Below are 144,179 nucleotides of genomic sequence, written 5' to 3'. Positions count from 1 at the left end.
CTTGTTTTAGAAAGTAAAACCTTTCCACAGCAAATAATCAAAATGTTTCTGCACTGAATCAACTACTGATGCCTTAGCTCCTGTGACTAGATAAATATTTTAAATATTTACCGATTTCTGTTCTCACTGTATTTACACCATTTCTCTGCAGGTTCATCTGTTCATCATTGTTTTGATTTAAGGTTTCAGCCAAATAAAAGAGATTTCCTGCAAGATTTTCTGGCTGTGATTTTCCAAAAACTTTAGCAGTTCAAATAATTTATGTTGTTTTGGAGAACTCAAGAGTGGGAGAAAGCAATTCACAGTAGAGACAAAGTATCATGGAGAAGTCAGGGAAGCAATGTGTGTCCTTATTCCAAAAATAGAATGGGGATAGGAAGAGAGAGAACAAAGAACCTGAAAAACTAAGAGCATGGGGAATTAGGATCCTGATTCCAAGCAGTACCAACCAGAGATGACAAGATCTCAAAGAACAGCATCACTGGGAGTTCACACAGCCTTGACTGCATGTCCATGACCAGAACACACCAGGGACTCCTAAGAGGGGAAAAAGAGGGTTATCAGGATGAAGACATTGATCTTCTCAGAGGTTATCTTCATGACCCAATAATGAAGACCAGATATTCCATTTCCATTCCTATGCCTTGGCACCAGAAAGGATACCAAAGCTTAAGCTTATAGCACAACCTCAGGAATGAGAGGATGAATCTTAGAAATTTTAATTTTCATCCTTCCCATAGGTGGGATTGCATACTATAGTAACACAGTCATATCAATATTTGTAGTAGCACACTTCATAATAGCTAAGCTATGGAACCAGTCTAGATGCCCCAAGCCCAACAGATGGATGGATAAAGAAATTGTGGTATCTATACACATGGAATATTACTTAGCTGTAAAGAAGAAAGACTTTATGGCATTTGCTGGTAAATGGATGGATCTGGAGACGATCATGCTAACTGAAATAAGCTAATTCCAAATAAAACAAAGGTCAAATGTTCTCCCTGATATTTGGATGCTAACACACAACAAAGTGCGGGGGGAATAGAAATTCAGGGAATTGGACAAAAGGAGAATGAAGGGAAGGGAAGGAGATAGGAAGAGGAATGAATCTGACATAACTTTCCTATGTACATATATGAATATGCCACAGTGAATCTCAAAGTCCTGTGCATTCACAAGACTGGGATCCTAATTAGAATAAGATATATTCCACCTTATATAAATATATCAAAATAGATTCTACTGTCATGTACAACTTAAAAGAACAAATAAAAGAAAAAAATCAGGTTGATCAATAGAAAAACAAAGTTGATTTTTCCTCTCATGCTTGTGTTCGGAGACTGAGACCTGCTTTTCTAACATTCAAGGTCCAGGCTCCAACTGGCCTTTTCAATCCCATGCTGCCTTACATACAGAGCAGCACAAGCACTAACTCTCAAGCCAGTCAAAACTGACTTCACTCTGCTAATTACTATTTGACTTTAGGAAAATTACTTAAAGTCCCAGTTCTGTTTCTTTATCTGTTAAAGGGAAATTATAACACATCCACCAGGATTACTATGAGAATTGAAATTATGTACATTAAAATACTCATCATAATGCCTGGCATGGTACACATCAAATAAACAAATATCATTACTATTACACAAATCTACAAATGAAACCTAGTAGTGATCTGATAGAAATTTCTAGATTCTTTTCTCTAAGGAACAAGTGAAAATCAGACTCACTGATTTCCAGTGCTATTTAAATGGAGGTAAACTAACTGAAACTTATCTCTCTCACTGATTACAATGGAAAACTCTAGCAAGCAGATCAGGGTGGAAAGTCAAAGCATGATTTATCCATAATGGTAGTGAGTTTCCTAGGGATTTTCCTCCTTTACCTCCCTGGAATTTAACCTGAGGGTGACCTGAGTCATGGAACTGTGCAGCAGATACAAACACTAGAACCTCCAAGAGAAACTCCCCCTTCTAGCTCCAAAGGAGCGCCTGAGAACCAGACAGCATAGAGGAAAAGGAATCCATGGTGAGAGAAACCAAACATAAATAGCACATACAGGATTATTCCATTTTATAAATTTCTGGAAAACCAATAGTGGCATAAAGCAGATCAGTAGCTGCCTGAGAATTCCTGGGAATACTCAGGAATACTTTTACATGACCAATATCTTCATTCTCTTGAATGTGGTGACATTTTCATAGGTATATGCATATGTCAAAACCTATCAAGTTATGTAATTTAAATGTGTATCATATATATCAATAGCACCCCCATAAAGTTATTTTTTAAAGTGATCTAACCATTCCATTCCTAGGAGTTGACTCAAGAGAAATGAAAGCATATATTCATAACATGACCTGCATGTGAGATTCAAATAAAGTAATAGCCAATAACCAAAAGAAGCCCAGCCATCCATCAGCATATGAATGAGTGGATAAACAAACTGTGGTACATTTGTATGATGGGATGCTACTCAGCATAAAAAGATGTATCTCAAAATAAGTATGTTAAGTGAAAGAAATCAGACAAAAATGAGTATATACTGTATTTCTCCATTTTATCAGATTCTAGAATATGCAAACTCATCTAATCTGAAAGACAACAGATCAGTGGTTATCTGGGGGTAGCATGAGAAGAAACCATCACCAAGCAGCACTAGAGAGCTTCCAAGGGTGGTGGGATGGGTTCATCATCTTGTGATGATGGTTTTGTGAGAGTAGACATTTGTCAAAACTTTTCAAATTGTACAATTTTATTATGTACACTTTATTCTGTGTTGATAATGCCTCAATATTTTTTCAAAGGGAATGAAATAGGAAATGCAGCAGGGTAATTAAGGAAATCAGCGAAAAGGGATTCCAGTGCTCTGGATACAAGAAATATTGGCTCAGCTAAATTGCTGTATAGCCATCAGCACATCCTCTATTGCCTCTGGGTCCTCATTCTGTTTTGTAATGTGAAGCAATAGCATTTAGCACTCTCTAATATTTGTACCACATCTATGTACCACAAGCTGTGCTACTATTTTTAATCAGTGATATCAGGTTCTTCAAAATAGATTTCAATGTAGAAACTGCTGGTAAGCATCCTTGGGAAACTTCAAAAATCATATCTAAAGAGATAGGCCTGGCTTGCCCACAATATTTTCTAGTCCCCAGGAAAGGGACCACACTATACCATAAGGATTTCGAAACAAGGGCCCCAGTTAGAAAACCTGGATCATTCTTATCTTTTTTTTTTTTATTGTAAACAAATGGGATACATGTTGTTTCTCTGTTTGTACATGGAGTAAAGGCATACCATTTGTGTAATCATAAATTTACATAGGGTAATGTTGTTTTATTCATTCTGTTATTTTTTCCCCTTCATTCTTATCTTAGTTGCTCCTATATGTCTGCAAATCTGCCACTATAATCCCCCAAATAAACTTTTACTATTCTGATGAGGATACAACTAGGGACAACTGAATTTGAGAGATAATTACACTCTCTCTCTCTCTCTCTCTCTCTCTCTCTTGCCTGGTTTTCAAAGGTAGTGGGGAGAATGTGAGCAATAGTAGCAATACTAGTCTATATCCTCCATTTGGAAGTTATGAAAATTTAAACTCCTGTGTGTGTGAGAGCACGCACACATGTGTGCACATATGGTTGCATTTTAACTTACTAGTACTCAGAGTGAGCTCTCTTGAATTGCCTTTTCTGATAAGAGCTGGGGTAAATCTTGACCCTTAGCTTGTCTTACTGATTTCCTGTTAGAGGTTATGGACTTTATGGTTAGCCTAATGTGTCACAGTTAAGTGCCTTGGGAATTAGGTTGCAATGTCCAACCACAGTCTCTTCCTCCAACCACATTAATGCAATAAAACATTCATGAGATAAAACATCCAATCTAGTGCTATGCAAAAGGCCAAAATATTCAGTAGGTTGTGCTTAGACAGACTTTAGGCAAAAGTCAGAGCCAGATGATGATTCACCTCATCTCCTTGTATGTGGTAGAAATTTCCTAACAGTGCATAATCTTGATCTCTATCTCTACAGTGACTCCATGTCAGGGACCAAGCTGGCAGTCAAGGAAACTGAGTTCTAGTACCAGATTTACTACCAACTTAACATAAGTCGTGGGTCCCACCAGTGGTCAGGGTCTTTCTCTTTAAAATGAGATCGGAGACTGCCACACTTCATTGCCTTAAGGAACCAGGTGGCTAACTCAAATGAGTGAGCACTCCAGGAGGACGGTAAGGAGTAGCACCAGCTGTCCCAACTCTAATCAAACTGAAGAGTGTGTCTTTTGTCTAAATGCGTTCAAGATCAATTAAAACTGGAAAAAATAAAATGTGTGCAAAACAAAATCTTTCTACAGTCTACAGTTTTCAAACTCTGGCCTTGGATATCCCTAAGGTCCACTCAAACACTAAAGTCAATGACTGTCCAAACCAAAGTGCCCTGGACAAGATGAACACAGTAGCTTAGATCAAGCATGACATCCAGTGGCCTATTTAGCTAATGACACTTAGAGACTTTCAAATAGCCTGGGGAATTTTAACCTCTTTGGCATTTAATCTTACTGAAAAGATTTCAACTGAAGAAAAGCAACTGGAACTAACAAGTATTTTCCACTGGATAACAGGCACTGCAAGAGGAATGCTTCTCATTTATTCTGCCTTTCCTTCACAGTAACAGTGAGATCACTATCATTATCCACCATAGTGAATAAGGAAACAGAAAGAGGCATAGAGGTTAACTTAATTACCCAACCATCTTAGCAAGTCTACAAATGAGAAATTTTAAACATGATCTGTATAGTCTGACACCACACTGTATATTCTGACGTCACACTTACATGTGTCATTTTGAGACTTGGGAGAACATGTAGCCAAATTTCTATTTTATAAATGTGGAAGTTAGAAATATTCTTTACCTCCATACCTTTAAGAGACAAACAGTGATCACAAATATCCTATACTTTACCTCAAAGAAGGAGAGTTACGGTTAAGCCTACTAACTACTTCAAGAACGGCATCAGAAAGAAGACAGAAGAATAATTTACATTTCTGAAATATATCCTGACTGTCAGACACACCTTAAGCTCCAGTGCTTCACCCTCCACAACCTGGCATAATAATTAATATCCAAAATGAAGACCCTAGGTCATTAAGAGAGATTAAATTATTCTAGAGTCCTACTTTAATCAAGTAAGGAATTATATAATCTAATCTAGAAAGACTTAAAAGTCAAGATAATGAGAGTAAATTTTCTCTGTATAGTTTAAGGGCTTTTCTTGGAGACTGACTTTGATTTTCAACATTCTGAACCCTTGAGCATAATGTGTAAGAGCAGTCAGAAGTCATCTCCTATCTGGCCAGAAATGTTTCCACCATTAGTCATTGTTTTAGCCACAAATAAGGGGCACTGTTTCCAGAGAAGAACTATTTTCAATATCCACTGCCTGTTCTGTCCTGATAAAACCTAGTCCCTTTAAGTTCAGTCTCAGAGCAGAGTCATACTGAAGAAACTATTTAATTTTTCACTTACATTTTCCAAAACTTGGTAGGTATGTTAGTCAGCTTGGCATCACTCTGACAAAATAAATGGGACAAACAACTGAAAAGGAGGAAAGTATTATTTTGGTCCATAATTTCAGTCCACAGTCAGCTGGTTCCATAGCCTTTGAACCTGTGATGAGGCAGAACATCAGGGTGGAAACCACATGGCAGAGCAAAGCTGCTTACCTCAAGGCAGTCAGAAAGCAAAGGCTTGAGTGGAGGAGGGTCCAGGCTCCCAACAAACCCTTCCAGGGCATGCCCCAATGACCTACTTCCTCCAGTTGGGCCCCACCTCCTAAAATTTCCATCACCTCAATATCACAATCAGCTGGGACAAAACCTTGGACACATGAGCTTTTAGAGAACACTTAAGGTCTAAACCATAATAAAAGGAAATTGAACCTTCGTAAAAGATTCCATCTCTCCTCTCTATGCTCTTCCCTCACATACTCATCTCTGGAAGCTACCACTCTAAAACCTCGGGAAATGTTTTATTTGATTTCTATCAAACATACCTTTTCTTCTACCTGGAATTTCTCCCTGATTCCCACCTCCTTTTTGTCCCCTTTATCTTCTTAGCCATCTCCACTTACAGAAGTTAACTCCTGCTTTAGTATTCAACTCCAATGTAATAAAATAGCCCCTTGAAAGAACCTGATCCTCTCTTTAAGAATGAATTTTTTTTCTATTGCATTATAATTACATTTTTAGTTCACATGCAAGAATAGTAAGTAGACTCAGAGATGAGAACAGGTTCTGGAACCATCCATCCTGTTTTGTTTATTTGTTACCCACTATGATTAGACTCTCTGTATGGCAAGCCATGTTCTATGCATTTTACACGTATTAACTCAAGTCTCCCAGTTTGCCTGAGATAGTTACTATGAACTTTATGACTTAAGATGTGATAACTAAGGCTTAGAGAAATTAAGTACCTTTTCAGTGATCACTTAGATAATAGTAGTATAATTAAGTTTTAAACCCAGGACTGAGGATATTAACCACCATGATGGCCATGGAGGGGAGCCCCTCAGATCTTCTTAAGAGAAACTGCCATATGGGCACCATTGGATCTACCATATCATTTGTGTCAAGACCACATTTTCCCTACAAGGCCCTCATACAATGACTAAGCACATCAGAAGTACTAAAACTGGGCCATCCTCATCCAACACAGGATCTCTATTCAACCATCCTTTGTTGAGGGGCTCCTCATGTTATTGACCAAGGCATTCTCAAGACTGTACTGCAGTCTGAGGATCTTTCAGTTCTATCATCCCTCCTCCATCTCTCCTTGCCCAAATGCCAGTCTGCACTGAAGTCTGAAAGTTCTCTAACCTTTTTATTCTTCCTCCCTCTTTATCATAAAAAAGATGTTTTTGTTAGCACAAAAAGATAGGGCAGGATGCAAACTTCACAAGTCATCTCAGCTGTTTATTCAGGGGGATGCAGGAATGAAATGGCGCCTGTGGACCCATTTTCCTGGTGGAAAATGAGCCACTGAACAAAGAAAGGGACTGGGTTTATATAGGTTATTTTGAAGGGTGGTCTAGTGAACATATCAATTTCCTTGGGCACTCAGGGATTTGAGGTATTTTTTGGTCAAGGTGTGTGGGCAGTGTCTGGAGAGGATTCACCTTAGAAGAGATTAACACCTCCTAGATAGAGACTGTTTCTTTTAAGGGTGAAAAAACACCTCCTCTCTGCCTGCAGCCAGCACCTGGAAAACATTTGTCTTGGGAGATGAAAACTGTCAATGCATGGTCTTCATTTTTACTCCCTTTTCTCAGGCCTCATTATCTTGGGAATTTCTCATTCTCCATATCCATTAGTATTCCTCAGGGACTTCTTTTCTCTTGCATTTCTAATCCCATTTTGGAATATGCTTCTTGAAAGACACAAGCAGCAGCAGCACCAGAAGTGGTTCAAGAAAATAGGCAATGTCGCAAGTTTTCAGAACTGGCTCACTCACCACCTGCCTGGCAAGGAAGACTCCATCCCAATAGAATATATAGCACAGGTAGTCCCTGGTACCAGCGGCAACCAAACTATTGAAAATTTCACTTATATTGACCTGTAAAGATGCCCAGGTGAAGGAAAGACTGTTCTTGACAGTTCAATGATTCAAATATTTGAAGATGTTTTGGAAAAATTTCTCTAAGGACAATGCAGCTGAACTGTATTCAATAAGTTGTATTAATGCCCCCACACAGGCACAGCTCCTGTGAAAGTGAGGGTGGTGGATGTTTTAGTGAGCTTTTTCACCACTTGTGACTAAAAGACCTGACCAGAACAGTTGTAGAGGAGGAAAAGTTTATTAGACTGCTCACGGTTTCAGAGTTCTCAGTCCATAGAAGGCCGGCTCCATTCCTCGAAGTGAGGTAAAACCTAATGATGGAAGAGTTTGGCATTGGAAAGCAGATCAAATGATGATCAGGAACAGAGAGAGAGAGAGAGAGAGAGAGAGAGAGACTCCACATGCCAAGTACAAATACATAACCCAAAGCCATGCCCTCAATGCCCCACCTCCTCCTGTCACACCTCACCTTCATTCAATTACCCCTCAGTTCCATCAGATGATTAATTCACTGATTGGGTTAAGACTCTCACAACCCAATCATTTATCCTCCAAACCTTCTTGTATTGTCTTACACATGAACTTTTGGAGACACCTCACATTCAAACTATAACAGTGGTGAAGCACCTGAATGAGAAAACTTCTGTGGCTTATCTCTTGTGATGGGAGATAGGGTGGGAATACAAAATATAATCTACAAGCATATGTCAGACACTCAGGTTCCCTCCACTAGGTTCATATGTCTTATCAGTCAATTTCATAAGTCTTCGTGGGATCTGAAGTTGCACAGCAGTTTGGAATGAGAGAGTGAACTATTTATCAGCTCGAATGGTACTCCACTTAGCCCAGAGAAGTAGATATATTTACTTCTTTATGACACCTGGGAAAAGTGAAACTCAAGAGTCACACAGAGTGAGGGACAGAGTAAGATTCAAAGAGCCCATCTTACCCTGTCCTCTATCCTAACATCTCATGCTGAACCAAATTTTATCTGTGAAGTACACAAAGAAATCTAACTAAAATAGCTTCTGGACAAGTGAACTTCTGGAATTATCTATTCTTTAATATCTGACTCTTACTGGAAAGGTTAAAAAAAAATCTATGATCTCTTTGAGAGAGAGAGCTTAAAAATGGAATCTCAGAGAATTAAACTGCAAATTCTGCTTTAATGACTAAGAAACCTAGAGCCTGGTACAGACCTGGAAAGGGACTAGAGGTGATGCATCTGACACATATTAAGAATTTCCTACAGGGTTGGGAATGTAGTTCAGTGGTAGAGCACTTGCTTAGCATGCATGAGGCCCTGGGTTCAATCTCCAGCACCATATGAAGAAAAAGAAAAATTCCCCAGAGACTTCTTTTCTCTCTCCAGGCATTCTTCAAAAGAGAGCCAACTTTAGGAACAGTCGGGTGGTCTGTGTTTTTGAGGAATGACATACAGGCCACCTGTCACAAGCAGGGCACAATCTCCAACATCCAGAAGGAGCAAATCACTTGCTTCTCCAAAAAGAGCCTTGAAAGCATCTCTATCCCAGGGAAAGACCAACTGGAAAATGAGGGTCCTTAGGAGGACCTTCCGTGCAAGCAGAAGAGCTTGTCACTAGAATGACTTTTGAGAGGCCATGGAGTCTCGTGGCCACCCCTGGGGTTATTACGGGCTGATTTAAAGATTGAGCTAAGCTAACTCCATTTTGTTCAGGCATTTCACCCTATGTAAAAATCATCCCCCTTTTTTTCGTTGTGAGCCCACTTGCATAGCAGTTAACACCTCTACCTTCCCTCACTTACACCCTGACCACAATATCCTAAACTTGTAGAAAGTAAGTTTACCCCTCTGAACATGCACTTGTTTATGTAACCTGTGTTTGTAACTGCCACAAGTGGGTGTCAGAGTCTGTAGAACTGTTTGCTTTCTGCTTCCCCAGCCCTAGCCAGAATAAATCCTTTGTCTTTTGCTTCAGAAGGATCAGAAATCAGACAGACCTGGGCTTAATTCTAGCATTGACACTTCCTAGTTACATGTTTTGCACAAGTGACTTCAACTCTCTCAACTCCAACTCCCTTCTCTATAAAATGGAGATAAAATCACAAGGCTGTAATGAGGGGTCAGTTGACATATGGAACACACAGTATCATGTCTGGATATGACAGACCAATATTGAAAATCCCTTAAAATCAATGGCCTTGTTCAATGCATTTAAGAAATACTGAGTTAGAAAAAGTTCAGTGGATTTGTTGCCATCAGGGCTTCTAAAACTTGTATTATCCTCATGTGCATTGTGAATCTGTGAAAAACGGACTGAGTACACAGTAATCCCCAAGATTATTGGATCAAAGAATTTTTTTCATGACACTAATATCAACAATGCCAGGAATACCAATTTGGAGCAAAATCTAACAGGTCATTAACAAAACACTATTTGCCTCTCTTTTGCCACCTGGACTTCTTTACCTCCTAAAACTAACATAAAAATAAGACACTTGAGTCCTGTGATTACAAGGACATGTACTTTGGTTATCGAGTTTTTAACCTTTAAGTCTTTCATTGGAAATACTAATTTTTAAAAAGGAAACAAATGATAACATGTGACAATGTATAAAACAACAATTTGCATTGAATTAAAAAGGGCTGTGAGAACTTCTCAAAAGGGTTCAATCAAAACATTACCCTGCAAGTGAAGCTAAATTATGAGATAAAATATGTGTTCTTAAACAAAAGTAAAAAGCATTCCTAATGTTGTCATCTGGCCCACTTTCAGAGTCTTTGTTTTATTTCCTGTCTGACTCAGTAGATGGCACTGCAGACTCAAAGTAGGGGAAAATCCATTGAGTAAATGTGAATTTATCCTAGGGCGAATGTCCTGTTTTTTTTCACCCTTGCTAGTAGAATCTGCCTATAGGGGATCCAGTGTGTTCTGCTGGAGTAGGACATGGGGGTCAAATAGTATGAAAAATAGTTTTCTGCCCCTCCTGGAAATTCTACTTTATATCTTCTCTCCTTGAAAAAGGGCATTTCCGGATCTTCCATAGATCCGGAAGGGTAAAAATGCAGACCATCACTTGACCACTAACCCAGACTCTGTCAGTACTACACACTCATAGCCACTTTCCCACAGTACCCGAATACCATCTCCCATCCTTTTTAATACATTTCTCCAAGCAGCTACTATGAATCAGTTAACAAAGGCACAAAAGATGAAATGTATTTATATTACCTGCCATAGAGTTCAGAAATTGTCAAGATAAATCCTAGAGTTATTCCAAAACGTCCAAGGTTTACCATATGGGCTATGAAAAACCAACATAAGAATCCAGGACTCCTCATTCTCACCAAAGAGTTGTATTCCCCCTCACTTGATTCCCTCCTGCTAAGTACACTAAGCACCAAGTTCACATGACCAAGCACAGCAGTTCATTACTCATTTGGAGATGGGAAAGGGAAGAGCAGGCAGAAATTAAATCCAATAGCAGTGGATGGCGGTCTGTGCCTCTTGAGTAGGACAGTTTTGTCTTGACCCAAGATAGTACTGCTCTGTGGACCCAGAACCAGCATCTCCTCCCCTAGGGTTTGCAATCTTCAAATGCCAAGGCTTTTTACCTCTCTCGGTTTTTAAGACAATAATTTATCAATTCTCAGGCAATGGCAGGTCCCAATATTAATATTGCTTTTTCAGGAAACTTCTATGATTTTTTTTCAACATCCAATTCTGTTGTCTAAATATCTTCAGGGAAAATCTGAGGGTAAAGCCCTTGAATCTGAATACAAGTAGCCTTGCTGCTTCTCCCCAAACTCCTATTGATGTCAGAATGAACATCAGTGGGCTCCAGAGCATGTCTAAATGAAATTTCAACAGAATTCTAAATATCATGTTCCAAAAATGATGTTATCACCCACTGGCTCATTCCTGATTTTCATCTAGCAGTTGCAACTCTAAAAGGTACCACTCTGCTCCAGTCACCTGGATTTGAAATCTGTCATTTTCTGCTTCTCATTGGTTCTCACCAGTCATATTAATTTTTGTCTATTCTGCTTGCATTCTTTTTAAAATTGTGAATGAATGTTTCAGGTATATGAAAAAGGTCAAAGGTGAGCATAACAGATACCCACATACCCACTGTTAAGTCAATCCAAATGTTTGCTTTTTGCCATAATTCATGTTTTTAACAAAAGTATTGTAATACCATTCCATTAATGCTTCAAGAAATAGCATAGGGTAGTGGTCAGCAACTTAGAGAGGACCTAAGCAACTTAATGAGACCCTATCTTAAAATTTAAAAAAAGGACTGAGGGCGTTGCTCAGTGGTTAAATACCCTGGGGTTTAATCCCCAGTATAAAAAAAATTAAAATTTCATCCTTTAGTAATAGGGCACAATTTTATCTTTGTACGATATAAATTGTTTTCTTTCTTTCTTTCTTTCTTTCTTTTTTTTTTTTTTTTTTTTTTTTGAGGGTTAGGGGAGAAATTCTGGAGCTCCTTTTAAAAGCTAGAGTTGTTCACTAATAAATTTCCAGTCAATCCTAGAAGAATATCATTTAAAAGCCAAAGGTTGAATATTTTCTCTTATATGTGAAAGCTAACCTACAATAAGTGGGGGATGGTAGAAGAATAGAAGTTCAGTAGATTAGACAAAGGGGAGTGGAGGGAGGGAAGAGAGATATGAAAAGGAAAGACAGTTGAGTGAATCAGACATAATTTTCCTGTGTACATATATGAAGATATCACAGTGAATCCCCCCATCAAGAATAGGGTCCTAACTAGAATAAAATATATTCCATGCTTGTATAATTATATCAAAATGAATTCTACTGTCATGTGTAACTAAAAAGAACCAATAAATTTAAAAAAAAGAAAAAAGATATGGGGAGTGAGCACAACTGGAAAAGAAAGTGAGAGAGAATATACCAGCTGAATTCCTCTTAGGAAGGAGGCATGTGCCAAGGGTTGGAGTAGGAAAGAAGTCACACCTCTTAGGGCCACCTTTGTAACCCCCTGTGGTAATCCTAGAAGCACTAGTAGAGTGGTATTACTTTGTCACAGGTTACTGGGGAAAAATATGTGAGATGGACTTACATATAATTGATGCTTTGCACCTTGTAAAATGGCCAGCAAATGCCACAGCATCTGCTCAAATGTGAATTTTGTAATGGAACAGAGGAGTAATGATTAGAAGAGAGTCATCACAACTCACTACAGCATAGACAAGAAGACTCAAAAAATCATAGAAGAGCAGTCAGAACCATAATCAAATTACAAGTGGTCATTTAATTTCAGTAATATGTTATCGTGCATCCCATTTAATAATTGTTATTATTTGACTCTTTCTGGTTTGTGGTTTTTCAGTGAATTTAATGTTTTTAAATATATTTAGTTTGCATTTAGTTGTTTCTATATGTTTAATATTTAACAAAAAGAATTTATGGGGGAGTACAGTATCCATGAGGATTGTTTTACCCTTTTAATTCCTGTTCATGTGTCACTCAACTTTGAGAAACACTGATGTAGACATGAGGACAGAGATGCTCCTGAGGTCCCTTATTAACAGAGAGCATTCAGGTTTGTTCCCTAGGTTTTATGGTCCAAAGCCCCAGTGTTACCTGGACTAGTCTTGTGTCCTTTGCGTGTATCTATTAAACACATTAAATAGGCGAGTGAACATTCATGATTCCTAGGATCCTGACTATTTTTCTCCCATTTTCTCACCTCTAGAGACATCCTAACTGCTCCATATATCTAGTCCATCATCACAGATGACCAGACTTTGAAATGAATATCCTTGTGTTCAAAAAGCAGAACTTCAATCTCAAAGAAACACCAAGGCATGGGCAGAAGATTTTTGTTTGGGGGTTTTGTTGTTGTTTTTCTTGTTTTTTTTTTTTTGTTTTTGTTTTTGTTTTTGTTTTTGTTTGTGGCACTGGAGATTGAACTCTACCACTGAGCTATATCTCCAGCCCTCTTTTTAAGTTTTGAAACATAGTCTCATTATGTTTCACAAGCTATCCTTGAACTTGCAATCCTCCTGTCTCAACTGCCCATCCAGAGTAGCTGAAATTACAGGCATGTACCTCCACACCCTCGGGGGTGCAGAAGTTACCTCTCTCTGCATTGGCACACTAAAGAACCATATAACTCCTCCATAGAGAAAGGAACAAAATATGTGGCAGAAATTGCAGCAATTTTCCCTTCCCTGAAGCCTGCCATCTGGTGCTACATACAAAGATGATTCATATGCATTTATTCATTTCATAAAGTTATTAATCAGAAAGTTATTAATTAGGCCATGTTTAGGCACTGGAGCCACAATGGACCATGACAGACAATTCCATAGGTCAATTTCACAGAGGCAAAAGTGGGGGGGGGTGATACATCAGAGTAGGCAATCAAGAAGATGCCTCTGAACAGAGGACATTCCGCTAAATGATAAGGAGACAGTAGTACAAATTTTGGAAACAGCATATTACCTAAAGGGAATAACAAATGCAAAAATACATTATTGACAAACCAATGGAAAATGTAAAATATCCTAAGATACTGTTTTGCACAAGCCTAAATAGAATAACAACCTAGTAATAACAACCTAGAAAAAAAGGATAATTTCCTAGAAATCAAGAGATAGAAAGTCTAAACAGACTAATATCCATAGAAGAAATGAAAATTTCACTAAAGAGCTTCCCCATAAGCAAAAAATAAATAAAAAAAATAAAAATTAATACCAACAAATCCAGATAGTTCTACAAGGAAAATTCTATGAAATCTTTAGATCAGATAATTCTGGAGATACTTAGAATCCTAGACAGTTTAGAAAAAATAAGAAAGTCTTCAAATATTAATATAGTATTTGTACTATACTGATACTAATTTATACTACATTGAATATAATATTGATACTACTACCTGACAAATATTATAAACACACACCAAAAAAACGATGACACAGAACAATATTGTTTATGAATATTGTGGAAATCTAAACTTTCTAAAATTTTGGAGGGCATTCAACATTATTTGAAGAATGAGATTTATTTCAGGAAAGCAAGGATGTATTAGAAGATTTGTTACATAAAATGTCATATGGATAAGAGTAAGGAGGAAAATTATAAAATCATTCCATAAATTTCAAGAAGATAATGTAACACAAAAAAATCTAGTCATGTTAATACTCAATAAAGAAAGAATTGGGATAGTCCCTTAACATGATAAATATATATGCCTCTGCCAAAAGTTACAATGGGAGAATACTAGAACAAGACCAGAATGCTCTGTACTTCTACAATTCTTCGATACTGTCTTGGAGATCTTGGAAAATATGATAAGATAAGGTACAGCAATTAAAGCACAAAAAAGAATCAGAAAGGGAGATTCTGAATAGAGATTCACCTGTCTCTATTTTCAAATGATATTGTTATAATTAGAGATCCTACAATAACCAGTGGAATACTCCTAACAAACTATATGAAAACTAAAAAAGGTCAGAGGATGTACAATCATCACATAATAAATCAATAGCTTTCACATATATCAACAATAACCTGCTGGAAAATATAATGATGAAGAAGAAAAATAATAACAACTACTACAAAAGCAAGGCATAAACTTAAGAAGAAATGTGTAAAACTAATATGAAGAAAACTAAAAAACACTACTGAAAGACACAAAAAGGGACTAAACAAATAAAAGGTCCTAGCATGTTCTTGTATGGAAGAACTCAACACCATGTAGATATTGATTCTCAGAGATTCTATTCATAAAATTAATGAAGACCAATAAAATACTTTCAACTTTATTTAGAAGTCTTAATAAGTTGTTTATAGTTCATAAAAAAAGCCTGAATATCCAATAATAGCTAAAAAAAAAGAGCAATAAAGTAGAGATAACTCTAGCAAATCATAATATATATTGTGAGTATATTTTAAATTGTGGCATTATAACATTTAAAAGACTGACAAATAGAACATAATACCTAGAATAGATAATCAGGATAGGAGAGAATATCTAGAAACAGACCCAAATGCATTGAAATGTAGTATTTAATAAAGACAGAATCTCAAATTAGGGAAGAAAGTATCAACTTCTTAAGTTAGCATTAGAACAAGTAGAGAGTCATTTAGAAAAAGATGAAATGGTGTCTGATTCCACTCACTAAGAGAAATTCTGCATGAAATAGATTTCTAAATGCAAATAACAAAAATATATAAGCACTAGAATAAAGTATGGGTCAATTCCTTTCTAACTTAAAACACAGATAAAATGTTCTTTTATTTAAAATTCAGGCACAATAAAATAAAAATTAACTCACATCTAATAAAAATTTGAATTTTACATAGAAAAAATATGCAATAAGCAAAGTCAAAAGACAAATGGCAAATTGAAAAAAAAATTAAATTCCTAACAAAGATCCAATATATCAAAAGCATAGAAAGCATCTGCAAATTAAGAAAAATAAAAGCCCACATTCTACTGGAAAATGGAGAAGAAACACAAACATAGATAAAAGGGAAAAATATTAACATGTCATTTCAATCTTAGTAAGAGAAATCCAAGTTGATAACATTGAGATACAATGTTTTATCTACCAGGGTAGACTTCAAAATCACAACAGTATACTCTGTTATCATGGCTCTAGGAGGACAGAAGTTCTCATCCAATACTGAAGGAAATATGAAATGATACAAACCCTATGGAAAGAAGTCTGACAATTTTCAGTTACTTCTGTATTTTAACCCAGCAATCATATCTAGGACTCTATCTCAAAGATACCTAGTAAATACATATACATATATGTATATATATGTTTACATATATATATATAAACATATATATATATATATGATTTATTACACCAAAAGTAAGGACCAACACAAATATTTAATAATATAGGGCTGGCTAATACACTCTAGCATATGTTCAAACTGTGGTATTAGAACACTATAAAAAAAGAGTAATAGAAGTGTCTATACAGTCATGCATGGCATAGCAACATTTCATTCAACAATAGTCTGCATATACAATGGTTGTCCCATGAGAGTATACTAGAGCTGGCAAATTCCTATCACCTAGTGATGTCATGGCTATTGCAATATCTCAACCCAACCCATTTCTCATGTGTTGGTGGCGATGCTCATGTGAACAAATCTACTGTGCCAGTTGAATAACAGCATAGCACATACAGTTACATCAAGTATATAATAGCTGAAGATGATAATAAAAAACTGTTCCTGATCTATTCATGTACTATATTTTTCATCATTAAAGTGTATGCCTACTCATCAAAAAAAAAAAAGTTTACTGCAAATAGTGTGCCACATTACCTGCAGCAGTCTCACATCTCATGTTCATCCTGTCTCAAAATCGTGTCATTTTCTCTTGTGCTTTATTTGACCTTGTGATTTTTTGTTCTTCATGGTCCTGAGTATAATAGGAATAGGTAAATAGTAGGACATATCCAGGTTTGTTTAAGCACACTCTATGATATTTGTACAAGGACAAAATTACCTAACAATTGAGTATGTATCAGAACATATCCCTGTCATTAAATGATGAATGACTTACTGAAATAGAAAAATCTCTAGATACATTTAAGTAGAATAAGGAAAGTGCAAGGGGGTATGTATACTATGGTACCTTATGAATAAGAAACGAAATAAATATTATTTTATTTTCAAAAAGAAACAAATGGAAGGCTTTACCACAAACTAACTTGAAAATATCCCATGTATCATAAAATAATTAAATATGTTAATGTTGTGAGGAATCAAGATTTCCAGTGTAAAAGAAGATTGATACAAGTTTAAATATTTTAAAAACTAAGTAAAAATCCTGCAACTTTAGTTGAACTTGAAATGTCAGTGGGTTCTATTTTCTTCTTTCTAAAAAATGCATGTTTCCCAGTTCTCTCCTCTGAAAAAGTCACAAAGCAATAACTGAGTAGCACTAAATACCTCCTATGTGCAAATAGTAGTCTCTACATACCATTCCCACTGTGGAGAAGTAACTGACTCCAGGGATGATACAGGAGTCATGAAAAAACTGAGCCTGGAAATGCACTGTTTTATCAGTTAGCAAGGAAGTTTTCAGAGCCTATAAGAGATCATGTGAAAAAGACATGAGCAAACTCACCAACCTAAGATAGCACTAAAAAATGATGAAAATGAATAGAGATATCAAATAAACCACAAACTTATAAGATACTTAAAGATGAAAGAAAACCATCACTCACATTTGGAGACTGCTGGGATATCAACTCATCACTCTGAAAATTGATAGATAAAGGCAAGAAAGGAGAGAATTTTTTATGCTGCACTTAAGTACAAAGTATATTTCTTTTTTGGGGGGGTTTATTTTTTTTAATTTATTTTTATTGTAAACAAATGGGATACATGTTGTTTCTGTTTGTACGTGGAGTAACAGCATACCATTTGCATAATAATACATTTACATAGGGTAATGATGTTTGATTCATTCCATTATTTTTTTCCTTCCCCCCACCCCTCCCACCTCTCTTTTCCCTCTATACAGTCCCTCCTTCCTCCATTCTTGTCCCCCTCCCACCCCCCATTATGTCTCATCATCCGCTTATCAGTGAGATCATTTGTCTTTTGGATTTTTGAGATTGGCTTATCTCACTTAACATGATATTCTCCAATTTCATCCATTTGCCTGCAAATGCCATAATTTTATTATTCTTTATAACTGAGTAATATTCCATGTATATATATACCACAGTTTCTTTATACATTCATTAATTGAAGGGCATCTAGGTTGGTTCCACAGTCTGGCTATTGTGAATTGAGCAGCTATGAACATTGATGTGGCTGTATCTCTGTAGTATGCTGATTTTAACTCCTTTGGGTATAGGCCGAAGAGTGGGATAGCTGGGTCAAATGGTAGGTCCATTCCAAGTTTTCTAAAGAATCTCCACACTGCTTTCCAGAGTGGTTGCACTAATTTGCAGTCCCACCAGCAATGTATGAGTGTACCTTTTTCCCCACATCCTCTCCAACACCTATTGTTGCTTGTATTCTTGATAATCACCATTCTAATTGGGGAGATGGAATCTTAGGGTAGTTTTGATTTGCATTTCTCTTATTACTAAAGATGGTGAGCATTTTTTCATATGTTTGTTGATTGCTTGTAGATCTTCTTTTGTGAAGTGTCTGTTCATATCCTTAGCCCATTTGTTGATTGGGTTGTTTGTATTCTTGGTGTAGAGTTAAAATTTTGAGTTCTTTATATATTCTGGAAATCAGTGTTCTATCAGAAGTATGTGTGGTAAAGATTTTCTCCCACTCTGTAGGCTCTCTCTTCGCACTGCTGATAGTTTCCTTTGCTGAGAGACAGCTATTTAGTTTGAATCATTCCAGTTATTGATTCTTGCTTTTATTTCTTGTGCTATGGGAGTCCTGTTAAGGAAGTCTGATCCTAAGCCAACAAGTTGAAGCTCTGGACCTAGTTTTTCTTCTAGATTGCATTCTTCTAAGATGCAAGGTCTCTAGTCTGATTCCGAGGTCCTTGATCCATTTTGAGTTGAGTTTTGTGCAGGGTGAGAGATAGGGGTTTAGTTTCATTCTGTTGCATATGGATTTCCAGTTTTCCCAGCACCATTTGTTGAAGAGGCTATCTTTTCTCCATTGCATATTTTTGGCCCCTTTGTCTAGTATTAGAAAATTCTATTTATTTGGGTTTGTGTCCGTGTCCTCTATTCTATACCATTGATCTACCTTTCTATTTTGGTGCCAATACCATGCTGTTTTTCTTACTATTGCTTTGTAGTATAGTTGAAGTTCTGGTATTGCGATACCCCCTGTTTCATTCTTCCTGCTAAGTATTGCTTTAGCTATTCTGGATTTCTTATTCTTCCAGACAAATTTCATGATTGCTTGCTCTATTTCTGTAAGGTACATCATTGGGATTTTAATCGGAATTGCATTGAATCTGTATAGCACTTTTGGTAGTATGGCCATTTTGACAATATTAATTCTGCCTATCCAAGAACATGGGAGATCTTTCCATCTTCTAAGGTCTTCCTTAATTTCTTTCTTCAATGTTTTGTAGTTTTCATTGTAGAGATCTTTTACCTCTTTGGTTAGATTGATTCCCAAGTATTTTTTTTTTTTTTTGAGGCTATTGCAAATGGGGTTGTTTTCCTCATTTCCCTTTTCAGCTGTTTCGTCACTTGCGTATAAAAATGCTTTAGATTTATGCGTGTTGATTTTATAGCCTGCTATTTTGCTGAATTCATTGATGAGGTCTAGAAATTTTCTGGAGGAGGTTTTTGGATCCTCTAAATATAGAATCATGTCATCCACAAATAGTGACAGCTTAAGTTCCTCTTTTCCTATTCATATCCCTTTAATTTCTTTAGTCTGCCTAATTGCTCTGGCTAGAGTTTCGAGGACAATGTTGAATAGAAGTGGAGAAAGAGGACATCCCTGTCTTGTTCCCGTTTTTAAAGGGAATGGTTTCAGTTTTTCTCCATTAAGTTGATGTTGGCCATGGGCTTAGCATAAATCGCCTTTACAATGTTCGGGTATGTTCCTACTATCCCATTTTTTCTAGTGTTTTGAGCATGAAGGGATGTTGCATTTTGTCAAATGCTTTTTCCGTGTCAATTGAAATAACCATCAAAGTATATTTCATGTTGAGCCAATAGTTCATGAGAAAATGTTTTTGTTTATAGAATTCCAACAATAAATAAAGGAAATGATAAAGTTAGAAAGTTACTATTTTGTAATCACTGCCATTATTCTATGCTGCTAAAATCAATGATGAAAAGTTCACAAGGATATTTATAATACATGGACCAAAGTACAACTCCTGAATGTCATGTAAATCTTAGCAGAAGCAGGACAATCAGACATTGTATAACTCGGGTTTCATGAAATAGAAAATAAACTACACTACCAACAAAACATTCTTGATGAAAGAAACAAAATTAACATGAATTTAATCCAAAAAATTGAATATAGCTAATATTTGCTAGAAACAACAAGGATGGAGGAAGAAGTTAAAATACACATGAGCAAGCAATTGGCCAGAACATGGAGAAATCTCCTATAAAAACAGCATGGTTTCCTTAACAAATAAATGCAAAAAATAGAGTAGCATGAAAATTATGTCAAATTAAGGTCACTATAAGAGATAAATAAACCTAATGCTAGAACTCATTTCGGCTCTAATTTTAAAATTCAGTGTAAAAAGACATTTTTTTAAAGACAATCAGAGAATTTTGATCATGGGCCATATATTAGATTAAATTAAAAAATTGTTTTCTGATTTGTAAAATGTGAAAGTGACCTTTTAATTAAGTGAAAGAAAAAAAATAGTCATTATCTGTTAAAAGAATAGACTATTTACTGGGAAAATATTCCAGCTCAACCTCTTCCAACCTCAGTAAATGCTAAAGAGAAAGATAAAATAAAATCAGCAAATTGTTGATGATTTCTGAAGCTGGATGATGATCTAGATGGGTTGTCACCATATTATTCTCTCTGTTTGTTTGGAAAATTCTCATATTTTCCAAAATAAGAGGAATTTTTTTCCCTCAAAATATTCAATATTCAGTAGTGTAAGCCTGAAATCATAGTTGAATCCTCAAGGTGCTCACATCATGGTGAAAGTAAAAAAAAAAGAATACCCCCTAAGAGAGAAGATCATCAGTTCTTCTGGTAGACTGCATATGCCCATCAGGAAGAAAAATATTATTTCCTACAGAAGCCATTAAATTATATGCTAAAATGTGATTATTGAGGTGTTATTTGCTTAATCTAAATAAAAATTATTCCCTAGAAGATTGGAAGATGTCCCTTTAAAAGAGTCTATAAAGCACTCTTTCAAAAAAGCATTTTCTATAATAAAAAATAGTTACCTATTTAAATATAAAATAAACCACCCACAGGGGAAAAAAATTCAGTTACTACTTTTTTAAAACCTTTCTAAACATGAACACAACCATCTTCTGCCTTAATTTAAAACTGGACATAACAAATTTTTTCGGTTCATCATGATTCTTTTCGGGCTTTGCTCTATGTAAACAGAGATGGACTGTGTACTGTTGTCTCTACCCCTATTTGCTACAGAGTTTATAATACTTGCATGACAAAGTAGAAAAGAAAAAGGACCAAATCAGTTCAACTGCAACTGACTACAAACATGCACATCGTATTTGTCCTGATTCTGTAATCTTATAAGTATATATGATAGGTATTTATAGTCTTACCCACAATCCATAAAAGATCTATTCCAAAAATTGCTTAATGTTTATTCTCTATAAAATTTTAGTTAAAGGTGCATCCCAGCTGATGTATTTTGGCTCTTCATGATATGTAAATTAGTTTCAGGATTTACTATGGTCTTTAACAGCGATAGAGAATACTCACAGGTAACCAATGATAAATAAGATCAGTTGCCACTCTGGAAAGCAGTATGAAAATTCCTCAGAAAACCTGGAATGGAACCACAATTTGACCCAGTTATCCCACTCCTTGGTATATACCCAAAGGATTTTAAATCAGCATACTATATTGATGCGATCACATCAATGCTTATAGCAGTACACTTCACAATAGCCAAACTATGGAACCAACCTAGGTGTCCTTCAACAGATGAATGAATAAAGAAAATGTAGTATATATACACAAGGGAATATTACTCAGTCATAAAGAAAAAGGAAATTGTGGCTTTTGCCAGTAAACAAATGGATGGAACTGGAGAATATCATGCTAAGTGAAATAAGCTAATCCCCCCCAAAACAAAGGCCAAATGTTTTATCTGACAAGCAGATGCTAACTCATAATAAGGGAGGGAAAGGAAAGAATAGAAGTACTTTGGATTAGACAAAGGAGAATGAAGGGAAGGGAAGGTGAATGGGAATAGGAAAGATAGTAGAATGAATCCAACATTACTTTCCTATGTTAATACATGAATACACAACCAATATAATTCCACATCATGTACAACCAGAAGAACAGGAAGTTGTACTCCACGTATGTCAAAATACATTCTACTGCCATGACTAATTTAAAAGAACAAATAGAAAATACATTGAATATATTTCCTGAAATTGTAAAGTTTGAATATCCAATTAATAAAGTTATATATAATATTTTAATAAGATTGAAATTCATTAACATTGCAAAAAAAGATAAGATCAGTTGCCATAAACTGAATGTATTATCCAGGACATTAAAGACAAGATAAAATTACTAGATCCTCCAAACTGGAAGGCACCCAAGAATTTGTTTGGGTTGATGCCTAAAAGTGGGAAATTAATCCATTGACCAGCTTAATAGTGTGGTAGGGCTGCCACAGCAAAGTACTGCAGACCCCCTGCTGAAACAACAGAAAAGTATGCCCCACAGTTGTGGAAGAGAGAAGGCCCAGATCAAAGCATCAGCAGGGATGGTGTTCTGTAAGCTGTGAGGGAGAACCTATTCCAACCTCTCTCCTATTTCTGGCCATTTGCTGTCAATCTTTGGTATTCCTTTGCTTGTAGAGACATCATTCCAATCTCTGCCTTCACAATCACATTTTATTCTCCCTGAGTACCTTTCTTTAAAGGCATTCTTTTTTGTAAAGGTGGCTTAAAACTTCAACTTATATTTTTGGGGGAACACAATTCAACCCATAACTGTCAAAATCAAAAACAGATCACCATCCCATTTCCCACAGGTCAGCAAGTAAAAATTTGCTTCCATATTTTGAATAAATATGTTACTGTTTGTCCTAGCCACAGAAGAAAGTGTTTTCATTTGATAACCTTCAGGGGATTATACTTGGAACACAAGTTAGAATGTAGCTTCCAGCTACTCTAACAATGAAATGTTATAATGAAAAAAGGAGATGGAAGTTTATTTTCCCTTCAGTTAATCATCTGAGATGAAGCAGTCCAGTGATGATTTGAAAATTCTAAATTAGGTGCCATCTCCAATACTCCGAACTACTGTGGCAATGTGGGTCACTCTGTATAGTAACTGCCTACTTACTTGTCTACTTTGTCCACTGGACTCTAAGTTCCTTGATGGAAAAATTAGCTGTGCCTTCATCCTTTTTTTATTGTTAGGACTTAGCATAATGCCAGTCACAAGTACACAGGTGCTTAACACTTGCTGAAGGAATGCATGCAGTCTGTAATATAAATTGTAATTCCTTTCCATTATCATAATTGCAAGATCTTTTCTAAAATATTTTTCCTAGGGTAAAACTAACTCCAGTTATTTTGAAGAGAAATGAAGTTTGGTATGTAGATATTAGGACTTATATATATTACATATAGGTAGGACTGGTCACAAATGAAAAGTGAAGTCATGTGGCAGCTTCAACAGCTGGTGTGTGATTTCTAAGTCCACTTCCCCCAATCATAGAAGCACAGGTTCACTTCCCCTAATGACAGAAGCCTGTTTTAGGTGGGAGCTTCTATCAGGCAGTGTCCCTGAGATATGAGGAAGATTCTCCAGATGACCCCAATGGACATTCATGGATCAAGAAATAAATCTCTAATGTTGCAACATATCTAATCTGTCTTGATTGACATACTTTGTAATATCTGCTTTCTCCATGTCTTTATTCTTGCTATTAGAACTTGCCTCCCTCTCTAGAAGTAGAAAATACCAAATATTCTCTTTCCAAGTCTCCTTAGCAGCTAAGAGAGGCCATGCAGCACAGATCAGGACAACAAAATAGAAGGTAAATTCTACTTGTACTCCAACTAAGTATTTTCCATCTTCCAAAAAGAGATTCTGAAAAGAAACTTCCTCTCCCCTTTCCTTCTGTATGCAATTGTACAAAACCATATTTTAACTGAGAAAATAAACCAAAGAATTAAGGTCAACATGTTAAAAAAAAAAAAAAATTATCAATGACATAATTGAGTGACTATCCCAAACCTGAATCTGCCACCTCAACACTGATCATTATGTGAGATTATATGTATCTTTAGTGATCTTTAGTGGTTGAAAGGTTGTTGATTAGGAATATTTTGTTAATTCCAGTTGAATGCATCCTAATTAAGTCCATGGTGCTTTAGTCAGTTTTTTCTCCGCTATGACTAGAAGGACCCAACCAGAACAATTATAGAGGAGGAAAAATGTATTTGGAGGCTTACAGTTTCAAAGGTGTCAGTTCATAGACAGCCAGGTCAAGGTGAGGTTGAACATCATAGTGGAAGAGTATGGCAGAGGGAAGTAATTCACATGGTGATCAGGAAGCAGAGAGAGAGACAGCAAGTCTCCACTCTCCAGATACAAAATATATACCCTATAGCCTCTCCCTCAGTGAGCCACTTCCTCTAACCACACCCCACCGCCTCCAGTTACCACTCAGTTAATCCCATCAGGGATTAATTCATTGATTATGTTAAAGATATAACACAATCATTTCTCCTCCAAACCTTCTTGCATGGTCTCACATGTGAGCTTTTTGGGGGACACCTCACATTCAAACCATAACATGGGCATATGTGAACTTTCTGTCTCAGGCATCTTATCAGTCTAAAATATCAAGAGCCAGTCACATTGAATACCTAGGAACCAAAAACATTATTTGTAATTACTGAAAACATGAGGAGATCATCTAGTGATGAAATTATTTGCCTGAAGTTACAATCCATATGCTAATATCAGAAAAGGATAGTGAGCTTGCTCACACTGGAAAGGAAGCAAAAGAGAGTAGATTGGAAAAAGATATGCACAAGTAAATTTGTTATTTGTATCTTTGTTCAGGATCAGCTCATAAAACAATTTTATAATTAGCTACCTGCCTAGGAAACTCTCAGTTGCCCAAGTAAGTACACAAAATGCCAACCACATGTGTTTCACCAGCAGTAGATCTTCATAGGTTGGGAAGAAACTGATGAAGAAGTAACTTCATTTTGTTTGAATGGTTCTTTACAAAAGTTGTTTCACTCTTAAACCTGATTCACATTTAATCTACTACCTTTATCTCTCTCTTTTGAAAACAAAAGAACAAGTGTTAATTTGTCTACATTACTTTTAATTAGAAAATGCTTTTTCAAGTACAATTCTTAATATATTATTAAATATTCTATTGAATAGTGACAGTTTTATAGAATACTCCTCGAACTCCTCAAAAGAATACAGATTTGGAACAGGAATCATTCATTGCTTTTTGAAGAAATCACAATATCAGTTAAGCCAGAATAGGCAGAGTACAACAAATAAAGCACAGACACTTGGACATGAGAACAAAATCTTCTCCAAAACAGTTCTCCCACCAACCCAACCCACCATTTTCCACATCGTCTGCCATTTTCAGGAGTTTCTTTCACGTGATTATGCTCCCAAAGAGCCATTCCTAGTAGCAATCACAGACACAGACTGTATCCGCTTTTAAATTTTAGATTAGATCAGATACTTAATGGGGTTCTTTCATACTCGGGCAAATAACTATGGTTCATGCTCAGCTGTATCTTTTATGCACTGCAAAAAAATAGAACTACATGGAATGGAAGAAGTGATAGCTAATGAGATAACAGGTTTCCATGGACTATCTGGGTGCAAGAGCACTGGTCAACAGAGGGGTGCAGAAGGATCACAGGTGATAAAAAGGCCACCTTATACAGTTGCAAGTGAGCAAGAGGGAATCAGACAAACTTTTTGAGGAAATATTTAAGGGAAGGAGTGGAGATGTTGAAAAATAATTCATGCATTCTTCTGAATAATGAGAAATACTTTAAAAACCAATATCATAAGTTCTAATATAATTATTATTTGGATGATACTTCCAGAATCATCTCTTCTTTTGGCCCCAGAACTTTATACTAAATATGGTATTGTCTTTAAGAAAAATGATCACAAGTCTTGGAAATTATTAGCTAATTCTTTAGTTGACCTTCATAGAAAACCCTCTAGAGTACTGATTCATGGAAAAGTGTTTCAGGTTCATTCTAATTCAATGTATCATGTTTAAGTTGTTCAGTTATATGTAAATGAATGTTAGTATTATCATTATTAATATTGTTATTATTTTTAAATCTTAAAGTTGTTTTCGAAGTAAAAGTTGATTTTATCCTAAAGTGCTAAAGCTTCTGCACACATACAAAAAATTTTGACTTGGGGTTTGGAAGTTTACTTTGCAGTCTGGGCACTCCTAGTTAACTTACATAATTTTAAATGCAATTCGTACTTTCAGGCAATTGATGTTAGACTGTCATTTTTCATTCTTTGGGACATCCAGCTGGGTATTTCACAATGCCCTCAAATAACTTTAAAATAATATTTACCAAATTGTCTGCAGTCTCTATTCTCCCCAATTAGAAGGTCCAACACAAAAGTTATACAATATGAACTTTAAGGTTTCTGATTTTTAAATGTCTCTCCAGAATTTATATATCAAATTGAAATTTTTCTCATTCAAAATAGTCATCTTTTGACACTTACACATTTGTCTCAAATATGATCTCACTAATTGTCAAGGTCCAAACACTAGTACAATGCTGAATATGTAAATCTTAATAAATATTCTATGCCTGAACAGGTCCATAGTGAGTGTGTGAGCAATGCAAGTGAGCAATTGATAAAAGAATTGATAGTGAATTTAGAACCTAATGTTCAAGGATTGCCTTCCAGTCAGTAAAACATCCACTTAAAACTATACTAATGGCAAAGTTTTGTGGTTTGAGGTGAATTTGATCAGCAAAAACAGTCAAGAATCGTTTAGATTAAGTCTTGGGAATAAGAGACACAATCCAATGGGATAAGGACACTTAAGGAAATACAAGGCATGATCAAAATATTGCAAGTCTGACTTTCTCACAGTTGGGCTCTGAAGGCAATTCAGAAATGCTTTGACCATCAAAAACAGCTCTGAACGAGGCATACGACTCCAGGGTGGCTGCTTTGATGGGCAATAGTCATTAGGGTATAAAATGTAAAATTGGCATGCTAATTTTCTGTTTCTCTAATCAAGCTCATACATTTATGGTAAGATTACATAATACTTTTAAATGCAATTGGAGGAAAGGTCTTATAACCTTATTCTAATCTTAAATTTAAAAAGCTCATTTTTTTTTATCTGTAAAAGGAAAGACTATATAGAGAATTTTTGCAAAGTCTTCCAGTGTTGACATTCAATAATTCTAAAAGAAATAGGTTAGATATTGTTCGCACATCTTTGAATACTCTCACTAACATTTCAGAAGCTTCATATTAAAGGGAACTGTCCCTTAAACAACCACAAGGCCTCAAGGGAAATCATGCTTGCTCTAAGTTGTGAACTGCAAGGTGCATGGCTGCTGTCGTAAGACTGAATGAGACTCCTCTCTTTCCCTCCCTATCACCCCCATACACACAGACACACACACATGTGCACCTCTGTCCCATTAGCAGTAAACAGTCCCCAAACAGGGACGATTATAGAAGTCCAAGTGGTAGTTCACATTCATGTGCAATCAGTACATATACAAGGTAAAGCTAATCTTTAAAATATCTGAAAACTTTTCACTAAATAGTTACAACTTCAAAAATGGAAGAAGTGCCTTCAAATGGAAGTATGACCACAGGTTTCAGAATCTCCATCTTGCGATTATGTCCAAAATATCTTATTCTGTAAATTCCTGGCTGGGCTGTGTCTGGAATATGCCATTCTATGGTTGCATTGCTCCGACCCAGCAGTCCTTTGTGCCAATAAAACCTGTTGGTAGAAAATAAGCAAAACACAATTTTATTTTATTTATATGTCATGGTTTAGATATGAGGGGTCCCCCAGAAACTCATTTGTGAGACCATGCAAAAAAGTTTAGAGGTGAAGTGATTAGATTACGAGAGATATAACCTAATTGGTGGATTAATCTACTGACTCGGATTAACTGGGTGATAACTGTAGGCAGGTAGGGTGTGACTGGAGGAATTATGTCTCTGGGGGATGTGCGTTTTTGGGTTTATATTTTGTTTCTGGTAACAGAGCTCTCTCTGCTTCTTCTCTCTGCTTCCTGGATATTCTGAGCAGATTTCCTCCAAGTCCCTCTGCCATGATGCTCTCCCTCACCTAGGGCCCCAAGCTATGCAGTTGACCAGCCATGAACTTGACCTCTGAAGCTGTCAGTCAAAATTAACTTTTCCACTTCTAAGTTGTTGTTGTCAGGTCTTTTAGTCACAGTGACACAAAGCTAACTAAAATATTATACATGGCTATCAAAAATACCACAATATAATAAATCCTTATTTTCACTTAACCATGTGAACCAAATCAACCTGCAAATAATTACTTGGTTTTTGACAAATTGTCAAAAACTTTATCTACTACATCGCCATCTTGTGGTGTGAGAGTTACAGACTTTAGATTAAAAATATTTTCTTATTTCAGACACATTGTCAAAATCTTAAAATTATCTATTCAACTCAAAAATCTGGTAACAAAAGGCACTGAGATATCATTTCTCTGAAGGAATGCCATGAGCTTATTACCTCACTTCTTGAATCTGTAAGAATTAAACATCAAGCTTCTTATGTTTCAATAGTTCAAATAAAGAATCACTGGTCATACAAAAACAAGCACTACATGTTGAAAACAGAATTATTCTTTCCCCAATAGGAAAGTTGAGCTCTACAGATACATCTCTGCTCCCTCAACCAAGATCCCTTTCAACCAATTTGCAAGAAGTTTAGTCAGTTTTTCAAGGTAATACCTATACTCATAGAAGGAACAAAACTGCCAAGATGTCTGTAAGAAAGGAAGCCATAACCTCATTAGCACCTAACCTTACAGAAGCGCACACCACACCATTTTGTAGAAAAGTAGAATCAAGATGAAGTCTAAAAAATCAATTCAATGTAGCCAGGAAAATCCTGGGGACTTGAATATCATGAATACCATGTGTGAAGTCAGTCTTCTTATTTGCCTTTTCTCCATTACTAACCAACTGTTTTCAAGCCTTCAAAGACAAAATATTCCATAGACATGCTCACCGAGTCTCCCAGGAGGCATCATTATACATTATCTGCCATGCTGCTGTAGTGTTCTCATATTTCTCTACAGTGAGGAAGGTCTGATGGGTCTGAAATGCAATTAATTTAACTCATCAGGCACTGCACAGTCAGAAAAAGGATGCTTTCTGTACTAAGACCTTTAGATGACCACATGCCAACCTTGTATGAAAATGTATTTTAATTTCACCCAAATTCTTAGGTATTCTGCTTAACCTATGCAATATCTTTATAACGTTAACTTATCCAGTCTATTAAAAACCATGACATTTTTAGAAATTTGAACAAAGTATAATTATGGATCTCAAAGCAAATTTTGGAAGTTAGAGTTAAAAAGAAATTGGAAATAAAACTTGAGACTTTAAAAAGACATAAGTCAAGGCTTCTTGTGACAGTGTCTTGATCTATATTCTAAGGCTTTCTCTAGTTGCCTCATGATTTAGGAGGGAAAATGGAAAAGTTTCTTCATCTTTCCATCTCCAAGTGAATGAATTGTTAGTTACAGTACCTCCCTGAGTGAAAGAACTGAAAAGAATATATTAAACCTTCCTTGTCCTGTGATGCTAAAGGCAGTTTTGTCATAATGGATTCCCATAAACCATATCATAAGCAGATTTTATTTCCCCATTGGAAGATAGCTATAACAGAGCAATTTGTTTCAGACCAAGAATTCAGCTTCAAGTAAAGCAGAGATTTGAATAATATGACAAGTTATTAAATGCAAAGGTCATAAATCTGCAATTTCCCTCAAAATCTTTTAGACTGTGACCTTTAAAGATAGGGCTTGTGCTTAATTCACCTTTATCCATCATAGTCTTTACATCTATCATTTACCAGCACTCAAATAACCCTTTACTGAATATATCACTTACTTACACTGGGCCATGTAATTATTTAAAATTCTTCTCTAATTATTCAACTGATGGGTTATATTCAATAAAGAAGTTTTCATAACCGTAGTGACTTGTAAAGAGAATGGTTTCTGTCTAGTTGAGGCAGAACGACATGGGGAAAACTTTAGATGGACTAGGAGATATGATGGATCCTAATTACTACATCTAGGACACAGATTGGAGAAACTGTAGAGGCCACCAGGCATTGGGGACAAAACATATGAAACATATGAAACATCATTTCCCCACTTTCCTATCACAAACTCTTCCAGATGCATAATTAGTTACTACAAGTTAGTTAATCTTTCTAGGATTCAGTTTACTCATCTATACATTAAGGACAATTAAGCAATATATTGGACAGTAGTGAGGATTAATGAGATTCACATGATGATGTATATAAAGTACTTAGAACAGCAGCTGCAAATAATAAACATGCATTAAATAGTAATATAAGGATTATTAGTAATAAATGGTACTAGAAATTGTTTTACACAAAGTCCCTGAGCATTCTTAGAAATTAATTCTATTTTCATTTAATTTTTACTCATTTAAGCATTTTGTTCTCCTGCTTCTCCATGGCATAAATGATGATAATTCATCTCTATCCTAAGGATATCAGATGACAGATAAGCCTGTAGCTTTGATATAATATTCTGATATCTTCAGAAAATAATTTTCTAAACATGTTGATATCCTTGTATAGCTTGATCTCTGAGTGCATATTAACTATCTAAGCAGAACATTTCCCCCAATCTTATACTTGACAATATCACATGGCCATAGTCATTATCATAGCTATAAGGGCATTTTAAAGGGAAATCACATTTAGAAGAAAGGTATGTTAGATTATAAGTGACTATGGGCCATAGGCAGAATGGCTCATGGATAGAGCGGATACTGTCATGAGAAGATTTGACTTATGTCTTTAGCCACAGCAAAAGATATGACCTTGAAATCACTTTTATATGCCAATTTTCTTTTCCTCTACAAATTTCTTCATTGTTCGAATTTTTACAACCAGAATGTGTCCTGTTTTACTTGTGTAGTTATAAGACTATCCTAAGGAAGTTATAGAAGAGTAAAATTACTTCATTTGATTATTAGATACATTGCATATGTGAAAGATTTATCATATATGTCATGAAAACAAGAAAGTCTAAAGTGCTATGTAATGAACAATTAATAGTAACTTCCTCTGAAAAGCAGATTTGTGAGAAGAAGGGTACTTTCACTTTATAATTTATATACTTCCACAGTGTTCATTTTTACATTGGACAAGCGTTTCTTATTCCATTTTGCAAGATTAACAAATGAGCATTCTGTTACTACCAGTAGTCAAGGGAATGACCAATAAAAAGTGAAGTAAAGTACATGGGCCAGAACCCAAACCCACAGCAAAGGAGGTAGGAACGGGGCAACAATACTAAAGAAGGAAAGAGCCTACAAAGAAGGGACACAGTTCACTTGCTTGGCCCTTTGATTATTTTGCCAAATTACTGGAGTTCTAAATATGAGTACATAAATGAGATTGTGTTCAAACTAACATCATGTAAAAAGACAACATGGTCCTATATGAACTGTGCCATATGTGTCCTAAGTAGAGCTGATTAGACATCTCTCTGTGCTTTTTTTCCAGACTCCATTTCACATTAACTGCATCCACTGCATATTTTCCCACTTCACAAAATAAAATGCAAAACAGGTAGCACATTTTTTTTAATGTTGTGAACCTCTAAAAGAATATTCAAGTGACTAAAAAGGCAAAAAAAAAATGGATTTAAATTTGTAAAGACGACAATGCTTACCCAGTTTTCTGCTGAATTCTTTGGGTTAGCCCCTACAAAGGTAATTTCAGCAACTTCTCCCTAGAAATAAAAATTTCATTTAATGAGTTCTAATAAAGAATTTTTGCTGTACTCATATCGAAGTCATTAACTACTATCCATTCTGGATGCCTATGTAGATTCTTTTTTATTTAATTACATGATTACCTTCTAAGAAAATGAGGGGAAATACCCCTGCAACAACGAACAAGGGAACTTGGGATCAATGAATTTTCTTCTAGAAGATTCAGATATAGAAGAAAATATAGATGAACTAGAGCTGTAGTTCATATCAATGACAACACATTCAAATGACTTCTTTAGCCCTTAAAATTTTCTCATGCTTCCCTCTCACACACACCCAGGAGATAGACTGAATCAAGTAAGAGGAGATAAAACTCTCCATGCATGACTTATATTTATATAGGGTGGAGTCTCTGGGTATGCAATATTCTACCACCTGAAATAATTTAAAAACTGAAGAACAATCCTCAAGTGTTAGAAAACAAAGAACATAAGCCCTATAATTGCTGCAATTTAATGCCTTTAGAGTTTACAGGCCATGACACAAAAAGGCAGAATTCAAGTCAAGTCTGGAAGTGTACCTAAGTTGAGATATGAAGGAGGGAATTCACAAAGACTGAATAAGTTCACCGCATACAGTACCATAGAGAGGAGGGTTCCAGAGAGGAGAGTACCATTGAAAGGAGAGCTAATGGGGTGGGAAAGGGGGAGAACTCAGAATTTGCAGAAGGCTTAGTTCATTTGTACACGCATGCAAGGGAGCTACCTGAAATCAGAAGACAGTCACCTGAAAGAATTAGATAGAACTATCTCCAGGTTCACATGGAGTTGTAAAAATTTCTGTTCCCATCAACCAGACTGGAAAACCTCATAATTCAGAAGAGTTTTCCTCAGTGGGACAGGTTTTGGGTAGGGAGAAGGGATTTGCCCTAGACTAAAATCTGTTCTGGCCCTGCCTAAAAAGTTTAGTGATAAGTAAAACCATAGGTAAAAGCAATAAAACTAAAATCTAATTCTTTGAAGGCATACATTACTGAAATTGGGAAGAGATAGGAGGCATCATTATCATCAACTCTACAGAAATTAAAAGGATTACAAGGGAATATTATGAACACCAAATTTCATATTATACCAACAATTTAAGCAACGTGTACAAAGTGGGAAAATTTCAAGACAAATGGAAACTGTTAGAAAGACACAGATTACTAAAAATAAAGTTAGGGGGCGATCCAAGATGGCGGACTAGAGGGTGACTGCATCCCCAGTCTATCCAGAACCCAGGAGTTAAGAAGGGGAGGCATTGAGAGACTCGGACTAAAATAGAGCCACAGGTGAGTCTGCCCACTGGGTAAAGCTCGGCCCGGGTGGCAGGCCCAGATAGAGGTGGCTTATCGGAGCAGGGCAGGACAGCTAGAGTCTTCCACAGGCAGCCCTGCACACCCCAGCGGTGGGCCCCTCCCACACAGCCAGCTTCTCCAGGTTCTTGGAGCAGGCCCCCTAGTGAGAGCCTTTCTGATCAGAACAAGCTCCAAGTCCCGGAGCCAGTGCGGCATGCTCCGGCCCGCAAGCAGCTTCAGGGACCAGGACAGGGCAGCCAGAGACCTCCCCAGGCAGCCTGGACCCCTGCGGTGGGAGGCACCTTTCAAGGCTAGCTTCTCAGAGCAGACCGCCCAGTGAGAGCCTTTCTACATAGAGCCAGCCACAAGTCCCCGAGCCAACGGAGAGCTTCGATCCGCAAGCAGCCTCTGGGATCAGGGCAGGGCAGCCAGAGACTTCTCCAGGCAGCTCTGCCCACTCTGGCCCCAGGCTCTTTCCACGGGGCGATCCAAGATGGCGGCCTAGAGGGTGACTGCATCTCCAGTCGCTCCAAAACCCAGGACTCAAGAAGGGGAGGCATTGAGAGACTTGGACAAAAATAGAGTCACGGGGTGAGTCTCCCCCACTGGGCGAAACTTGGCCTGGGCAGCAGGCACAGATAGGGATGGCTTATCAGAGCAGGGCAGGGCAGCTAGAGTCTTCCCCAGGTAGCCTTCCACACTCCGGCGGTGGCCTCCTCCCACACGGCCAGCTGCACGGTGCAGGCCCCCAATGAGAGCCTTTCCGCACAGAGCCAGCTCCAAGCCCTGGAACCAGTAGGGGGCTTGGGGCAGCTTTCTTCGGAAGCATTGCATTATCAAGTTCCTCCAAGACTTCAGGCTACTGAAGGCTGGGAGGTGATACACTGGAAATCTACCAGGACACTATAAGCCAATAGAGGAAATCTGCAATATCTCAGGGTCCCACTGACAGCTGACCAATATGAGAAAACAAGGGGAGAAAATGTCCCAAACAAACCTAGATACTACATCAATAAAACCCAATGTCAGCACAGCAGAAGAAATGTCAGAAAGGGAGTTCAGAATGTGCATAATTAAAACAATCAGGGAAGCAAATGAGGAGATGAAAGAGCAAATGCAGGCATTGAAGGAGGAGATGAAAGAGCAAATGCAGGCATTAAATGATCACACCAATCAACAGTTAAAAGACCAAATACGGGAAGCAAGAGATCATTTCAATAAAGAGTTAGAGATACTGAAAAAAAAACAAACTGAAATACTTGAAATGAAGGAAACAATAAACCAAGTTTAAAACTCCATAGAAAGCATAACCAATAGGATAGAACACCTGGAAGACAGAACCTCAGACATTGAAGAAAAATTATTTAATCTTGAAAACAAAGGTGGCCAAACAGAGAAGATGGTAAGAAATCATGAACAGAATCTACAAGAATTATGGGATATCATGAAAAAGCCAAATTTAAGAATTATTGGGGGGGGCCAAGATGGCGGACTAGAGGGTGGCTGCATTTCACGCTGCTCCAGGACGCAAGATTCAAAAGAGGAGATAGTGAGAGACTTGGGACCAACTCAAAGCTGCCGGGTGAGTCTCCCCTGTTGGGGAGGCGTCCCGGATGGGGCGGTAGCCCCGGAACGCAGGGAATTTGTGAAGTGGAGTTGCTCGGCAAGACGCCCCTCCCCCCACTGGAGCGGTAAACACGGACAACTGGGATCATCGTAGAGAAGGCGGCTCAGCATAGCGCTTGGACTCGAGCAGCCGCTGGGGCTCCGGGCGGCTGCCTGGGGAGGAGCTGCGTGGTGAGCTGTTTGGACCCAGAGTGACCGCTTCCGAACACCGGGGGGTTGCCCGGAGGAGGAGGAGAGGCCCGGCGGGTCGCTTGGGTCTAGGAGTGACTGCATCAGAGCCACGGGCGGTTGCCAGAGGAGGAGCTGCTTGGTGAGCTGTTTGAACTCAGAGTGGGCGCTCCTGAGCGCCGGGGGACTGCCCGGAGGAAGAGGAGGAGCACGGCGGGACGCTTGGTCTGGGAATGACTGCATCAGAACCACAGGCAGTTGCCAGAGGAGGAGTTGTGTGGTAAACTGTGTGAACTCAGAGCTAGCGCTCCTGAGTGCCGGGAGGTTGCCCGGAGGAGGAGGAGGAGCGTGGCTTGTTGTTTGACCGGGGAGTGACTGCATCAGAGCTGCGGGCGGTTGCCGAAGGAGGAGCTGCGTGACGAGCTGTTTGAACTCGGAGCAGCTGCTCCAGAACACTGGTGGCCTGCCTGGAGGAGGAGAGCGGTGGGACGCTTAGTCTGTGAGTGACTGCATCAGAACCACAGGCGGTTGCCAGAGGAGGAGGCGAGTGGTGAGTTGATTGGACTAAAAGCAACCGCTCCGGAACACCGGTGGCCTGCCTGGAGAAGGAGCGTGGTGAGTCACCTGGTCTCGGAGCCACCGCTCCTGAACACCCAGGGGGCTACCCCAAGGAGGAGGAGGAGGAACAGGGCGGGTCACTTGGACTCGGAGTGACTGCCTAGGGCTACGGGTGGTTGGTGAGAGGAGGAGACCCAAAGTGAGTTGTTTGGATTCCTAGTGACTGCGTCGGAAACCGGGCGGCTGTCCGGAGGAGGAGGTGTGTGGCGGGTCTCTGTGTCTCGGAGCTATTGTACGGGGCTCCAGGTGGTGGCTCAGGGGAGGGGCTGCATAGCCAGGCGATTGGTGCAGAGCAGGGTCCCAGGAGCTAGGTGGCTTCTTGCGGGAAGAGCCGCACAGAGACACGCCTAGGGGCGGAGCGAAGTTTCCAGGGCGGCGGGCAGACTCTCTGGGAGAGGCAGCCTAAGGAGACTCGCCTGCGAAGGGTGAGGCTCCCAGGCCCAGGACGTAGGTCCGGGACCCTGGGATCGTTGCAGAAGAAGACAGCCCAGCCCAGGGGGTAGTTGTAGATTGAGGGGAACCTCTAGGAGGGCAACTGACTAGCGAGACGTCCCCACCGAGTGAGTCTTCCCTGCCGGGGAGGTTTTCCCACAGGGACAGTAAAGTCAGAGACATAGGCACAAACAGGCCTTGCCTCAGCCCGCAGCCTACTTCCCCGTTGGATGACCATTGGTCAACAAGTGGAGACACCTCTGCCCACTATCAGGGAATATACCACACCTCAGGATCACCACCTCTAGAGAGGCAGCTTCCTTGTGGAGCACCGCATTATCAACTTCCTCCAAGACTTCAGGCTACTGAAGGATAAGAGGGGATATACTAGCAATCTTCAGGGACATTATAAGTTGATAGAGGAAATCTGCAATATCTTAACGACCCACTGATCCCTGAACAATATGAGAAAACAAGGGAAGAAAATGCCCCAAACAAATCTAGATGTTACATCAATAAAATCCAACGACAGGATGGCAGAAGAAATGACAGAAAGGGAGTTCAGAATGTACATAATTAAAATGATTAGGGAAGCAAACGATGAGATGAAAGAGCAAATACAGGCATTGAACGATCGCACCAATCGACAGTTAACAGAGCAAATTCAGGAAGCAAAAGATCATTTCAATAAAGAGTTAGAGATATTGAAAAAAAACCAAACAGAAATCCTTGAAATGAAGGAAACAATAAACCAAATTAAGAACTCCATAGAAAGCACAACCAATAGGATAGAACAGCTGGAAGACAGAACTTCAGATATTGAAGACAAAATATTTAACCTTGAAACAAAGTTGAACAAACAGAGAAGATGGTGAGAAATCATGAACAGAATCTCCAAGAACTATGGGATATCATGAAAAGGCCAAATTTGAGAATTATTGGGATTGAGGAAGGCTTAGAGAAACAAACCAAAGGAATGAACAATCTATTTGAAGAAATAATATCAGAAAATTTCCCAAATCTGAAGAATGAAATGGAAAATCAAGTCCAAGAGGCTTATAGGACTCCAATACACAAAATTACAACAGACCTACACCAAGGCACATTATAATGAAAATACCTAACATACAAAATAAAGACAGAATTTTAAAGACTGTGAGAGAAAAGAACCAAATTACATTCAGGGGGAAGCCAATACGGATATCAGCAGATTTTTCAATCCAGACCCTAAAAGCTAGAAGGGCCTGGAACAACATTTTTCAAGCTCTGAAAGAAAATGGATGCCAACCAGAATCTTATACCCAGCAAAACTTACCTTCAAATTTGACGATGAAATAAGATCATTCCATGATAAACAAAAGCTAAAAGAATTTACAAAAAGAAAGCCAGCATTACAGAACATTCTCAGCAAAATATTCCATGAGGAAGAGATGAAAAACAAAGAAGCAAATCAGCAAAGAGAGGAATTATCCTAAAGGAACTGTCAAATAAAGGAGGAACCAAGATGTGTCAAAAATTTTAAATATGAACCAAATGACTGGGAATACAAATCATATCTCAATAATAACCCTGAATGTTAATGGCCTGAATTCATCAATCAAAAGACATAGACTGGCAGATTGGATTAAAAAGAAAGATCCAACAATATGTTGCCTGCAAGAGACTCACCTCATAGAAAGAGATACCCATAGACTAAAGGTGAAAGGATGGGGAAAAAACATACCATGCACATGGGCTCAGCAAAAAAGCTGGAGTATCCATTCTCATTTCAGATAAAGTGGACTTCAAGCCAATGTTAGTTAGAAGGGATAAAGAAGGACATTTCATACTGCTTAAGGGAAGCATAAATCAGCAAGATATAACAATCATAAACATCTATGCCCCAAACAGTGGCTCATCCATATATGTTAAACAAATCCTTCTCAATTTTAGAAACCAAATAGACCATAACACAATAATACTAGGTGATTTTAACACGCCTCTTTCACCACTGGACAGATCTTCCAAACAAAAATTGAACAAAGAAACCATAGATCTCAATAACACAATCAATAATTTAGACTTAACAGACATATATAGAATATACCATCCAACCAAGAGCGAATACACTTTCTTCTCAGCAGCACATGGATCCTTCTCTAAAATAGACCATATATTATGCCACAAAGCTAATGTCAGCAAATACAAGAAGATAGAGACACTACCTTGTATTCTATCAGATCATAATGGATTGAAGTTACAAATTAATGAAAGAGTAAAAAACAGAAACTACTCCAACACCTGGAGATTAAACAATATGCTACTATATGATGAATGGATAACAGAAGATATTAGGAAGGAAATTAAAAAATTCTTAGAGGTAAACGAGAACAAAGAAACAACATATCAAAATCTCTGGGACACTATGAAAGCGGTACTTAGAGGAAGATTTATTTCATGGAGCGCATTTAATAAAAGAAGTAAAACTCAAAAATAAATGACCTAACACTACAGCTCAAAGCCCTAGAAAAAGAAGAACAGACCAACACCAAAAGTAGTAGAAGACAGGAAATAGTTAAACTCAGAGCTGAAATCAACGAAATTGAAACGAAAGAAACAATACAAAAAATTGACAAAATAAATAGTTGGTTCTTCGAAAAAATAACAAAATTGATAAACCTTTAGCCACACTAACAAAGAGAAGACGAGAGAAAACCCAAATCACTAAAATTCGGAATGAACAAGGAAATATCACAACAGACACGACCGAAATACAAACATAATTAGAAGCTATTTTGAAAATCTATACTCCAACAAAATAGAAAATTTCGAAGACATCAACAGGTTTCTAGAGACATATGAATTGCCTAAACTGAACGAGGAGGACATACACAATTTAAATAGACCAATTTCAAGTAATGAAATAGAAGAAGTCATCAAAAGCCTTCCAACAAAGAAAAGTCCAGGACCAGATGGGTTTTCAGCCGAGTTCTACAAAACTTTTAAAGAAGAACTCATTCCAATACTTCTCAAAGTATTCCAGAAAATAGAAGAGGAGGGAACTCTCCCAAACTCATTCTATGAAGCCAATATTACCCTGATTCCTAAACCAGACAGAGACACATCGAGGAAAGAAAATTTCAGACCAATATCCTTAATGAACATCGACGCAAAAATTCTAAACAAAATTTTAGCAAATCGCATACAAAAACATATTAAAAAGATAGTGCACCATGATCAAGTGGGTTTCATCCCAGGGATGCAAGGTTGGTTCAACATCAGGAAATCAATAAATGTCATTCACCATATCAATAGACTTAAAGTCAAGAATCACATGATTATTTCGATAGATGCAGAAAAAGCATTTGATAAAATACAGCATCCCTTCATGCTCAAAACACTAGAAAAAATAGGGATAGTGGGAACATTCCTTAACATTGTAAAGGCCATCTATGCTAAACCCATGGCTAATATCATTCTTAATGGTGAAAAACTGAAAGCATTCCCTCTAAAAACTGGAACAAGGCAGGGATGCCCTCTTTCACCACTTCTATTCAATATCGTCCTTGAAACTCTAGCCAGAGCAATCAGACAAACCAAAGAAATTAAAGGGATACGAATAGGAAAAGAAGAACTCAAACTATCCCTATTTGCTGATGATATGATTGTATACTTAGAGGAACCAGGAAATTCCACCAGAAAACTTTTAGATCTCATAAGTGAATTCAGTAAAGTAGCGGGATATAAGATCAATGCACATAAATCGAAGGCATTTTTATATATAAGCGATGAATCTTCAGAAAGAGAAATTAGGAAAACTACCCCATTCACAATAGCTTCGAAAAAAATAAAATACTTGGGAATCAATCTCACAAAAGAGGTGAAACACCTCTACAATGAGAACTACAGAACACTAAAGAAAGAAATTAAAGAAAACCTTAGAAGATGGAAAGATCTCCCATGTTCTTGGATAGGAAGAATTAATATTGTCAAAATGGCCATACTACCAAAAGTGCTATACAGATTCAATGCAATTCCAATTAAAATCCCAATGATGTACCTTACAGAAATAGAGCAAGCAATTATGAAATTCATCTGGAAGAATAAAAACCCAGAATAGCTAAAGCAATCCTTGGCAGAAAGAGTGAAGCAGGGGGTATCGCAATACCAGATCTTCAACTCTACTACAAAGCAATAGTAACAAAAACGGCATGGTATTGGTACCAAAATAGAAAGGTGGATCAATGGTACAGAATAGAGGACACGGACACAAACCCAATAAGTACAATTTTCTCATACTAGACAAAGGGGCCAAAAATATGCAATGGAGAAAAGATAGCCTCTTCAACAAATGGTGCTGGGAGAATTGGAAATCCATATGCAACAGAATGAAACTAAACCCATATCTCTCACCATGCACAAAACTAAACTCAAAATGGATTAAGGATCTCGGAATCAGACCAGAGACCTTGCATCTTATAGAAGAAAAAGTAGGTCCAGAGCTTCAACATGTCGGCTTAGGACCAGACTTCCTCAACAGGACTCCCATAGCACAAGAAATAAAAGCAAGAATTAATAACTGGGATAGATTCAAACTAAAAAGCTTTCTCTCAGCAAAGGAAACTATCAGCAATGCAAAGAAAGAGCCTACAGAGTGGGAGAAAATCTTTGCCAATCATACTTCAGATAGAGCGCTAATCTCCAGAATCTATAAAGAACTCAAAAAACTCTACACCAAGAATGTAAATAATCCAATCGACAAATGGGCTAAGGAAATGAATAGACACTTCACAGAAGAAGATCTACAAGCAATCAACAAACATATGGAAAAATGTTCAACATCTCTAGTAATAAGAGAAATGCAAATCAAAACCACCCTAAGATTCCATCTCACCCCAATTAGAATGGCAATTATCAAGAATACAACCAACAACAGGTGTTGGCGAGGATGTGGGGAGAAAGGTACACTCTTACATTGCTGGTGGGGCTGCAAATTAGTGCAGCCACTCTGGAAAGCAGTGTGGAGATTCCTCAGAAAACTTGGAATGGAACCACCATTTGACCCAGCTATCCCACTCCTTGGCCTATACCCAAAGGACTTAAAATCAGCATATTACAGAGATACAGCCACATCAATGTTCATAGCTGCTCAGTTCACAATAGCCAGATTGTGGAACCAACCTAGATGTCCTTCAATTGATGAATGGATAAAGAAAATGTGGTATATATATACAATGGAATATTACTCAGCCATAAAGAATGATAAAATTATGGCATTTGCAGGCAAATGGATGAAACTGGAGAATATCATGCTAAGTGAGATAAGCCAATCTCAAAAAACCAAAGGAAGAATGATATCGCTAATAAGTGGATGATGACACATAATGGGGGTGGGAAGGGTTAGTGTTGGGGTTGGAGTTGGGTTTAGGGAGGGGGGCAGGAATGGAGGAAGGAAGGACTGTATAGATGGAGGGGAAGGGTGGGAGGGGAGGGGAGAAGGGAAAAAAATGGCAGAATGAATCAAACAACATTACCCTATGTAAATTTATGATTACACAAATGGTATGCCTTTACGCCATGTACAAATAGAGAAACAACATGTATCCCATTTGTTTACAAAAAAAGAAAGAAAAAAAAAAAAAGAAAAAAAAAAAAAAAGAATTATTGGGATTGAGGAAGGCTTAGAGAAACAAACCAAAGGAATGAACAATCTATTCAATGAAATAATATCAGAAAATCTCCCAAATCTGAAGAATGAAATGGAAAACCAAGTATGAGAGGCTTATAGAACTCCAAATACACAAAATTACAACAGACCCACACTAAGGCACATTATTATGAAATACCTAACATACAAAATAAAGACAGAATTTTAAAGGCCGCGAGAGAAAAGAATCAAATTAGATTCAGAGGGAAACCAATAAGAATATCAGCAGATTTTTCAATCCAGACCCTAAAAGCTAGAAGGGCCTGGAACAACATTTACCAAGCCCTGAAGAAAACGGATGTCAACCAAGAATCTTATACCCAGCAAAACTTACCTTCAAATTTGACGATGAAATAAGATCCTTCCATGATAAACAAAAGCTAAAGGAATTTACAAAAAGAAAGCCAGCATTACAGAACATTCTCAGCAAAATATTCCATGAGGAAGAGATGAAAAAACAACAATGCAAATCAGCAACAGGAGGGGCTAGCCTAAAGGAATAGCCAAATAAAGGAGAAACCAAATCATGTCAAAAAACAAATATGAGTCAAATGACTGGGAATACAAATCATATCACAATATTAACCCTGAATGTTAATGGCCTGAACTCATCAATCAAAAGACATAGACTGGCACATTGGATTAAAAAGAAAAATCCAACAATATGCTGCCTGCAAGAGACTCATCTCATAGAAAGAGATACCCATAGACTAAAGGTGAAAGGATGGGGAAAAACATACCATGCACACGGACACAGCAAAAAAGCTGGAGTATCTATCCTCATTTCAGATAATGTGGACTTCAAGCCAAAACTAGTCAGAAGGGATAAAGAAGGACATTACATGCTGCTTAAGGGAAGCATAAATCAGCAAGACATAACAATCATAAATATCTATGCCCCGAACATTGGCTCATCCACGTACGTCAAACAAATCCTTCTCAATTCCAGAAATCAAATAGACCACAACACAATAATACTAGGCGATTTTAACACACCTCTCTCACCACTGGATAGATCTTCCAAACAAAAATTGAATAAAGAAACCATAGATCTCAACAACACGTTGAACAATTTAGACTTAACGGACATATATAGAATATACCATCCAACAAAGAAGGAATACACTTTCTTCTCAGTAGCACATGGATCCTTCTCTAAAATAGACCATATTTTATGCCACAAAGCTACTGTTAGCAAATACAAGAAGATAGAGATACTCCCTTGTACTCTATCAGATCATAATGGATTGAAATTAGAAATAAATGACAGAATAAAAAACAGAAACTTCTCCAATACCTGGAGATTAAATAATACACTATTATATGATGAATGGATAACAGAAGACATCAGGAGGGAAATAAAAAAATTCTTAGAAGTAAACGAGAACAAAGACACATCATATCAAAATCTCTGGGACACTATGAAAGCAGTACTTAGAGGAAGATTTATTTCATGGAGCACATTCAACAAAAGAAGTAGAAATCAACAAATAAACAACTTAACACTACAGCTCAAAGCCCTAGAGAAAGAAGAGCAGATCAATACCAAAAGTAGTAGAAGACAGGAAATAGTTAAAATCAGAGCCGAAATCAACGAAATTGAAACAAAAGAAACAATTGGAAAAATTAACAAAATAAATAGTTGGTTCTTTGAAAAAATAAACAAAATTGATAAACCCTTAGCCACACTAACAAAGAGAAAGAGGGAGAAAACTCAAATTACTAAAATTCGGAATGAACAAGGAAACATCACAACAGACACGAGTGAAATACAAAACATAATTAGAAGTTATTTTGAAAATCTATACTCCAACAAAACAGAAAACCTCGAAGACATCAACAAATTTCTACAGACATATGAATTACCTAAACTGAACGAGGAGGACATACACAACTTAAATAAATCAATTTCAAGCAATGAAATAGAAGAGGTCATCAAAAGCCTACCAACAAAGAAAAGTCCAGGACCAGATGGGTTCTCAGCCCAGTTCTACAAAACCTTTATAAGAGCTCATTCCAATACTCCTCAAAGTATTCCATGAAATAGAAGAGGAGGGAACCCTCCCAAACTCGTTCTATGAAGCCAATATCACCCTGATACCTAAACCAGACAGAGACACATCGAGGAAAGAAAATTTCAGATCAATATCCTTAATGAACATCGACGCAAAAATTCTCAACAAAATTTTAGCAAATCGCATACAAATATATATTAAAAAGATAGTGCACCACGATCAAGTGAGTTTTATCCCAGGGATGCAAGGTTGGTTCAACATTCGGAAATCAATAAATGTCATTCACCATATCAACAGACTTAAAGTTAAGAATCACATGATTATTTCAATAGATGCAGAAAAAGCATTGGTAAAATACAGCATCCCTTCATGCTCAAAACACTAGAAAAAATTGGGATAGTGGGAATATTCCTCAACATTATAAAGGCCATCTACACTAAGCCCATGGCCAATATCATTCTAAATGGTGAAAAACTGAAAGCATTCCCCCTAAAAACTGGAACAAGGCAGGGATGCTCTCTTTCACCACTCTATTCAACATCGTCCTTGAGACTCTAGCCAGAGCAATTAGACAAACCTAAGAAATTAAAGGGATACGAATTGGAAAAGAAGAACTCAACTATCCCTGTTCGCTGACCACATGATTATATATTTAGAGGAACCTGGAAATTCCACCAGAAAACTTTTAGAACTCATAAGTGAATTCAGTAAAGTAGCAGGTTACAAGATCAATGCTCATAAATCCAATGCATTTTTATACATAAGTGATGAATCTTCAGAAAGAGAAATTAAGAAAACTACCCCATTCACAATAGCATCGAAAAAAATAAAATACTTGGGAATCAATCTCACAAAAGAGGTGAAAGACCTCTACAATGAGAACTACAGAACACTAAAGAAAGAAATTAAAGAAAACCTTAGACGATGGAAAGATCTCCCATGTTCCTGGATAGGCAGAATTAATATTGTCAAAATGGCCATACTACCTAAAGTGCTATACAGATTCAATGCAATTCCAATTAAAATCCCAATGATGTACCTTGCAGAAATAGAGCAAGCAATTATGAAATTCATCTGGAAGAATAAAAAACCCAGAATAGCTAAAGCAATCCTCAGTAGCAAGAGCAAAGCAGGGGGTATTGCAATACCAGATCTTCAACTCTACTACAAAGCAATAGTAACAAAAACGGCATGGTATTGGTACCAAAATAGACAGGTAGATCAATGGTACAGAATAGAGGACATGGACACAAACCCAAATAAATACAATTTTCTCATACTAGACAAAGGTTCCAAAAATATGCAATGGAGAAAAGATAGCCTCTTCAACAAATGGTGCTCGGAAAACTGGAAAACCATATGCAACAGAATGAAATTAAACCCCTATCTCTCACCCTACACAAAACTCAACTCAAAATGAATCAAGGACCTCGGAATCAGACCAGAGACCCTGCATCTTATAGAAGAAGAAGTAGGTCCAAATCTTCAACTTGTTGGCTTAGGATCAGACTTCCTTAACAGGACTCCCATAGCACAAGAAATAAAAGCAAAAATCAACAACTGGGATAGATTCAAACTAAAAAGCTTTCTCTCAGCAAAGGAAACTATCAGAAATGTGAAGAGATAGCCTACAGAGTGGGAGAATATCTTTGCCAACCACACTTCAGATAGAGAGCTAATTTCCAGAATCTATAAAGAACTCAAAAAACTCTACACGAAGAATACAAATAATCCAATCAACAAATGGGCTAAGGAAATGAACAGACACTTCACAGAAGATGTACAAGTAAACAACAGATATATGAAAAAATGTTCAACATCCCTAGTAATAAGGGAAATGCAAATCAAAACTACCTAAGATTCTATCTCACCCCAATTAGAACGGCGATTATCAAGAACACAAGCAACAATAGGTGTTGGCGAGGATGTGGTGAAAAAGGAACACTCATACATTGCTGGTGGGGTTGCAAATTAGTGCAGCCACTCTGGAAAGCAGTGTGGAGATTCCTCAGAAAGCTTGGAATGGAACCCCCATTTGACCCAGCTATCCCACTCCTTGGCCTATACCCAAAGGACTTAAAGTCAGCATACTACAGAGATACAGCCACATCAATGTTCATTGCTGCTCAATTCACCATAGCCAGATTGTGGAACCAACCTAGATGCCCTTCAATTGATGAATGGATAAAGAACTGTGGCATATATATACAATGGAATATTACTCTGCAATGAAGAATGATAAAATTATGACATGCAGGCAAATGGATGAAATTGGAGAATATCATGCTAAGTGAGATAAGCCAATCTCAAAAAACTAAAGGACGAATGATCTCGCTGATAAGCGGATGAGGACATATAATGGGGGTTAGGAGGGGTTAGCATTAGGTTTAGGGTTAGGTTTAGGGTTAGGGATAAGGAGTGTGGTAAGAATGAAGGAAAGAAGGACTGTATAGAGGGAAAAGAGGGGTGGGAGGGGTAGGGGGGAAGGGAAAAAAAATAATGAATCATTGCCCTATGTAAACGTATGATTACACAAATGGTATGCCTTGACTCCATGTACAAAGAGAGAAACAACATGTATCCAATTTGTATACAATAATAATAAAAATAAATAAATAAATAAATAAAACGTGTTGGACTCCAAAAAAATAAATAATAAAAAAATAAAGTTAAATTCCCAGGAAGACCTATAATAGATTCAAAGGAAAAAATAGAATATTTAAATAGGCTATAACAAGTAAAGAAATTAAATAAGTAATTAAAATTATTGCCATAAATAAAGCCCAACTCCATAGACTTTTTTTTTTGGGGGGGTGGCACCCGGGATTGAACTCGGGGACATTCAACTACTGAGCCACATCCCCAGCCCTATTTTGTATTTTATTTAGCGACAGGGTCTCACTGAGTTGCTTAGCACCTCACTTTTGCTGAAGCTGGCTTTGAACTGGCTTTGATCCTCCTGCCTCAACCTCCTGAGCTGCTGGGATTACAGGCATGTGCCACCATGCCCAGCATTCCATAGACTTTTGTAGATAAATCTAATAAAATATTTACACAAGACATAATAATACAAATAAGCCTTTACATGTGTTTCCAGAAAATAGGAGAAGATACACTATCCAATTTGTTCTTTGCAACTTCTGTGGGGAAAGACCATGCACAAAAGCAAACTACAAATATCCATCATGGACCAGGGTATAAAACTCCTTAGCAAAATATCAGCAAATTAGAGTTAGCCACAAAAAACAGCATGATTACACCAGATGAAAAAGTATTAATATCTGAAATCAATTAGTGCAATATACCATTTAATAGAATAAAGACAAAACAAAAAAAAACACATGATTACCTCACTAGTATTGCCAAATAGCCAACACCTGCTACAAGTAGAAAAATTTCGAACAAGAGACATCAAAGAGAACTATCTTAACCTGATTAAGGTATCTACAAAAATCCTAAAGAAAGTGTCCTTATTAAATGGGGGAAAACACTGAATTTCTTTTATCCTAAGATCAGAAACAAGGCGAGATGCCCATTCTCACAACTTCATTCAAACTTACATTTGAAGCTTTTAGACCATTCAACAACAAAAAGAATGAAGACTCCAGAAAAATACACAAAGCTATTGTTTTTGAAGATGACTGCTACTATATTTGAAATTCCTAAGGATCCATACCAAAAAACAAACAAATAAAAAACCCCACCTATTGGGAAAATGACTTAGAAAGACACACAATCAACATAAAATGCAGAGGTACAGATCCTGCTTCAGTTCCATATGCTCTCCTTGATTAAAAAGACATTCTCTCAGCTCCAGTGAATGGTTTTCTCAACCATTCATTTAGGAAAAAAAAAATAATTTATATTTTAGAAATTCAATTTTACATAATAAGTATTTCCCATTCTCATTACTTTTACAGAGTCTCTGCAGAAAATAACTGTCAAAATTATCACTGTAAACTACTCTATTGTATGATTAGAAGTAGGTTGTAATATTAACAATAGCCTTCCCTTCACCTCCAAAACACATCTCTAAAATATTTTAAGACATCTCTGAGTCTTACCACTCTGTATTTAGGTTTCAGTGGTTGTAGGACATCCCCAAAATTTCTGCCTAATGGTGGTTTATCCTCAATATTAGGAATCAATGGGATTATCAGATGTTTGAAAAATGGAGGTTCGGGACCGCTGCTCATGTTGGCTACTGTATCCTGAAACGACAGCATTTACGTAAGGAATACACGATGTAGAATCAAAGATCCTTTCAGACATCCACCCCCAAAAATGCTTTCATTAAGAAAGTGTGCATACACACACACACACACACACACACACACAAAGAGCTAACAACCTTTAACAAATGTGAGCCTAGATGTCAATAATTATATTTTTGCCATTAGAATAAAGTTTTGGTCGAGGTCACTGTTTTATTCCCCTGGGAAGCGTAGTACAGGAATCAGAGACCAACCAAGCTTGGAAGCAAAGTACTTCAAGTTTAGATTCTGGGCAGCAATTTTAAATTGTGTGACCTTAGGACAGGGGCCTACCTCATGATAAGCCTTCATAACATGACACTGGAATTGGTCTTCGAATCTACAAAAAAGTGTTGAAACTCTCCTAGAGTCAGTACCAATTTCTCCTCTGGATTCTTCTCTCTACCAATTAAAAATAATAATAAATAAACTTTTAATTTAAAATTAAGATCAGTTGACATCCTCATTGGTTTAATCTCTTTGGCACAAAATTTACCACCTTTAATAGGTATCCTCAGAATGTGAATCTCAAACTTAATAGCTCTTGGTATGTATTTAATGTTCTTTAACCCTCACATTGTATATATCAGTACAACAGCAATATGGGATAGGTATATATTACCATTCTCATTTGAAAGTGGGAAAACAGACTTGGAGACAGATAGTTACTTTTTTTCAGGTAGTCATTTTTTTCAAGATCATATAGCTAGTCTTAAATGTGTGACTGTAAAGGAGATCAAATCTTCACAAATGAACCCATTTTCATCACTAAATAAGTGCCATGATAATTGATGAATCTATTTTTGTGAGAAAAACTAGAGATCTGTGGCTGTAACAAAAGTTACTCAGTGGTTTCTCTCTAGGGATGGGTTATAGGTTTTATTTTTTTTTTATAATTTGAATCCACAAGTAGTTTAGCTTTTATAATAAAAAGTAGAAGTACAAGTAATTTTATACCCAAAATTAACACATTAAACTGATAAACTATGATAAAACAAAAATCAGGTATTTGGGGGGGGTGTACTCAGGAATGAACTCAGGCAGTCAGTCACTGAGCCACATCGCCAGCCCTATTTTGTATTTTAATTTAGAGACAGGGTCCCACTGAGTTGCTTAGCACTCGCATGGCTGAGGCTGGCGTTGAACTTGAGATCCTCCTGTCTCAGCCTCCCAAGCAGCTGGGATTGCAGGTGTGTGCCACTGAAGACATGCAAAGTAAACACATCATGCAGAAATTTTCATACACAATGAAAACCAAATGGGAGAGGCATAGTAAAGTATCAATATTCAGCTTACTGTATACCTACATGACAGCAATGTCATCTATTCTACCTCACATATCCAAGGCCTTTTTTTTTAAAGGTCCTTATTGTCTGTGCTACACTGCAATCATTTCACAACTTTTGTAGAGGCTTGTATATTATTATATAAAGATCTGTTATCATTCAAATTCTTTACCCTACTGTTGACTAATCTGGTATCACAGGTTGCAGCTTCATACTTAAATGTATCCCAAAAGGAAGATTTCCACAATTGAAGTTCCTTTAAAATGAAGTAAACTCGTTCAGTTGTATATATTTCAGGTAGATGCAGTTCCAAGGTAGTGTGCATCCCAAGGTGATACTGCATTTCATCAAAGTCTAAGCATCCACTCACAATAACAACCTATTATATTTTTAATCACCAAGATAGTAAAAAATGCTATTAATTATAATGGTAAGATTCCTCTGATTGGAAGATACATCCCAATTTTAGAGATGTTATAATGTGTAATGTGCCCTACTCAACTCTTGGAGTGAGTGTAGAGAATCTGGTAAGAATAACAGAACACTGGTCCAATGCCCAGTTATAATTATAGTAGGCCCAAAGCTTATCATCGTTGAGCCTTTTTGCTCATTTGAAAAATGGAAGAAAACATTCTTCTCATGATACTTATGAGGATAAAAAAATAAAATAAGAAAAGTTGCCACCACTAATGATATAACTGAGTTTGAATTTTACTCTCAGTAAAATTTTGTTTCTTTCTTGAGAGATACCACAAAGTTATGTTTCTTGTAGGGAACCCTGTAATTTTTTTTTTAATATAAAGAAACTGAACATGTGAAGGTAAGGTTTTCTCTTGCCTCCCTCTGTACCTCCTCACCATGAGGCAAACATACACGCGCGCACACACACACACACACACACGGGGGGGGGGTGGAATTTAATTACCGTTGCAATGGCCTTTGCAAGACCTCTAAAGAGCTGGATATAAGCAGACAGAGTATGTGGTCCATAAATTGTAGATGCTGCTTCATACCGCTGAGCCTGCAGGAGATGCAAGGAGAGATGTAGACAGTTCTGCACATTCAAATCAATCCATTCACAAAGGTGTAGGATTTTAGGTTTGGACATCCCACATTACTCAAAAGTAACCTCATCTTCAATATTATTTAGGAAAAAAGAAGGTGGGCATTTCCATTTACCAGTGCAGGTGAATGGATCTCTCTTAAACTACTCATTAAAGACTATGAGTTCTCTTAGATTATGCCATTGATACTACCACTCTGCTCAAACTGAAAGAGGAGCCCAGCTCTTGACCTTGTATCTGTGAAATGATTTTCCAAGAACACATATCAGAGAAAAAAATAAGAGGTAAATCATCACAGTAACTCCTGGATCATTTAAGTATTGATGGTCCTCCTCTGGAGAAGGACTTTAAACCCATGCAGAGCTAAGAATTAGAGTCAAAGCCCCTCTCTCTACCTGAGCACTAGGCATTTGGTTGTTCCACAGGATCCTCACATCATCAAATCTAAATCTGCACTCAGTATTCAGACCCACCAGCCTTCCTTGCAACATTCTGCATCCCAGTGAATACCATACCTTCCAGATTCTCACACAGGATCCTCTGATAGTCAACTTATATGCTTCTTTCTCCTTCAGCCAACTCCTATAGACTCCAAATCATGTCATTCTCCCTCTTTTAAAATTCCTGAGTCTGTTTAATTTTCCTGTGTATTCAATGTCCTTTACAATTTTTCAAAAACCACCTTTCTTACTAGATCTTAACTCCCTCTTCATAATCAGTTGTGTCTCTACTAGGCTATCACATTTATTCTCCACACTGCTATCCTACATCCTTTCCAAATCACAGAATGGATCAAAGCATCCCTTTGCTTGAATCCCACTGCATTTCCCCAAACCTTCCTTACTGAGTCAGAACTCTGTTGCACTGCACATACAACCTCTATCCACTAACCCCTACCCCCTGACCTTTAGCCTTGTCTCAATCATCACCTTCATCATACTTACCCCAAGGCACTAATTATGGTCCACTAATATGTTGGGTTTGCCCCTCTGGACCTTTGCATGTTCACTCCCCACCTTATAGAATACTTTCCTAATTTTGTTTGTCTAACCCTCACTTTTTCACAAGAACTCAGACAAGATGTTACATCTTCCTGAATATCTGCCAGTCTCTAACTCAAATATCACTCTAGACTGGTGCTCTTTCTCCTTGTTTCATATCAACTTTAATATGATACCTTTCCCCAGAAATGTGATCATCTGCTCTCTTTTTAATAAGCCATTAGCTTCCAGTGATCTCAAAGGCAGAAAACAGGTTCTTTTCACCGATATACCCCAGAAAGTGACTAGTACAGCATCTATTACTAGTACTTATCTGTTTAATTATTTAATGAGTTCATAGTAATCCCTGCAGGAGCACAGACCCTAGACCAGGAGACAAGCTAGGAGATGAATTAGATTAAACTGCATTTTATCAAACTATAATAACCAATTTTGCTATCCAGTATGCTTTATTATGCTATTGAATAACAAGATCTAGTCATGGATCTAATAACTACTGTGGTTAGAAAAAAAGAATAAAGATATTTCCAGATCTGCAATAATTTTACATCTATTAAAAATATCTGTTTACTATTGATAACAAAGATCTGCTAATGCTATTATTGTTTATTATATACATTCTTAATAATGGTGAAAAAGAAATGTAATTATTCCTTTCCAATTCACCTAGTTAAGAACCCATAATCAATAATGCTACAGTTTGGATGTGGACTAATCCCCCAGAGGCCCATGTGGTAAAGTATTGGTCTCCAGCAAGGTGCTCTTGGGAGGTAGTGGAACCTTTCAGAGACTGGGCCTAGTAGGAGGGTTTGCAGTTGTTGCAAGCATGTCCTGGAAGTGGATAGTAAGACACCAGCTCTTTCATCTCTCTTTTTTGCTTCCTAGTCATGAGGTGAATGATGTTTTTTTCCACCACACACTCTTGCCATTTCCCTCCAGCACCCTTGCCAAAGACATAAAAGCAGAGAGTCCACCCAGTCACAGACTGAGACTCATGAACCTTTTCTCTTTAGACATTGATTATCTCAGATATTTTTATAGTTATGGAAAGTTGAATGACACAAACAGGATTTTCTACAAGTCAGGGACCTTCAGCAAAGCGAACTGAGGGCTTCAGAGTAGATTCCACTTCTGGTATAACCATGTGGAATACCATAATAGAGCAGCAGGTGTATATTAGAAATCATTAGTTGTAGGACTCTAGACTGCTTTAATGTGTTTACTATCTCCTTGCTATGGTTTAGATCTTAAGGTCTCATAAATGTCCATATGTTAAGGACTTGAACCCCAGAATGGTGTTATTGGGAGGTGGTAGAACCTTTAACTGGGGTGCTAGTGGGAGTTTTTTGGATTATTGATGGCATGCTTTTGAAGGGAATTGTAGGAATTGTAGGACCTTTGACTTGCTATAAAGTGAGAAATTTTGCTCTGCCATGCATACTCTTCTGAAGTGCCACCTTGCTACAGACTCAAAATCAATGGGACCAAATGATCATGGATTAAAACCTCCAAAACAGTAAGTCAAAATAAACCTTAAAGAAAGAAAGAAAGAAAGAAAGAAAGAAAGAAAGAAAGAAAGAAAGAAAGAAAGAAAGAAAGAAAGAAGAAAGAAAAAGAAAATTATTTGGGCTGCTTTCTGGACTATTTATAAACCAAGAAGCAATATCAGAGACCAGTTTCCCTAAAACCTCTAGGACTTTGCTTCTTCATCTGCATTGTAGATGTAATAATATCTTACTTCAGGGCATACTACCAAAGATTACTTAGATTACGTTTGCAAAGTACCTAACTAGCACATTCAATAAACAGCTGTTGTCAACGGGAGTTTTCCCGGGTTCTGCAAAGAATTACAGCACAAGATGCATTATGTATAGTTATTTTTAGGCTTATTACCAGTGCCCTGATAAAGTCAATTCTTCTAAAGAAGGAGTAAGTCAGTGAGATTAGAATTATGACCTGAACTTGGAAATGATGAACCTGGAACTCCAAAATACAACCTCTCACTGATCATTCACTTATATTCCTCACCTAAAACAAAGCATTCCTCAGAAACATGACTGCAGAGGTTTAGAAGTGTGCATGTGACACAATAGTCTTGGCCAGGAAGTAATTCATTTAAGTGATGAGAACTTTTTCTTTACCTGATATTCTTCATAAGTTGTAATATAATGTGAATAAACATTGCATAGACCCGAAATAACAACAGTCATGTCCTTCATTCCATAAGATGCAAATTCCTAAGAGGAAAAAAAGTATAGTACAGTAAAATTATTCTTCATCTTAAAATTATTATCCCAGACTAATGATTCCAGAATGGTGATTGTGGTGGTGACAAGGGTGGTGGTGCCTGTGTGGGTGCTGGTGTGGATGTGATTGTAGATGGTAATGGTATCAGTGGGTAAAGACTATTTTATATACAACTGAATGCATAATCACTGATGTGAATTTTTAGTGTAAGGTGTCTCTCCTGACAACATTCTTTCCAATGAGCAAAATTGCCAATGAATACAGAGGTATCAGAGTCCTTGATGAAAAGTTAGTGACATAACTCTGAACTACAGTTGGTATGTCAATGGACTGTGATCTTAATGATCACATTTGCAAATGTAGAGTCTAGTTATTACTAAAATAAAGGGTTTTTTAAATCAATATCCTAAAAGATATAATGAATGGATGGGATGGAAAACTAACCTAAACAGTTATTTACAGTTCCAAGCAAGAACACATTTTTTCTACATCATTTTATATGCCATTCACTATACTTTCCAAATATAAAGGAAATAAAAAATATAGATTAAAAAATAGAACACCCCAAATGTGATAAATTTATTTAGAACCTTTATAAAACCTTGAGATATTTAAGGCTAGCAGTGATTTACTATTTAATCTATATAACTATTATCAACTTTTAAATTATTTAAAAATAAATACAAATAAAAATATTTTAACTGGATAATAATTCCTTAATATTTTTAAAATCTGATCCTTACACCACCCATATTCACCTCTAGCCATTAATTTCAAGTAGTAGGAATTCTAGTCATCTTAGGAAAAAGTAATTTAAAGAGATATCAAATCACAGGAACAGGGGAATTTTTCCTCTTTACCAAATAGGATGTATAGAAATTTTATTTCACATTGAACTTACTGCGTGAACTGCCTCTCGAAGTCGTCGTCCAGACATGGTCCTGAAGTCAAGAAAACATAATTATGTAAACGTTCTCCTGTTTAAGAATGTTGTAAAATATGCAGAAAGACTTCTAGTGAAATTTAAAAATCCCTGTTTGGGTCATACAACAGTAATATATGTAGGAACTCGATGATGCTACAAAGCCAAATTTGAGGGTTTTTTCCCCTGACTGGCCTATCTTCAAAACAAATCCAAACTAACAACAGTTAATTTGACAGCAGGGGGTACAAAATCAGTGAATATCAACAGCAAAAGATCTCCATCATTTCCTACTCATCGAATCAACAAAATAATCGAAATGCATTCTGTGTTAATAAGAACCAAGGCAGGAGAAAGTGTACTACTGCTCCTGCCTACAAAGAATTTGCCATTTCATTCAGACAGTGAATTCTGTACCCACAAGACCCACTGCTAGGTGCTAATGATTCAGGAGTACAGTGTTTACAGCCCAGGGAGGAGAGAGGGTCAACAAGCAAATTAAAATGTGAGGTGACTCTAGAGAATAATAAAGCAGGGTAAGAATGAAAGGGAGCATGGTAGTCACCGTGGTGACGATGGTGGTGGTCGTGGTGGTGTTAATGCTGAAGCTGATGTGACAGTGGTAGCAGTAATTGTGGATAAAGGCTATTTCATACAGATTGAGCAGGACTGGCATCCCTGTTAGAAATTTAAGCAAAGAATTGAAAGAATAAAGGATTTGGCAGGACAGAATGTGTTTGAGGCAGAAGGAACCATAAGTTTAAAGACTCGAATCAACAGCATCCTTAGTGAGTCTAGGAAGTATGTCTATAGTTCCCTGCCTATAGGACACCTTGTCAATGAAGACACAGTTGGTGAAGCAGAGGTGAGCAAGGGGGACATGGTGAGAAATTCCATCAGAGAGCCTACTAAGGAGCTTGCAGAATATTGTAAAGGTTTGATGATTTACCTGGAATGAAACAGGGAGCTATTCGAAGGTTCTGAACAGAGAAGGGATACGATTCATCTTTCAAGCAGAATAAATAGGGGGTTATCAAAATAGTCTGAGTGGGAGATAGTAGTAGCCCAGAGGGAAAATGATAGAAAGTGTTGGATAGAATGCACAGAATTTATTGAAGGATTGAAAGAGGCAAGAGAAAATTCAGAGATGGCTCCAAGATATAGGACCTAAGCACCTGGGAATATGTGAAAACTACCTCTTACTGAGATAGAAAAGATGATATAAGAAGTAGATATAAAACATTCTCACATGTTTTTAACACCTACATTGATTGCTTCAAGTACTGTATTTTAATATTATTTCAAGGTTTTGTACTGACACAATAATGCATGAGGTCATTTTACACTGGAAATGATAAGTTCATAAATTTTTATGATTGCTACCACTAATAGGAAGATTTATTCTTCAGAGGACCCACTAAAAGAACATAGAAATATCTGTCACCATTGCCAAACATAGTTGAGTATGAATACAAGAGATAAGCACAGAACTGTCTTCCCACAGGAATTAATTCCAACAAAAACACAAAATAAATACATTTCTAACTAAATAAAAAGAACTTACGTAAGCTCTCCAGGGATAGCAGTTATAGCCAAGGACCCAAGAGTAATAATCTGAACATCAACAATATCTGGATGCCAGGGATGAGGTTTTGATAGCTGAGAATCCAAAACAAGAGAACTGTGTTAGTATATTATTCTTTCTTTGGTCAAAAGATGGGTGGTCAGAGAATTTCCTTTAGTGAAGTATTTCAATATTTCAAGTGAGTTTTGGATTTTTTATTCTATCATAGGATTATTTTGAATTTATGATGTAATACAAAATATATTACGTGGGTATTTATGTCTTTGGTCATAACAAGAATCTCAAATGCTAATGTTACAGTAACCTGGACTTAACAGTAAAGTTTTTGGTGGATGTGCCATTATGAAATTATAGTGTGTCACAGATATCCTAGGGTTCCCCTAGAGTATTGTGAGTGACTATCATACACCATGAAGGAAGAATGCTGTTTTTGATAGTTTAATGCAATGATTTCTCTTCACCGTGATAGTGCTTTACAATTCCCAAGTCTTACATCTTATTTTCCAAGATTTCACCAGAGGAGCTAACCTTCTCCACATTCAGATTAGTGTGTAGTCTATCCCTCAATTCTTCCTTTCCTCCCTTCTCTAAGAATTTTAATAACTTAAAAAAATCTATTTTAAAGAATACCTCCACCTTGATAATCCAAGTTTCTATGAATACCAGAAGACTTTTCACATTTAGAATTTAAAAGTATATGTTCCGAAGGAGTGTTAAAAGATACTTGCTTTAGTTAATAGTGTTGCCTGAAGTGTGAAAGAACTGGGATAAGGACACATTTGTTTATATGACCTAGATGCTTTCCTCTACAGACAATTCTGTGAAGACTGACTTCTTAGAGCCAACATATATGAACCCTGAATAAGATAAGAGTTAATCTTACTCTTCCTTTCCACTGTCCTGTTTCATTTATTTATCATAAAAATAATAAGGTAAATCAGTATATTTAATAATCATGATCCTAGGTCCTTAGACTTTAAGCATTCATATTATAATATCAAAAATCTTATGTGGGAAATCTAAATCGTATCTCCTATGTCAGTAGATATCTACCATTCATTATCTGACTATTCATAATTTTAAAAATAGCAAAATACCAATTTCACTATAATAATCAGTATTACCTCACCAGTGTGAAGAAGGACTGGCTTTGGTTTATGACATTCTTTGATTTCTTCTGATGGCTTACCCAGGATCTGGTCCCTAATGGTGTCCCAAAATGGATCCCCTTCAGTTTTCCCTATAAGAAATTTTCTAATGAATATGATCCCTTAAATAAGCCCTCTGAAAAAAGGTCATTATTTAGACAGTTCTTCAAATATTTCAGGCAGTTTGAATAACAAAAGAGTCCTTCGTACAATAATAGACATTAGTAAGATCCTAAATTTAAACAGGAGAATAATAGAATATATTCTAAATATCCTCAAAATTTTGTGTCTATGTTGTAAATAAAAACAATTTGATACAAACAACAGTAGAGTAGTGAACTAAATCAACTATTTCCTACTTTAAAAAATAAAAATGACACCCCAACTCACAATACCAGTTGTCACACATGTGGTCTCTGAAAGAATCTCTCCTGAATCCCCATTCAAACATCTAACACACATACACACATACACACACACACACCATAAGAAGTTAAAAACAAAAATCAAGTCTAAAATACATTGTGTGGGAGGGAAAGTCTTGTTAACTACAAAATCTATTAATTCCAACTGTATTCTCCTTCAATAAAATAAATAACAATTTAAACAGATCAGTTTCAAGCATCAAAATAGAAGAAGCCATCAAAAGCCTACCAACCAAGAAAAGTCCAGGACCAGATGGATTCTCAGTCGAGTTTTACAAGACCTTTAAAGAAGAACTAACACCAATGCTCCTCAAAGTATTTCATGAAATAGAAAAGGAGGAACCCTTCCAAACTCATTCTATGAAGCTAGTATCACTCTAATACCAAAACCAGACAAAGGTGCATCAAGAAAAGAAAACTTTAGACCAATATCCCTGTTGAACATGGATGCCAAAATTCTCAACAAAATCCTGGCAAATTGCATAGAAAAGCATATTAAAAAGATAGTGTACCATGATCAAGTGGGTTTTATCCCAGGGATGCAAGGTTGGTTCAACAACCAGAAATCAATAAATGTAATTCACCACATCAACAGATTTAAAGTTAAGAATCACATGATTATTTTAATAGATGCTGAGAAAGCATTTGATAAAATATAGTATTCCCTCATGCTCAAAACACTAGAAAAAATAGTGATAGTAGGAACATACCTCAACATTGTAAAGGCTATCTATGCTAAGCCCACAGTCGACATCATTATAAATGAAGAAAACTGAAAGCATTCCTTTTAAAAACTGGTACAAGACAGGGATGCCCTCTTTCACCACTTCTATTCAACATCGTCCTTAAAACACTAGCCAGAGCAATCAGACAGACAAAAGAAATCAAAGGGATACGAATAGGAAAAGAAGAACTCAAGCTACCACTATTTGCCAATGACATGATTCTATGTTTAGAGGATTCAAAAAACTCCACCAGAAAACTTCTAGAACTAATACACGAAGTCAGCAAAGTAGCAGGATATAAAATCAATACATGTAAATCTAATGCATTTCTACTCAGAAGTGATGAATCCTCTGAAAGAGAAATTAGGAAAACCACTCCATTCACAATAGCCTCAAAAAAATAAAATACTTGGGAATTAATCTAATGAAAGAGGTGAAAGACCTTTACAATGAAAACTACAGAACACAAAAGAAAGAAATTAATGAAAACCTTAAAAAGATCTAACATGTTTGTGGAGAGGCAGAATTAATATTGTCAAAATGACCATATATCCAAAGGTGCTTTATAGATTCAATGCAATTCCAATTAAAATCCCAATTATGTTCCTCATAGAAATAGAGAAAGTAATCATGAACTTCATCTGGAAGAATAAGAGACCTCAAATAGCCAAAACAATCCTGAGCAGAAAGAGTGAAGCAGGAGGTATCACAACACCAGACCTTAAACTATACTACAGAGCAATAGTAACAAAAACAGCATGGTATTGGCACCAAAATAGACAGGTAGACCAATGGTACCGAATAGAAGACACAGAGACAAAGCCACATAAATACAGTTACCTCATACTAGACAAAGGAACCAAAAACATACTACAGAGAAAAGATAGCCTGTTCAACAAATGGTGCTGGCAAAACTGGAAATCCATATGTAGAAAAATGAAATTAAACTTCTATCTCTTACCCTACATAAAACTCTACTCAAAATGAATCAAGGACTTAGGAATTAGACCAGAGACCCTCCACCAAATGGGAGAAAAAGTAAGCCCAAATCTTTATCATGTAGGCTTAGGACCAGACTTCCTTAACAAGATTCCCAAAGCACAAGAAATCAAAGTAAGAATGAATAAATGGGATAGATTCAAACTAAAAAGTTTTTTTTTTTATTTATTTTTTTACGTTTACATAGGGTAATGATGTTTCTTTTTTTTCCCTTCCCCCCCACCCCTCCCACCCTTTTCCCTTTATACAGTCCTTCTTTCCTTCATTCTTACCGCTCTCCTTAGCCTAACTCTAAACCTAACCCTAAACCTAATGCTAACCCCTCCCACCCCCATTATATGTCCTCATCCGCTTATCAGCGAGATCATTCGTCCTTTAGTTTTTTTGAGATTGGCTTATCTCACTTAGCATGATATTCTCCAATTTCGACCATTTGCCTACAAATGCCATAATTTTATCATTCTTCATTGCGGAGTAATATTCCATTGTATAAATATGCCACAGTTTCTTTATCCATTCATCAACTGAAGGGCATCTAGGTTGGTTCCACAATCTGGCTATGGTGAATTGAGCAGCAATGAACATTGATGTGGCTGTATCTCTGTAGTATGCTGATTTTAAGTCCTTTGGGTATAGGCCAAGGAGTGGGATAGCTGGGTCAAATGGGGGTTCCATTCCAAGCTTTCTGAGGAATCTCCACACTGCTTTCCAGAGTGGCTGCACTAATTTGCAACCCCACCAGCAATGTATGAGTGTTCCTTTTTCACCACATCCTCACCAACACCTATTGTTGCTTGTGTTCTTGATAATCGCCGTTCTAATTGGGGTGAGATAGAATCTTAGGTAGTTTTGATTTGCATTTCCCTTATTACTAGGGATGTTGAACATTTTTTCATATATCTGTTGATTACTTGTACATCTTCTTCTGTGAAGTGTCTGTTCATTTCCTTAGCCCATTTGTTGATTGGATTATTTGTATTCTTCGTGTAGAGTTTTTTTGAGTTCTTTATAGATTCTGGAAATTAGCGCTCTATATGAGGTATGGTTGGCAAAGATATTCTCCCACTCTGTAGGCTATCTCTTCACATTTCTGATAGTTTCCTTTTCTGAGAGAAAGCTTTTTAGTTTGAATCTATCCCAGTTGTTGATTCTTGCTTTTATTTCTTGTGCTATGGGAGTCCTGTTAAGGAAGTCTGATCCTAAGCCAACAAGTTGAAGATTTGGACCTACTTTTTCTTCTATAAGATGCAGGGTCCTCTGGTCTGATTCCAAGGTCCTTGATCCATTTTGAGTTGAGTTTTGTGTAGGGTGAGAGATAGGGGTTTAATTTCATTCTATTGCATATGGTTTTCCCAGTTTTCCGAGCACCATTTGTTGAAGAGGCTATCTTTTCTCCATTGCATATTTTTGGAACCTTTGTCTAGTATGAGAAATTGTATTTATTTGGGTTTGTGTCCATGTCCTCTATTCTGTACCATTGATCTACCTGTCTATTTTGGTACCAATACCATGCCGTTTTTGTTACTATTGCTTTGTACTAGAGTTGAAGATGTGGTATTGCAATGCCCCCTGCTTTGCTCTTGCTACTGAGGATTGCTTTAGCTATTCTAGGTTTTTTATTCTTCCAGATGAATTTCATAATTGCTTGCTCTATTTCTGCAAGGTACATCATTGGGATTTTAATTGGAATTGCATTGAATCTGTATAGCACTTTAGGTAGTATAGCCATTTTGACGATATTAATTCTGCCTATCCAGGAACATGGGAGATCTTTCCATCGTCTAAGGTTTTCTTTAATTTCTTTCTTTAGTGTTCTGTAGTTCTCATTGTAGAGGTCTTTCACCTCTTTTGTGAGATTGATTCCCAAGTATTTTATTTTTTTCGATGCTATGTGAATGGGGTAGTTTTCCTAATTTCTCTTTCTGAAGATTCATCACTTATGTATAAAAATGCATTGGATTTATGAGCATTGATCTTGTAACCTGCTACTTTACTGAATTCACTTATGAGTTCTAAAAGTTTTCTGGTGGAATTTCCAGGTTCCTCTAAATATATAATCATGTCATCAGCGAACAGGGATAGTTTGAGTTCTTCTTTTCCTATTCGTATCCCTTTAATTTCTTTGGTTTGTCTGATTGCTCTGGCTAGAGTCTCAAGGACGATGTTGAATAGAAGTGGTGAAAGAGGGCATCCCTGCCTTGTTCCAGTTTTTAGGGGGAACGCTTTCAGTTTTTCACCATTTAGAATGATATTAGCCATGGGCTTAGCGTAGATTGCCTTTATAATGTTTAGGAATGTTCCCACTACCCCAATTTTTTCTAGTGTTTTGAGCATGAAGGGATGCTGTATTTTATCGAATGCTTTTTCTGCATCTATTGAAATAATCATGTGTTTCTTAACTTTAAGTCTGTTGATATGGTGAATGACATTTATTGATTTCCGAATGTTGAACCAACCTTGCATCCCTGGGATAAAACCCACTTGATCGTGGTGCACTATCTTTTTAATATATATTTGTATGCGATTTGCTAAAATTTTGTTGAGAATTTTTGCATCGATGTTCATTAAGGATATTGGTCTGAAATTTTCCTTCCTCGATGTGTCTCTGTCTGGTTAGGTATCAGGGTGATATTGGCTTCATAGAACGAGTTTGGTAGGGTTCCCTCCTCTTCTATTTCATGGAATACTTTGAGGAGTATTGGAATGAGCTCTTCTTTAAAGGTTTTGTAGAACTCGGCTGAGAACCCATCTGGTCCTGGACTTTTCTTTGTTGGTAGGCTTTTGATGACCTCTTCTATTTCATTGCTTGAAATTGATTTATTTAGGTTGTGTATGTCCTCCTCGTTCAGTTTAGGTAATTCATATGTCTCTAGAAATTTGTTGATGTCTTCGAGGTTTTCTGTTTTGTTGAAGTATAGATTCTCGAAATAGCTTCTAATTATGTTTTGTATTTCACTCGTGTCTGTTGTGATGTTTCCTTGTTCATTCCGAATTTTAGTAATTTGAGTTTTCTCCCTCTTTCTCTTTGTTAGTGTGGCTAAGGGTTTATCAATTTTATTTATTTTTTCAAAGAACCAACTATTTATTTTGTTAATTTTTCCAATTGTTTCTTTGTTTCGATTTCGTTGATTTCGGCTCTGATTTTAACTATTTCCTGTCTTCTACTACTTTTGGTATTGGTCTGCTCTTCTTTTTCTAGCGCTTTGAGCTGTAGTGTTAAGTCATTTATTTGTTGATTTCTACTTCTTTTTTTGAATGCACCCCATGAAATAAAGTTTCCTCTAAGTACTGCTTTCATAGTGTCCCAGAGATTTTGATATGATGTGTCTTTGTTCTCGTTTACTTCTAAGAATTTTTTTATTTCCCTCCTGATGTCTTCTGTTATCCATTCATCGTATAATAGTGTATTATTTAGTCTCCAGGTATTGGAGAAGTTTCTGTTTTTTATTCTGTCATTTATTTCTAATTTCAATCCATTATGATCTGATAGAGTACAAGGTAGTATCTCTATCTTCTTGTATTTACTAACAGTAGCTTTGTGGCATAAAATATGGTCTATTTTAGAGAAGGATCCATGTGCTGTTGAGAAGAAAGTGTATTCGTTCTTTGTTGGATGGTATATTCTATATATGTCTGTTAGGTCTAAATTGCTGATTGTGTTGTTGAGATCTATAGTTTCTTTATTCGATTTTTGTTTGGACGATCTATCCAGTGGTGAGAGAGGTGTGTTAAAATCGCCTAGTATGATTGTGTTGTGGTCTATTTGAATTCTATAATTGAGAAGGATTTGTTTGACGTACGTGGATGAGCCAATGTTCGGGGCATAGATATTTATGATTGTTATGTCTTGCTGATTTATGCTTCCCTTAAGCAGCATGTAATGTCCTTCTTTATCCCTTCTGACTAGTTTTGGTTTGAAGTCCACATTATCTGAGATGAGGATGGATACTCCAGCTTTTTTGCTGTGTCCGTGTGCATGGTATGTTTTCCCCATCCTTTCACCTTTAGTCTATGGGTGTCTCTTTCTATGAGGTGAGTCTCTTGCAGGCAGCATATTGTTGGATTTTTCTTTTTAATCCAATCTGCCAGTCTGTGTCTTTTGATTGATGAATTCAGGCCATTAACATTCAGGGTTATTATTGTGATATGATTTGTATTCCCAGTCAATTGACTCATATTTGTTTTTGACATGATTTGGTTTCTCCTTTATTTGGCTATTCCTTTAGGCTAGCGCCTCCTGTTGCTGATTTGCATCGTTGTTTTTCATCTCTTCCTCATGGAATATTTTGCTGAGAATGTTCTGTAATGCTGGCTTTCTTTTTGTAAATTCCTTTAGCTTTTGTTTATCATGGAAGGATCTTATTTCATCGTCAAATTTGAAGGTAAGTTTTGCTGGGTATAAGATTCTTGGTTGACATCCGTTTTCTTTCAGGGCTTGGTAAATGTTGTTCCAGGCCCTTCTGGCTTTTAGGGTCTGGATTGAAAAATCTGCTGATATTCTTATTGGTTTCCCTCTGAATCTAATTTGATTCTTTTCTCTCGCGGCCTTTAAAATTCTGTCTTTATTTTGTATGTTAGGTATTTTCATAATAATGTGCCTTGGTGTGGGTCTGTTGTAATTTTGTATGTTTGGAGTTCTATAAGCCTCTTGTATTTGGTTTTCCATTTCATTCTTCAGATTTGGGAAATTTTCTGATATTATTTCATTGAATAGATTGTTCATTCCTTTGGTTTGTTTCTCTAAGCCTTCCTCAATCCCAATAATTCTTAAATTTGGCCTTTTCATGATATCCCATAATTCTTGCAGATTCTGTTCATGATTTCTTACCATCTTTTCTCTTTGGCCAACTTTGCTTTCAAGATTAAATAATTTTTCTTCAATGTCTGAGGTTCTGTCTTCCAGGTGCTCCATTCTATTGGTTATGCTTTCTATGGAGTTTTTAACTTGGTTTATTGTTTCCTTCATTTCAAGTATTTCAGTTTGGTTTTTTTTCAGTATCTATAACTCTTTATTGAAATGATCTCTTGCTTCCCGTATTTGGTCTTTTAACTGTTGATTGGTGCGATCATTTAATGCCTGCATTTGCTCTTTCATCTCCTCCTTCAATGCCTGCATTTGCTCTTTCATCTCCTCATTTGCTTCCCTGATTGTTTTAATTACGTACATTCTGAACTCCCTTTCTGACATTTCTTCTGCTGTGCTGTCATTGGGTTTTATTGATGTAGTATCTAGGTTTGTTTGGGACATTTTCTTCCCTTGTTTTCTCATATTGGTCAGTTGTCAATGGGACCCTGAGATATTGCAGTTTTCCGCTATTGGCTTATAGTGTCCCGGTAGATTTCCAGTGTATCACCTCCCAGCCTTCAGTAGCCTGATGTCTTGGAGGAATCTGATAAAGCAGCCTATCCGAAGAAAACTGCCCCTAGCCCCCTACTGGTTCCACGATTTGGAACTGGCTCTGTGCTGAAATGCTCTCACTGTGGGCCTGCACCGTGCAGCTGGCCGTGTGGAAGGAGCTCACTGCCGGAGTGTGGAAGACTACCTTGGGAAGACTCTAGCTGCCCTGCCCGGCTCCAATAAGCCACCTCTATCTGGGCCTGCCCCCCGGGCTGAGCTTTACCCAGTGGGCAGACTCACCCATGGCTCTATTTCAGTCCGAGTCTCTCAATGCCTCCCCTTCTTAACTCCTGGGTTCTGGAGCGACAGGGGGTGCAGTCTCCCTCTAGGCCGCCATCTTGGAACGCCCTGAGAAGAGAGCCTGCAGCCGGAGTGGGCAGAGCCGCCTGAAGAGGTGTCTGGCTGCCCTGCCCTGATCCCAGAGGCTGTTTGCGGATCGAGGCTCTCCGTTGGTTCGGGGGCTTGTGGCTGGTTCTATGTAGAAAGTCTCTCACTGGGCGGTCAGCTCCGAGAGGCTAGCCTTGAACGGCACCTCCCACCGCAGGGGTCCAGACTACTTGGGGAAGTCTCTGGCTGCCCTGTCTGGACCCTGAATCTGCTTGCGTGCCAGAGTACGCTGAGCTGCACTGGCTCCGGGACTCGGAGCTTGTTCTGGTCAGAAAGGCTCTCACCAGCGGGCCAGTTCCGTTCTGAGAACCTGGAGAAGCTGACTGTGTGGGCGGGGCCCACCGCCCGAGTGCGCAGGGCTGCCTGTGGATGACTCTAGCTGCCCTGCCCGGCTCCGATAAGCCACCTCTATCTGGGCCTGCCCCCCGGGCCGAGCTTTACCCAGTGGGCAGACTCACCCGTGGCTCTATTTCAGTCCGAGTCTCTCAATGCCTCCCCTTCTTAACTCCTGGGTTCTGGAGTGACAGGGGGTGCAGTCTCCCTCTAGGCCGCCATCTTGGAACGCCCCCAAAAGTTTTTCTCAACAAAGGATACAATCAATAATTTTCACAGAGACTCTACAGAGTGGGAGAAAATCTTTTCCACATGCACTTCAAATAGAGCACTAATCTCCAAAATTTATAAAGAACTTACAAAACTTTACACCAAAAATACAAAGAACCCAATCAATTAATGGGCCAAGGAACTGGACAGACACTTTACAGAAGAAGATATACCAGTGATTAACAAATATATGAAAAAGTGCCCAACATCTCTAGTAATTAGAGAAATGCAAATTAAAACTACCCTAAGGTTTCATCTTACTCCAATTAGAATGGCTATTATCAAGAACACAAGCAATAATAGGTGTTGGCGTGGATGTAGGGAAAAAAGGCACACTTGTATATTGCTGGTGGAGTTGCAAATTGGTGCAGCCACTCTGGAAAACAGTATGGAGATTCCTCAGAAAACTTGGAATAGATTTGCCTTTTGACCCAGTATCCCACTCCTTGGTTTATACCCAAAGGACTTAAAATTAGCATGCTACAGTAACATAGCCACATCAATGTTTATACAGCTCAATTCACAATAGCTAGATTGTAGCACCAACCTAGATGCCCTTCAACAGATTACTGGATAAATAGACTGTGTTATATATATGTATATATACACACACACAATGGGATACACACACACACACACACACACACACACACACACACAATGGGATATTATTCAGCCATAAAGAGGAATAAAATTATGGCATTTGCAAATAAATGGATGGAATTGGAGAATATCATGCTAAGTGAAATAAGCCATTCCCAAAAAACCAAAAGCGAATGTTTTCTCTGATAAGTGGATGATGATACATAATGGGGGTGTGGGGATGGGGGGTAAGAGAAGAATGGAGGAACTTTGGATTATGTAGAGGGAATGAGGTGGGTAGGAGGCAAGAGTATGAAAGATGGTGGAATGAGACAGACATCATTACCCTATGTATATGTATGATTACGTGAATGGTGTAAATCTACATCATGTACAACCATAGAAATGAAAAGTTGTACCCCATATGTGTACAATGAATCAAAATGCAATCTGTAAAAATTAAATAAATAAATAAAAATAAAAATTAAAAGGAAAGTAAATAATTATAAAAATCTACATAATAGATTTTTGATGACTAATAACAGGGCATAAAATACATGAACTGACAGGAACAAAAGGAAAAATAAACAATTCAACAATAATAGTGGAACTTTCAAGGAACCACTTTCAGTAATGATTAAAATATTACAGGCAGATCAGTAGAGAGACAGGAAATTTGAACACTAGAAACCAAATAGATCTAACAAACAACCTTAAGAATATTCCACGTAAGAACAACAGAATACACATTCTTCTCAAAGCACATGGAACATTATCCAGGACAGACTATGTGATGTCCATAAAATAAATCTTTTAAAACATTTTAAAGTGCAAAAATGATACAAATTATGTTCTCCAACCACAATGGAATGAGTCAGCAACAATAAAAAAAGTTGGGAAATACAAAAAGAGGTAGAAATTAAGTGGAATGATCATAAATAGCTAATGATCAAAAATATATCAAAAAAAGAAAATCTAGGGACTGGGATTGTGGCTCAGTAGTAGAGTACTTGCCTGGCATGTGTGAAGCCCTGGGTTCCATACTCAACTCCACACATAAATAAATAACATAAAAGATACATTGGCAACTAAAAAATATTTTTAAAAATATTTTGTAAAAATGAATATCTAAAAAATTTTTATGATGAGTATAAATGAAGACACAACACTTCAAAACTTATGGGATACAGTGACAGCATGCTCAGGGGGAAATTTATAGCTGCAAATGCCCATATTAAGAGAGAAGAAAACTCTCAAACTAATACTTCTGTCCTATGATACTGGAAAAGAAGAATAAATTAAGCCTAAGTCAGCAAAAATAAATAAATATTGAATATTAGAGAGAAAATTAATTAAAGGGACAATTAATTAATGAAATCAAAATCTGGTTCTTCGAAAAAGGTCAACAAAATTAACAAACCTTTAGTAAGACTAACCAAGAAAAAGAAAGAGAAAACTTAAATTACTAGAACCAGAAATTAGAGGAGATACTAACTTTAAAGAAAAATAATTATAAAGGAATACTATGAGTTAATTTTGGTAGTTTGTATCTTTCTAGAAATTTCCATATTTAACCTAAAGTATGCCATTAAATCAGACACCTTAGATGAAATATGTCTTTCTAGAAATTGTTCTATTTCATCTGAGGTATTTGATTTAATGGCAAGCCTTAGGTGAAATATGGAAATTTCTAGAATGATACAAACTACCAAAACTGACTCAAGAGGCACTCTAAAAGCCCATAAATGTAAAAAGATTGAATTAATAATAGATACAAAAAAACTACACACAAAGAATAGCACAACTCAGATGACTTCACTGCTGAATTCTACTAAACCCAGAAGAATGAATACTAATTCTACCGAAAACTCATACCAAAAAAAAGAAAAGAAAAACTGGAAGGGAAAACACTTCCTAATTCATTTTTGAAGTCAATATTCCTCTGATACAAAACAAGACAAATATATCACAAGAAAACTACAGATGAATGTCTCATGAATGTGGACAAAAAAGCTAACAATAAAATACTAGCAAAACACAGCAACATATAGAAAAGTTATTATACACAATATATATGCTTTGATCTGGAATGTCCCCTAAAGGTTCATACATTGAAGGATTGGTCCCCAAAGGATCATTGTTCAGAGTGAGACTTTGGAGAAATGATTAGATCAATAGGACTCTAACTTCATAAGGGATTAATCCATTGATGAGTTAATAATATGATGGAATCAAGGGGAGATGGTGGAAATCCCAGGAGGTAGGGCCTGTTTCTAAGAAGTAGGTCACCAGAGATATGCCCTGGAAGGGCAGACAGTGTTTCTTTCTTTCTCTCCCTGATACCCTAACCCTCCTCCCCTGCATGCTTTCTCTGCTATGCCCTTCTACCATTATATTCTGCCTCACTTCAACCCCAAACCAATGGAGCAAGCTGATCATGAGCTAAAACCTCTAAACAAATGAGCAAAAATAAATCTTTCCTCCTGTAAGTTGTTTTTCACAAGTGTTTTGTCCAGCTACAGAAAGTTGACTAACACACACCATAACCAATGGACATTTATCCCAGAAATACAAGGTTGACTCAACAGTCAAAATTTGATTGACTTAATGTGACATATTAATAGGATTTTTAAAAATCATATAACCATCTTAACAAACACAAGAAAAACATTTTTAAAAAATCGAATGCAATTTTACAATAATAATCCTCAACAAGCTAGGTCTACAAGGAGATATCTTCAATTTGATAAAGAGCATCTATAAAAGACCCACAGCTAGCATCGTTCTTAGTAATGAATGATTGAATACTTTGCCCTGCTATCAGGAGCAACACAAAAATATCCACTCTTATCACTTCTATACAGTCCTGGGCTGGAGGTCCTAGCCAGAACACTTATGCAAGAAAAATAAATAAATAAAAGGCATCCATATTGGAAAGGTAGAATTAAAACCATTTCTATTTGTAGATGACATAATCTTGCAAATAGAAAACCAAGCAATTCATTAAAAAAATTATTAGAACCAACTAATAAGTTTAATCATGTTACAGGATATAATGTCAATATACAACATCAATGGATCTATATATTTGCTATGAAGAACCCCCACACACACAAAATTAAGAAAACAATCTCATTTGCAATGACTTCAAAAATAATAAAGTACTTATAAATTATTTTAGCAAAATAAGTATAAAACTTATACTCTGAAAACTACAAAGCTCCTGGGTATAATGGCACAGGCCTGTAATCCCAATAACTCAGGAGCTAATGGAGGAGGATATCAAGTTTGAGGCCAGCCTGGAGAACTTAGTGAGACCCATTCTCAAAGTAAAAAAAATAAAAAGAAAAAGAACTGGGGATATATTTCAGTTGTAAAGTACCTCTGGGTTCAATCCCCAGTACTAAAAGAAGAAGAAGAAGGAGAAGGAGAAGGAGAAAGCAAGCAAGTTACAAATTTATCATTGAAAGAAATTAAGGAAAATTTAAATAAATGGGAAAACATATATGTCTATCAATTGGAAGATTTATTATTGTTAAGACTATAATATTCCCCAAATATTTAGAAGATGGCATGAGAAAGGGTGTATAGATCAATGGAGTAGAATAAAGAAACCAGAAATAAACCCCTTCGTGTCTGGTCAGCTGATTTTTAACAAATGTGCCAAGATCATTCAACAAGTAAATAGTCTTTTTAATAAATGATGCTAGGATAAATGATTAGCCATAAGCAAAAGAATGAAGACAGGCCTTTACCTTACACCACAGACAAAAAAAAAGTCTAAATTGGATCAAAAACCTAAATTAAGAGCTAAAACTATAAAATTTTTAATAGAAAATAGTGTTCAATCTTCATGACATCAGATTTGCAAAACCCCAATCCACAAGTAACAAAAGAAAAACTAATCTGGACTTCATAAAAATTAAAAACTTTCGGGCTCCAAAGAACACAACCAAGAAAGTGAAAAGACAACCCAAAGAATAGGAGAAAATCTTTTCAAATCATATATCTGAGAAGAGACTTAATATTGATTCTTATAACTCAATAACAAAAAAGCAAAATCAAAACTTAGAAATGAGAAAAAAATATGAATAGACATTTCTCCAAGGAAGATATAAAAATGAGCAAGTAAGTACATGAAAAGACATTTAATCAGCAGGTAGATACAAATCAAAATCACAGTCAGATAACAAGTATTGGCCAAGATGTGGAAAAATCAGAACCTATACACTGCTGGAATAAATTTAAAACAATATGTGGCTTCAATAAAGTCAGGAATTAATGTAAAACAATGCAAACAATTTAGATATACTCTGGTAGCTTCATAGATATTAAATATAAAGTTACTATATAATCCAGAAATTTCACTCCTAGATATATACCCAAGAGGAAAAAATGAAAACATATGCCCCCACAAAAATTTGCACATGAATCTTCATTGAAACATTATTCATAATAATCAAAAAATGAAACAACACAAATTTCTGTCAACCTATCGATGTACAAAACATCTGGCATACTGACATAATAGAGTATCATTTAGCCATAAAAAGGAATGAAGTACTGATACATGCTACAACACAATTGAACCTTGAAAACACAATGCTATGTGAAAGAAGTCAAGAAAAAGTGTTATGCATTATATAATCCCATTTATATGAAATGTCCAGAATCAGAAAACAGAGACAGAAATCTCAGTGGTTGTTTAGATATGGGGAAGATGGGGGTGAGAGAGTGTGATCACTGAAGGGCACAAATTTCTTCTGAGATGATGAAAATGTCCTAAAATTGGTTGAGGATGTGGCTCGGTGGCAGAAAGCTATCTAGAAAATACAAGGCCCTGGGTCTAACCCCAATACCCCAAACAAACTAAAGAAGGTATTCTAAAATTGACTATGGCAATGGTTGTATATATCTGTGAATATATTAAAAAATCAGTAAAATCTACACTTTAAATGAATTATTGTATGGTATTGAATTAGATCTTAATAATTCTGTTATTTAAAAAATAATCGTTGTAAAAACATTAAATCAAACTGGTGAATGATTCCCAGGAAATAGAAGTCAAAAATATAAATCTAAACTATATTAATTTTTTTAGTGGTTCAAAACATACATCACATGATGTGCATTTGTCTGTGTATAAGACAAAATGAAATAAGCCACAACATTGTGTGTAGGTAATAGACTTCAATATTTTCCAGTTTCTTGCCTTTATGATGCATTTTATTACTAACCAAGATAAATTAGAAGAGGCTAAAATAACCTGTCATAAATTTTTGAAACTCAAAGGTAGATCAGTAGAGACCAGAGGAAGAGTAGAGGAAAGGGGAAATACTGGAGAATGATACTGACCAAATTATACTGTTATATTTTGTGCATGTACAAATATGGAACAATGAATCTCACCATTATGTACAACCACAATACACCAATAAAATATGGAATGAATGAATGAATGAATAAATAAATAAATAAATAAATAAGGACCTGCAAAAAATATTTTAAATATACACAGGAAAAGGACCTGGGACCATACACTTTCGGCTTCTAAAAGGTTTCTGTTGTGAGGCATGTTGACTCCAATAAAATCAGGGAAACACTAAAATAACATATGAAAGAACCAACTCACGTTATGGAAGGTTCATATTGTTGAATGACAATTTCCCTCCACACCCTCTCATCTGTTCCCCAGTCCCACCCTAATTTAAAATGTTTCTGTACACTCAGTCCCAGGTTATTGCAGCACTATTCATAACAGCGAAGATACAGAATCAAACAAGTCTATCAAGAGATGAATGAATAAAGAATGTGATACAGATGCACAACAGAATACTCTTCAGCAATACAAAAGAATGAATCCTGTCACTTGCAGCAACGTGGATAAACCTGGACATAATAATGTTAAGTGGCATAAACCAGCCACAGAAAGATAAATACCATATGATTTCACTCATCTGTGGGATTTTCAAAAGCTGAGCTCAGAGGTTACTGGAGGTTGTAGTGGCTACTGGAGGCCATGGAAGGAGGGAGGTGGGGAGATGGGGAAAGACCACCTCACAGGTCCAAAGTCACAGCCTGATAGGAGGAAAGACTCCTGATGCACTATTACACAGTACAGTGACTACAACATGGTACCACATAATCAAAATAACTAGAAAACCATACGACTGGGATCCCAATTAGAATAAGATAAACTCCATGTTTGTATAAATATGTCGAAATACACTGACACTACTGTCATATATACCTAAAAGAACAAATAAAAAATAAATTTAAAAAGTAGCTAGAAGATTCTGAATGTTGCCATCCCAAAGAAATGCATTATATAATCCCATTATGCATTATATAATCCCATTTATGCTGGCTTGTTTGAGTTTTGTATGACCTAAATATCCTGAGTTGATGATATACAATGTATAAAAATGTACTGAAATTAAAATAGTATATGTAGTGGCTACTGTTAAACCTTATTAGGGTACAGGACCCAGAAGCTTCAGAACCAGGAACATAGATTTTGTCCACCTTCACCTCACCCTGTGTAATATTGAGGCCTCCAACTCCATCAATCGTGCCAGCTGCAAAACTGTAGCCCAATGCTGGTTTACATGTTTTTACCTAAAGGAAAGTTTTCAAAAACAAAGAAAGAAACTGAAGTTAAGCTATGAGTAAATAATTAGATCATCCCAGGCTTTTGCCCTTGCAGCATAATCAGTGCAACTCAGCGATACTTACTGTGTGTGTGGAATTGAGCCAGACGGTCACATCTGTCATATTCACCCACTGGTGAGCTGAAGACAGTGGTCCAGTCACCTCCTGGGAGGCAGAGGCATACAGTTCCTAGAAACACCATACAGCTTACTATCCCAAGCAAAAGAGCAAAGGGGAATATTGCCAACGGTATCCAGTTAGCACCAATTTGGAAAAGCATCCCTCACCCATGAGACACTTTTGTTTCGTCGACCAAACTGAATTGCTTCCAGAAGCTTAAAAGCTCCAAGATTGGTTGACCTGTGTCTACTCCACACAAATACAAAATTCTAGTGATAAAGCCTGTGACACTAGAGGCCTCAATCTCATTCGAAAGACAGTCAAGAAAATTCAAGATTAGGAATAGATGGGCCCAAATACTTCCTTTGCTGGAAGGAGAATGTGTCGTCCTTAGGCAGTATTCTTGCAGGATTTTCCTTTTCAGGATCCTCAGGTCCTCTTAATAGTTCAGGGGCCAAGTGGTGGCTTGAGAGACCTCAAGTCCCACTCAATTTGCATCAGCTCTGCCACCCACATTCTACCCTCTGGTGATTTGTTTTGTTTTGTTGTTTAATATGGTCAATGCATGGTTTTACAATCTTGTGGGAAACATAAGTCAAACATATTTGGAAACTTTTGTGTCCATTCATCAGTATTATACAACACAAGCAAATGCTGTTTCAATACAAGTTCCCCGGTCTTGCACCTCGTCACTTCCACTCTGTCCCATCCCTTTCCAACAGCCACATGTGAGCTTTCAGGTAAGTGCTCAGGAGCACCACTACAGCCCACCTCTCCTAATTAAGAGGCAAGATGTGCCTTGCTGAGAGAGAATCCAGAATGTGGGACAAATCTCTATGGCTCCCAGGCCCAGGATGGTAACAAAATTTCTGACACCAAAGTGTGTCAGGAGCACATACCCTAAATAGAATATGTTAATTTAGAATAATCCACTGATAATACTACAGTGGTTAAAAAGAAACTGTAGCAATTAGACTGGCTGCTGCTACCAATTTTGTGTGTGATGTTTTTTAAAAGGTGCTTTTGTTCTTTCTTAATTGCTCCTGAACATTTTGGAACTCTGGGAAGGAAAAATTAACACACAAGAGCATGGGTACATGCATGAACGTGCACACACCCAAGTATGTATAAACTATGAAAACAGATACTTCATTCCCTTTACTGGGAACATGTCAATTGAGGGTCATACTTTCTTTACTTCTTCCTTCAGGAAACTGTCTCCATAGAAGCTGATACAAAATATGGGGGCAAAATAGAAGATAAAATTCAGGAGAGAGAAGAGGGTAGAATAATGCATGATAATCTCACTGCAGACCAGATACTATCTTTCATCATGATTTAAAAAAAAAAAAAAAAGAAAGAAAGAAAGAAAGAAAGAAAAGATGACATGTCTTTGCTCTATCAAGGAAGAGTAGGACCTAATTGGAATTCAAGTTGTAAGAGCTACACCACTCAGCTTTGTCACCAAAGGACAAGTTCAGAAATGATCGGATGACTTTGGGCAAGCAAAGACTTGAGAGATTTCTAAGAATTTAAATGGGGCTGGTCCTACGTGAATGCACAGTAATTGAAAACCTCACAATCTATCTACTTCTGTCTGAGACAAGCACTCTGGCTTTCTAAATATTCTAAAATAAAATGTTTTCCTGATTAATTGGTTTTAGATGTACTTCCTATAAGACGTCAAACTCAATCAGGCAGAGACAGTTCCTGTGTGGTGCTCAAAGACAACCTTCCAAGCTGACATTTTCCAGACTTCCTGGCGCAACCTGAGCTCTTCCTGTCTTCCCTGCAATTATTGACTTCCTAATGAACAACGTCAGTGGACTTAAAAGAACGATTCTAAATGTAGATGAAAGGAGCTGGGCCCAGTGCTTACCTTTGCTCTCTGGTAAATAGTCCGTCCTATTATTTGTGTGCTGTCAAACATATCTTGTCCAGGTCCCTTAGCAATGCACATGCTGGGCTGGAACAACATGAGAATAGATGCATCCTTAGTTAAATGAGTGTTATAAGGAATGAAAAATTATAACTGAATCTAAGCAAAATATATTGTTTAAGTTATAGTCTAGCATTTCTTCTTAGATAGTCTCTCAAATTGCAGACTTAGACAAACAAATTAAACATGGAATTCGAGCATGGAATATTTTAGGAAGTATCTATTCCAGTAACTTACTTTTTTTTAGCTTTCTTTATTTTCTTTTTTTAATTTTTTATTAATTTTTTAAATATTTACAGACTGCATTTTGATTCATTGTATACAAATGGGGTACGACTTTTCATTTCTATGGTTGTACACAATGTAGATTCACACCATTCATGCAATCATACATATACACAGGGTAATACTGTCTGTTTCATTCTACTATCTTTCCATCCCCCACCCTCTCCCACCCCATTTTTCTCTGCACCATCCAAAGTTCCTTCATTCTTCTCTTCCTCCCCGCCCCCGCCACCCCCCTTCGTTATATATCATCATTCACTTATCAGAGAAAACATTTGGTCTTTGGTTTTTTTAGGCTTGGCCTATTTCGCTTAGCATATTTTCCAACTTCATTCATTTCCCAGCAAAGCAACTTACTTTTAAAAATTAGAAAATTGAGATTTACATGGATTGAAAGTCTTGTTTCAGATTATACAGGTAACTAATATCGAGGCTAAGCCAGGAAGCCAAGTCTTTCTGTTTGTTGCATAAATTTTTGTTTGTTCATTGTTGTCTAGGACTCTTGCCTATGATTATCTTAACTGAAATCAGTTAAAATTATATTGGAAAAACTTGTGGCCTTTTGGGAAAAAAAATAATTAATACATCAGACTTTACACAATATTTCTTTTTTTTAACTTTTCCTACATTTTTATTGGTGTATTATAGTTGTACATAATGATGGAATTTGTTGTTACATGTTCGCATATGCACACAATATAATAATATAATATGGCCAATATCATTCCCCAGAACTTCCCCCTCCCTTCCTTCTGGTTCCTTGTATCTTCTGATCTCCCTTTGATTTCCATGAAATCTGCCCCTAACTTTCTTTTCCTTTTTCCTCTGTAGCTGAGAGAAAACATACATCCCTTGATCTTCTGAGTTTGACTTATTTTGCTTAACATAATAGTCTCTAGTTCCATCCATTTATCTGCAAATGATATGATTTCATTTTTCTTTTTAACTGAATAAAACTCCATTATGTATATATACACCACATTTTCTTATCCATTCATCTGTTGTTGGACACATAGGCTGGTTTCATACTTTGGCTACTGCAAACTCTACTTCTATAAATATGGGTATGTATGTATCACTATAGTCTGATGATTTTAATTCTTCAAGATAAATACGGATGAGTAGTATAGCTGGATCATATGGTGATTCTATTCCTAGCCTTTTGAGGAACCGCTAGTGGTGGTACCAATTTGCAATCTCACCAACAATGCAAAAGTGTTCCTTTTCCTCCACATCCTCTCCAGCATTTATTATTATTTGTATTCATGATGACTGACATTCTGACTAATATGAGATGAAATTTTGGTGTAGTTTTGATTTGCTAATTGCTAATTATGTTGAACATTTTGCATATATTTGTTGACTACTTGTATTTCTTCTTTTAAGAATTATTGGTTTAATTCATTTGTCCATTTATTAATAGGGTTATCTCATTTTGGTGTAAAATTTTTTGAGTTCTTTATATATTCTAGATATTAATCCTCTGTCAGAACAGTAGCTAGCAAAGATTTTCTCCATTCTGTAGGTTCTCTCTTCATGTTCCTAATGGCTTCCTTTGCTGTGGCAGAAACTTAAATGTGATGCCATCCCATTTCTTAACTCTTTTACATTATTTTCTGAGAAAGGCATTGCCTGTGCCTATATACTGAAGTGTGATACTATGTTTTCTTCTAGGAGTTGGATAGTTTCTGGTCTAATTCCTTTGTCTTTGATCCATTTTTAATTGATTTTGTGCAGGGTCAGAGATAAGGTCTATACTCTATTTCATATATCAGAAAAATTTGAGATTAAGCAAATAATTATTTAGAATTAAATAGAATCAGGAAAATACTAAAAAATATAGGTAAGTATATTTTATAGTCTAAGAGTATGGAAGATCCTTTAAAAATAATAAAGAAGAGGTTTAGTAAATTTGATAACTTAAACTAAATTCTAAATGTTGTTTTGGGGTGAGGTAATACAAGTAAGGCTAAAAGACAACTGATGCACTGGAGGGAAAGTGCATGCTGTTTGTGACAAATATATATTAATATATTAGAAACCTTAAAAAATTCAGTAAGAACAAAATGCCCCTCATATATCTAAAGGGATAAAATCACCATACTAGATCCTTGCACTCCCATCTTTATTGCCACACTATTCACAATAGGTAAGATATGGAATCAACCCAGATGTCCATCAATGGATGAATGGATAAGGAAAATGTGATATATGTACACAATGGAATATCAGCCATAAAATAATTAAATCCTATAATTTGCAGCAAGATGGACGGAACTGGAGATGATTCATTATGTTAAGTGAAATAAGTTAACACAGAAAGACAAATACCACATGTTCTCACTCATTTGTGGAAACTAAAATGTCAGCCTCGTAAAATAGAGTAGAATAGTTCACTGGAAACTAAGAAGATTGGGAAGCTGGATAAGGGGCAGCAAAATACAGCAAGATTGAAGGAATTAGTTCTTGTTTTCCAAAGCACAGTGGAGTAACTATTGGTTAAAACAATCTATGATAGATTGATATATTTCAAAGTAACTGAAAGAATTCAAAATTCCCACTAATCAGCATACTACAGTGAAGCAGCCACATCAATGTTTATAGCAGCTCAATTCACAACAGCTAAACTATGGAACCAACCTAGGTACCCTCAACAGATGAATGGATAAAGAAACTGTGGTACATATACACAATGGAATATTACTCAGCCTTAAAGAAGAATGAAATTATGGTATTTGCAGGTAAATGGATGGAATTAGAAAATATCATGCTAAGTGAAATAAACCAATCCCCAAAAAATAAAGGCCAAATGTTTTCTCTGACAAGCAGATGCTGATCCATAGTAGGGGTGGGGAATAGGTAGAGAAGAATGAAGGAACTTTGGATTATGCATAGTGAGGGTGGGGTGGTGGGGATGGGAAGGATGGCAGAATGAGACAGACATTATTACCCTATATACATGTATGATTACAGTATTGATGTGATTCAACACCATGTACAGTCAGAGGAATGAGAAGGTATGCTCCATTTGTGTACAATATGTGAAAATGCATTCTATGGTCATGTATAACCAATTAGAATAAATTTTTAAAAATTTTTTAAAAAGAATACAAAATTCCCAACACATAAAAATGATGAATGTTTGAGGAGATGGAAGTGCTTATTTCCCTGATTGATCATTACATGTTGTATACATGTACTGACATTATAATATACCCTATAAAGATGTCAAATACTATGTCTCAATTATTAGAAAAAGAAAAAGGAAAAATACCCTTATTAATGCTTTTTGATTCATTCATATTGAATTGGTGTTTCTCATATTTGAAGTAAAAAGCATCCTAGTGGATACACCATGGAATACAGATGAAATAAGTAATTCACATACACACACATACACAAAGAAATACAAATGGCCATTCAATATTAAAATATGTTCAATCTCATAAATAGTGAAATAGAAATGTAAACTACAAAAAGATAACTCTGCATACTGTATTGGCAAAGATGACAAGACCTTTTTGAGGGTTTGGGGACCCAACACTCATAGATGGTTGGTGGAAAATCACTGAGGGAACAATTGAACAATATGGATTATGTGGTAGGTACACTGTTTCTTTGACAGCAAACTCACTTTTAAGAATTTGTTCTAAGTTGGGATTCATGCACCTGTGAAAACAAGCATGAAAAGGAGGGTGATACTTATATGAAGAAAGAAAAAAACAAGGAAGAGAGCATCTGTGAAGGAAGGGAAAGGGAAGAAAAAAACCATCAGTAGAGGATGAATTAACTACATTATAACACTTTAAGCTAGAAATTATAAAATCAGCTTTGCAGTGTTATTTAGAGCATATTTATTGAAAATAAGGGGGCTGAGCATAGAATATTATTACAGCATGATCCCACATAGGTAAAATCATACATATATTTGTCATGGATAAATAAAAAGCTATCTAAAATTATTCCTGGATGTGAGGGAAGCCAATCCAACACTAAACAGAGAGAAACAGAATTCAGGGACAGGGGAACATAAATGCAATTTTTCTGGGTTATAGAAGTAAAATATGCTCATTATAAAAAATATAAAAATGCATAAGTTGGAGAATAATAACCACCCATAATGGTGCTAAAAAGAAAAACCACTGTTAATGATTCAGAATATTTCATTTTGTCTCTTTACTACACCACATTTGTTTTGAAAAACTGCAGTTATACTGAATATGCACTATTAAACCCTGATTTTCTTACTCGACATTGAGTAGCATGAGTTTTTCCCCACATTATTTAATATTCCAACATATAACATTAAATTGATGCATAATATTCTATAGCAAGCGAGTAGAACTTATTTAACTATTTCACTTAAAAATTTTGTAGTTTAACAAGTAATCTTAAAACTTATTGCAAATCAATAATGTGTGAAAATTTTGCAAAGAAAGAGTAGCAATGTTTCTATATAAAAAAATAGTACACAGTACAATTGCTAAAACAATATTGCTCGTTGTAAGTGTGGTTGACTCAAATAGAAAAAATAGCCCTGAAATAGTGTATAACAAAAGTAATATCACAGATGAAATGTCTACAACATAAAGAATAAGAACCCAGAAATGAGCAACTTACAGTTCTTGTCAAAAGTGAAAATAGATCTGAAGGAACCCTGGAGGGAAGCAGTTAAATAAATGATGGTATAATTTTATCATCATTCAGAATTTTTACACAGATCAGGACACAGACATAAAAAGATTTCTAAAGCAAATTATGTGAAAAACTTAAGTCCTACGCCAATAAAAACTCCATAAGTGAAAAAAAATTTTGTTTATGAATGCTTAGATAAACACATAGGAAGAATTGTAAGAATAATAAATTCTGAGAAGGGAAGGGAGTAAATGGAGACTTTCAATTTTTACTACTCTCTGTGTGTCCATGCTATTTGATTTTTTATGGCAAGTTTTTTTGGTTGTGATATTAAAAGAAAGAAATTTTGATATTACATTTTTTAAAAAAACTATAATCAGTGATTTATAATTAGTGAAAAATGTCTCAGCAGGCAGCTTTTGGTACTAACTTAAAACTTGGGAAATTCCAAGGCAAAATGTTTTAGACTGTCCAAATTTGGGAAGAACACTTAATCCCTGACATTTGACTTAATGGTCAATCAAATGGAAAACTCAGGTTCTTGAATTAAATAGGCCAGTGTACACCTGAGAACAACATACTTAATAAATTAATGATGAATGTTCAAACATGAAGTGTACATGAGATGCAGAAACAAAGATTCCATGAGCCCTATTTACTTACCCCACCAATAGGACAGGTGCTGTTGGCATTTTCACAAGATTCTCCTGTGTTGAGACAATGTGGGCCCAGAATGTTGGAGGACACGTCTCCCAGGTTTGATGAAGCGAAGGCTGCTACATATGGTCCCTGCCGAAAGAAACACCCCATTATCTTTTATTCTTTCTTATTTCCTATAATGACTTCCATTAAAAATGCATTCAATCCACTCTAGTAAACTATTCAAAATCATTTGCTGACAATAAAAAGAGAATATACAATATTCTGAGGACATTTTTCATTTCTGAAAAGATTCACATTACAGTCAATATACATATTATTACTGAAAATATTCCAATTATCAACAGAGTCATTTCAAGGAGGGTGAGCCTCAAACAGAAACGCTGAGACAAGAAATACACTGTGTAACAACAATGAAATGTGGACCTACCAATCCAGTGTCTAGTCTTTTACCTGGAGCGCAGGGGTACATTTACCCTTTTGAAAAATGTTGTAATGGGCAAAAAGCAAAGAGCAAATGCAGACTTCCCTATTGTAAAACTGAACCTAAACATCCTATCCACCCTTCTTTGAATCTTTCCTCTATTTCTCCAGCCTGGTTAGAGTCATTATCAGCCTTGACCCAACTGGTCTACCATTCCATCTTAAATGTCTAAATTTTTCTTAGAAAATGTGATAACTAAGTATTGGAAATCATATGCCTTTTTTGATACTAAAAAGACAATTCATGTCTAGACAATTCAAAGTGTCTAGCACAAGGGCAATGATCATAAATTGGAACCTCCTTTCTTTCCCTAAAACAGAGGTTAAAATAAAGAAGAGTTTTGTCAATAAGAGGCTAAAACACCAGACTGAATGCTAGTGGGGCTACTGTATTTATAACATAATGTTCATTCTAGGTGAGGGCCTGGGAATCTATCCAATCCTATATTCCTCTGCATTTGGTGTTTGTGTGCAGTGATCAGGTAGAACAGGGTGCCTCCTTCCACTTTGTATTTACTAATTTGCCCACAGAGGAAGCGTTCCTGCAGTACCTGGACTGGCTTCCTGGTGCCCCCAAGTCTTATCTTCTCACTCACTGAGTTCCAAAGCTACTAAACAAGTCTGATGGATTAAGGTTGTCTCTAACTTAGTCCTTATTGTAGGAAAATGAAAGGAATTTCATCATTAAGAGGAAAGTGTGGTCCAGTGAAAAGGACTCATCACCTATCCTCATTCAGGATTTTTTCACCATTAAGAAGGTGCTTAATACTTTGAAGGTTCTGAAAACAAAAGTTAACATCAGGGCTGGGAATGTTAGCTCAGTTGATAGAGTGTTTGCCTTCTTGCTTGCACAAGTCCCTCGGTTCAATGCCTAGCACCACAAAAAAAAAAAAAAAAAGGTAACATCAGCATAGTTTATCTCATTTCCGGCTAGGTCAAAACCATTATATATTATAAAAATCTTGACCTTACTCTTTATCATGTAATTGATTGTAACTTTAAAATATAAGTAGTATCTGGCCACAAACAGCAAATGGTTTATTTATTAATCATTTAAAATTTTTCTTTTCCTATTAGGGAGAATGGCAAATTCTTTCTATCCAAGCATATGTGTGGTCCGTGCTGACACTTTGTTCTAAAAATATGAATTAACTATTCTAACTATTGCATGAATGATGACACCCTATGAATTAAGATGAAACTTTCAATGACATAAATTCTCACCTGTCCAGGTAGATATCCTCTGTTCTTCTCTTGCTCAAAAAGGTAAGATGCATAGCCCATATTGTCATTATTTACAAGATGGTTGCTGTTGTTCATGCTGACCGGGTGAATGGCAAACCAGCTGGAAGAGAACAAGAAGCCCCAGGTTAATCAAGAGAACCTGAGAACTGGAGCCAAAACTGAAGACTGGGAGCTTCAGTTTTCTCCAGCAGGAAAAAGAATTTAAAAATGGAGGCTTTCCATAGTTAGATTGGAAATGAACTTAAATTAAAAATAATGTGCTCAAGAAATCTGATCATTTTCTTAAATTAAAAATACAGAATGCCATTTTATTTTCATGAACTTTCTTCATCATCATCATCAGTTCTTAACAAGCACCAAGACTGGCCAGTTACCAGATGACATTTCTGAATAATTATAGAGGTGTAGACTTTGTCCTTCAAGACAGGCACAAAGATGATAACTATTCAAATCAATCCAGTCCAATTCAATAGATTTGTACAGAGGGTCAGCTGTATACCAAGCACAATAAGTGGTGGTGTGCTCTCAGAATCTCACAGAAGACAGAGATATGAATGAATGGCCTTAATACACTGTGACAAATGGTAAAAAGAAAATAGGCATAAAGTATTCAGAGACCACAGATGACTAGCAATTAATTCTTAAGGGCATTATAGAGAGAAGGAATAGCACTGTAAATCCATGGAGGCGTGAAAGAGGATGTTATGCATAATTCAGCATATCTTTATGCATAGTAATAGCTTGCTTAAGTACAGAGATATATAGTTTACAAATTAATTTCACATCTGTTACTTTATTTGAACTTCCCAACAACCCTGATAGGCTGTTTTACCTCCATCTGCATAGTTGACTCAGAGATGCAAATAATGACCCCCCTTTTCATAGAGGAATATGACTCAAATTTCGGTCTGTAAATCCTTATCCAGTGACTTTTGTAAGATCAAACCACCACACAAGTTAAAAAGATATTTATAGAAGGAAAGAGTGAAGCAGAATGCTTAAGATGAAAGAGATGCCAGTTCACGAAGTTTCAGGTTCATTTAGATTTATTTTTTCTACGTAGGGTCTCACTCTGTTGCCCAGTCTGACTTCAAACTCCTGGGCTCAAGTAATCCTCCTGCCTCAGTCTCTCAAGTGGCTGAAACGAGATTTTTAAAAAAATGTATTTTGTGGTTCAACAGATATGTGTCGGCAGGGGAGTGCTTTAAGATTATTCAACAAGTAAATAGCATAGAAACAAGAAACAAAATTGAGAATTGGTACGCATTAGAAAACTTAATACACATACCCAACAAATGTAGGTTTGGATTCTGATTCAAATAAAAACAACTATAAAAAAAAAAGACTGGAAATAATCAGGAAGAACTGAATGCAAACATGGGATTAGATCTTTTTAAGACATTATTTTTAATTTTGTTGGTCATGATGATGATTTGTAGTTACGCATTTTTTCTAAAAAAGAAATCTTTATCTAACAGAGATATTCACTAAAATATTTGAATGAAATAAATATATATTTTATATGTTTTAAATACAAAATGAACACAAAGGGAGAGGAGGAATGAAACAGAATGGCAGAGTACTGCCCATGACATTGAAGCAGTTGATAGCCACATGGAGAATCATTACCCCAATTCACTCTAAATTGTACATATTGAAATTTTCCATAACAGTGTTTTATTTCATGTTGGCAATCATCTCAAATTTTTAAAGCACAATATCAGGCCAAATCACCAGTCAGTAAACTGAATTAGGTCCCTGTGATGACTATTTACCACTGTACAAAGAGAAGTTTGGGCTGGAGATAATCTAAGATCATCCTCCAGAAGTTAATTGCAAGATTTTTTTGTATTTCAGAAAACCCTTCTCTTTGTTCTCTCTGTGTGGGGGTAGGGTGTCTCTTCTCTTAAAACTATAGTGTCAAAATAAATTTGAATCAACTGTTTTCCAGTTAGGTGGACTTTGGTTTTTTGGTTTGCTCTGTTTCATTTAGAAGGAAAATGTGGCAATGGCCATGGCAGTTTCATGACTCCCTGACGGAAATATCTCAGTCTGACCTGACCAAAATATCTCAGTCTGACCTGACCAAGCTGAAGTTGGTCCCATTCAGCCACACCACCATCTCCCCATTGCAAACAAAGGACACACGCTGCAGAACAATTCTCTCAACACTGACTATTATCTAGCACATATTAGGCAAAGACTTTAAATAAGGGTCTGATTTTATTCTCATAAGGATCTTTTGAAACAACTTGGGAGGATAAGGTGGGAGAATCTCAAATTCTAAGTCAGCCTGCGCAACTTGGTGAGACCCTGTCTCAAAATAAAAATTATAAAGGACTGGGGATGTGGCTTAGTGGTAGAGTGTCTCTGGGTTCAGTGACCAGTACAACAAGGAAAAATAAAAAGAATGTTTTGAGTTAAGTTCTTCCACTATTACTATTCTCATTTTACATTGAAGGAAACTAAGTCTCAGAGTAGGGAAGTAACCTGAACAAGGTCACACAGTCATTAAGTTGAGAAACAGTACTGTGAATCCAGGTTTGTCAGACTGTATATTAGCTCTTATTCACAATGGGATACTGGTTCTGTCCCTTCCCTTTGTTCATTTGTTGATTCCATACAAGTTTAGTTAATTTTGACTCTGTGCCAAGCACTAGGAAAATAAGGATGAATGAGACTTCATCTTGCCCTTGAGAAATGCTGAGTCTTAAAGCATGAATAGGAACTTGTCAAAGGACTCAATACAGATGTATTCCTAGCAGAGGAAATAACACCTGTAAAGGCATAGAGCTGGGGAAAGTGTGGCATGTACAGAGATTGGGTAGACAGTGTGGCCAAAGCAGAATGGATAACTGCAAGAACAGCAGCAGTTGAATTTATTGGGAGCCAAGAGTGGAACAGGCATTGTTTTAAACCCCAAGGAACTCAGAATTAGGGGTGTTCTCCAGCAGCAAGAAAGTTAAAACTATCCACAAAGTATCTGTGGAGGAAGCAAATGCTAAGTAGATTTTGGTCTAGTAGTTAGATACAGATGACTTCCTATTTATTTCAGCTCTGAGAAAATCAGTTGAAGGTTTTATCTACAAAAGTGCAAAACCAATATCCCCCACACACACAAAAAAAGTTATTTGTATTGCAGGAAAGGAAGATGTTGTATATTTTTCTCCTCTTTCCTTTGAAATATGTTGTTTAAATATCAGACATGCCACAGCATGCCTGAAAGTATTATGATAATAGATGAATATTTATAAAAAATACAAAGAGGTGGTCATTTTAATTTTAAAAGTCCATATTTACAATTTATTTTATCTGCTGAAAAGTAAAGTTCAAAGAAAAGTTCAAAGGAGAGTAAGGAAGGCTTAGTTTCAGAAGATGTTCGAATTATAGAACTAAAAGGATGAACATGTTCCAGATAATAAACATTTAAAAATAATAATGATGTCACACCTGCATGGAAAATGGGATACAAGCCTCTATCCCAACCAGTATGGTACAATCAAGAGGACTGAGGAAAGTCAAAGGATTAGAGATTTTACTTAGTTTGTAGCAAAGCCAATTAAAATTCTTGGATCTTCATTCCTGATAATGGAAAAAACAAATTCCAACCATATTTTATGAATCAATAAGCAGCATATTAATATATGTTTTGGTTGGCATGGTGGCACATGCCTGTAATCTCAATAACTCAGAAGGCTAAAGCAGGAGAATCACAAGTTCAAGGCCAAACTCAGCAATTTGGTGAGGCCCTAAGCAACTTAGGGAGACCATTTATAAAATATATATGTGTGTTATGGTTTGTTTCTAAAGTGTCTGAAGTGTTCTGAAAGCTCATATATTGAAGGCTTGGTCCCTATTGCAGCAGTATTCAGAGGTGGTGCCTTGGGGAGGTATCTGGATTATGAGGGCTCTGACCACTTCAGTGGACCCACCCACTGATGGATTCATAACTTAATGGGCACTTGGGAGGTGGTGGACATTATGGTGGAGCCTGTTAGGAGGAAGTAGATCACTGAGGGCATGCCCATGAAGAGTATATTTTGTTCCCAGTCCCTTCCCTCTATCTCTTTTGCTTCCTAGCCACCATGAGGTGAGCCACTTAGTTCCACTACCTGCTCCTTGTCTCACCACAGGACCAGAAACAACAGAGCCAAGTGACCACGGACTAAACCCTCTGAAATCATAAATGAATCTTTCCTCCTTTAAGCTGATTTTCTGAGCTATTCTGTCACAGCAATTGAAAGCTGTGACAAGCACGATATAGAATAATGATGTTCTTCTCTTGGGTGACTGTGGCATTTGGAGAAATAGATCTCTAGGAACTCTTTCAATTCAGACATTGTGTATTCTCTACTGTGAAAGAGAAAAAATGCTGCCATAAACTAATAGAACCTCAGTGAAAGTCAAGTTTCACTCTCTCAGACTTGGGCCTCTAGGTCCAGCATGTAAGTTGTACTATATAAAAAATGGTTTAAATCCAGCTCCTGCATAGCTCACCAAGCCCAGGAAGGGTATGACTGTAAGATTTATTCTCAGGAGCCTATGTACCAGCTGTGGCCTTCTAGAAACTAAATAGGAAAACAGAATATTGTTCATCCATTCAAAGGTTGTGTTCATGAAGATTCATGGTAATATAGGAGCTCTTTGTATAAACATGATATAGGAGGCTATAATGGGTTGAACAGTGTCCCCCCAAAATTTATGTCTATCTAGAACTTCACAGTGTAACTTATTTTGTAATAGGATCTTTATAGATATAATCAAGGTAAAGATTAACTAAGATGATACTAACTTAGTAGTCTCTAAAGCCAATGACCAATATTCTTATAACAAGAGGGAAAAAACAGAGGCACCCAAAGAAGAAAGTGATACGAAGATGAAAGCAGAGATCAAAGTAATGTATCTATAAGCCAAGGAAGCCAAGAATTGATGGTAACCACTAGAAGTTAAGAGAGAGACAAGGAACAGGTTGTCCCTCAGAACCTCTGGAAGGAACCAGTCTGCGAATGCCTTGATTTTGGACTTTGGGTCTCCTGATCTGTGCGACAATACCTTTCTGTTGTTTTGAGGCACCCAGTCTGTCATAATGTGTGGCTTCCCTTGAAAACTAATACAGAGGTCATATACTACTGTGGCCAAGCTTTCCAGTTCTGGACTCGGGTACAAGCTACTTAACTTATTTGAACCTCCAATGTTCCCATCTGTAACATAATGATAATAGCAGTATCCACCTCACAACATTTGATACTTAAAAGAACTAACACAAGTAAAGTGCTTAGCACAAAGACGATCTTATACCAAGAATGGAATAAATGTTCACTATGATGATGTTGATGATGCTACTGCTGCTACAGATGATGATAATGCTGATGAGGAAGGGCATAAAACTCTGAGCATAATACATATGTGATCATAAGACTGATAAAATGCTACAATATATGGTGCATGGGTACCATAGGACATGAGCATGAAATAATTATATGAGGACTCTCTGCCCTCTTGTGGCAGATATTTGAGGGCTCATAAAACATCCATCGGCTTTTCTGTGTCCCAGTCTCACTTGGAGGGTGGGAGCATGTGAATAGTTCTGGGCAATCTGTACTGTGCAGAAGGACTACCCCACCTGCAGGAGACTTCACAGGAACAGGAAATAGGTCTGTAATGTGGGGAGTTACTGGAATTTTACCTTCTATTTGTTGTGGTACTTGGCATTCAACACATCTCTCTGTCACCTCCCTCACAATCCTCCTCACCCGACCCAACTACAAATTACTGGGAGGGAAGAGAGGAAAGGGTGTTTCACTGATAATGTTATACGGGAAGGACTTTGAGGCCCAGCATTCTACCCAAGGGTAACCTGAATTTTAAACCAGCAGAAGTAATGAATAAAGACTACACTCTTCAGATTGAAGAAAGGCAAAGAGTTCTTCTGCAGTTACAGGTAAACATGGTGGCCAGCATCCTGGGAAGATGTCTGCCAGCTCAACTAACCCATTCCTTATCTTCAAAATTACTAAATGAAAAGAGGCCCCTCAAAATATAATAATAACGAATTTTATTTCTGCAATCCCACAGTGCTGGGGACTCGAACCCGGGCCTCCAGCATGCAAGGCAGGCACTCTACAAAATAGGCTATATGCCCTGCAATAATAATGAATTTTAAAACGCCCTCTCAGAAGGATACTGGAGAGAGATCTTGTTTGGGTGAATTTCATTAAGTTATGGAAATCAAAATTCTTGAACCCTAACTGATATGATTAAGTGATCAACAAAACAAAACCATGAAATAGCCGAGAAGATTTTTTTTAAAAAATTCAAACCAACTAGGAACTGAGGAAATTCAAAGGAAAACAACAGTAATTTGGCTTTGTTGAGTCTGTTGCTTGGCAACTATTATAATGTATGATAACACACATGATTGGCAAGAGCCTGGGATACAACCTTCTGCTCCTGTTTGCAGCAGGAGTGTAAACCAGAAAAACCTTTCTAGAGGGCTGTTTGGCAGTTTATAGGAAGAGCTTTACAATTTAAACACTCCATGTGGCTCAGCAATACCACTTCTATGAATTTAGCTTAAAGAATCATTGGCCAACATTATTTAAGAATTTTTCTCACAAAGTATTTTATGATGGAAAAAACAGTAAACAACCTAAATAACCAATGATTATTGGTTAGTTGAGTGTATTCTAATATATGTAATTATATATTCTAAATATATAATATACATATGGTGCTAATAGAAAAATTATCCAACTATATATACACTAAAATCTTATCTTTTAAATAAAAATTTTATAAATGTTAGGGGAAAAGTCTAAGGCTATGTAACAAAATGTTAATAGAATAACACAGAATAGGGAGGTACAGAAAAGTCCAGACACATAATAATCACAATTTCTGAAAATAGATTTAACTCATTCATTGAAAGATAGTCAAAATACAAAATAAATAAACAGCTATACGGTATTCATAAGAGATACTCGTAAACATAAGAACAAAAAAAAAGGTTGAATGAAAATGACAGAAAAAACAGACATGGCAAATTCTAACCTACAAAAAGTTGAGTTAACTATATTTATCTTTCAAATTAAAAAAAAAAACATTTTTAGATACTCAGAGAGTCACTAAAAAAACAAGCAAGCAACTGAAAAACCACGATTATCTTAATACATGGAGACATTATTAATATTTTCATAGTATTTTAAAGTTCCAGGGCCCAAAGTGAGTAAAACCAAATAGGCTTCCAACTCTGCAGCAGGACCTTGCAGTCACGCTTGTTTCTTCTTATGAGTTCCACATAGGAAAAAGAACAGATGCAAATTACCTGAATATTAACCATGGATACTTTGGGATAATGTAATTTTGAGTTGAAATTTTTTTCCTTTCTACTTTCATGTATTCTTTCATGCTTTTTTTATGGTGAATGTATCTTATTTAAATACTGAAAAAAAAATAACACTTGGAAAAAAATAACAACCTTAAAGATTTTGTTAGGTTAAAACATTCCAACAATCAAGTCCAATGTCTTCTGCCAACTGGCTTTTATGGCTTTGTTTTCAAAACTTGTGACATTCTAACAAGACTGATTTATCTCTGTTGTCAGTCAACTGTCATTACCCTTGTCATCAAAAAAGTCCTGACCTAGTACCTTCTCCTTATATAAGAATGGACCAGACACTGGCTGAAAGCTCACTACACACCCATGGCCTATGCTCCACTGGAGAAGCACGTGGGCATGTGGATAGCAGAGCAGAGCAGGAAGATAGTGTCAAGCTTTGGAACAACTTACAAGAAAAAAAAATATCAGCGATATGGCAGCAGAGAGCAGGGCTTTATAAACCAGAGTTAATACAAATAGAGGAGGCATTTATGAAGACAAAGATTAGGTGAGATGGACTTTTAAAAAGAGGTCAAAAATGGTGTTGTGAATAGCAGTGACAAGTTTTTAACATTTGCAATTTGAATAGGGTCAAGTGAACTGGGGAAAGTGGACAAGGTAGAGTAGAAGCAGCAGTATAGACAGATACTGTGATTCAAAAAGTCGTAGTTAGAGAAGGTAGAGGAAATTTAAACACACAGACCCTTCTGAGTTCTATAAGTCAATATAACTCAAATAAATTAGTGTAATTCCAAATTGGATCTTCCTGTTTGTACACAAATTATTCAAATAACTTGCACAAATTGCCGCCCTGTTATTTTAAAAATGTTTTGAAAAACCTCCTTACAGGACCCCTTTCTGTAAGAATCCAAAGATTTGCATTAACTAAAACAGAAGGCAATGAAGCAATCATTCAAAGACCTGCTCAGACCTTCCCTGTGACTCCAATAAGTAGGAACCACATCAAACTGATTCCTAGTGGGCTGCCAGAAAGGAAAGGAAGGGAAGTGAGGAGAGGAATTCATGCCACTCCTGTGAACTCAAGGGAAGAAAAGCAAGATGCTGGCTGTTGTGTTGTAGGCCAAACCCATCTCCCTAGCTGCCTGGCCTGGCTCTTTCACTAACCAAAACTGCCATTTGGGTTACTTGCCTGGTGTCTTTCTCTCTCTCTCTCTCTCTCTCTCTCTCTCTCTTTCCCCCTCCCTCACCCCCTCTTTCTTTTTAAACCTCTATTTTGCTTTCCTCCATACATGTGCTGTCTTAATATGTCAGGATTTCTCAAGACCCAGTTTTGTCTCCTCTGAATGACAGACTCTGGGGTGCCTTCCAAAGTTTCCCAAAGTATATTTTGTATATATTTTGCTTACACTTATATTTTGCTTATATTTTAATTCAAAACTCAGAACATTCCCAGCATGCTCTCTATGTCCAAAAAGGTACAGATATTTTCCTGACAGGTCAAGTGAGGAGCTGACAACTGTAGAGGGTTTTGACCTACAAAATAGATTTGACCACATAAATTTATTTCATTCCTCTAGTCACTGCTCTTCTTAACCCTTCAATAGTTCCTACCCCCAATCCCAGCTTAAAACACTATAATGATTTTCCATTTCTCTTAGTATAGACATCAAAATCTTCATTGTGACATCTAATCTTTTGCTGTATCTCACAACACCCTGACCCTTTTCCTCTGTTCTCCAGACACACAGACTTCCCAGCAGTTCTCCAAAAGGATCCCAGGTCTTATACACATATTTTTCCCACTGTGCTAAGTTTTCTTTTCCATACCCCGTTTGCCAATTAATTCCTATTCCTCCTTCAGCTTTTGTCTCTTCCTCAGGGAAACATTTTCCGAACTTCTGACAACAGCAAATTTCTTCAAGATAGCTCTACATATCTTCCTTCCTACTTAACTTGATTATAATTTAGTATATAACATTATTATTATTATTATTATTATTATTATTATTATATAATTTGTTAAATTAGTACTTAATCCAATTGTAATTTTTTTTTGTATTTTATGTCTATTTATATATCCTCTGTCTCCATCAGTAGACTAGAAGGGCAACAACTGTCTGATTTTGCTTATGATTGTATTCCTAGGATTAACTCAGTTCATGACACACACATCCCACACAGATTTAATAAATGAATGAGTGAATGAGAAATAATCTCTTTGTAAAAAAAGATAGAATATCCATATTGAGAAATGTGGAAAAATCACAGAGAATTTAAGGCATTCATTCAAGGAGCACAAACATAGGCATATGATTCCAAGGTATTTGGTTCCTGATTCTAAGGCCAGGGAATGCATCATTCCAAGGACTGAAAGTATGGATGGCACATATTAGGTGCCTATTGCAGACTTGTTGACTAAAGGAATAAAAACAAAAATAAAAGTAGGAAGAAATTATGAACTTTGATAGGGTTTCAGTGTGTCTTAGCTGTGACATTGGCAGGTCACATCACCTTTGTTTCCCAGCTGAAGGTTGAGCTGGAACATCTCCATGCTTTGGAATTCTGGTTCTGTATTTCCAAACTCCTCACACCTTGGGATTCTGCCTAACAGCAGACACCTACATGTGGTGACTGAATTACTTAACAACCCAGATTTGACTTTATGTTTTACATCATTTTTAATGTGTCCAGCTCCAATGTCATTTTCTCTTGGAAACCTTCCACAGTGCTTCCAAGAACTCACAGCTACCTACTCCAAAGTCCCATAGGATTTATTTATACCCACACAATAGCACTTTTGGTCATCTGGTTTATCTTATGGTAACCTATCTATTTATCTTGTCGTTCACTTCAGTTACCCCACTAACCTGTAAGACCTATGAAGATAGGAACCATGTCTTATTCATCATAACTATATAAAGCAATGCATTTACACGACTGACATTTAGAAATTCTGAGTTAAATACTAGGTGACAAATAATCAATAGATGAATTTATTTTAATGGAAGAATAAATTTTATCATGTCAGTCCACATAGCAAAGTTTATCAGGGAGTTTTTAGTGATCTCATTTTACACCCAAAAAAGCAATTCCAATGCTAAGAGTTTCAAGCACTTTTATATGCCAATAATGGAGTTATTTAGAAGAGGTCAAATTATATTCTATTCCTTGCCTTTTAGCTCAAAGGATTATGTTTGTCTATGCCAAGCACAAAACTAGAACTTTGCATGCATTATCTCATTTAATCCTCAAACAACTCTATACAGTATTATTATTCCCGCTTTCCAATAGAATAACTGAAGTCTAAGTGGGTGTTATTTTCCCCAGGCCATAAGGCTAAGTGACAAGAGAGATTAGATCTGAACCTAATTTAGCCTCACCATGAAACCTGAATTCTTTATCACCTTGATGTCCTCCACCTAGTTTTAGGGTCAAATTGTGTATGTGATAAACTATGTGTCATGGTCTTTATTTTTCTTCAGTACTTGGTTACTTTTAATTTACTTTAACTTTTAAAATTTGCTTTTAGTTTTACTCACATAAAATCTTTCACTTAGATATTTCATGATTCTACTTGACCAACCCTTTGCCATCACTCTAATACTTATCAATATTTCAAGGACTCACTTCTTCCCATAGAATGCTCGAAATGGCCTAGGGATAAGAAAACTGGGAGACAGAGTAGTCATATAACTTGTCTAAAGTCACACAGTGAATAAGGATGAAAGTCCAGAGTAAATCCAAGCCATTTGACTCTAGTACCCAAGTACTATTATGAATTTCTTTGGGGGCATTTTTGTATCATATATAAGTCCACAGGTCAAAGTGTCTTCTAGAACATTACCCAGTCAATTCTTGAAGAGGTCCAATTTCAGTAACTGAAATCACATAAGAATGCAAATTCCTGCTTTTTGAAGTAAACCAGATCTGTTTTCCCATATGCTGTTACTGCCAGATAACAGTGCTAAAATATGTGCTGAGCTATAATTCTACCTTATCTGCTCAGTTCTGTCCTATTCCTAATTGGCACTGTCCTGCATTATATTTAATCCTTTTAGGAAAATATAAATAATGTTAAACCCATAGTCACTTGCCTGATTTGTCAGGTTATTTTCTTATTTTATCAAGAAATAACTGTCCATATCATAGAAGCTTTCTATCTGATAAAGTAAAAAGCATCAACATTTACTGAGTCTTTATGACATGTGCCAGATACTGTGCTCAGAACCTCACCAGGACCCCTCACTGTGTCATCCTTATATCAGCCCAAATTTATAGGGGACACACTAAGGTCTGAGAACTTTGCCCAAAGTCCCATTACTGTTCCCCAGTTGTGTCTGACTCCAAGTCTGAACTCTTAACCACTTATTTTTTCTCACCATCTGTGGGTACTATTCTAGTCTCTTTTTTCCCTCCATGTAATTAAGGCAAGATCTCCAGACAAGTTTAAACAAGGGGAAAAAAGGAAGAAAGAGAAAATAGAGTACCTGATAAGGCCCATGTCATCTCCATTCAAATCCACCATTTTCAAGAGTACCATTTCCTTGTCTGTGTTTGAAGAATACCTAGTCAGTGAAACAAAGAAACTTAGTTCTATGTTAGAGACTGGCCCTCATGTATGGCAAATAATAAAAGTTGATAGAAAAATAAAAATGCCTCTTAGTGAGATTCCTTGAAAAGTTCTGTGAACCCCATCCAGTACCTCATTCCTCAGTAAGGAAATGGTTTATAATTGCGATTGATGTTGGGAGTACTAAGTAAACTGACTAGAGTTGAACTATATATTTTTATACAATATATGTAAGATTATATAACATATAGGCATTACTTTTAGAAAATGATTTGTCTTTGACATTTTACTTCTATCAACTTTTAATGGAATCTCTTGGAATGTGCAGGAGTATGCAAAACCAAAATCATTCAAGACCTGTAACTTAAGTGTTTCTTTATGTACTTTCAAGGTAAATCAGATTATAGTTTCTAAAAATCAATACCTCTGAAAGCAATTGAAAAATATACAGGCAAATGTAAAATGTCAAAGTCAAGTTGAGACTGAGGTATTGTTGTATACTGCCATAGTGTTACAAACCTGTAACAGATTTGAAAAAAAAAAAAATCTCCCTTAGTTGTTCCATTTAGTTATGTTTGTTTTATTTTTTGCTTTTCCTTCCAGATTCTTTATTTGGGGGGGAACAGGTAACTGGGGTTTGAACTCAGGGGTACTTGATCACTGAGCCACATCCTTGGCCCTATTTTGTATTTTATTTAGTGACAGGGTTTCACTGAGTTGCTTAGTGCCTTACTTTTTCTGAGGTTGGCTTTGAACTCAAAATCCTCCTGCCTCAGCCTCCTGAACTGGGATTATAGGTGTGTACCACCATGCCTGGCTTTATTTTTAATTTTTTTATCATGTCTTTCTTGCCCTACTCTAGTGAACTAAGATGATTTCTTCTAGATAACACATAATAAAAGAGCTATTCATTACTTTAACAAAGATGTGTTATGCACATTTTAATCTCTATTTCACAGATGATGAAGCTGAGAGTTAATAAATTAAGTAAATCCCTAAAGGTCACACAACTCAAAAGTGGAAAATTTAAGTTGAGACCATACTTGTGTCTGATTTCAAAGCCCAGAGTACGTTAAACATCTACCATGGCTCCCTGGGCCAACAAAGGACAGAGATATAGGGGGGGTGGGGGGGAACTGGTATTCATTTCTACATTCACTTTTTGTTTCTGTTTGTCCCAGATAAATGTGTTCTAAAATTATTTTAGCTTTCATACTCTCCTAGGGTCCCACCATAGCCACCAATAACAACTCTTTGATTTTGTGGATTTTCTCAAAGGAAATGCAATGATATTCTTTTGATCATTTCCCCTTACCTTGCTCTCTCTGACTGTGGATTCTTAAGGTAAGATGTAGGACTTCGATTGATCTGTACACCATCTACATCTCCTTTATTGATGAATATTTTGCCTGGTTTCATATTTGCATGTGCTATCTCGATGCTCTGAAAGTTAAAAAAAGACATAGGGGTAGGTGTGTCGTAAGCTTCGACATCCTGGTGTAGATGATGACTTAGTCAATGTAAAAGAAGGGCCCTGTGAACAATTTCCTTTGTCTGTAAGATGTCCCCACGTGGGATAAAAGCTGAAAAGCCACATGGCTTGTGTCATCTGTAGGTAAACAGATATGGCCTTCAGGGCTGAGACAGAGGAAGTGCTGTGCATAGGTAAGCAGAGTGCCCATTAGCTCTTGCCTCCTCTGCTCTCAGAACTGCCCTTCAGATGGCCAATATGGAAGACTTGACTCCCAAGACACTGGGGCAAGATTTGTTAATGTACCAGTGTTCCACCCTCCCTGCCCTCTCCATCCCACCACTTTCTAAGGTAGAGTCTTTCAAACTTTTTTTTTAACTGAAACCATAGTGAGAGATACATTTTTCATCAAAACTTAATACACACCAACATATGCATCCTAAGACAAAAGTTCATAAAACAAACTATATCCTCACAGTGGGTGATGCATTGTGATATTTTCCATCTATTTTATTAAAGTGCTCTATATTTAATGCTTATTGTCACCTATGAAATTTATAAGTGAAGAACACATTGCTAGTCACTGTGAAAAACGCTGTTGTAAAGAGAATTCTACCTTTGCCAGGTGAAATTTGGGGGTGACTTTGTGAGGAAACAGAGACTAAACCTGGAAGGCCAAGGGAGGAAGAACAACATAAACAAGAATACTGTGCAAAAAAATTAGCTGGAGTACAGGGGAGAGGGGAGGAAAAGGTAGCTGAGCTAGGAAAGGCGAGGAGCTTGAGGGTGTTGGTGAGAAGTTTCCAGGGGGGTTGCATCTGCTGAGGAGGACTTGAGAATGGGGATGTGTTTTTACCAATTGTATTCTCTTTATTCTTTGGGAAATATAAGAAAATATTAGATTTATTTGAAACTGTAGTTCCTTGATAAGTTCCTTTCCATGTGACTTTGTGCACAGAACAGACCATGTGGGGCCTTATAATTTATAAGTGTTTTCTGTCTCCTTAGATGATAGCCTGGGGCTTACTGCCATAGAAGCCTCCTGTTCCTATCAATCAGTGCTTCTTGCCTAATAGTCCATGGCTCAGAACCAGAAGCAAAAGGAACTCAGGAAGGAAAAAGACCGGGAGGTACTAAGACTTGTCAGACCTGGATCCTAGAGGGATTCTCTGTATCACACCCACTCACTCCTAAAACACCAGTAAGAAGGATAAGGAACTGCCTTGGGGAGTCTTTGCCTACCTGTACAATACCAGTGACCATATACTCAAAGGTTCGATTGCTAAATCCTTCACTGGCAATGACAAATATAGTGTACTGGAAATATCCTGCTGGACCCGAATGTGTGTGAGTGCCACTCAGAATAACATTGTCTCTTCTGTACAGGGAGCCATATTTGCTCTGCAGTCTGTTCAGGACCTTTAGGAAAAAAAGAAAAAGAAAAAGAGAACCAACAAGGGGGATAACATACAAACTCAGCATGAGAAAAGACTCTCCTGAGTTCAATCACTGATCCATCCCTTCCACACTCCTTTCATGTGGCCCTTCACTCTATGTTTATCATCATAATAACAATAACAAGAATGACAATAACAGCTATAGCAATCACTATATTGTATAGATTTCTGTGTGCAAGCACAATCCTAGGTATTTTTTTATACATTATGTCCTTTAAAAATATTTAGAACAATCCCAAGAAGTAGGTATTGTTAATCTCATTTTTTAATTCAGAACATTGAAGTGTACAGAAGTTGAATAATTCGTTGGTGGCATAGCGGTGAGCAGAGCTACCTTCCAGAAGTTAATTTGCAATCCAGAGTGTAGAAGAATCAGACTCCAGATCTCAGTCTACCGAGCCAGTATTCTTAAACCAGTAACCATTCAACACATAGTATTAACATTCAGGCACCTGCTCTAAGCACATGGAATATGGCAAGTTCCTACCTTGAAGATGTTTTTACTCTAATGAAGGAGAAAGATAATGAACAAGAAAATGAATATGTACCAGTATGACCTACAATGACAAAAGCTGTAAAAAGAAACATTGCTGAGGGAAAGGATAGTTAGTGAGGGAAAACCTATCTGAAGAGGGATGCTCTTTAGCAGAGGCTTACCTAAGGAGAGAAGCTGGCCGTGCAATATCCGGCATGGAAGCCTTACAGGCAGAGTAAAGAGGCTTTGCGAGGCCTCTTAGCTACTTCACTGCCTCACTTTCCAAGATGAAGAATTCATCATCTCTGACACAGACTGTTACATCTGTTGATCTAAGGCAAGTCATCCAGTGTGATATAAGGACAGCCCAGTAATCTTGTGAAAGGTCCACATGGAGAGGAACCATCTTCCCAGCATTACTTGCTAGAAGATTTTGTCAACCTCAGTCAAGTCTCCAAAAAACTGCAACCTCAGTCAACATCTGTGTGCCACCCCATGACACAGAAATAATGATGTGCGACTTCTGCTCTAACACAAGTCAGAGGTGCTCAAACCCAGCCACTCTGAGATTTCCAAGCCACATAATCCCTCTGAGGTTATACATGATAATTATTGCTTTAAGCCACTATGTTTTTGGATGATTTGTTGTTCAGCAATAGATAATTAAGATAAAGATTCTTGGTAAATGTTCACTGAATTAGTCAACAATTAATATGCAACTGCATGACTAGTGTCTTTGTATGGAGCACATGCAACAAGAAAACAGAAAATTAGTGATGTTGCTAAGTACCTACTTCTGATTGTGCTTTAATCAGCTACAATCTGAAATTTGGTTTTATTGTGGCTTCTTTGTGAAGAATATGAAAAGGATCCAGCAAAAGCATCAAACCCAAAGCAAACATTAGCAATGCTTACCTTGAGTATGGCATAGAGTGTCTGATGAACCATCTCTCTAGGGTGGGGGAAGCCCTCATATACTGTTTGCCAATTCCTGTGGTGTAAATGCTTCCACCATGGTCAATTTTTAAAGCTATCAAAAGTTTAACAACCAACCCACAACATCCCTTAATATTTAACAACAAGCTTTCATGAGCTGGTGCAATCCACTTCCAGAACACCACTATTCTACAGGGAAGTAGCAGCTTATGCACTGCATGTTTAACACAGATAAAGACATCCATTCAACTTCTGCCTCAGTAGAAGAGTGATATCACTTATTCCAGCCACATGGTCATTAAAACATAAAGAAGATTTTACACACTATCTTGCCTCATTAACCTGTCTGTGACCCAAAGACCAATTGTTTGGTTATCACATCCACATAAGCAATACCGTAACTGGAAGCAAATATGGAAAGGAAATATGACAGAGCATGACTAACGTCCCTCTGAACAAGTAGTCCTCATCCACCATCCCGATAAGTTTGTATTCCTTCTGTTTCACCATAAGTCCAGCCTCAACTCCTCATCACTTCCACATATCCTTCTACACAGTAACTACCACACTACGAAGAAAAAAGTCTGTGAGGAGAAGAGAAGTAGAAGATGAAGGGACACCACCACACTGAACTACAGTCAAAGACTGACGTTCTTAAAATTCTGCACCAAGACAGGACGGTAATAGGAAAATAGAACTGTAAGTCAACTTTAAAGTTCCATAACCCCACTCATTTTATTCCTAAGTACTATAACTTTGGAATTTTAGAATTAAATGTTATTAATTCATTTCTTTTTAAGAATCAAGCTTTTAAAAAGATAGTAATTATGAGGGCTGGGGATGTGGCTTGGTAGTGGAGCACCTGCCTAGCATGTGTGAAGCCCAGGGTTCTATTCCCAGTTTCACACACACACACAAGATGAATCTTGAATTTTAGAACAAAAAAGCTACAAATAGCACACCCACAACTGCAGACACCTTTTCCTAAACCATAATCTCTGATAAGGAAGCCAGACACATGAGACTTCTGGGGAAAATAAAACATATTAAATAATAATACAATAATCATGCCTGCAAAAAGCCATTATAACAAGCATGTTTGCCTTTTCTTGAAATAAAAGGTATTTTAACATAGAACAATGCGGTTAGGTTAATGTATGTAGCTGACTTCTCTGTCTTCTGCTTCCATTCCATTCCTATTTCAGATACTCTTGGGAGCATGATATAGACTGTTAGAATGTCATTCTGTTTTCCTACCCTGCTTCACTGCTCAGAGATCCTCTCTAATCTTCATTTGTGCTGGAAATGTCATCAGTTTTAAAACTGAGACAGAGAACCTACCTAAAACCAGGTGCTAAAGACAAGCTTAATTGTACTTAAATAGGTAATTTTATTTTTCACACCTTGCTTTGCGTTAACATGGAATAACTAAGTTGGTTTATTTAAAGGTCTTCCCGCTGGGTTTCAGATTGCATGGGAAAGTAAAAATAGGAAGGAATGGTCACATGGTACCCTCTATTGACATGACCTCATCTACAAACCAACACATTAAACCCCTCTCCCCTTCCCACTCCAGCCCCAAAGTATCCTTTTTTACTCTTCTGTTTTCTTTGGTTGCTTAGAAAAGAAGTATAGTATAATGGTAATAATCATGGACTCTGGCACCAAAATGTCTAAAGTTCAAATCCCAGCTCTGACAGTTCCTTACTGTGTAATGCTGTAATAATGCTGTGTAATTTATCTGATGATCTACAACTTAGTTTCCCAGTCTGCCTAAGGACTTAACATCAGCACCTTCCCATAGAGTTGCTTAGAGGATAAAACAAGTTTACATTTACAAACTTTGTTCCATGTTAAAATACTCTTCACATACATGTATATGTATGCATATACACATATATACTTATAAATTTATTATATTCACACACACACACACATATGTATCCATATATAAAAATGTAAGGTTGGCACTTAGAACAGTACCTGGCTCATCATGACTACTATGTGTTAGTTTTTATGTCTATTCATCCTCAAATCTCATTAGCATTTAATTTCATCCCTTACCAACATGAAATCTCACCGCCACCTCACTGGTTTGAGATCTTTGTGCCAACTTCAAATGATATAGGGGAAATGTCAGGCAATGTTTAAAAACTCTTCTTTGACTTTAATTTCTCTTTCTTTCTCTTTCAGTCTTCCAACACCTTATAAAATTCCACTGTATTAAATGCCCTCTGTTTTAAATACCTAGTATGATACTGTTTTCCTAACTGTACTCTTACCAATAAAATCTCAATACTAAAAACCTGCTGGGCTGGGACTGGGGCTCAGTGGTAGAGTGCTTGCCTAGCACATGTTATACACTGGGTTTGATCCTCAGCACCACATAAAAATAAATAAATAAATAAATAAATGTATTGTGTTCATCTATAACTAAATATATTTATTTTTAAAAATCTGCTAAATTGCTGTAGTTCCACTTTATTCCAATATGTATCAAACATTACTGTCTGATTAATCATCCTAAACCAAAATTGTGTGTATATTACCATTCAAAAGTTTTCTAAGACTCCACATAACCCTAGAATTAAAAACAACCTGGAATTCTAGACCCTCCACAATTAAGGCCAACACACCTTCCAGATATATCTTCAACACCTGACTCCATGTGTCCTAACAGAATTCTTCTGTTCTCTCAGCAGAGTCTCTGTCTCTCCCTTTCAACTCTCTCTGTTCATGCTGACCCTTCCATATCATCTCTCATCTCTCATTTTAAATATTTAAATTCTGCTCACTTAAATGTCATTTCCACTATGAAAACATTTTCATAATTAACATTTCCTGAATCCTTTTGTACCAATATTAAAATACTATATATATATTCTACAAATACTTCAATATTTCCTGTAAGAGTTAAAGCTTAATTTTCCTACCTATAAATATGAACTAGATTTAAGTGACTTGTTTAATAGCATAGGGTGAAAGTAACAGTGTATAACTTCTAAAACGTGGTTATAAAAAGTACCGTGGATTCCTCCTTGTTCTTTCTCTTGGGATGCTCCCTCCAAAGGAAATATCAGAATATGGAGTGAGGAACTGAGGCTTTCTGCCAACAACCACAGGAGTGAACCATCTAGCAATGCGATCTCGAAGCCAAAGTTGAGTCTTATAATGTCCACATTCTTTCCCATAATCTTGATGTAAAAGAACCTAAGCCAGAACCACAGAGCCAAGCCAGTCCTGAACTCCTGACCCACAGACCAAATAGGATAATAAATGTTGTTTGAAATTGCTATGCTTTAGGATAAATTATTACACAGTGATCAATAAATAATATACCAGCATACTTTACTCCAGAGAATAATGTATGTTACTGAAACAACTCTTCCTTCAATGCTCCAATTAGACGGTGACTTCATAGGGGACATGGAGTATGACTCACTTAACCTGTGTCCCCTGTAGTGACCAGCAAAGTGCTTACAAAAAGCAGATGGTCAACATATTTCTTCCTCTAAAATAATAATGTCTCTTAAGAACATGAATGAGTGGATGGATGGAAGAATGAATGATGGCAGATGAATGGATGGATGGAATGGGTGTATGGATGCTGACTGAATGGATAAATGGGTGGACTGGTAGGTTGGTAGGTTGATGAATGGGTGATGGATGTGAATGGTCTGGGACAGCTTGTAGGAGCTCTTGGCACTCTGGCAGGTAGCCTCTCACCTAGCAATTAGAGGAGGGGTCTCAGGAAAGGGATCCCTGACCCGGTTTCCCTGTTGAGTCACAAATCCTCTCTTGAAATCAGGAAAGTCAATTCTCCAAGACTTTCCTCCCCTATAACCTAAATTGAGCTGATTTCTCTTTAGGAAAGGCTTAGGTGATCAGCATCCCCTATTCCTCTTCCCCAAAGAGGTTAAGAGGCAACTCCATAGGGTGGGGATGGGGGGGACATGGGCTCTGGAATTAGGCACACATGTGTTCAGAACCCAGCTTCCATATTTGCTAACTGTCTGAATTTTGGAAAGTTATTTACCTTCTTTAAGACTTAGTTATCTTATCCATAAAATGGGGATACAGCAAAGCCACCTCAGAGTGTTTTTTGTTTGTTTTTTTGTTTGTTTTCTATTTTTTACAGACTGCATTTTGATTCACACAAATGGGGTGCATCATTTTGTTTCTATGGTTGTGCACAATGTAGATTCATACCATTGTTTTTTGTTAAGTATAGGAGGGAGGAAAATACTCAATCCCCTCTCCTGTTTCCACAGATGGGAGAGGCTTCCACCCCACTCCCAAGGGAAGGTGATATTGGAGCAGTGCCTTCAGATCATCTCTCCACCCCTTCGCTGGTCTCTTCACACAGCCAGAACAGCAAAGTGTTTCACAGGTGGGACTCACAGAATGCAACACTGCGTGACTGACATTTACAGTCATTATTCTGGCCAGGCTTCAGATCCTCCTCTTTCTTGCATTCATGACTCTGTGAACAGATGTGACTAGATCGTTGTGACCTGATCTTATGCAGAAAACTTAACTGGGTCAAAGGCGTGAAAATTTGCTTCAAGAGGTAGAACTGGAACTCCACAGTCCTCATTCTATTCTGACCCCTCTTTTTCCTTCCCTCCTTGTCTTCCTCTCTCCCTCTCTCCTCCTCCCTCTCCTTCTCTTTCTCTAATCCTTACATGCCTCAGACAGCCCAGGACCCTCCATGTATCTTTTTGCTAAGCTTAACTGTCCCCACAGGCGGGTAACAAGGTCTAAATTGGGGGAAAATCAAAGAAAAGTCTTCCATATTCTATACAATACAGTTCAAAGATCAAGAATGTTGATATTTCTTTAAAATGTTTGTCACATAAATTTCCAAAGTCATACAAAATGACCAGAATAATGCAATGAACCCCCTGTGCCTATCACCCTTACCAACTTGTAGCCAACCACATTTCAATGTTACCTCTTAATTCTCATTTGACTCTTTGCATCTCTTCTCAATTGAGAACTTGAGAAAGAAGTGATGAATTGATGTTCTCAAACTTCTAACAAGGTATGATTTAGTGAGAGAATATATGTGAAGGTCACCTGGAATATAACAAGCTTTCAAAAACATTAACTTTCATAATGATGAGCCATCTGCAGAACTGAAAGTGAGTTTTGATCAAGATTACTTAGACTGCAATGATGAGAATCATTCCTGTACAATGGTCTGCTAGATAAGAGCTTATATTGAAGGTAGAGGCTCACTCGGAGAAACCAGGAGTGCTTACTCCATCATGTTTTGTTCACCCAGACTTCCTTTAAATCACATCATTTCTTTTGGCCCTCAGTTACCTACCTCCAGCCTGAGTCGTTGGGATACCATGCCTATGTCGACGCTGACAAACACTACTCGGTTTGACCCAGTGGGTTCCGCCATGATGAATGCACGACTATACAACCTCGTGAGGATGCCCCGAGCATTCTGGCCAGATTTCCCGTAGCCCATCTAAAGAGAAAGAGAGAGTGAGAACCACTCTAGCTTATTCCCCTACAAATGGAAAGATGGCACAAACATATAAGAATAGACTCAGAAAGACAAAAAATGAAAACCACGTGAACCCATAGCTCTGGGTGAGATAACTAATTTGTTTTCAAGAACATAAATAAATAATAAAACCAATATCATAATAATGGCTTTAACTTTATGTTCAAATGAAAAGGCAATGTATTGATCAGACAGGCAGAAAACACTCACTGGTATATGTCAATGAAAGAGCTGGTGTGGCTCAGGAATTCCATTTCTACACTGGAGACCCTTTGGAGGCCATTCTGTTCTTTAAAATTGAAGTTTTTTGTCTGTCTGCTTAAGGTACTAAAGAAGGAAACATTTCCTGTATCTCTACCCTACACTGTTCAGGAACATCCTGAAGATAGGAACCTGGGGCACACTGGTTGTTTGGTATGTGGTTTTTTTTTTTTTTCCTCTGAAGAAAATGGATGTGGGGGAAAAGGTACACTCATACATTGCTGGTGGGACTACAGATTGGTGCAACAACTATGGAAAGCAGTATGGATATTCCTCAGAAAACTTGCAATGGAACAACCATTTGACCCAGCTATTCCACTCCTCGGTTTTTACCCAAAGAAATTAAAATCAGCATACTACTGTGATGCAACAACATCAATGTTTATAGCAGCTCAATTCACAATAACCAAACTATGGAACCAACCTAGATGCCCTTCAACAGATGAATGGATAAAGAAACTATGGTATGTATACACAATGGAATATGGAATATTAGTCGTAAAGAAGAATGCAATTATGGCATTTGCAGATAAATGGAAATAGAGATGGAAATAGAGAATATCATGCTAAGTAAAATAAGCCAATGCCCAAAAACCAAAGTCAAATGTTTTATCTGATAAGCAGATGCTGATTCATAGTGGAGGGTAAGGGGGTAGCAAAGAATGAAGGAACTTTGGATCCTGCAGAGGGGAGGGAGGGAATGGGTGGGGTGGTGAAAGTGAGAAGGACTGTAGAATGATACAGACATTATTATCCTATATACATGTATGATTATACTACTAGTGTGACTCAGCACCACGTACAGCCAGAGGAATGAGAAGTTATGCTCCATTTTTGTACAATGTGTGAAATATATTCTACTGTCATGTATAACCAATTAGAACACATTTTTAAAGTTACAAAAAAAGAAAAAAGAAAATGGTATCATTACAATTAAGTAATCTTTACTGAGGTAATTCACCCTGGGGTGAATTACCATGTTATCTCTTGGCTCTTAACCATGTTATCTCTTAACATGGCTCTTACCATGTTATCTCTCCCTAAACTAAGCCAAGTCAGATTACAGGCACCTATCCCTTTTGTCACTATTCATAAAACCCACCTGTAAAGACTATACCCATACTTTCAGAATGCCCTCTCTACCATTAATTTTATCCCTCATGAAAGTGTTCACTTAGGGTTCACATTCCAAGTCACTTTTCAGAAGAGATAGCTGGGAATAATTCTTAGAATATAAAATTACTTGGTAACAGGAAGCAAATCCCATCAGACATATTCATGCTCTAGTTTCTTAGGGAAGCACTGACATAAATAGGTACTTCCACAACCATAGCCAAGAAAATGCATGCTAGCAGTCAATAGGCCACTCCTGACCCATAGAAGTGTTTCATTTGGCTTACATGATGTTTGCTCATACTAAGTGTAAACTGTAAAGTTCCAATTACGGTTGCCTGTGTTTTCCAAGTGAGCCCAGTTAAACTCATAAAACTGATCAATTGACTTTACAAAGAAATTGTGATTGAATAAAAATGTCCTCTTCTTTATAGGACATTTCTAGTCAACAGCAAAGTCAATGGGAAGGCTAGAAGACAATAACAAATGACATAATAAATAGGAATGAATGTAGGATGCAAAATAATAAAATTACTTGTTTCACAGACTCCCTAAGGAGGCCACCATTAACCTACCAAATTGATATCCGCTACTTGTCCTGTGCAGTCAGCTCGCCCAACACCAATATAGTAGCCACTGAAGTTCTGAAATAGAGGCAGCTCTGGGGTGCAAGCACCTGGAGAGGCTTGTGTGGTTATGTGGCCCTGCATGACTGGAGTGCTTTGGGTGGTAGGAAAACCATGGTCTCCTGAATCTAAAATAGATTAAGATATTGGAGAAACAACATTTCAGTCCATTTTTTTGTCTGTATCCATTAGAACACATAAGTTCAGTTCACCAAGGAAAAATCTTTGTATATTCTTTTATACATTAAGATATACATGAGAAACAACAGAGGAAACTGAAATCATAATTCTAAGCAGCATCTGTTTTGGGGGGAAGTGGCGATGTTTCAGACTAACAGTCAGGGCCTCTGAACTGACCTCCGGCTTCTCCTCGTGAGCCTTTCCTTGTCTGGCTCTTCTACTTCACTCACTGTCCATGCTTTTATGTTCCAGCCAAACAAAACAGGAACTGGGTTCCTCTCACATGATTTGCTAAATCCTGCCTCTGGGGTTTTTTTTGTTTTTTTGTTTTTTTTTTTTTTTTCTTCCATCTATCCATTCAGACCTCTCACTCCTTTCCTCGCTACAAACTGGTCTCCATTGCTCCCTTCAGAACAGATCCAGTTCCATCACACCTACATCTAGCTCAGCTCCTCTTCTCCAGGGTGCCATCCAGCTGTGTCTACCTGCCCTGGTCCCTCTTGGCCTCTCAAAGCCTTTTATTAATGCAACCCAGATCCTGTACACTTGGTGACATAGTTCCACCTATTGTAATTATTCTCACATCTATGTGTATTTATCCACATATATACTACATTAATGTAATTAGAAATATTATATTTATAAAACACAAACACACATGAATATCAAAGGAGCCAGAATGACACAGAGATTAAGAGGCAGGTTCCAGAAACCAATTGCCTGGTTTTGAAACCTGACTCTGCCAATTACTAACTGAACACATTGCTTAACTCCTTTCACTTCAATTTTCTTATCTACATAACATAGACTATAATGATATTCTCTTCCTAGGGTTATTTTGAACAATAACTATGTTAATACATTTTTGAAATTTAGAGCAACAGCTGGTAGATAGCTTTGACTTTCCTTATATTTAAACATTTTATATATACATTTTTTTTTGTTCCCACCCCCAGACAATAGCCAAGGTCACAATTGTTGGTGTCACAAAGTATTTGTAGCCAGAAAGTTCTTAGGCTAGAGATTTACAGCTGACGTATTTTGGGATTCCAGAATTTTTTTAGCTAAAAACATCATAGATCACCAAGTCCAACTTCTTCAGGGTTACAGATAGGAAAACTGAAACTAGGAGCAGTGACTTCACCAAGATTGCACAGTGAACATGTGATGAATCAGGTGTCCAGGCTAGATTCTCATACTCAGAATCTTATGCTCTTGGAAACAAATCCTAGGTGAAGTTAGAATCTATGGTATTTCATCCTCAAGCACACATATCAAAATATTGCAAGGAGTGAAGCAATGTTTTTGTTTTTGCTTTTACCAACATAGAAAGATGATACCAACTAAAGCCAAGCCTCGCACATAGTCAAGGGCAAGTTCTTTGCAATCAGGGCAGCTCAGTTTCCCCGTATGTAAAATGGCATTAAGATGAGCACTGACCTTTATAGGAGATTTGTGAGAATTCAATGAGAAAATTATGTGGAATCCTCACTGTGCTGCTCCATACAAAAAAACTATTCAATACATAGTAACAACGATTATTATTAACCTCCCTGACTCTCCACCTTCTGATTCTCTAATTTTAAGAGCTTCAACTAAATAAATCCCAAGGATCCTCTCATTTCTAGCAGTACAAGATCCGGATCTGGCCGCTGCTAAAATAGAGAATATCTGTTTCTCTGAACCCACAGGGAATTCAAAGTACCAGGACATAATAGAGAATGCTCTAGAAAAGAGAAGAGGCCACAGAAGGGAAAGTGGAAGTGAAACATGACATCTACTTGTCTTTTTTGCCCGGAGACAGCCCTCTCTTTACTTTGGTCAAAGCATGGAATCCTTCCTCCCCACATTCTCTACTCAGTTAACAGGTATGTTTCCAAACATGAAAGCCCAGGTTCCCCTGCCTATAAATGTAGCCTACATAGTTTTATATAGTTTTCAAAAACTCAATTTATTTCCAATATCATATACACAAAATAATCAGAGACATCTAAAAATCTCAATTTCCAGCTTTTTTTGAGAACGCAGGAGATCTAAGACTTTGCCATATCATGACAAAAGCACAACAAACTGTGGACCCCCTTCATCAGAATTGTACCTGCCCCTACTCTGGTCTGCCTCTCCACTCAAAGTTGGTTGCAGAACTTGATTGGCCTAAGACTTTTCACAGACTGACATTCAGGGGTCTTTCTTTCTGTTTTGTTTTGTTTTGTTTTGTTTTGTTTTGTTTTGTTTTGTTGTCTCCAGGAGAAAAATGTTTCCAATAAGGAGACAGAAAGATTAGAAGCTTGGGATAAAAGCTGACATTGCTGAGCTTTGAAGAATCTTGAACTGGGAATAGATTAATGGAAAAGTTAAAGGCAAATATGTGCATGTATCTGTTAACTGGATCTTTGGGGACAAAGGTAAATTTGATAAAAACTGCTATCAATGCAGGAAGGATAATTAATGTAAATGAAAGGGTCATCCCATCTCCCTAAAGCACACATGGAACTATCAGCAGATACTATTTATCACCTTGGTATACCTTGTAATCAAGACCTAGGAACAAAAAAAAAAAAAAAAAAAAAAAAGACCTAGGAACAGCATCTAAGAAGGCCCATGACACTTGCCTTTGTGGTTTTCAATGGTCCCACTGGTGATAAACAAGAGACTGAGAAGGGCCACTGTGATGGCAGTCATCATTACAAGAAGGAAAATCAGGAATGTCTCCAAGGTGGAGAAGGTCCGCTTGGCCATTTCTCCTGAGGCAATGCAGAAATGGGAGAGGAATAAAATGACAGAATCACAGATTAAGATTCATATGCTTCGAGCTTCCCAAGGCTAAAACATCTTAACTTTTTCATCTTGACTATGGCAAGCACAGAGCATACTTACCACGGCTCCCATAGACCAGACCATGGCAGACGAGAACCATGAATTACAATAGTGTTTCTGAAAAGCTTAGATATGGCATTCAAATGCTTCTCAACACCATGTTTCTCCTGGAAAATACCACCCAAGACTTAGCACTGACAGCTGAGATAAAATCTATTTGCATTCCTTGGCTATATCACACTGCTTTCATTTATGGCAATGATGTTATCTATGAGTCTGTACATGGGTCTGGGCTGGAAATGCCTCTATCAGTAAGGATGACTGACACGTACATACTGCTTGTACTTGGAATTTAGGATGTACTCTGTGGTCTTGGACTAAGTAAAATTATCTTCTCCAGTTAGAGAATTATTTTATCCAGTTGGGAGCAAAACCTATGACTTTGGCATTTAAACTCTATGTTCTGAATTTCAACTATTACCTTGTGAGAAAAGGACATGGGGAAGGAGATTGGTATGTCTGGTCTCAAATCAGGCATTAGTAAATTTTCCCTTTCAGTGATCAGAACTATCCCATGCATTTGAAAAACCCTGTGTTCTGTCAAAGCATTTCTTTACAGATTCCTTAAGATGGTTTAGAAGAATCCATCATCACTCAGAGTGACTGTAGAACCTAAAAACTCACGTAATGTGATGAGAAGAGATACAATGTGGTGGCTAGAAATTGGGTTCTGAAGTCTGATTGCAGAGTTGAGAAATTCTTCTCCTAATACTGAGCCTCAGTTTCCAACTCTCCAAATAGTGATATGATGACAATGTTGGCACCTATCTCATAGAGATTCTCTAAAAATAAGATCATATGTGCAAGCAATACTTCTTTTGTTCCTCGGGGTATAGAAAGTGTTCAGAAAGGTAGCATTTATCATTAGGTTTCAAAACAGAGAACACTGTGCTTCTCACTGTCTTAAAAGGGAGTTTATAGGAAGCTGGAGCAGCAGGCCTATTAGATTGCCAGGTGGGAGCTTCAGAACACATTTTCTTAACCCATGCTTGAAGAAACCTGAGCAGTGATATGGAACTCCCAGGACTGATCCTTAAAATGAGCAACTTGTGGCTAAGATGTTGCCACCCAATGTACTGTTAAATGGTAAGAAGCTGATGCATTCAGTGTGGCCCAGACAAGCTTTGGTTTCAATTTGAGTGAGATTCATTATGCATAGTTCATGCTCAAGTCTTTGTTTTCTATGAGCATTCCTATGAGCCAAGATGATTGACAACTGAACATCCCAACCCCAGAGCATCAACAGACAGATTATCTATGTAAGTGTAGTCATGTGGTAGGAACCTGTTTACCAAACAGAGGTGCTATATGATAACACATAACATACATCATACATATGTATATAAATGTGTATATATATATATATATATATATATATATATTTGTTTGGCCAGTTTTGCTCTGTTGAACTGATTACCACTGCTGACCTTCACATAAGACAACAATGGCAGCTGATTTTGCATTTGAATTTCTGCCTTTTACTTGGACTTGAATGACCTATCTACCTCATATGTTTCACTACTCTGTTTAGCTGCAAGAATCACTGCCAACACATTAACATTCTTGTTAAACCACTGTGGCTGACTTTACCACCACCTTTAGGGAAATCAACATTTGAGTGAACACTATGTATTTCTCATTGATGATTAAAATCTGAACATTAAGGCAGATGCCTCATCTGCCTTCAGAATGCAAATATACCTTGAGGAGTTGAGCCCATGATTACATCTTAAATGATTCCAGATTTCATAATGGTTTCCATTTATTCTGTATCCTATACAGGGTTAGCAGACTGGAGAGTGCATGTCCCACCTGCAGGAACACCAACTACTACTGTATTTTACGAACTACATTAAAAGAAAATGTGAAATTTCAGGTTTATAAATATAAACTATATCTTTACAGATAAACCATAAATGCAGTCTTTTTTCTTGTCATCTCACTCAAATCAAAACCAGAACTTGTCTGGGCCACACTGAATGCATCAGCTTCTTACCATTTAACAGTGCATGGGATGGCAACATCTTAGCCACAAGTTGCTCATTTTGAGGATCAGTCCTGGGAGTTCCATATCACTGCTCAGGTTTCTTCAAGCATGGGTTAAGAAAATGTGTTCTGAAGCTCCCACCTGGCAATCTAATAGGCCTGCTGCTCCAGCTTCCTATAAACTCCCTTTTAAGACAGTGAGAAGCACAGTGTTCTCTGTTTTGAAACCTAATGATAAATGCTACCTTTCTGAACACTTTCTATACCCCGAGGAACAAAAGAAGTATTGCTTGCACATATGATCTTATTTTTAGAGAATCTCTATGAGATAGGTGCCAACATTGTCATCATATCACTATTTGGAGAGTTGGAAACTGAGGCTCAGTATTAGGAGAAGAATTTCTCAACTCTGCAATCAGACTTCAGAACCCAATTTCTAGCCACCATATTGTATCTCTTCTCATCACATTACGTGAGTTTTTAGGTTCTACAGTCACTCTGAGAGATGATGGATTCTTCTAAACCATCTTAAGGAATCTGTAAAGAAATGCTTTGACAGAACACAAGGTTTGCAAAATGCATGGGATAGTTCTGATCACTGAAAGGGAAATTTTACCAATGCCTGACTTGAGACCAGACATGCCAATCCCCTTTCCCTGTTTTTCAAGAAGTTATAAGTAACAATTTGGCACAATGGGCTGCCAAAGTTATGAAAATGAGGTAAAGCTTTAGGATTTTTCAAGATCTCTAAAACAATAGAACAATTCATGATTCTTCCTTTCTTCCCTCTCCAAGATGGAAACAATCATTCTTACCTGATTTTACTACTCAAAAGACTGTTTGATCTCAGTATATCCAATGACCACTCAGAATCTTGTTCCTCTTTCCCTTGTAGGTTGCTGGGCTTGGACTTCTCAACACTTTTCAAAACCTGCCAAGGAAAGATGTTCAGCTGTGAAGTGCAGGAGAGTTAAAGTGCCATTAGCATACCTTTGTGGACTTAGTACAAGGATCAGATTAACATATATTGATAAAAAAATGCTCGTATGCAAACTGTCCTGGAACAGCCTGTTATTGGAGATAGAGGTTACAGAAGGCCCTGTTGCTAAGGTCGTTTTGGCCTTTATACAATTCTTCCAGTGTGACAAGTTCTGTGGTATACCTGCAACCACAATCCAATCATAAAAATACGGCACCCACTCTAATTACCACCGACTATTCAACCAGCTATCAGAAGGAGTGGTTGTGAATATTGGACATTAGCATGGACTATAGGTATATTTACATATAAATATATGGCAATATTTACACCAATTTCAGAAGAGAAAAGTGATCTTAATTTTACATGTTTCTAAAGAAAATGCAAAGTATTAGATTAAGAATATGAATAATAAATAGGATTAGCATACTATACAGCCAGTAAAATTATACTCAGAAAATTTAATAACATAGCTGGACACAGTGGTGCATGCCTATAATCCCAGCGGCTTAGGAAGCTGAGGCAGGAGGCTCATGAGCCCATTTTTGTGAATTGTGCTTCTAAAGGCAACACATATATAAGAAAGCATAGTAAAATATTATAAAGTAATTATCTGGTGATTCTTTCTGGGTGGCTTTGTTTCCATCTTTTGGCACCTTAGTGTTTTCCACAAAGGAGAACATATTATATAAAACAACATAAAGTTAACCAATGACCCACAAGAGACAGAGAACAAGAAATAGGCAACATCCCTACTCATTTTTGTTTGTTTGGGTTTTAAATATATGGTAATATTTACACCAATTTCAGAAGAAAAAAATGATCTTAGTTTTTGAGGATTTTCCCTAGTAAGTCCACATTGTCCAGGAAGTAGCTTGTAGGCCACTTAATTCTTTGCAGAGTTAAAAAATATATATAGACTGGTCTCCAAAGTTCCAAAAGAAATATTAGAGATATAAGTGCCTTCAGATAGGTCATTTAGTCATGTAAAAGATACCTATCTGCTCCTACAGAAGGAAATAGTCTAAATCATGGTAGTAAACAAGGTTTGTTTGTTCTTTTTATTAGTGTTAGAATTTTGGGTTATAAGCAAGAGAAAACAAATCAAGTCATCTTAAGATGAGGGCAGAGGAAGAGAGAGAAAAGTAAATTCACTGGAGGGCAGCAAGAAAAGCTAAAGACCAGATTCAATAAGGGCAGGAATCAGGCAGCTCTACAGTCCTAGAGAACAGGAGCTCTAGGACCATCTGTTTGGATCACCACCACTGAGATGGATGTTTTCCAGATTACCTGGGTCTCTGTTGCTCCCCTCAGGATTTGATTCCTGAAAGATAGCATCTGACTAGCCTAGCTCAGATCATATACTGACCCTTTTCTTGTGGAGACACTTAAATGGAAATCTTAACAAGACCATGCTCAAAGAGGGAAAGGTAGTTCTCAAAACAAAAACAAAAACCCAAGGTAAAAGAGATGTTGGACAGATAAAAACAACAGATAGCCCTAGTGAACTACCACTGGATTTCCTTCTCCTGCCCATCTCCCTTGAGGTGGGAGACCTCCAGTCTGGCCCTGTGGTCTCTTCCAGACTACTCCAGCCCTCTTCCTCTTCATAAAAAGGAGCCATGCTATGGCCCACTCACAGAGTCCTATTTAGTGACCAAGAATCCAGTCAGATAAGATCATTTTGAACCAGGGTTTGGTATCATCTGATAATGGCATAACATAAACCTCTCCAAATGACATTTAAAGGCCCATACCTGATCAATAAAAGAGTGAGAATCAAGGAGATTCCAACTATGACAGAGGAGGAAAGATGTTGGACCCTGGGAATTCATTATGCTCATCAAAACAGCTGGCTCCCATAGCCAGGAACAAGCTCCCATACCCTAGGGTGAGATGAAGATGCAGTCACTGTAAATATTTTAACTTGTGCATATATTTTATTTCCATCTGAGTGACTCACATTAATCTTGTTGGCGAAGTTAACTGTCTTTCTCTACACTATGCCTCAACACATTTACTCATGTACACAGGGTCTGCCCATTTTACAGATGAGGAAAGACACAGAAAGATCAAGGGGTCTTTAGAACAAAACAGTTAAAAGTGAGTATGATTCAGGCCTGATTTTTCTAGGATGATTCTAAATCTCCAGACTCCTAGGCAAGACCTACTACTCTTCACCAAATTCTCACTGTCTATACATATACATCACCTTGACCCAGTCATGGCATGGCAGTCTCTGGGGATATAAAGTTCACATGTCCACTCCTCATTAGTAACTGATGATGCAAACCATGTCCTTGGTCTTTTAACACCCTAGCACAGAGAAAGGAACTATCTCATATAAAGTAAAGGCCACTGGGGAAAAACTGTATTCAAGCTAGAAGAATATTTCTGCAAAACCTTAACTCCTAAACCATTAACGGGTAATCACTAGCATCACGAATTTTTTGGTATTTTTCTTATACCTAGCAGATTGGAACCTTAAGAAGCATGGTGATAATTTCATATACTCCATATTAATTGTCATATCCTTTTATTTTTAACTCATAATAATTGGAAATTGAATTACTTTTAATAAACACTATTTCACATAGTATCATCTCTACATATCATTTCTTGCTCAAAAGAACCAGAGATCCTTGGAGAAACAACTGGTTTGGTGTTATAGAGCAGGAATTACATGAACTGAATCTGGAATATTTTATTATACCAGAAATCAAGGAAATCATCAACATTATTAGAACTGTTAAGAGAACTAAAGATATTCCAAATAACTGAAGAATGATTAAATAGAGCATCTATATAAAGAAACAAGTGCAATGTGTTGAAGCAAATTAAATGTGTTTAAATCCATGATATCATAATGATACTTTTTATCAATTGTACATATTAACTGTACACATTTATGACATACACAGTGATGATTCAGTATGTATGTACAATATATAATGATCTAATCAGGGTAGTTAGGATCTCTGTCTCCTTAAATATTTTTTAAATGTTTGATTAACACATGACAATTTTATATAGTTATGATACACAATGTGTTAATTCAATTAATATATACAATGTACACCAATAAAATCAATTCTTAATATTTCCATCTCCTTATCATTAGTTTGTATTTGGAGCCTCAGAACTCCTGTCTTTTAGTTACTCATAAAATATATAATAGATTATTGTGAACTCTCATCCCTTCACTGTGCTATAAGACCCTAGAGTTTATTCTTCCAAAAGTAACTCTTACTGTTCAAAACATGTTGGGGAACCAATTCATTATTCTGAAAATTTGTAGAAAAGAAAAAAGCAGGGAGGGATGGAAATTAAGAAATCAAGAATATAACTGGGTGTGATGGCACAGACCTGTAATCTCAGTGACTCGGGAGGCTGAGACAGGAGGATCACAAGTTCAAGGCCAGACCCAGAAATTTGTGTAGTCCCTAAACAACTTAGACTCCCATCTCAAAATTAAAAATAAAAAATGACTGGGGATGTGGCTCAGTGGTTAAGTATCCCTAAGTTCAATCCCTGGTACCAAAAAGAAAAAAAAAAAAAGAACGAAACCAAAATGTATTCTGCTTTTCCTGTAAAAAATGTACTTTTGGAAAGCCAAATAGTTGAGTAGGGACAGTTTCTTAACTATCAAAGTATTCCAGCTAATAAATGAGGAAGGAATGATAGACTTGATAAGGAGATAAAGTGTTTGAATGAAGTACAAAACCTTACCTCCCAAGAATTCTTACCAGAGAGCAAAACCTAAATCAGAGCAGCCTCTACAGCTAAGTGCCTAGGTGTAGGAAATGTACAAGAACAACTGACTATGTCAGAGGACAGTATGGTGATACAGTAAGCTAAATGCAGATGGTGAAACTCCCAAAGACGGTTTCTTTAACAAATTGGAAGTGGAGAGGAAGAGGGAGGAGGAGGAGTTGGAGCAAGAAGAAGTAGTTGGGTTGTGGGAGAGAAGAACAGTAAGAACAAGAACAAGAATATGTGGTAAAAGGAAGAGAGAGGACAGGAGAGGAAAGCTATAGATTAAAAGAGACTTCATAGACATATCAACCAACTGTGTGTTGGAAGCCCCAAACCAACATTATTTGGAACCCAGTTCAAAAGAAGTCTTTTTTTTAAGTTCTAAGGTAATTGGGGAAATTTGAATATTGTCCAGATATTTGTCAATATTAAGGGATTATTGTTAAAAATGTGAGTGCAATAATGGTATTGAGATTATTCTTTAAAGAAATTTTAATTGTTCAGAGATGCATTCTAAAACAGATTTTTAAATTTTTGCGTCGATGTTCATTAAGGATATTGGTCTGAAATTTTCTTTTCTCGATGTGTCTCTGTCTGGTTTAGGTATCAGGGTAATATTGGCTTCATAGAATGAGTTTGGGAGGGTTCCCTCCTCTTCTATTTTATGGAATACTTTGAGAAGTATTGGAATGAGCTCTTCTTTAAAGGTTTTGTAAAACTTGGCTGAGAACCCATCTGGTCCTGGACTTTTCTTTGTTGGTAGGCTTTTGATGACTTCTTCTATTTCATTACTTGAAATGGGTCTATTTAAATTGTGTATGTCCTCCTCGTTCAGTTTAGGCAATTCATATGTCTCTAGAAACCTGTTGATGTCTTCGAAATTTTCTATTTTGTTGGAGTATAGATTTTCAAAATAGCTTCTAATTATGTTTTGTATTTCAGTCGTGTCTGTTGTGATATTTCCTTGTTCTTTCCGAATTTTAGTGATTTGGGTTTTCTCTCGTCTTCTCTTTGTTAGTGTGGCTAAAGGTTTATCAATTTTGTTTATTTTTTCGAAGAACCAACTATTTATTTTGTCAATTTTTTGTATTGTTTCTTTTGTTTCAATTTTGTTGATTTCAGCTCTGAGTTTAACTATTTCCTGTCTTCTACTACTTTTGGTGTTGGTCTGTTCTTCTTTTTCTAGGGCTTTGAGCTGTAGTGTTAGGTCGTTTATTTGTTGAGTTTTACTTCTTTTATTAAATGCGCTCCATGAAATAAATTTTCCTCTAAGTTCTGCTTTCATAGTGTCCCAGAGATTTTGATATGATGTTTCTTTGTTCTCATATACCTCTAAGAATTTTTTAATTTCCTTCCTAATATCTTCTGTTATCCATTCATCATATAATAGCATATTGTTTAATCTCCAGGTGTTGGAGTAGTTTCTGTTTTTTACTCTTTCATTTATTTCTAACTTCAATCCATTATGATCTGATAGAATACAAGGCAGTGTCTCTATCTTCTTGTATTTGCTGACATTAGCTTTGTGGCATAATATATGGTCTATTTTAGAGAAGGATCCATGTATACAAAAACATATTAAAAAGATAGTGCACCATGATCAAGTGGGTTTCATCCCAGGGATGCAAGGTTGGTTCAACATCAGGAAATCAATAAATGTAATTCACCATATCAATAGACTTAAAGTCAAGAATCACATGATTATTTCAATAGATGCACAGAAAGCATTTGAAAAAATACAGCACCCCTTCATGCTCAAAACATTAGAAAAAATAGGGATAGTGGGAACATTCCTTAACATTGTAAAGGCCATCTATGCTAAGCCCATGGCTAATATCATCCTAAATGGTGAAAAACTGAAAGCATTCCCCCTAAAAACTGGAACAAGGCAGGGATGCCCTCTTTCACCACTTCTTTTCAATATCGTCCTTGAAACTCTAGTCAGAGCAATTAGACAGACCAAAGAAATTAAAGGGATACAAATAGGAAAAGAAGAACTCAAACTATCCCTATTTGCTGATGATATGATTGTATACTTAGAGGAACCAGGAAATTCCACCAGAAAACTTTTAGATCTCATAAGTGAATTCAGTAAAGTAGCGGGATATAAGATCAATGCACATAAGTCTAAGGCATTTTTATACATAAGCGATGAATCTTCAGAAAGAGAAATTAGGAAAACTACCCCATTCACAATAGCTTCGAAAAAAATAAAATACTTGGGAATCAATCTCACAAAAGAGGTGAAAGACCTTTACAATGAGAACTACAGAACACTAAAGAAAGAAATTAAAGAAAACCTTAGAAGATGGAAAGATCTCCCATGTTCTTGGATAGGAAGAATTAATATTGTCAAAATGGCCATACTACCAAAAGTTCTATACAGATTCAATGCAATTCCAATTAAAATCCCAATGATGTACCTTACAGAAATAGAGCAAGAAATTATGAAATTCATCGGGAAGAATAAAAAACCCAGAATAGCTAAAGCAATCCTTGGCAGAAAGAGTGAAGCAGGGGGTATCGCAATACCAGATCTTCAACTCTACTACAAAGCAATAGTAACAAAAACGGCATGCTATTGGTACCAAAATAGAAAGGTGGATCAATGGTACAGAATAGAGGACACGGATACAAACCCAAATAAATACAATTTTCTAATACTAGACAAAGGGGCCAAAAATATGCAATGGAGAAAAGATAGCCTCTTCAACAAATGGTGCTGGGAGAATTGGAAATCCTTATGCAACAGAATGAAACTAAACCCATATCTCTCACCATGCACGAAACTAAACTCAAAATGGATTAAGGATCTCGGAATCAGACCAGAGACATTGCATCTTATAGAAGAAAAAGTAGGTCCAGAGCTTCAACATGTCGGCTTAGGACCAGACTTCCTCAACAGGACTCCCATAGCACAAGAAATAAAAGCAAGAATCAATAACTGGGATCGATTCAAACTAAAAAGCTTTCTCTCAGCAAAGGAAACTATCAGCAATGCGAAGAAAGAGCCTACGGAGTGGGAGAAAATCTTTGCCAATCATACTTCAGATAGAGCACTAATCTCCAGAATCTATAAAGAACTCAAAAAACTCTACACCAAGAATGCAAATAATCCAATCGACAAATGGGCTAAGGAAATGAATAGACACTTCACAGAAGAAGATCTACAAGCAATCAACAAACATATGGAAAAATGTTCAACATCTCTAGTAATAAGAGAAATGCAAATCAAAACCACCCTAAGATTCCATCTCACCCCAATTAGAATGGCGATTATCAAGAATACAAGCAATAACAGGTGTTGGCGAGGATGTGGGGAGAAAGGTACACTCATACATTGCTGGTGGGGCTGCAAATTAGTGCAGCCACTCTGGAAAGCAGTATGGAGACTCCTTAGAAAACTTGGAATGGAACCACCAGTTGACCCAGCTATCCCACTCCTTGGCCTATACCCAAAGGACTTAAAATCAGCATACTACAGAGATACAGCCACATCAATGTTCATAGCTGCTCAGTTCACAATAGCCAGATTGTGGAACCAACCTAGATGTCCTTCAATTGATGAATGGATAAAGAAAATGTGGTATATATATACAATGGAATATTACTCAGCCATAAAGAAGGATAAAATTATGGCATTTGCAGGGCATTTGCAGGCAAATGGATGAAATTGGAGAATATCATGCTAAGTGAGATAAGCCAATCTCAAAAAACCAAAGGACGAATGATATCGCTAATAAGTGGATGATGACACATAATGGGGGGTGGGAGTGGTTGGTGTTAGGGTTAGAGTTAGGGTTAGGGAGGGGGGCAAGAATGAAGGAAGGAAGGACTGTATAGAGGGAAAAGAGGGGTGGGAGGGGTGGGGGGAAGGGAAAAAATAACAGAATGAATGAAACAACATTACCCTATGTAAATTTATGATTACACAAATGGTATGCCTTTACTCCATGTACAGAGAAACAACATGTATCCCATTTGTTTGCAATAAAAAAAAAAGAAAAAAAAAACAGATTTTTAGAAAAGAAACAGTACAAAAACTTCAAAAATTGAATAGATGGTGGGGGAAGTGATCAGATGAATGGATGGATGAATGAACAAATGGTTAGAACAGATAAGACAAATAGACAAGGAATAAGTTTTGCTCTTTGATATGCTGCTTGACAAAAGAGAGGCAGGTTAAAAGCACTGTGACAAATACCATGCAGTGCTTCAGCCCACACACATTATGAATTCTACTGTGTAGAATGTAGGCCCCATTTGCAAGACTTCCAGACATGGTCTAGGTTCTGCCTTCCAGATGCACCAGCATGAGTCTTCAAATCAGAAATGAAGCAGTTGGAGAGAAAGGCAGGGCAAGGGACAGTCATTTCATTGGCTCTCTGCCAACTGCCTGCTGTCTGCTTCCGGACACTGCATCCTGCTTTCTTACTCCATACTGATGGAGGCAGCTATGCCTGAGCAGCTCAGTTCTGCAATTTAAAATAGGGAGCAGTTCCTAGTCCCTATTTTCAGCCCTGTCTTCAGCCTTCCCAATGATTCTGAGAACTCTTTCTCTTACTAAATCCTTTTCTTTTTCAGTTCCCAGGAATGGATTCTGTTTTTTTAACTGAGAACCTGTCTACACTAATTTTCACAAAAGTAAGCATTGGACCTCACTTTGGAAAATGTATGCATTCTAAGCATTGGACTCCATATACTTGCTGTTTCTGGAAACATTCTTAAAGTTAAAATTGATGAGCAGTCTGGCACTATTTTTTCATTAGGTTCGAGAAGAAATTAGTTTTAAGTATACAGGGTGGCATAGTAGTACATTATCATCTTATGCATTTTGCAGAGGATGGAATCCCTTAGCAGTCCCACAACCAGTTTACTGTAAATTCACCTTTTCATTTGCCTCAGTTTAACCTTGATCTCAACCCACAAGCAGAAGAAAGTTCCCTTTTATTTCAAGCTGGAGTGAATGTTTCTTCTTTAAGCCCTATGTGCCTATGATATGCTGAGATTGTAATTAGGAATGTGCCACAGTGAACTGAGGAGCCCAAGTCCCTGAGAACAGTCCCAGCTTCAACCACAGCACAAGGGCACAGAAGAAGATGGAGCCTGATGGAAGAGCACACTGATCTCCCTCCCCCAGGAAGTTCACAAAGTCCATGTTCCAGCAAAGGATACAAGATGTTAACAATCTTTCTACGTTTTTCAGATATCAGGGCAAACTACATCAGGGTTACCCAGTTTCTCTTCCCAAATTAAGTCTTGCCCTGTATGCAAAAGAAAATAATAATGAGAGACCCTGAGGGTATGGGAAAGATTAGGATTTATTTCTTCAATTCCTCTGAGTTTTACTTTCCTTATTAGAAAAACAGATTAGCAAGGATTTTATCTTCGTTAAAAGATCCCATAGATAATATATGTCTAAAAAGTTCTTTGCTGATTTTAAAATGGAATACCAATTAGTCATATTAACCAGGTTGAAGGTGAATACCCAAAGAGTGGTAAGTTTGTGCATTTAAAATCCTATAGTGCAGTTATATTTTCTTGGCATGTTCCTTATGTTTGGTTCCAAAATCTCCCTATCAGAGTTTGATAAACTCTGCCTTGGGAGAGTAATGTCTTTTGCTATTTTCAACTCATCCAAAGGGTTTTAAATCTAGATAAAATTAGAAATGTGAAACCTCCCTATTTCTCCACTTTTAGATAAACAGTGCAGAGCTTTGTCAGAGTATTTGGAAATTATTCTCTGATGATTCATCTTTTTCCAGAACCATAGATAAAAAATTATTTCGTTTGACACTGACAAATTTGACCAGTTTACCGTACAAGATTACAAAGGGAGATTGGGAGAAAGCAGGCTACAGCTGTATTTATCATCATTTCAGGGACAGGGTGACAATATCTTTTGGTGTAATTCTTGCCCTCCACATAAATTTAAGATGCTTAGCATTTCCCACCTGTACTGTGCACCTGTTGGAAAAGTACCATATTATACTTTGATAAAAATTGAAAAAAGAAAGAACAAGAGAAACAGAAAGAAAACTGATTGTATCAAAGTCCAACCTGACTCAATCACTGTTTTTTCTGGGCAATGCAGAGAAGGAGGAAAGAGGCTGAGCAGAGCTTGGAATGAAAGCATATAGTTTCTTATGTGTTGGGCAGAAACAAACTCAAAGAGGAAAACTGTCTGGTAAAAATTGCCCACTTCTTTGTATGAAGCAAATTCATTGGCAACCATGCACAAAGAATCTCCCATTAGATTAAGCAAGAAGTTAAAAGGGAGGAGAACCACAGGTTCTATGCCAGAGTGCATGTACACCATTTCTCACATTCTCTTTTGCTGCAATTGTCTAACTCCTCCTCAAAGACAATTCCTGAAGATCCAGTGGGGTTAGCTGGGAATCCAGTCATGTCTGGGGAATGCAGGAGAACTTAACACCATAGGTTTGTCATTGATACAGGATGGTGCCAGGACCAGGTGACATCTGAAATAACCAGGCTCAAAAGGTACAGCTAATAAATTATGAGTGTCTACATGATGCCCCCTCTATTTTGTGGAGGCCAAGAACAATCCTCAAAGTGAACTGAAAGCAGAGGCAGAGCTAACTCCTGAGGAGTTGAAGCTAGGTAGAAGATCCCTCCTGCAGTAAGAAAGCTCCCCAAGGGACCAAGGGTCTAACCAGGAGTCTATGAGGGAAATCCAGATGGGGGAAACCAAACAGGTATATTGAGCTTGGAGGAGCCAAAGGCAGGATCCAACTCAGGTTTTAAAGCCAAGATGGAGCCAGGCAGAGATGGTATCTAAGCTAAAGTTGATGAAATGCTAAAACGAAGGGACTGGAGGTTTGGACCCAGGTTACCTATAGGTAGTGTACATGACCCCATTTTATAGGTCAGTAAATTAGAGAGAGATGTTTGCACTGGGCTGGCTTATCTAGCCAGGACAAGAACAATAATTAAAACAACCACAACTTATTGAGCTCTTACATGTAGATACTCAAGCCAGGGCAAGAAGAACAGTCAGCTTTTAAAAATAATTTTTAAAATAAAATGAAACAAACTTATTGAACTCTTAGTATGTTCTAGAAAGTATTCTAAGAGCATTAAATGAATTGCCTCATTCAGTTGTCACAATAATCCTATGAGGATGGCACTATTTCTAACCTCAATTTACCTTTGAATTAAAAAATAAAAAACTGAGTCATAGAGAAGTTAAACAAACAATTGAAAGTCATGTAGCCAAGCTATATTCAAAACCAGATCATTTGCCCTCTGTGTCCTCTAGCATAACTTGATATGCCATGCAACATACTCAAGGGCCATTTACTAGTATTTATATACTTGACAGCCTCAGAGTGACCATAAGATAATGCACACAAAGTGATCAAAACAACAAAGCTATGACAAAAAGAAATCAAACATTTAGATTCAGGGATTGTAGGAAGAGGTAAGTATTCTGAAGTCATCTAGGCCAACCCCTTCATTGTAGAGATAAAGTTAAGTTACTTACCCAAGGTCTCTGTGGGGAAAACTTGTAGCACTCATTCATATCAGCTTCTTCACTCCTCCATGGACTTTATGGCAAGGTGGTGCCTTTCCCTCTGGTTGTTACTGGCCAATGGGCTGTGGGTGGCAGTGACACGTGTCACTTCTGAACTGAAGTTATCATGCTGAGGCATTTGAGAGGAGGTGTGAGTTCCACATGTCTCTCTTACCATAGTAACCCCAGATGTGTGCCAGATGCCAGGTTGCATGCACCATGCACCACATGGAAGAAACTGATCTCAGAGAACCACCAGATCAGGAATAGACTTTGCATAATAAATGCAAAGAAAGAAATGTTTACATGTTAAGCAACTAAGATTTGGTAGCAAGGGGTATATTTATTACCACAGCAAACCTCCTGCCCTCCTGACTAATATAATACCGGTTAATGAAAATAGCTCCTTAAACTATAAATCTTTTGAAATTTCTTTTAGTTTAATAAATACCTCAAATCAAATGTTTTTTTCTATTTTTCAAAAAAATAATAAAATCTCTCTAATTTAATATCAAATTTCACGCAATCTCAACCATAAGAGAGTAAAAAATGGGCAGTAAATATAAAAGGCCTCTTGGTCACAAGAAATACATGGGATAAAATCCATGCATTTATATGATAGGAGAGACTCATTCAGATCACAGAGACTTTTAATTTACATACAGTTCCAACCAATTGTTCTTTTTTTTTAATGACCATAAAAAATTAGAATTAGAATAAAATCCAGGTCTTTAGAAACAAGCATACAGGTAGCAAAAGTGAAAGCTAAGAGACTCGTTTGAAAATTACACATTCCAGGACAATAATCAGGGGTTGGAGGGATAATTTGGGTCATTTTAACAACCTCTAAGACAGTAGAATGTGTAAAACATTTGAAAATACTTTCCCCCAATAAGTTAGTTGGTTGGCTGACTGATTACCACTTAGGGTTTTAAAAGAAAGAGCCATGAAAACATAAAGAGGGAGACAAAGACAAAGAGATAACTAGAGTAATGCTAAATTACACCACTTCAAAAGGCTCAAGTGTTTTGTCAGTGGGATCTGAGGAGCTTCTCTCATATTTGCAATTTTACTTAATCATATTTTTAAATTTAAAATTTTTCTGCAACGATCATGTATTACTTTCATAATACAAAGATAATATTTTTAAGGGATTAATTCAGATGTGTGCAAAAGTCAACAAGAGTGAACACTTCAATTCTTCAACCTGGCCAACAAATACTCTACTCTTATGCATCCTCAAATTAATAACCACTGCCAAAATCAGAGTTTTTCTTTCTTTTCTTAAAATAAGAGGAGAACAGTCCTGACCCGAGACGCCATCTTGGTTGAGCTCATAAATCCGTGGTCTGAGTGCATGGGACTCTGGAAGTGAGGAGGCATCAGTTGATTTAGCTAGGACTAATGGAAGAGAGCAAGTTCAACCTGTCTATTCACTTCACTAATCAGAGAATAGGCTGAGCTGCCCAGATAAGCTAACCCTTGGATGTACCATGATAGATAAAGGTTTTTCTGAATTGGTAAATGATATTGATATTTACGTAGAGATTTGATAACACAAGTTGCATAGAACTGTGACTGAGTTGTCAAGCCTGTTGCCTTGCAAATGAGTCCAAAGAGCTGACGACACGATTGGAAACTAGTATTTTTTTCTTTCCTATGTGTCAGTACTAAGATGGGTATATTCAAAACATTTAACTACTGATTCAGTTTGGGCACTGTCCAATCAGAGCAGATGCCAAGGTAAATGACAGGTAGACTTGCATTCCTGCTGAATATCAACCAGCCTGGGTGAGTTTCTTTTTCAAGAAATGGTGGAATTTGCATGGGCTAATGGATTTCTTCCTTCAAAGACCCAACCATTATGAGTAGAGGGAGCAGTCAAAAAATAAAACAAAGCAAAAACCCCTCCAAACTCACCTCACACTGCTGAAAAATTACTTTGATGCATCTTGAGGGAGAGACAACCATTGGCAGTTTTATGAAGAGTTTAAAGAGCACAATTAAAGGGGAAACATCAGAAAACTGGCATGAGTTCTCTGTCTGGCCTGCCAATACTACTGGTGAGGATGCCTCCAGTCAAACCACAAAAACTGCCAATGCGAAATTAAATTATTCAATGGAAGAAAGCATCTTGCTCCAGTTTAGGCAGATTATAAGCTGAATTGCCCTTGAAAGTCCTTTGGCTGGAGAGAAAACAAACCCAGTTTGTAGAGGAGAAAAATGAGATCATGAGGAAACTTTTGCTGCCCTATAAGGAGAGGGCTGCCTACATCAACTCATATTTAAGGCACAAGTAAGCTAGTGGGCACATTTATCAGCAGCTCTCCTAAGAACTGAGTGCTTTAGAGAAGGTAAGTATGTGAAGGAAACCTGTAGATTCTGTCCGCAGGGGTACAGCACTAAATAACAATGGGTGTTGAGGAGACAATGAGGATGACAGGCAACTCTCACAGCCAGAAAATGTGTGCCCCATCTAAAGGGAACAGCTACCTCATATTGATGCATGAGGAATTTAGGTTCAATGTTGATGGATCTTCCCATTTTTAATGAAAAGTCAGCACTACTGATGCTTAGCTCAAATTTCTTAGGTTTCAAATGTAGGCAAAGAATTTCAAGAGAAACAAAACAAAACAGCTTTATCACTCTTCAATCAATGTAGGACAACCTGACCATATGCGAGTCCAAAAGTTGTGACCTCTGATATATAATCCATTATTTTCTTCATTCAAAAACATTTTCTTAGCATCTGTAGAGTACCATATACCGTGCACTTGGACTAAGTGACACAATTCATAAGACAAAATTCTGCCCTCAAAAACCTTACCATCTGGGCTGGGGATGTAGCTCAGTGGTACAGTACTCACCTAACATACACAAAGCCCTGGGTTTGATCCCCCCAGTGCTTCAAAAATGAAACAAACAAAAAATCTTACAATCTAACATAAGAGAGAGATGATGCCCATGTAATTCTAATACTGGAATATTAACACTCCTAGGATAGATAAGAAGGAATCCTATAAAATAAGGTTGCCAGATATAAGGTTCAGAAATGACTTTGCCAAAGATGAAATGTCTAAGTTGAGACTAAGAAGGTAGCTGTTAACATGCATTATCAGTTATCTTTGGCTATATAACCACCACCCCAAAAGCTTAAAATAACAATTGATTTAGCTTGTGATTCTGTGGGTCAGCAATTGGGGCTGGGCCTAGCTGGACAGCTCTGATCTGGGACTTGCTTATACATTAAATGACCTGATATGTTAGTTGGAGGGTTGCCTGGGAACAGTCAATGTAGGATGGTCTTCCCTTGGTATCTTGGTCTCTGTTCTTATTTCTAGCAGGTTCACTGGGGCTCGTTCACATGATAGCTAGGCAAGCTTCCAAGAGAACAAATGGAATTTGCAAGTCTTCTTAAAGTCCAGGCTCAGAACTGGCACAGTAGAACTTCCTCTGCATTGTGCTGACCAAAGTAAGTTCCAGGATCAGCTCTGATTCAAGGAGAAAGGAAATGGTTTCTACCTCTGGGTTGGAAATTACACTGCAGAAGGTGTGGCTACAGGGAAGAGTGAAGAACTATGGCCATTTTGGCAATCTTTTTCAGCTGAAAAGAAGGCATGGGAACACATGTAATCCCAGTGGCTCAGGAGGCTGAGCAGGAGGATCGAGAGTTCAAAGTCAGCCTCAGCAAAAGCGAGGCACTAAGCAGCTCAGTGAGAACCTGTCTCTAAATAAAATATAAAATAGGGCTGGGGATGTAGCTCAGTGGTCGAGTGTCCCTCAGTTCAATCCCTGGTTACCCTCTCCCCCGCCCAAAAAAGAAGGTATGGCATGTGCATAGACCTAAAGATAACTGAGAAAGAAAATGAAGTTTGGGAAACTCAAGTGATTTGGAATGATGGGAGCAAAGAGATTATGCAAGAAACCATGAAAATGTGGCCCAAAGAAGCCAGATCAAGAACTCCCATGAGGGCAGCCCATTGAAATAGATTTTTTTAAACAAGGGCTTTCTCTCTGCCAATTCTTTATATGTTAAATACAAAACAGTCACAAACTAAATACTTTGCAAGATTAAACATAAGTATCCTAAATAAAGCACTCTGGGAATTCACATCTAGTTGGTAAACTTGGGGAAGGTGTCATGACAGAAGTAGAATTCAAGCTGAACTTGGGGAGAAAAATGGTTTTGCCAGGTAGAGATAAAGAAGTGAGCCAAAAGGTGAGCATGGCTCAAGTACAGGAGCAGGAAAATCTAAATTATAGAGAGCAAGCAGTGTGGTTTGTCTAAGCAGTTCTTATTCTCTGTATACTTTAAGATCCAGAAAGACATTCTTCACATTCAAACCCTGATTGTGCTGGAATGAAGACAAGATATGGAGTTAGTGTGAATGGCAGCCCTCTGACTGTAAACCCCACACCCACTGGTCCTTTATGATACTCAGTCTAAGATCCACTATTGTGGGCTTCTTTAGAAGAGAAAGGAAAGATGTAGCTGTGAATGTAAGTTACAGGAAGAGCTTGGAGATGCTAAATGCCAGACTCAGAAACTGAAACTTAGAGAGGGCTGTAAAAAGGGCCCTTTTTTGTGTAAGATTGACAAAACTGCATTTTTCAATTTGTCTGGCGGAAGTGGGTGAAATAAGGCAGGGAGAGGCTAAGAGAAAATACTTCTTCCCTATCCCCTTCTGTGGCAGCATCAAATCAAGGGACTTTATCTTAAGAAGCCCAAAGAGATGCTCCAAATTCTTCCTAGGATGGTGCTCTAAAGGTGCTGATAGACAAATTGAAACTTAATTGCCAGACTTGTGCTGGAGAGCAGCAACTATTTAAGAGGAAAAGAGAACCAAGGTAGGATGTGGAAGTGATAGTAGAAAAGGAAAAGAATATGTTAGGATGTGTGATGTGTGTCAGTAGGACTCGGAACTTGCTTAATGTTGGGGGTAAAAGAAAGATGGAACCAAATGGCACTCCAATTTCTCTAAGTTGTGAAAGAACTGTGCCAAAACAAAAACAAGCACTCAAAACAGAAGCAGCTGAAGCAGGGAGGAGGAGGAGGAGGGGACAAAAGAGAGGAGAGGGAAAGAGGGAAAAAAGAGAGAGAGAGAAAGAGAGAACTTGGGCAAACAAACAGATTGTAAAGGGAAGAAGAAAATGAAGTCTCAATGTTTGGTATAAATACCAAGTCTAGAATGAGAGCTAAAGATAAAGTTTTAGGACTAACCACAAAAACAAGAATCTCATGAATATAACATTTCCCCTAGGATTCTCAGCAGCATTAAAAAATGCACATGGGAGAGAAGCCCATTTCTTATTTCCCAGAAAAATATTACATTGTTCAAGAGTCCTGGCAGAACTAGGAATAGGAAGAAAGGTAAAAATTGCATTGAAAGAGTTTTGGTTTTCAAAGTTGCATGGTACTGGCATAAAAATAGACATATATATCAGTGATACAGAATAGAAGACACAGAGACAAGCCCACACACATACAGTCATCTGATCCTTGACTAAGGTGCCAAAAACATATAATGGAGAAAAGATAGTTTTTATAACAAATGGTGCTGGGGAAGTTGGTTATCTGTATGTGGAAAAATGAAACTAGATCCTTATTTCTCACTCTACACAAAAATCAACTTGAAGTGAATTAAAGATCTTAGAATTAGACCAGAAATTATGCAACCCCTAGTAGAAAAAGGAGAGTCAACACTCCAGTTTTAAGGCACAGCAATGACTTTCACAATAGGACCCCTAGATCTCAGAAAATAATGCCAAGAGTTCAGAAAAAGCTTCTGCACAGTATAGGAAATGATGAGGAATGTGAAGAAAGAACCCACAGAATGGAAGAAAATCTTTGCTAGCTACTCTTCTGACAGCGGATTAATGTCTAGAATATATAAAGAATTCAAAAATAATTACACCCCAAAATCAAATAACCCAGTTAATTAATAAATGGACAAATGAATTAAACAGATGCTTCTCAAAGGAAAAAATACAAATGGCCAAGAAATATATGAAAAACTGTCAACATCATTAGCAACTAGGGAAATCTACATCAAAACTACACTGAAATTTTATCTCACACTAGTCAGAATGGCAGCCATCAAGAATACAAATAATAATAAATTCTGGAGAGGATGTGGAGAAAAAGGAACACTTTTGCACTGTTGGTGGGATTGCAAATTAGTACCACCACTACGAAAATCAGTATGGAGTTTCCTCAAAAGACTAGGCATGAAACCCACCATATGACCCAGTTAGACCACTCCTTGGTATTTATCCTGAAGAATTAAAGTAATCTTACTACAGTGATACATGATACCCAGGTTTATGACAGCAGAGTTCACAGCAGTCAAACTATGGAACCAGCCTAGGTGTCCATCAATGAATGAATGGATAAAGAAAATGTGGTATATATACACAATGGAGTTTTTATTCAGCCAAAAAGAAAAATGAAATTACATCATTCACAGGAAAATGGATAAAACTAGAGACCATAATGTTAAGCAAAATAAGTCAAACTCAGGTTAAGGGTCATATGTTTTCTTTCATATGTGGAAGCTAGAGAGGAAAAAAGAAAAAAAGGTCATGGGTAGAACTCATGGAAATCAAAGGGAGATCAGTAGAGGAAACGGACCAAGGGATGGGAGGTGTGAAGGGAGGCGGAAGTGCAGGGTAGTGATATTGGTCAAATTATATTGTTACATTGTATATTGTGTGCATGTATGAATATGTAACAATAAATCCTATCAATATTTACAACTATAATGCACCAATAAAAAATGTGGAGAAGGGAGTTAGGTTTTTCTTTTCTTTCTTTCTTTTTTTAAACTTTTTAAAATTTGGTGCAGGGTATTGAACCCAGGTCTTGCACATGCTAATCACATACCCTATCTCTGAGCCATACCCTAGCCCCGGTTAAGTTTTTCTTAACTAGGATGACCCCTGCATACATGTGCTAGGCCATGACTGCAGGAGTGGAGAGTATCCTGCTCCATATTTCAACCTTCACTCTCTCTGAAGTTCTGGCTTCATGAATATGTGAAAGACTTGATCAAATGATAAAATTCATCATTCTGCCACTTCTAGTTCAGTATCGTTTTTCATGCAATAAAAATGGGTGCCCATGTTCCCAGCTTCAGGGAAACTGAATTTTAAGTCATTCCCATTTCAGAAAGCAACAAAGAATTGCAATTTAGACTATATGGGTTCTGAATTGAGATTTGGTGGGTTCGAATCCAAGGACTGCTCTAGTCTGAGGAAGTCATTTAACTTCTCTGTGTATTCATTCCTTCATCTGTAAAACAGAGATCATATTATCTACTTCTTATGGTTGTTGTGAGGATTAAGTGAGAAACACACATTGTATAAACTCAATTATTAACTATGATTGTTTCACAATTATGTGTTTTGTTATAGCTATTCTTACCAAGTGTTAATGAATAATTTTTCTTGGACACAAATGATCCATAGGGAGTTCTCACATTCCCTAAGAAAATTTCCTTGGGCTTAAAATGACTGACAAGCAACTTCAAGGACCTATAAATGAATGAATGCCTGCCAAAATGGGAATTCTTAGTGGCTTCCCAATCTCTAAGGTTATCCTGGCCATACAGCTAACCTGCTTTGGGTGCTAGTCATACCTTCTTTCCAAGTATATAAGGTTTGGAAGATGGACTTCAAAAAGTGACCTTCCACATTAGAGATAGATTTTTTTTTTCTTTAGGTACTAGGGATAAGACTGAAGCCAAGCCCTTGTCCCAGAGCTGCAAAGAGGTGGCCCAGCTGGGCTGGAGTGCAGGTGGCAAGCACAAGTCACAGCTCTTGGAGACACCCACTCCACACAGCACTGCTGTCTGGAGCTCCCAGCATCCATGATCTGATGACTTCAACTTCCCACTTCCTAAAGGGGAGAAAACAGAAGTGTGGCAGATCTGAATGGAAGTTCAGACTCAAGGATTAACCAATAGTGTTAGTACTTTTACAAACCCTGATTAGCACAGATTTGGACCAGTAGTATTGAGCCAAATGCTATGTAAACCCTAGACCAGCGCAGTCAGATGGTAACTGGCTATTGGGTCCCCTCTTGGCCCTGCGAGGATTCTATTTCTGTTCTTCACACTTTAATAAATCCTACTCCTTTTACTCTTGCTTTCTGTTGTCCCATGAATGTCATTCTTCAGATTTGCAAGAAAAGAACCTGGAAAGAAGTTGGCAATGAGCTTCTGCCGACTATTGCAACACCACAGTGTGCAGCCCTCCATTTAGAGCTGCAACACGCCACTTGATGACAGTGAAGAAGAATCCAGGTTGCCAACTGTGACCCTCAGAGCTGATGCAGGTAGGCATCCCCTGCTATGATTAGCTGCCAACACAGGTTTTCTCAGAGGCATAGGCCTGCAGCTTGCACAGGCCCTACCTACCAGAAGTGGAGAATCCAGTTTATCTCAAACCAGGGCATTGCACTTGCAAAGCACAATCTCCACTACTATATTATACCCTCAGCCCCCAACCTGACAAATTTCTTGTTCCCACTTCTATTAACTCAGATCAGTAAATGACCTAAAAAAGGATTAGAACGTTCTTTACTTTTGAAGCCAGAATTCAGGACAGGTAGTTAGTGTAGAAATAGGGGATGGGATCGGGTCAATTCGAGGAAATTAAGCCATGAAGCTATCTGCCTCTGGAAGTTGGAGACTGCCCCTGGAAGAATGGAATGTCAAGGATCTCCGGAGCCCATTGATTACCAAATTTACCGGCCTTTATCAAGGACTGCAAGCAAGGAGTTGCTAATTAATGCCCCCTGGGCTCTTACCTGCCTGAATCACCTTGGCCCTCCCCCTGTCCATGGCTTCTCACTTAATGCAAAACCAGACCTAGTCACATAGGCAGGAAGGAGAGATAAGGGGGAGAGAACTGGAGAACAAAAGAGAATTTAACCTATAAAAGATGGAAGGTGCGCTCACTTCTTGGGACTTTAAAACATCAGCCATGGCCCCCTTCTTCCTGCTGGGAGAAGTCTGTATTATTACCTTTTAAATAAAACCTGCTTAATATGTTTGCCTTGGCGTGCTTCTCTAGTGTTCAATCTTCAACATTAGAAGGAGCAGAACTCGTCACCGGTAAATGACGGTATCACTTTGACCCAAAGATTTCCTTATAAGTTTCTTCCTCTTATTAATAACAGTATCATAAAGATGAAGTTATATGAATCCATTAGTAGAATCCACAAGTCTGAGCATTTAGGAAAGTAGTACCATGTCCTGGAAAGGTGGTCTGGCCAGAGTACTTCCCATCTGCAAACTCTTAGATATCCTCCTGAGCAAAAATGAATCTTGGGCTTATCATAATATTCTAGCAATAATACAAAGTCATTTTTTACTAAGATCTTTTTTTTCTAATGTCTTAAAATAGCACTTTATTTCTTTATTGAAGAATTTTCTGCAACAAGTACTGTCAGTAGAGTCCTGCTGAATGTTAAAAACTGACTCTCCAGGAATTAAAAGCCTTGGAGAGTAACATTTGCCAATTTCTGTGGTATAAATACTCCTGCCATTGCTGATTTCAAGCAACCAAGGATGATGCTTCTGAAAGTGAAGCTGGGAAAATCTGTGTACAATGGGCTCTGATGAGCCAGTATGAGCTATCTCCAACACACCACTGTCACTGTGCAAAACACCCCTTAAGCTATAAATGGGGCATTTCCTAAGTATAGTCGTAGATTGCAATGTGCCCTTGGAGTTCGGCAGGCCATGTGGAACAAGGAGACTAGATCCTCCAGTGGCTGTTGAAGTCAATGAAGTCTGATTTGTTTTGTGTCATAGATATGTTTGGAGACTTTTCTTTATGTCAGCTTTTCCTCCCAGATCAGTCTAGAAGAGCAATTAGGAAATGTAGGTAACAATGAAATAAAGGGCTAGGGGTATAGCTCAGTTGGTAGAGTGCTTGCCTTGCATGCACAAGGCCCTGGGTTCAATTCCCAGCACCAAAAAAAAAAAAAAAAGAAGAAAAATAAAACAATAAAAATAATTTTGAAAACAGTTCTAGAAGATTCCCCAAGGCCCTTAAGGACCTCTTTCTTGATAGCCTCCTTCAGTGCCATTATCTGCTCTGCCCCCTTGTGGCTTCAATGGCTGCTTTAATCTGATAATGACTCAATCCTGACCAATTCCTTCTCTGCTCTTTAAATGTCTTATTGTGGATGAAGCTGTTCTTAGTAAGGTGTGAGGAGAAGCCTTGATGAATCCTAGATACAACTCTTTGGGGGCCCCACCTTTCTGGAGGGATTTGGGTTAAATTTGCTCATGCTGAATGGGAAGACAGCTGAGTGGCACCACTTAGAGAAGCTACAGGGACCTAGAATGACAGGATTTCCTTCTCTCTAAAATGATCCTTGACAGTCAAATCCAGTTTCAAAATCTTGATTCTATAAATGGATAACTAGTCAAGTCAGTGGTTCTTTATCATTTTTTTAAGGATGCATATTCTACTCTGATGCTAGTAAAACTTTCGGTGCCTGCCCTGAGGGATGATCCAGATTAGCTTGGTTCTTTTTCTCCTTTCTGCACTGTATTTGCACTAGAGATCTGATGTGCCCTCCACTTCTCTCACTTACTGTTGACTTGACCTTGTCTGTCAGCAAAGTGGGTTCTTCTTTGAGAGGAAAATGGAGAGAGTGGCAAAGTCTCACTACAGAAAGGCCTTGGAAGGGGGCTATTTTGGAAGAACTTTCAGAACCAGCTCCTGGAATCTTTGCATTAACCCATGTGGCAAGGTTTCCAAGCGTCACCTAACATCTCAGCTGTTTTACTTTGGCAGAAGTGCTGGTGTGGGCCGTTCTTCTCTGCATCCTCCTACCAAGAATATAGCTCACAGAACCATGGAAGGAAAACTGAGAGGAAGCATAAAGTACTGCCATGTGAACTGCATAGTGTTTGAAAGGTATTATGTATTAGAATGGTGATCCCTCTAACAGTGAATTGCTTAATCCATGTCTTCCTTTTAAATTTATACACTTTCTTATCCTGGTGCCATTTAAGGTGTGTGTCTCCATGAAACAATCTGGTATTACAATCCCATCCTATTCCTTTCTCTTCTTAGCACTATCCCAGAGGTTGGCATACAGGATCCCAGTGCTACAAATAAAACAACCAAAGTTCAAGGAAATTCAAAGAGCTAATAATTTGTAAACATAGGATTTGAATTCCCCTCTTTTAAATCCAACTGCAGGGATTCATGCACACTGACAGGTTATAAGGGCCCAAAATACGTCTGATGAATACATTAGTGAATAAGCTATCCTTTTCCGGAACACTTGTCTTTGGAAATGCCTCTGCCATTGCACATCCTGTCTTCAAAGCACTGGACAACTACTAAACATATCAAAGAAATTGACCAGCTGATCCATGTAAGAAGCTGTATGGATTCTGAAAAGGAATTCTAGAGTTGAGGGGAACAAGGGAAGGACATCGGGGCAAAAATGAGGAGCCAACTGCAGCAGTCTGAGGTCAGAGGCTCATCCTATTGAATAAGGTTCTCAAGGATAATGTGCACCACTAGCCTTTGCAAGCTTTTGCCCCTAAAAGAATATTCATATCATCTTCTCCCTTGCAAATTTTAAAAGATGATATCTAAAACTTATTTATATTCTTCAGCCCCACTAACTGCTCTGAAAAACCATCTTTGCATTGTTCCTGGGTCCAGCTCCTGTTGCTGGTTGACCACAACCACCTCTGTCAGACTCCAGCAGTTTTATTGTCAGAATCCCTAAACTCTAGTTTTCTTTTTAACCCACTGCATCAGATCACTGGTATACCTCACCATGTTAGAAGCCGCTGTGGACACTCGTTCCAAGATCACCACCAAGGATGTAAAGGAGAAGAAGGAAGTTGGGGAGAAAGTGAAAGGAAGGCCCCTGCAAATGGGAATGCTAATGAGGAAAATGGGAAGCAGGGCATTGAGAAGGAGGAGGAGAGTGAGGAAAGGGAGAAAGAGGCCGGGGGAAGAGGATGGGGAAGAAGGTGATGGTGAGGAAGAGGATGGAGATTAAACTAAAAAAAAAAAAATGAAAGGCCACCATGACGTATCTATATGGGATCACCTTCATAGCAGAGAGCCCCACCCCCACCACACAGACAGTGCCACCCTCAGATGACACACTCACCATCCAACCAAAACCACAATGTCAATGTGCAACAGGGAAGGGGTTAAAAAAAAAAAAAAAAAAAAAAAAATTTAAAAGCCCTGCTGTTTTTCTTAAAAGCACTTTTAAAAAGAGAATTTTATATTTTTATTTACATTTTATGTTTTTGTACATGTTGTTAGGGGTCAGCCATTCTTAATGATCTCGGATGAACAAACCAGCCCTCAAATCATTTTTGGTTCTACCTCTGACTTTACTTGGGGTGTGATCATGTTTCTTATAATCTCAAAGGAGAAAAAATTATAAACAACAACAACAACAAAACTAATCTTATTCCAAGTAGTACAGTACTTTAACTGTACTAAAAATAGTTTGTTTCTATGAAATAGTTAAAAGGGCCAAAGAGAAAAAATTTCCTCTTTTTTTCTTTCTTTCTTTCTTTCTTCCTTTCTTTCTTTCTTTCTTTCTTTCTTTCTTTCTTTCTTTCTTTCTTTCTTTCTTGTCTGTGAAGCTACTGTTAATTTTTTGGTCTGTTTGATGTTTTTGTGAAACAATGACATCCAACAATAAACCAGAATTTTATTTTGCTTAGTTGTTCTAAAAAAATTAAAAATAAAACAAGCTTTAGCAGTTGCAAAAGTTTTATCTTATTTTCTATATTTTGGACACATAATTTAAATGTACTTTGGCCCAAACCTTGAACAGCAGAACCAACTTATTAAATTTACAGAAATATCTGGCACAGAACCTAATTACCCAAACCAACTTCATTATCAAATCAGGCAGCCAGATCAGCATGCTATTAAGAAATATCTGATTTCATTTTTTACTTCCTAAAAATGTGTTCATACATGCACCCTGTCCCCAGGATAATCTTCTCATTCCTTAATTGTATTTCTGAAACAGTGGGAAAGATAAGTCCCAGAGCTTTTGGCCTGGACGAGAGATGAGATCAGACTTGCTTCTTGCCTGGCTTTTACTATGCTGTTCTTCAGGAACAGTGTTCCTTTGTATGATGCAAAGAGAATTTTATATACTTGGGGACAATGCCTCATAGTGAGATTCACCTGGGTGTGAAGTAAAGGAGTTCAAAAGGGGAAATTGAGGATCTGGAAATTGGTTCCCTCAGATGCTAACTATTCCATGTGGCCCTGGAAGTCTTTAAGCACCTTTGTCTTTACCACTGTGTGCAGTGCTCTCCAGATCCTGTTCTCCCTCCCCAGTTGCCCTCTTCCCAGGACTCAGTATCCTTAAAATGGCTTCATTGGCCACTGCTAAGGCATCTGCCCAGGTCTCTTTTGCTCATTGCTCTTACCACCTTTCCCTCACCTTAGCAAACTTTCATGTCTTCAGGTGTACTATACTAATTTATATGAAGGCGTTCATGATTGATAGTCACTCAAGTTTTAAGGTAGCATTTGCATTTTTCAAAGAGAAATTTGCTTACCAAAAGACTCTTCCATTGGTTGGAAATCCAGGCTAATATAAAAGAATATTTGGATACCGATGAGGAAATATTTTGGATGATTCCAAGACATGTAAATCAGTTTGGATCACTGTGCTGGGAAGCAGCAACTTGTTAAATAGGGTCTAAGCTTGGTTAGCAACATCCCGTATCTTAAATCTGCCGGGTGGACCAACTGGGAAAAAAAGTCACCAATATCCTGTAGTCAGCCTGTAACTGATACTGCAGTACCAAATGGAGGTAGGAGGAGATCAAGACAAACTTTACTTAAGTCCTTTTATCTTTGAAAATTCCATCAAATCCAAATCTTTTGGAGGTAGTTCTAGTTTATTCTGAGTCTCAGATATATATTTTTTTTAGTTGACAAAATAGAGAAAGATATCCAATGTGACAGGAAGGCCCAGGTGAACCAATTTAGGAGACTCATTAGAAGTGCTGGGATTCTGAAGGTTATTTCAGGTCACACTGCATACACCCAAGACTGAAGTAGTCAGTTCATAAGAAAGAAAAAAGGCCACATCCAAGATGATGCTCCTCTTACTCGGGCATATGTTACATTTGGAGAAGTTTGCTAAGTCTAAGGATTTGAATCTCACCTTCCAAAATGCGGCAAGAAAATGAATTTCTGCCACTTGGCTCCACCAATTCAACAAATAACTCTTCAAACTAAATCCATATCTCTGAATGTAGATTATGAAGACTTTCAGAGAGAACTGCAAAAGGATATCTTTTAAATTCCACTGTAACTGTGACATTCAAATGACCTGACTATACCCTACTAGAATCCAGATAAAATTTTTAAAAAATTGCCATTGCAATAAGAAACAGAAATGAGGATAAAGGATCTGTTCTCCTACTCCCCTGCTCCCCTATTACTTATTTTCATGATAAACAGCAGGCTAATAAACATCTGTTCTTTCTCAATGTCCTAGGGATCTTGTTTGCAAACATGAACAACCATCGCTTTGTTCTCTCGGGAGAAAACAAAACACTATCAATCAAAGCAAAGCTACATACCCAGACCTGCTGCGGCAGCTGCTTGTTCAAAACCGCATGTCATTCCCCTGCAAGCCAGAGCTCCGGGACGCTTGTGTATCCTCTGCCTCTGCTCTTCTGAGCAGTGCTGCAGGTTAACTCTTGGAGGCTGGACGCTCTAACCAGGAAAGCCAAGGCTCACCAACTTAACCACTTGCGTGCTGACTCATGCAGCAGTCAGGACGCACCCCTCCTGAGCCAGCTGATGGAAGGTCACCATCCTTGCACCATCCTTGGAAGGTCACACCTAGAGTTTGTCATTTTGCATCCTGCAAGAACGCGGCCTGGGAAGCAGTTATTTGTTTTCTCAGACTGACCTGTTTGTCCTCTTTCATTTGGAAAACATCCAATTCTTTTCCCCCACATCAACTATACACCAATGAAAGGAGACTTGACAGAACAAATCAGCATGGAGATGTAAGTTAAGAACATTTTGGATGAAGGAGTTAAACTCTGGGAAAGGAAGTACCCCCACTTTTCTACAGAGACTGCAACTAGATGGAGAAAACTCATTGCGTGTAATCACCTTCTTAGTTTGGGGAAGCGAATAAAACACTGTTTATGTGTCCCCTGGTATCCTTCCCAGACAAAATCAAAAGTCAATGCAGTTTTGCCTCAGTTTTAATCTATATCGACATTGTAGGGTTCAGAAGCCTAGAATTCCTAAAGAGTGGAGCCACTTCTGCAATTATTGGTGGACCACTTCGCAAAGCAGCTTAAGGGGCAAAACTTAACTCTTTAGAGCGAGTGCTTGGTTTACTGAAGGCCATAACAGAGTCCACCAAAAAACTCGCAAGAGAGTCAAAGCAGGCAGGTGCAGAACAAATGTTAGGTAAAAATTGAATTCTCAAAAGTCGTAATGAAATAGACATGCAGCCCTGTGGGAACTGAGGGTTGATTCTCTCTGCTTCTTGTTGACTAGAGCCACAGGGCTGCCTGCTGAAGTTACTAGCTACTAATTGGGCTCCAAGGCTCTGGAGTTTCCTTTGCCTGAAGTACATCTACCTGAGTGGCCTAGAAGCTCCAGAAAAGGGAGTACAAATTCATCTACCTGTAGAACAGCACACAGACTGGGTGCATAATATAGTAATGGTGCTGAAAATAGCAGCAGCTACCAGGTCAAAAGCTTACCATAGGTCAGCAAATGTGCTGAGTGCTTTACATATGTTCTGTAACAAGGATCACTAGCTCTTCAATAAAACCTTTGTTCCCTTCTCTTTCCCAGTGTCCCCTACAGTCAGGGTAGCCAGGTAACTGAAATCTGGACAATGGAATGTGAGTAGAAGTGACATGCTCCGTTTCCACTCCTGGTCTATACAACCTTTCCCGTATATGATTCTCCATGTTCCAGGCACAGACATGGAGGAAGAGATCCACAGTGACCTTGGAGGCATAGGAAGAAAGTGAAAAGTTTCCATCAAAGCAAACAGTCACATGGAGGAACACTGCTCAGCTTCGCAATTACTTTTAAATTATGGGGGACGGGGAAGGGAGTGTACATCAACCTGAAAATGTGTTTTTAAAAATTCCTTTAGGGATATGTAAGCATGACAGCTTGAAGACCATTTGTCTCCAGAACAAAGCTCAGACTCCTTAATGGGGTATTCACACTTGTTCCAGCCTAAGCCCTTTCTCTGACATCTCTCTGGGTCATTCTCTCACTGCAGACACCCTGGTCTCCTTACAATTCCTAAATTATCTTTCCCACCCCATTTCAACTGTTAATCTCCCCCAAAATATTTTTCCAACTACTCCTCTGTACCTCCCTAGGATGAAAGCATGGCTATAAACTCTTTGACACTTCATTCAGCAAGAAGTAGAATCTATATCTTCCACCTATGAATCTGGGTTGGCTTATGTCTACTCATAACTGCAATAGAGAATGAAAAAGTGATACAATGTGACTTTTGAGACTGGGTCACATGAGGCCTTGTAGCCTCCACTATGTGTCCTGGGAAACTAGCTCTTAGAGTCCTGAGTTACCTCCTAAGAAGACTGAAAATCCCAAAGCTGCCACACTGCAGAGACCATATATAGTTGCTTTGGTTATCATCTCAACTAAACACATCCTTCCACCCCTTCCACCCATCCCACTAGGGTAGTAGACATGCAAATGACACATCTTAGGCCATCCAAACTAACCCATCCATCTGCTAAGTACCACTAGTGGTCCCCATCAGTGCTACATGGAACAAATGTCTCACCCAGCCAAGCTCTCTGTTCTACTTGCTGGCCCACAAAGTCATAGGCTATAAAGAAAATAAAAATCATTCTTGTTTTAAGCTACTGTGTTTGGGGTAGTTTGCGACATATCAGGAGATAAGAGGAATACCTTCCTTCGGGACCTAAGACAGGGTCCATGTTTTTCAAGAAGCATTCTCTGATCATTCCACCTCATCTCTGAGTTATCTGATCCTTTTTCATTATGGTCTTGATTTTTTTTTTAAATAAGGAGTTGCCCTATTCCACCTGGAGTCTGAGCTCCTTTTATGGACCTTATATAATAGCCTTTGTTGACTGTTGACTGAGACAAATCTGTAAGGTGGAGGGCAGGTACTGGGGTAAAGTGGTGCTTTCTAACTGGTTTGGTTCATTCTGTTCACCAGGCTACTGACTCCAATGGTCAAGTAGTATTTAGCCAATCTAGTATCTATTTGTGTATTTGCTAAATAAATGCCTACTACTTCACAATGCCCTCTTTTAGACCCTGGTGATAGAGAAATGAATGAAACAGTCTTTCTTTTCACAATGCTTGCATTCCAAATGGAGGAAAACAAATAAAAAATGCAATTAACTATAATCTGTTAGGTTACAAGTTCGAAGAAGAATAAGAGGAGGAGGAGGAGGGCCTCAGCAAGAAATTGTTTTTTTTTTTTTTTTTTTTTTAATAGCATAACAGTATGGTCCTCTCCATAAAGGAGATTTCAATAGATACCTGAGGGGAGAAGGAAGAAAGTTATATCATACTGGGGAGAATGCATTCCAGGAAGAAGGAGAAGGAAGCACAAAGTTCCCTAGACGACATCATGTTTGATGAGTTGAAGCAAAAGACGGTGGCAAGGGTGCCTTGAGCAGAGAGAGCAAAAGGAACAGCATGACAAGTGGTCAAGAGGGCAAAGTGGGATGCAAGGGATGGAGCCAGGAAGTATCATGGTCGAGGTGAGGACTTCAGATTTTGCTCTAATGTGATGGGACGTCATCAGAGATTTGTAAGCACAACAGTGGTATGATCTGGCTACTAGAAAGCTTTGACTATCATCTACCTAGATGCTATGCAGAACATACACTATACAGAGGCAAGCTGCAGAGCAGCAAAACTAATTTGGAGGCTTTTGCAATATTCAAGCAAGAAACTTAAGACTTGAGGGCTAGAAGTTAAGATGATGTGAAGTGGTCACAATGTTTTGAAGGCGTAGACAAGAGAATTTCCTGTTGGGCTCAGATATGAAAGAGAAACAGGAGTCAATTCCAAAGCTTTTGGGACTCAAGCACTGACAGAAAGGATGGTCCTTTTCTGACATGGGGAAAGGAGAGAGGTGAGTTTGGACAAAGAGAATCAGTGCTTGGGTAGCTCTGCAAACAATTCTGGAGGGATTTTTAAACTTAAGATCTTAGAAAACTGGCTGAGATTGGTTGAGAATGATCTAACATTTGTAAAGATAATAATAGACAAAGGTATTTCCTGAAAGGTGAAAATATTTTTAGGTGGTTCAGAGTAGACACCTTTGTTAATGATTCTCTTTTTTTTTTTTTTGGTATCAGGGATTGAACATTGAACCCAGGGGTGCTCTTGATCACTGAGCCACATCCCCAGCCCTTTTTATTTTTTATTTGGACACAGGATCTTGCTAATTGCTTATGGTCTTGCTAAGTTGCTGAGGCTGACTTCAAACTCGTGATCCTCCTGCTTCAGACTCCCAAGTTGCTGGGATTACTGGTGTGTGCCACCATACCCAGCTTGTTATTGATATTGATGTGAATTAGAAATACAAAATATATAGGGTGAAACTAAAGTAATTTTCAGTGAAGACATTGTTAGGTCTTAGGCCAAAGTAACTCCATTTTGAAAATCAGCACCTGCCCATCCAGGCATACCTTCCCAGTAGGTGCACCCTGAGAGAGTCCCTAACTACCGAAACCATAGCAAAGATGTCAAGTAACAGTCACAGGGCCAGACCTGTGGGTTATTTTTTAACTACTCCATTGTACATGACTATATAGTTTAGGAGTTTTTCCTGCAGGCTGCTGCTTCTTGCAGGCTAGCAGACTCTCTCTGTCAATAAACCTTTGCTTGAACTCAGAGCTGTGTCTCTTGTGGATATTCGTTAGTTACCTAACAGACATTTTAAAAATTAATTAAGTCATAGTAAAAATGATAATTATGAGGTAAAAATCATGTCAGATGTATGCTAATGAATGAGCTTTGGGTAATGGTGTTATGTGATTTAATTTAGCTCTCTTTAAGGTCAATCTGTACCAACATGTTTCTTCTGATCTGCTCCAAATTTCTACTCTCTTTAAGTAGGCTGGATGTCTTCTGTGACCCTCACCACTTCATGTTTTTTCACATGAGTTCTGCTCAGGGGTGGTTTCTCCTGTACCAAAAGCCAAAAACAGCATTTGTAGACTATTCTCACTCCATGTTCCCATATAATTGTTCAAGTTTGAGTTCTTACTGATTTCTGAAGAATTTGCTTTCCTCCAATAAGCTCTGCACAAAGCCAGTTGCTGCCTTAACTGCTCCATCCCCAGACAGTTAAAGGCTGCAGACAGCTCAGCCTTCAAACCCCAGAAAGTGGCCTATCTGCATCTGCGAGTCGCTCCTGCACCCTGTGGTTTTTGTCCTTCAACCAACAGTGTTTGGAGGGAAGACTGTCTTCCCGCTTTCAGAGAAGTTGGAAGGAAGCTATTCATGAACCCCAGAACATGTCTTACTACCAATGTCTGTGACACACATAAACCCTTTACATTCAGGACCCCCCCCAAAAAAACTTTATGCAGTAGCTCCTGTTACTCTTCCTATTTTACAAATAAAATAACATCAGAGGATCAGATAGCCAAGTGTGCAGTCACCTGGCCTGTAGGTGACATAACTTTAACCCTGAGTTTTCCAACTAGTTTGATAAGGACACCATTAACACTTCTCAGGATTGCTTCATTGTAGTTGTATCTCCTCCCTGGCTTCCTGCATCCAGGACAATGTGATGAAAATTCAGTGATGACTATTTTGGCTAACTATAGGGCTTTTTCCCCCTTGCTGAATGCAGTGTTCAGACTGAGAGGATTTGGAAAGAAAAATGGGGGAAAGAACCCTGTATCAAGAAAGTGGCCACCAAAAGGGATTTGGAGGAGAGCAACCAGGAGACAGAAACTTGAAGCAAGAGTGAGGGATGTCTAATTTCAGTTTCGTGGACAACTGATAAAATTTCTTCCTTAAATGGTTGGTAGAAATTTTGGTAGAATTTACCAGTGAGCCTGCCTGGATCTTTAATTTCATTTCCTAACTTCGATTTAGCAATATATAATATCATCACATTTCGTCAGGCTACCCTATTCAGATAGTGCTTTGAGTCTTGATCTTGGGCCAGCTGCTCAGGTTTAATCAGCTTGTGAAAGTAATCTGTACTACTT

General features: G+C 37.4%; 1 protein-coding gene and 1 pseudogene across 1 annotated transcript; one reads left to right on the top strand and one right to left on the bottom strand.

The window, feature by feature from the left end:
- Positions 1–25,595: 25,595 nt before the first annotated feature.
- On the bottom strand, positions 25,596–138,656 carry Asah2 (N-acylsphingosine amidohydrolase 2). Its single transcript, XM_047551965.1, has 24 exons — positions 138,531–138,656; positions 123,883–123,995; positions 112,456–112,571; positions 109,655–109,761; positions 109,390–109,521; positions 106,547–106,725; positions 104,409–104,558; positions 97,451–97,627; positions 96,053–96,180; positions 94,655–94,732; positions 82,808–82,928; positions 81,104–81,229; positions 75,461–75,547; positions 73,546–73,650; positions 73,347–73,428; positions 57,668–57,783; positions 56,523–56,617; positions 54,938–54,977; positions 53,931–54,026; positions 50,650–50,745; positions 48,250–48,396; positions 32,262–32,321; positions 29,543–29,631; positions 25,596–28,268 (listed from the first exon to the last, which is right to left on the bottom strand). Exons 4-24 carry the CDS (start codon positions 109,692–109,694, stop codon positions 28,079–28,081), a joined length of 2,334 nt encoding a protein of 777 aa, XP_047407921.1. The 5' UTR covers positions 109,695–109,761; positions 112,456–112,571; positions 123,883–123,995; positions 138,531–138,656; the 3' UTR covers positions 25,596–28,078.
- On the top strand, positions 135,728–135,955 carry LOC124984416 (prothymosin alpha-like; annotated as a pseudogene).
- Positions 138,657–144,179: the final 5,523 nt, after the last annotated feature.

The sequence above is a fragment of the Sciurus carolinensis genome, chromosome 5, assembly GCF_902686445.1.
Source record: "Sciurus carolinensis chromosome 5, mSciCar1.2, whole genome shotgun sequence".
Classification (NCBI taxonomy): Eukaryota; Metazoa; Chordata; class Mammalia; order Rodentia; family Sciuridae; genus Sciurus; species Sciurus carolinensis.
The sequence above is the reverse complement of the archived record's forward strand: the minus strand, read 5'-3'. Positions and strand labels throughout refer to the sequence as shown.

What these genes read in the sequence shown, in the direction of transcription:
- Asah2 (XM_047551965.1), bottom strand. Translation starts at nt 109,694, where the DNA reads ATGGTTCTCGTCTGCCATGGTCTGGTCTATGGGAGCCGTG. An exon ending in GCACCTGTCCTATTGGTGGG is followed by an intron (nt 75,548 to 81,103) that starts GTAAGTAAATAG and finishes ATGTTGTTCCAG; the next exon opens with CCCAGCATGTGCATTGCTAA. An exon ending in AGAATTCAGCAGAAAACTGG is followed by an intron (nt 29,632 to 32,261) that starts GTAAGCATTGTC and finishes ATTGCATTTCAG; the next exon opens with ACCCATCAGACCTTCCTCAC.